The sequence below is a fragment of the Silene latifolia genome, chromosome 1 (genome assembly GCF_048544455.1).
Source record: "Silene latifolia isolate original U9 population chromosome 1, ASM4854445v1, whole genome shotgun sequence".
NCBI lineage: Eukaryota > Viridiplantae > Streptophyta > Magnoliopsida > Caryophyllales > Caryophyllaceae > Silene > Silene latifolia.
In genome coordinates this window covers 9,812,446-9,945,786 of record NC_133526.1, presented here as the reverse complement: position 1 = coordinate 9,945,786, position 133,341 = coordinate 9,812,446, and the positions used below count along the sequence as shown (strand labels likewise).

The 133,341-nt window shown below is 39.6% G+C and overlaps 9 protein-coding genes and 1 long non-coding RNA gene across 16 annotated transcripts; 5 read left to right on the top strand and 5 right to left on the bottom strand.

Moving 5' to 3' along the window:
* Positions 1 to 16,679: 16,679 nt before the first annotated feature.
* Positions 16,680 to 20,101, bottom strand: LOC141597531 (UPF0548 protein At2g17695). 4 transcript variants are annotated; one of them, XM_074418005.1, is made up of 6 exons: positions 19,854 to 20,101; positions 19,173 to 19,235; positions 18,870 to 19,046; positions 18,143 to 18,341; positions 16,941 to 17,143; positions 16,680 to 16,875 (listed from the first exon to the last, which is right to left on the bottom strand). In XM_074418005.1, exons 2-5 carry the CDS (start codon positions 19,229 to 19,231, stop codon positions 16,961 to 16,963), a joined length of 618 nt encoding a protein of 205 aa, XP_074274106.1. In that variant the 5' UTR covers positions 19,232 to 19,235; positions 19,854 to 20,101; the 3' UTR covers positions 16,680 to 16,875; positions 16,941 to 16,960. The 4 variants fall into 4 exon arrangements, with proteins under 4 accessions (XP_074274106.1, XP_074274115.1, XP_074274101.1 ...); XM_074418014.1 differs by having other exon boundaries at positions 19,173 to 19,272; positions 19,854 to 19,996; XM_074418000.1 differs by having other exon boundaries at positions 16,680 to 17,143.
* Positions 20,102 to 20,506: 405 nt separating this feature from the next.
* On the top strand, positions 20,507 to 23,826 carry LOC141597464 (putative pentatricopeptide repeat-containing protein At5g08310, mitochondrial). Its single transcript, XM_074417933.1, has 2 exons — positions 20,507 to 23,636; positions 23,719 to 23,826. Exon 1 carries the CDS (start codon positions 20,761 to 20,763, stop codon positions 23,278 to 23,280), a length of 2,520 nt encoding a protein of 839 aa, XP_074274034.1. The 5' UTR covers positions 20,507 to 20,760; the 3' UTR covers positions 23,281 to 23,636; positions 23,719 to 23,826.
* A 5,785-nt stretch (positions 23,827 to 29,611) lies between these two features.
* LOC141649773 (uncharacterized) lies at positions 29,612 to 32,465 on the top strand. 2 transcript variants are annotated; one of them, XR_012546062.1, is made up of 4 exons: positions 29,612 to 29,918; positions 30,650 to 30,701; positions 30,983 to 31,097; positions 31,966 to 32,465. It is a non-coding gene; the product is annotated as an uncharacterized LOC141649773 (long non-coding RNA). The 2 variants fall into 2 exon arrangements; XR_012546061.1 differs by lacking the exon at positions 29,612 to 29,918 and adding an exon at positions 30,058 to 30,148.
* An 18,186-nt stretch (positions 32,466 to 50,651) lies between these two features.
* LOC141597453 (E3 ubiquitin ligase BIG BROTHER-related) lies at positions 50,652 to 55,914 on the bottom strand. The gene is made up of 7 exons (XM_074417922.1): positions 55,537 to 55,914; positions 53,355 to 53,760; positions 53,208 to 53,248; positions 52,171 to 52,212; positions 51,971 to 52,092; positions 51,785 to 51,893; positions 50,652 to 50,856 (listed from the first exon to the last, which is right to left on the bottom strand). Exons 1-7 carry the CDS (start codon positions 55,777 to 55,779, stop codon positions 50,809 to 50,811), a joined length of 1,011 nt encoding a protein of 336 aa, XP_074274023.1. The 5' UTR covers positions 55,780 to 55,914; the 3' UTR covers positions 50,652 to 50,808.
* A 2,866-nt stretch (positions 55,915 to 58,780) lies between these two features.
* Positions 58,781 to 60,802, top strand: LOC141597429 (uncharacterized). 3 transcript variants are annotated; one of them, XM_074417911.1, is made up of 9 exons: positions 58,781 to 58,927; positions 59,081 to 59,212; positions 59,296 to 59,482; positions 59,575 to 59,611; positions 59,712 to 59,763; positions 59,854 to 59,895; positions 60,013 to 60,054; positions 60,138 to 60,161; positions 60,492 to 60,802. In XM_074417911.1, the coding sequence occupies exons 1-9, from the start codon at positions 58,859 to 58,861 to the stop codon at positions 60,504 to 60,506; spliced, it is 600 nt and encodes a 199-aa protein (XP_074274012.1). In that variant the 5' UTR covers positions 58,781 to 58,858; the 3' UTR covers positions 60,507 to 60,802. The 3 variants fall into 3 exon arrangements, with proteins under 3 accessions (XP_074274012.1, XP_074274006.1, XP_074273999.1); XM_074417905.1 differs by lacking the exon at positions 60,492 to 60,802 and having other exon boundaries at positions 59,860 to 59,895; positions 60,138 to 60,228; XM_074417898.1 differs by lacking the exon at positions 60,492 to 60,802 and having other exon boundaries at positions 60,138 to 60,228.
* A 17,606-nt stretch (positions 60,803 to 78,408) lies between these two features.
* Positions 78,409 to 88,899, top strand: LOC141597422 (threonine--tRNA ligase, mitochondrial 1-like). The gene is made up of 20 exons (XM_074417885.1): positions 78,409 to 78,730; positions 78,820 to 79,057; positions 79,140 to 79,199; positions 79,923 to 80,012; positions 80,767 to 80,841; positions 80,995 to 81,123; positions 81,201 to 81,290; positions 81,543 to 81,631; positions 81,727 to 81,823; positions 81,911 to 81,997; positions 82,663 to 82,747; positions 83,048 to 83,142; positions 83,587 to 83,619; positions 83,705 to 83,791; positions 83,995 to 84,087; positions 86,379 to 86,471; positions 86,663 to 86,884; positions 87,163 to 87,234; positions 87,863 to 87,934; positions 88,551 to 88,899. The coding sequence occupies exons 1-20, from the start codon at positions 78,582 to 78,584 to the stop codon at positions 88,644 to 88,646; spliced, it is 2,052 nt and encodes a 683-aa protein (XP_074273986.1). The 5' UTR covers positions 78,409 to 78,581; the 3' UTR covers positions 88,647 to 88,899.
* Positions 88,900 to 90,037: 1,138 nt separating this feature from the next.
* LOC141649723 (pathogenesis-related protein STH-2-like) lies at positions 90,038 to 90,814 on the bottom strand. The gene has a single exon (XM_074458420.1). It carries the CDS (start codon positions 90,734 to 90,736, stop codon positions 90,251 to 90,253), a length of 486 nt encoding a protein of 161 aa, XP_074314521.1. The 5' UTR covers positions 90,737 to 90,814; the 3' UTR covers positions 90,038 to 90,250.
* A 1,011-nt stretch (positions 90,815 to 91,825) lies between these two features.
* LOC141635539 (uncharacterized) lies at positions 91,826 to 92,323 on the bottom strand. The gene has a single exon (XM_074446716.1). The coding sequence runs from the start codon at positions 92,321 to 92,323 to the stop codon at positions 91,826 to 91,828; it is 498 nt and encodes a 165-aa protein (XP_074302817.1).
* Positions 92,324 to 101,409: 9,086 nt separating this feature from the next.
* On the top strand, positions 101,410 to 111,904 carry LOC141597413 (threonine--tRNA ligase, mitochondrial 1-like). The gene is made up of 20 exons (XM_074417874.1): positions 101,410 to 101,731; positions 101,821 to 102,058; positions 102,141 to 102,200; positions 102,925 to 103,014; positions 103,770 to 103,844; positions 103,998 to 104,126; positions 104,204 to 104,293; positions 104,546 to 104,634; positions 104,730 to 104,826; positions 104,914 to 105,000; positions 105,666 to 105,750; positions 106,051 to 106,145; positions 106,590 to 106,622; positions 106,708 to 106,794; positions 106,998 to 107,090; positions 109,384 to 109,476; positions 109,668 to 109,889; positions 110,168 to 110,239; positions 110,868 to 110,939; positions 111,556 to 111,904. The coding sequence occupies exons 1-20, from the start codon at positions 101,583 to 101,585 to the stop codon at positions 111,649 to 111,651; spliced, it is 2,052 nt and encodes a 683-aa protein (XP_074273975.1). The 5' UTR covers positions 101,410 to 101,582; the 3' UTR covers positions 111,652 to 111,904.
* Positions 111,905 to 113,044: 1,140 nt separating this feature from the next.
* LOC141649668 (pathogenesis-related protein STH-2-like) lies at positions 113,045 to 113,823 on the bottom strand. Its single transcript, XM_074458372.1, has one exon. The coding sequence runs from the start codon at positions 113,741 to 113,743 to the stop codon at positions 113,258 to 113,260; it is 486 nt and encodes a 161-aa protein (XP_074314473.1). The 5' UTR covers positions 113,744 to 113,823; the 3' UTR covers positions 113,045 to 113,257.
* Between the last annotated feature and the right edge of the window lie 19,518 nt (positions 113,824 to 133,341).

The window sequence follows — 133,341 nt, the reverse complement described above, 5'->3', positions numbered from 1 at the left end:
ACGAAATTACCGATGATGTCGCTTACACCTCCGGAATTTCGTAGTAAAGTCAAATGCAGAGGCTATTATAAAGCATGAAAAGGATAATAAAACAGTTAGGTTTCACCTCCTTAATCTTATGCATAATACCCTATTTGACTTATTTATGGTTTACAAATCTGCTAAAACCATGTGGGAATTACTAGAGAAAAAATATGGGTGATGATTTGGTAAAAAGAAGTATGTCGTTGGGAAATGGTGGGGTTCCGGATGGTAGATGACAAACCTATAATGGATCAAGTACATGTCTATGAGAATTTATGTCTTGGCGACGTAGTGAATGAAGGGATGAAGCTAGATGAGATTTTTCTAGCAAATGTGTTATTGGAAAAATTCCCCTTCCTGGTCCGACTATAGAAACCATCTTAAGCATAAGAAAAAAGACTTGTCTCTCCAAGAACTAGTAGGACACATGAGGACCGAAGAGGCAAATCGCCTTAAAGACAAACTGTTAGTCAATCATTAAATCTTCTAATGCTAATGTTGATGCTAATTTGGTTGAGTCCGGTGGTCCGTCCTATCCGAGAAGTTCAAGGGTAAGGGTAAGGCTAAATTTGGTCGGGGTAAGAACCAGGGTCGGGCCAAGAAGAATGGTCCAGGGAAGCACACCAAACCGGTTCCTAAGATTCAAAACTCGCTAAGGGTCCTTTTGTCTCGCTATGTTTGCGGAAAACACGGGCACAAAGCCTACCAATGCTCCGAAAAGAAAACCGATGAAGCCAATGTCAGAATCGATGACATCATTCTTCGCTGTGGTTGTGGAAGCTAATATGGTGGGTAATGTTCTTTGAATGGGTCTTGGACACGGCGCTTCCCGACACCTCTCGTGGCCGATAAGGGGTTATTTATCGAGTTCGAGGAAGTAGTCTGATGGGGTTGCGTTTTTATGGGTAACTCTTCATCCGCACCGATCAAAGGCAAAGGCAAGATCTTTCTCAAACTCACCTCGGGAAAAACACTTGCTCTAAATAATGTTTTGTATGTACCCTCGTTACGTCGAAACCTTGTGTCTGGTGCCTTATTAAACAAAGCTGGGTTGAAGCTTGTGTTTGAGGCTGACAAGGTGGTAATGTCGCGTAATGGGGAATTTGTGGGCAAGGGTTATCTGTCTGGGGGTCTTTTTGTGTTGAACTCTGATTCAGTTTTTAATAATATTGCATCTATCGCTTATATATTTGAGTCTATTGATGTTTGGCATGGTAGATTAGGTCATGTGAATGTTGACTATATTAAAAAACTTAGAACTATGAGTTTAATTCCAAGTTTGACGAGTCAAGAATTCTCTAAATGTGTTAGCTGTGTTGAAGCTAAATTCACAAAGAAACCTAGTAAACCTGTCACAACTAGGAATACGAGTCTTCTTGAGTTAATTCACTCCGACTGGTGACTTCAAAAATATTGCAAGCAGAGGTGGAAAGAATTATTATGTCACCTTTATAGACGACTGTTCAAGGTACACCGTGTCTATCTCGCTTAAGACTAAAGATGAAGCAGAACAATCGTTTATAAACTTTAAAAATGAAGTCGAAAATCAACTCGACAGGAAAATTAAAAGGGTAAGGTCTGATAGAGGTGGTGAGTATAAATCTACTTATCTAGCCGACTTTTGTGCCGCTAATGGTTTAATACATGAGACTAGTCCACCATACTTACCTCAGTCTAACGGTGTAGCTGAACGGAAAAATAGAACCTTAAAAGAGATGATGAATGCTATGCTTTTAAGTTCGGCCTATCCGACGACATGTGGGGGAAGCTATACTTTTCGCTTGTCACATTCTTAACCGTGTACCTCATAAGAAAATTGACAAGACACCCTATGAGATGTGGAAGGGCTATCCTCCTAACCTAAGTTACCTTAGAGTGTGGGGGTGTTTGGCTAAAGTGGGTTTACCGATTTTAGGAAACCTCTTTGTTGGACCAAAGACCTATGATTGTGTTTTTATAGGTTATGCTCAAAATAGTTCTGCTTATAGATTCATGTCTTTAAGTGATCGTTCTATATACGAAAGCAAGAGATCTTGTGTTTTTGAGCATGTTTTTCCATTACTGAGAAGAATGTTGATTCATCTCCTAGTTTGCCTGTTACATCTATTGATATCTCTTCACTTGCTAGTAGTAGCACTTCTACTAATCATGATGCTGAACCTAGAAGGAGTAAGAGACCTAGATGTCCAAAGAACTTTGGAGCTGATTTTGTTTCAACTTTCTTTGTGTCTCGAACATGGATACACTGTTTGTGCTAGTGATGAATTTGTTTGACCTTTTTAATAGAAGATGACCCAAAAACGTATAGTGAGGCAATGAAATCCATTGATGCTAATTTTTGGAAAGATGCTATTAAAAATGAACTTGACTCTATTATGTCAAATCAAACTTGGAAGTTGACTGACTTACCTAAAGGTAGTAAACCTGTTCCGGGTATGAATTCCGAAGTAGGTTTGTTTACCACGCTAGCTTTGTCGAATAATGCCTCTTCTAGCCTTGACTGCTCTCCTCGGCCTCTCCTGCAACAATGAGCAAACTGAGGGCTTGGCTTTGTGCCAAGCGTACTCACTCCGACGCTCAAGTCAGTGAACTTATTGTGATTAAGTAGTATGTTGCTTGATGACGTGTATTGTAGAGAGATGAGAGAGATAATACCAATTTAAGTGGTTCTTAGGTTAGATTCTGGATCCCCTTCTCAATGAGAGAGGTGGAGTATTTATAGACTTTCACCTTTTGTCACGTAGTGGCCAAGTGGCCAAGTGGCTAGCGGTGAAAAGGCGATCGACCTCGGCCGAGGGACCCCTGTCGGCCGAAGGGCCCATTGACTCCATGCCGAGGGGTCTTGGATATGAGTACGCGGATGTGTCTCCGGGTTTGGTTAGTTAGCGGCCGAGAGACGGGTGATGGCCGATAGGCGTCGTCACGGATATCTTTGTTTAAAGTCGTTATTTGGTTTGTGGATATCTTTGACCTCGCTCAATATGTTGACTTGGTCACGGGTGCGAGAATATGCCCCATCAATTTGCCCCAGCCGTAGTCTATGCCGTGGTATGGGCTCCGATGTATGTTGAGCGTATATTCTGCGCAAGTGAAAATTTTCTCGCCCTTCTTCTTCTTCTTCTTCTTACTTACGTATCAGACAGCCGTACCATATCCCCCTCCACATGGATGGGTATTGGACATCAAATGTGGAAGAGAAGATCTTTTGGCGGACCCAAGGTTGAGAGTGCCGGTGTGCTTTCGATTGCCCAGGCCGGTGCTACCTAGCTTGGTTAGTCATATTGCCGGCGGAGAACAGGATATTTTAGGATTTTCTTGAGGAAGATGAATAGGCAAAGGGATATGAAGGGCGTGTTGAAGACGCTTGGTTTCTTGTTGCATTGATTGACATTCAACCGTTGCGTCGATTGACATTCCGTGTACGCATGCTTGACATGTGTCTCTTCGTTGATTGGTCGACGCTTCATGGGTGCGCTTTGATTGGTCCTCCTTTGTGGGCCTTGGCCTATAAATACCAGAGATCTTTGAAGTGAAATTGGTTACTAATTTCATTTATTCCAAAAATTTTCCCTCTTTCTAGATCTAGAACTTCAAGTGTTTCTTTCTCTTCCAATCTTCAGAATTTTTACGTCGGCGTAGCACTTTTCTTCAAGGTAAACCAAAAAAACTTATCATCTTTTAATTTGTTTTAAGTAATTGTTGTGAACCATGTCTTCGCCGACGCGGCCGGTCCCGATTCGTGCACCGGGGGTTCCCGGCGCGTTTTGATGAGGAGGAGGCGGTAGCCGCCGTTCCGTTAAGGTCGGGGGGCCGTAGGTCTCCTTCTCCTGAAGTTGACCGCAAAGTCCTGGAGGAGTGGGAGGATGATGACGATGTTGATGATGATGAGGAAAGGAATCCTTCCGGTGGGGAGAGGTCAACAGTCCTGCATCATTATGATGCCTGTACTACCGGCGCCGATCGTGGTTTTATCGATAGGTTCATCCGCTGCTCTGGCTCTGAATTTTTCGAAGATCACTTCTTTTTTGGCCAGGGGTACAACATTGTTATCCCTGGAGAGGGTCAGGCCGTCTGTTGTCCTCCCCCGGGTCACATCGGCGTATATATGAGGCACTTGGAGTATGGTCTCCGGTTTCCTCTCAATATGTACGTCTCTACCATAATTCGGGCGATGAACGTTGCGGCGGCGCGACTTCACCCTTTGGCCGTTAGGACTATAGTCGGCTTCGTGTGGTCGTGTCGCCTTCAGGGGGTGATCCCAACGGTAAACTTATTCCGCCGAATTCATTTTCTTCGAATGAATGTTCAAGGTGGCCGGGGGTGGTATAGCGTCCCGGACCGAGCGGGCTATCTCACCGTGCCTAAGCTCACCTCTTGCAAGGGTGGAAGGAACGGTGGGTGTATGTCGAGGTCCCGGATGATTATCCGCCTCGGTCTTTTTTTCAAAGACCACGTTAACTTGCGGTGCGAGAGCAGGGGGGAGCGTGAGAAGATGATCCCCAAGGGCAAGAATAAGATGGACGCCGCAAAGGTCTGTCTCAACGAGGACGAGACGCGGGCATTGAAGCTTTTCGAGGTCGATGACGATGGGACGCCGAAAGTTTGGTTGCCCCCGACGCAAGTCATCCTGATGGACGAGCCGCTTTGCCACGTCGGCCTCATACCGGCCCTAGCACGGGGTGAGTGGGGTCGGTGTGAGGCCCATTTCTGTTTTAGCGTTCTTGTTTTTGTGCCTTGACTTGTTCCTTTGTCTAACTCTTACTTTGTTTCTTTTACAGAGAACTTTGGCTCCGTTCTGTCTGAGCAATTCCTCAAGAAGATGGGACTTGACAAAGATGGTAACGTGCAGGAGAGGAATCCGAAGGTCGATGTACATGACCGCCGTCCGTCGCCTACTGACCTCATGGATCAAAAGCTGAAGAGCTTGGACGAGGCGGAGGCTCGGGCCGAGGTAGCGCCGCCATTCGCGCCGGGTCCGAAAAGCCAAGTCTTCGGCGGCTACGGTGTCAACCTCGATTCCGCCTCCAACTCCGTGTCCGAGAAGAAGGTGGAAATCGTCGACATTGTCGACGGGGAGGATTCCGATTTGAGGGATCTCCACTTAGGCGTAAGAGGAAGAGGCCTACCCCTACCGCCGATGCTTCACGCCACATGCTCATGCTAACGATGGCGCCGAGGGAACGGGTCAATCGGCCAAGAAGAGCAAGCCCTCCGGTACAGATCTAACTTGCGGCTCAGATTTAGCCGGCTCATTAGATATACCTGATGACCGGCTCTCTGGTATGTCCGTGAACGTTGACGTGGACTCTTTGATTGAATTTTTTGTAGATCAACCGGCGCAGTCTGTCCCAACTACTGAGCGGCGAATTGTGCAGACGGCGGGAAAAAATGCCACCGCCGACTCTATTCTCGCGTCGATATCCAACGACCAGCTCATAGCGGAGGGTACAAGGCTGGGCAAGAGGATTGGGAAGTGGTCCGAATCGGCGGCTTTCGCATTAGGGAGCAAGAAGAGGCCTTGACCAAGACGGGACCGTTGATAGAACGGCTGAAGCTCGATGTTGTGGCCGCAAATGGGGTGGCCGGGAAGGCTAAGCTTGATCTCCTTGCACGACGAGCGCGTGTGGAGGAAGTTGAGAAGCTGCTTTGTCGGCCAAGAAGGCCAAGTTAGAGGTGCGACCTCGCCGCCGCCAAGTTGCGGGAGGAACGGGACAGATCTACAAGGGCGGCTACGACGTTGTTGTCGCCAAAGGAGGAGTCGAAAAGGGCGTACCGGCTCCAGTGAGTCACACAGGGGTACAGTGCTATCCTTGCCCAAAGGGAGAAGGATATTGAGATGCTTCAAAAGAAGATTATCCCCCGCATGTGTGCTCAATATAGGGACCTGACCGAAGAAACCTTGGGGAGGTGATCGGGGAGTCAGATCCAGGATGGCTCCTTTCCGTGGCCAAAATTTGACGGGCTGTTCGACGATAGGCTCGAGGCTAACGAGAAGGCTGCGGCGGTCAAGGCTGCCGAGGATGCGAGGGCCAAGAAGGAGGAAGAGGCGGCCGCGGAAAAGGCGGCCCTTTGCCGAGAAGACGAGGGCGGCGAGAGAAGAGTCCATTAAGGCCAAGGCCGCCGAGGATGCTAAGGCTGCCAAGAAGGCTGAGGAGGCTAAGGCTGCCAAGAAGGCTGAGGATGCTAAGGCCGCCAAGAAAGCTGAGGATGCTAAGGCCGCCAAGAAAGCCGAGGATGCTAAGGCGCCCAGATTGCATCTAAGTCGCCCACCAAGGATGATCTTCTGGCGATGGCGGCAAGGGCAAGCGCAAGAGGCATAGGGAGACGGGCGGTCGTCACCGAGGCTCACCGGCGTCTCGGATAGTTTCAGCTATTCGGGGGCCAACTATTAAGCCTTTTCTCCCTGCCATCCTTTTGGCGCTTCAAAGAATCAGTCCGTAACCTTTTGCTTTACTCTTCCTTGTATTTTGTAAAACCTTGGTAGGTAGAATCTTGGCTTATCCCAAAGGGGACGGCCGTCGTCTGTATTTCTCCTTCTTGTAACTTCGTTATCTTTTTCTTAATGAGAATTTGCTTGCTTCGCCTCTGGCTTGGCCGAGGCCTTTGATTTATTCCTTCACTTGTCTTCTTGCGTTAATTAATTGAGCGCTTTTCGTTTTTACCCTTGGCTTTAGCCGAGGCGATTTTAGCATGCGTATCTCTTTGTGTTTAACGTCTTTAAACTCGGTCTTAATTTGCCGAGGGCATTGCGTTAATTAATTGAGCGCTTTTCGTTTTTACCTTTGGCTTTAGCCGAGGCGATTTAGAATGCGTATCTCAAATTGTGTTTAACGTCTTTAAACTCGGTCTTAATTTGCCGAGGCGATTCGTTAATTAATTGAGCGCTTTTCGTTTTTACCTTTGGCTTTAGCCGAGGCGATTTAGAATGCGTATCTCAACCGTGTTTAACGTCTTTAAACTCGGTCTTAATTTGCCGAGGGCGATTCGTTAATTAATTGAGCGCTTTTCGTTTTACCTTTGGCTTTAGCCGAGGCGATTTAGAATGCGTATCTCAATTTGTGTTTAACGTCTTTAAACTCGGTCTTAATTTGCCGAGGCGATTCGTTAATTAATTGAGCGCTTTTCGTTTTTACCTTTGGCTTTAGCCGAGGCGATTTAGAATGCGTATCTCAACCGTTGTGTTCAACGTCTTTAAACTCGGTCTTAATTTGCCGAGGGTCTGTCGCGTTTCACTCGTCTCTTCCCGGCCGATTCACGGGCAACGGAGTTTACGTTTTGACCGCCGTTGAACATATGTTAGCATATCGGCTCGTCCCCCCGTCACTCCCGTTAAAGGCCGAGGTGATCGAGGTTTTGGCTCTGTCCTTTGTGTACATACGTTAGCATGCCTTCTTCTTGGGGTGACCGCCGTTGTGTTTTCCTCGACATGACTATGGAGGGGATTAACACTTTGATGGAAAATGGGGATGATTCCTATTTAGATACGAACATGCATTGGGGTGCCAACAATCGTTTTGGGCACCTCATTTTGCTATACAAAGTATTTTTCGAGATTGTCGGTGTTCAATGGCTCATCGAGGTACATCCCCCATGTCCAGTCGGTACCGGTATGTACCGGCCTCATTTCTTCAACTACCTTGTAGGGACCTTCCCGATTGGCCGTTAACTTGCCATGAATGTTTCCTTTATTGGTGGCGCCGACTTCCTTAGGACCGATCACCTACCGTTAGATCCCTTTTGTGGACCCTTCGGTTGTAGGCCCTTTTCATTCGGCTCTGATATATCGCTAAGTTGAGGCGTGCTGCATCTCGGCTTCCTTCGACCAGGTCTAGGGAGGTTCTTAGGCCTTCCTCGTTTTCATCCGGGTTAAAAGTGGCCGTTCTGAACGTTGGCACCGTTGCTTCAATCGGCAGGACGGCTTCGGAGCCGTAGACTAAGTGGAATGGACTGTACCCCGTTGCCTCTTTCTCCGTGGTTCGCAGGGACCACAGGACGCCGGGTAGTTCATCGGCCCATCGTCCCTTTAGGTCTTCAACTGTCTTCTTCAAACCGTTGAGGATTGTTTTATTGGCTGCCTCTGCCTGCCCGTTGCTCTGGGGGTGGCAGACGGAGGAGTATGCAAATTTGATGCCAAGTTCTTCCAACCAGCTCATTATTGTATCACTCCAAAACTCTCGGCCATGGTCGAACACCATGACTTGGGGTAACCCAAAACGAGTTATGACGTTTTCCCAGATCACCTTTCTTACGGCCGTCGCGGTCTTGGCAGTCTTTGCTACGGCCCTCAACCCATTTGGTGAAGTAATCGACGGCGACGATCGGAACTTTCTTCCTCCGGATGCCGTCGGAAATGGCCCTAGTAGATCCATTCCCCCTTTGTGCAAAAGGAAGAGGACTAAGCACCTAATTGCAGGTCTCGGGAAGGTGCATGTATCACCGGAGCATGCATCGGCGGTTGTTGCATTTTTTGTTTTGTTTCGGAATCTTCAAGCATGGTGGGCGAAGTAGCCGGCTCGGAGAGCTTTGTGGGCTAGTGTTCTTGCCCCCATGTGATGACCACAGATGCCTTCGTGTATTTTGTCACAAGATTAGCTCGCATCGGTGGACCGACACACTTCAGAGTGGCCTTGTCACGGACCTCTGTATAACTCTCCTTCAAACACCAAGTACCTTCTTTGCGATCCTCTTTATCTTTTGTGAGAGATTGCGGTCCTCCCGTAGCTCATGTGTCGTTTATACCTCTTTATCGGAGTCAACCATGTCGTCTCGGCTTCCACGTCGCACACCATGCCGATGGTTTCGTCAATGCTCTTAGCGTTCCTGATGTCCACTAGCACGGTTGGTGATATTCCCGATGGTTGAAGCGGCGATTTTGAGAGAGCGTCGGCCGGTTGTTCTCGGACACAGGGATGTGTCGCATTTTGAATGACTTCAATTTTGAGGTCTCGGCTTTTACCTTTTCCAGGTATCTTACCATCCCATCGTCCCGAGCTTCGTACTCTCCTTCGTATTGGTTAGTTACCAAGAGAGAGTACATTTTCAAAATGATGTGTTCGCTCCGGCGCTCTCGGCTAACTCAACTCCGGTTATCACCGCCTCATACTCGGATTCGTTGTTTGAGGTTGAGAAGGTAAACTTTAAAGCGTACTCGAACTCGTCCCCGTTTGGGCCGATGATAAGGATGCGGCTCCCGAGCCGTTCGTTGTGGAGGATCCATCGGTATATACCTCCCACATGCCGGGACATGACTCTTCCTGATACGTGCATTCGGCCAAGAAGTCGCGGCCGCCTGCCCTTTTATCGAAGGCCTTGGTTTGTATTGAATGCCGAAGCGGATAGCTCCACCGCCCATTTGATAAGTCTGCTGATTGTTCGAATTTTTCCAGTGTTTTCTCCAACGGCCTGGTCGGTTAAGACCGTCATGGGATGTGCGTCGAAGTAGGGTTTCAACTTCCTTGCGGCAACAACCACGGCAAAGGTGCTTTTTCAATCGGCGGGTAGTTTCTCTCGGCGGGCAATGCAGTGTATGGTGATAAAGTATATTGAGTCTTCTTTGCTTGTTTTCTTCTCGACGACGATTAAGATCGACCGTGGCGAGGTTCTTGCTAAATATAGATATAGCGTTTCCCCAGCGTCGTGCCGGGACGGGTCGGGAGAGTTTGCGAGATGGGCTTTCGGTTGTTTGAAAGCCGTGCTCTGTTCCTCCCCAGAAGTCTTTATTCCCTTTTAGCACTTTGAAGAATGGGGTGCTCTTGTCGGCTGACCGAGAGATAAAACGGGCAAGGGCCGCCATCCTCCCGGTCAAGATCATAACCTCTTTGCGATTCCTCGGCTCCGGCAGTCTAGAATTGCTTGGACTTTCTCTGGATTGGCATCAATTCCCTCGGCGCTAACAAGCACGCCGAGGAATTTGCCGGCCCGGACACCGAAGTTGCACTTTGTAGGGTTAAGCTTCATCTTGTATTTCCTTAGTGAACAAAATGTCTCGTGTAAATCGGCTAGGTGCTCGCCGTCGGACTTGCTCTTGACAATAGCATCGTCGACGTAAGCCTCAATGTTTCGCCCTTTTTGATTTTGGAACACTTTGTCCACCAGTCTTGTGTAAGTCGCGCGGCGTTTTTTCAAACCAAACGGCATCATCTTGTACATGTAGGTGCCGTGTATGGTGATGAATGCGCATTTAGGCATGTCTTCCTCGCCATGAATACCGATGGTATCCTGAAAAGGCGTCGAGCGTGCTCGGCATTGTGTAGCCTGCCGTTGCGTCTATTAAGCTATCTATCCGAGGCAAGGGGTAGCAATCTTTCGGGCATGCTTTATTAAGTTGCGTAAAATCAACACACATCCTCCACCCCCCCGATGACTTTTTAACCATTACAACATTAGCTAGCCATTCGGGGTATGTACAAGGGATGATAAAGCCTGCCTCTAACAACTTATCAACCTCGGCCTTGATGGCATCCTCCTTTTCGGCCGAGGAATTTCTCATCCTCGCTTCACGGGGGCGGCGCGGGGAGTACGTTCACCTTGTGAACGATGACCTCTCGGCTTACACTGGCATCTCGGCGGGTGAGTACGCAAAGACGTCTTTGTTCCTCCTCGGCAGGTCTCAGGAGATCGGCCCTGAATTTTGGCTCGTGCCGACACCGAGCGATTACGGTGCGGCTGGATCAATCTCTATCTGCTCGGTCTCGCCCCTTCGACCATGCCGCGTGGTTGGTGCTCATCGGTTCGTCCCTCCGTCGTAAGGATGGGTTCTTCCCTTTTTCCTCTTTCTTTGCTACTTTGAAGGATTGCATGTTGCACCCCTCCGGCCGATACTTGGACGCGTTGACCACCTCGTCTTTTTCGTTCTTTGAGACGAGTTTATGAACCTCCCCGCGGTCCGAGACATACATCGGTGTCGGGCCGGATGGACATTACAAAGATCGACCTCGCTCGGGGTGATACGACCGATGAGAACGTTATATGCGGATGAGCCGTCGATGACCACGAACTCGGACATCACATTCTTGGCCGCGTCAGACTGGCCGAACATCACCGGTAACTTGATAGACCCCAGGGGGACCAAGCCTGCCCCGGAGAAGCTGTACAATGGGTTGGTGCATGGGCTAAGGTCCGCAATTTTCAGGCCGAGCCCTAGAAAGCACTCCCTGAACATGATGTTCGTGTAAGCACCCGTGTCAATCAGGCATCTCATGACCAGGTGGTTGGCTATGTCTAAGTGGACTACGAGTGGGTCGCTATGCGGGGCGATGATTCCTTCGTAGTCCTCCTTCCCAATAGTTATGTTCGGGATGTTGGAAGCGCGGGCGCCTGTAGTGGGCACGAAGTTGATGGCCGATCGATCCGTTCGGAGTGCCGTTTGTGTCCGCGAGCGGATCCGCCGTTTCGTTTCCCCGATGACAACATGAATTGTTCCTATTCGTTCAAAGACGGATTTTTATCCGAGCCACCGGTGTTAGTCTTTTGGCCTCCGGCAACATACTTGCCGAGGCTCCCTTTTCGGATCAGCTCTTCAATGGCATTCTTCAAATGCGGCGATCGTTGGTTAAGTGGCGGTGTGGCGTGGTACTCTGAGACATGGGCTCGTGTCACCGTCCCCCTAGGTTTGGGGGCCTTTCCCACTTCGCCCCTCGTTTCGCTCGGGAGAAGACCTCGGCGGCCGATACGACCAGGGGGTGTGATCTTTGTACTTCTTATGGTAGTACGGGCCTCGAACTCCCCGGCGTCACCGGGTTCTCGCTTCCCGGCGGGCTGTCGGTCCGCGACCTATTATTGTCACGGCGCCCTTCATCCGGCTTGTCCTCCCTGTGGCTCTTTCTTTCGAGTGCCGGCCTCGCCGTGGCCTATCCATATTTTGTGATAGTCTTCGACCTTAATGGCCTGGTCGGCCAATTTCCTGGCGGACTCAAGGCTCGAGCCACCGCACTTGATGAGCTCGTTTTTCAAGTCCCCTCCGGGGAGGCCTTTCATCGGTGCGAAGGCCGCTAGTTCGCTGTTCGGCTCCTAATCTGGCTGAACCCGGCATCGAACCTCTTCACATAGCTTCGGAGTGACTCGCCTCCCTCCCCGCCGATGGTCGGGAGATCCGATGTCTCGACGGCTCTCCTTTATTGGTAGAAATCTTGGGCCAAAAACGCGTCTCTTAGGTCGGAATAGGAGTATACCGACCCATCGGGTAGCCCCTTGTACCGGCTTTGCGCCATTCCAACCAAGGTCGTTGGGAAAATTCGGCACTGGACCTCGTCGGGTTGCTCCCACACCGACATGTGAGACTCGAAAGCCTCGGCATGATCGGTTGGGTCGCCCTCTCCTTTGTATGATATAGATGGTAGCTTTAGCTTTGGCGGCACCTGGGTCTCTAGGACGTAGGCACTGAGGGGCTGTCTGACCACGTGTCTAATGACACGCGGCGATCGGCTCCTCGCATCCTTAGTCCGGCCCCTCTCCCCGTGGCGGGAAGGGCTTCTTCTCCGACTCTGGTGAGTCGGACTCCTTCTTCGACTACGGTGAGTCGGACTCCTTCTCCGACTCGGTGAGTCGGACTCCTTCTCCGACTCGGTGAGTCGGACTCCTTTCGCTCGTCGGGGCATGCCTCGTGGGCGTCGCGGCGACATCGTCCTTCCGCGAGTGCGGGAAGGGCTTAGTTCTACCACCGACACTGGGCTCCCCGGCGTCTTGGTAGGCTCGGCCTCTCTTAGTGCTTCGTTCGGGTTTCTCGGAGTCACCTTTTGGGCCCTAGCTTCCTGGATGGGTCCCGCCGCTCTTGTCGGTGTGAGTGTGTGAGCGCAAGACCGACAATCAGTCCAGAGTCGTCTTGCCTTTTTGCCGCATCAACCACACGCCCCATGACGGTGACTGGTCGGCGGCGCGGCGATCGGCATTATTGGCATCCCGAACTCCGGTTGAATTATCCATCTGGTGGAGGGCCGCACAACCCAGACTGTGGACGGTATCATCCGGGTGGAGGGGCTCTTGATTTACGAACACCTCTTGTTCTTTTGACATCTTCTTAGCTTTTTGGGTGGGTTTTTTTTTTTTTTTTTTGTTGTTTGGGAATGACTAGCTTCTAGTACGTGATCCCCTGGCTGCACGGCGCCAATTGTTCGGGTATGAATTCGAAGTAGGTTTGTTTACCACGCTAGCTTTGTCGAATAATGCCTCTTCTAGCCTTCGATTTGCTCTCCTCGGCCTCTCCCGCAACAATGAGCAACCGAGGGCTTGGCTTTGTGCCAAGCGTACTCACTCCGACGCTCAAGTCAGTGAACTTATTGTGATTAAGTAGTATGTTGCTTGATGACGTGTATTGTAGAGAGATGAGAGAGATAATACCAATTTAAGTGGTTCTTAGGTTAGATTCTGGATCCCCTTCTCAATGAGAGAGGTGGAGTATTTATAGACTTTCACCTTTTGTCACGTAGTGGCCAAGTGGCCAAGTGGCTAGCAGGTGAAAAGACTGATCTGACCTCGGCCGAGGGACCCCTGTCAGGCCGAAGGGCCCAGTTGACTTCATGCCGAGGGGTCTTGGATATGAGTACGCGGATGTGTCTCCCATTTTGGTTAGTTAGCGAGCCGAGAGACGGTGATCGGCCGATAGGCCGCACGGATATCTTTGTTTAAAGTCGTTGATAAAATTTTGTGGATATCTTTGACCTCGCTCAATATGTTGACTTGGTCAGCGGGTGCAGAATATGCCCCATCAAAACCCATTACAAGTAAATGGATCTTTAAAAAGAAAATGAGACCTGACGGTACAATAGAGAGGTTCAAAGCTAGACTTGTAGTTAGAGGCTTTACACAAAAGAAGGGTATTGATTATTTTGATACTTACTCTCCTGTGACCAAAATCTCGACTATTAGGACTCTTGTCGCCTTTTGCTATTCATAACCTTATTATACATCGATGGATGTTAAAAGCGCTTTTTGAATGGTGAACTAAGGGAAGAGATCTATATGTCTCAACCTGAAGGTTTTTTGATTGAGGGTCAAGAGAGTAAAGTGTGTAAACTGAACAAGTCTCTTTATGGATCGAAACAAGCACCTAAACAAAGTGGTATGAGAAATTTAACAACACTTTAATAAGTAATGGCTATGAGGTTAATCATTCTGATTCATGTGTTTATTCAAAGGTAATAGAATCTGATTGTGTGCTCATATGCCTTTATGTTGATGACATGTTAATACTTGGTAATAATTTAGAGGTAATAATTAGAACCAAAGATTTTTTGTCATCACAGTTTGAGATGAAGGACTTAGGAGAAGCTGATGTTATCCTAGGAGTTAAGGTCATCCGAAACTCCAATGGAATCTGTCTAAGTCAATCTCATTATGTTGAAAAAGTGTTGAGAAAGTTTAATTGCTTTGATGATGTGCCTGCTAGAACACCATATGATCCTAGTGTAGCATTGTGTAAAAACTTGGGCAAGAGTGTTTCCCAAGAAGAGTATGCTAAAATCCTAGGTAGTGTGATGTTTTTGATGAAGCGTACTCGACCGGATATTGCTTATGCGGTTAGTAGATCGAGTCGTTATACACATAACCCTAGCAATGAACACTTTGGAATGCTCTTCGTCGTTTACTAAAATACCGAAAGGAACAATTGACTTATGTTTGCATTATAGTAAAAATCCTCTTGTGTTAGAGGGATCTTGTGATGCTAATGGGTTGCGTGTAACGATGAGATCTGTTCTACTAGTGGTTATGTCTTTACCATGGGTGGAGGTGCTATATCGTGGAAGTCTTCTAAACAGACTTGCATTGCACGCTCTACCATGGAATCTGAGTTCATAGCTCTTGAGTTGGCGGGGCAAAAGGTGAATGGTTGAAAAACCTTTTAGCTGATATACCAGTGTGGGGCGGACGGCTAACACCGGTCTCCCTGCACTGTGACTCGCAGGCAGCAATTGGTGTTGCAAAGAACAGTGTCTACAACTCGAAAAAGAGACATATTCGAATAAGACACGCTGCAGTTAAACAACTCCAAAACAATGGAGTGATTGCTTTGGACTATGTGAAGTCCGAAACAATCTTCCGATCCCTTTACTAAAGGGTCGACTAGGAGACTAGTCGTTGATACGTCGAGGGAATGGGGCTTAAGTCCTTAGGTCAAGAGTGAGACTTGACTAAGTCTAAAGCTTCTATTCCTATGACATTGTATGATTCATAGCCTTAATGGTAATGCTTTTGAGACGCACTTGATGAATCATACACCAGGTTGGACTTAGATCCTTAATGACTCATGTGAGAAGTGCTATTGAGGAGCACTTGAGTCACCTACGTAGGTGTAACGATCATTAGACTATGAGAAGTCTTCTGAACACATCTATCGATCACCGAGGTAAACGCATAACTCTAAAAAAGAGCGCGTTGCACTTTCGCTGAACGACCTTAATCAAGGTATGATATGTGTTGTGGGGGTATCGACCGAAGCTCGCCTAGGAATTCAAATCGTAAGATATTCTCTCTTTTGTAAGTAAGTTGTTTCCTCATTTCACTAAAGTGTCAATTCAAATCGAAAGATATTGATACCTAAGTATCCAATCCTTCCTTTACCCAGGAATTCTTCTTCTTTCTCTCTGGCGCCCCTAGTGGGGGATTGTTGGAAATAGGGGCTACTATTTGCATAGTCTTTTTTCCATTTTGTCCCACATTGGTGAGGAATAGTGTTTGTGTTGTGTTTATATATGACCACACTCCTTACCATATCACTAGTGGGTCATGGGAGGCTTTTGTGGAAGCTTTGCGAGGTGCTTAATTCAGCTCGCACACGCGCGCGCGCGCGTGCCCGGGCCCGGATCCGGATTCGTGATTCGGGATTTGGGATTTGGGATTTGGCAATCGCCTGCGGCGGGCTTTGCCTATCTTTTTTGGGGCGTAACCTAGGACCGTTTGTTTTTGTTTTGACCGGAGTGTCCAAAGTCTTCGTTGGTGGAAGACGTCTCGATGGGATGCTATAGTCTTTGCGCTCCTTTAATCCCTACCACCGATCGCTGGTGGGATGCTAGTCTTTGCTCTAAATGCTCCTTTATTCCCTCCATTCGCCAGTGGAGCTTACCATCAAGTGCGTGAGCTCCCTTCCACTAATCTTTGTTGATCTATTTTGCTATAAATAGATCACTCTTGACATTCAACAACACAACAAACACTCTCCTTCTCTCTAATCTCTTCTTCTCTTATCTTCTCTCGCTACGAATTTCTCGGGTGAAGTAAAACTTTCGTTGTTCCAAGTCTCACGATTCCGAGTGGGCGAAACCGAGTTGGAGATCGTAGTGTTATCCTTGGGAACTACCGGCACTAGCCGATCGCCACCACGGTCGCACCGGAATATAGTTTTCAAGGCAGTGGCTTCCATACCACGTCACTACAAATCGGTTATCTCTAATCTTTCTCATTGTTACTGCAGTTTACGACTAACATGCATCAAATATTCACAACTAGCTAGCCCAATAACTTTTGTCATAGTTGTGACTTGTGACCGAAGTGGGAGTTCCGGAACTCAAAATCGTAGTATATGTGACTTGACGAGAATATTGAGTTGACTGATGAAACGGAAAAAAATGTTGAGGGACTTCTTTCATTTTTCCAGGCTAAAAGTTTTTTCCGCCACACAAGACGTATTTTCCAAAGTGGTGACTGGTGAGTATTAGAAACAATTAGATACGGAGAATCAAACAAGTTGGTCAATTTGGAAGAGTGCTTTGTTACACGATTCCGTGCTTACAAACATCCACATATTTCAGACTCGAGTACTCAACAATTACAAGAACTTTTCAGGAACTTTGCAAGGCTGACAACTACTTCGCAGCTTGTTGGTTTCCCTGGAAAGATTACTACAGCTTTATTTTCCAACTGCACATGATAGAATGAAAGAAAAAAAAAGTACTCCGTCTGCTGATGCGTGCTTTACTTGGGACAGCAGCGTTTAATTATAATATCAATCAGCTGTTACATGCTTCAATACTGCATTCGTAGACTCTTTGGCAAAATGCTTCTGCCTAAGCTGTACATATGGATAGCCCACAAAGGATAGGAAGTGTGCTGGTTTTGAAATTGAGAGTATTTCGTACCACACTTGATTATTCTCATCCAGCTCTACTGAAAAGCGTTCTTCTCCAGCCTAATTCACCAAATAAGCAACATTTCAGTAAAATCATAGTACCATCAGTCTCATGCTTCAATTATACAAAAAATCGTACTTCACCTTCAATCCTCAGTCCTCACCAGTCACCATAGAGAGATCTTCATTATTAAGACACAAGACCAGTGGCCAACCAAGAAAATATTGTGAAGTCTTAGTTAAGTGCAGTAAGAGAGGCCAAAATAAAGGTAACTATGGTGGTGAAGTCTTAGTTAAGCGCAGTGAGACACTGGCCAAAACGCCTCAAAACTCCTTAGGTACGCCTTGTGCATAAATAGTACTCCGTATTAGTTATTACCCCCTTTGGAATAATTATTCTCTTCTCTTCCTCCCCTACCTCCCACTATACTAATGGCCTTTATTACTCTAGCAACAATTAATCAATTACCCTATTCCTGGAAATGAAGCAAGCCTCGTACACGGATACAAAATTCGGGACCATACAATGTACTTCCAGGAAGAGAATATTAAGCATTTGTCTCCCAAAGTTGAGTTGTTTAGACTCTAGAGTTGGTATATCATTATTTAACATTTGGAAAAATCCTACAGCGTGAGCTTATAGATGGAGTTGTAGATTAAAGTATGGAAAAAAGAGACAAAAGAAAACAACAAAAATTGAGCACAAAATCTGGGCAGTGTGGTTTGGCTTATACTATTTGCCATGTGCAGAGTAAGTGCAGATTGACGAATGTTCTTCCCGTTATTGTTAGCCAAGATTGACTGAAAACATGACAATCGAGGGACAGAGCACATCTCATATTATCCATTCTTTACTGAGAGGCATGCTAGTTAGTGAGCAATAGCCACCCAAAGGTTGTTACAGACCATTATTTCAGCATGTCTTGCCAATGTTCCACACAATGCATGGGGACTTGAGGAACAGATGAAATGAATCGACAAAAACACATCCTACGAAATACCTCCTAATCAGAAAGTTCTAAATTTATTACTCAGCATAATTAAGAGAAGGATACTGACCAGCAGGTGACCTTGAAGAGTACCACTCCCAAAGCTGAAGGAGGATTTCACCTTAGCAGCACTCTTGTTCTCGTTGACATACACTACTTGAAGGGGCATCATCAACCATGGTAGGAACTCCTTGACACAAACACAAAACTTTGCCCCGCTTTTGATTGGAGTTGTGGGCTCAACAAATGTCCAATTCATTTGGAAATGCCTGCATATATCATAACATCAAGTCATAAGCAGGAATAGTAATCTGCAGCATGTGGTTTGGATCATTCTCAAACTTGAAATTGAAAAATAATACGGAGTAATAACTCCGCCATCCCAAATTTATAGTCCCCATTTGACTCTAGCGATCAACATACGGAGTATATTATAGCAATACAATCTAAAATTTGTCATTTTTTTTATTTTGCAAACAAAACTGTTTTCATATCACCATTATTAAGGAGTTGACCACAAATAATACTATACAACCAGTTGTATAATAAACATTGTACAACCATATACATTACAGCCTAGCTCAGATTCTTCTAAACAAAACTCGAAAACTTTAGTAAACAGCTCGAATTCTGCATCATATAACTGCATACAACAGGTTGTATAATCTACTCATTGGGAGTTGACGCTATTGTATATTGTACGAACATATCAGTTAAAATCGGACAAGTTTGACTACCAACCTCACGCAGGGACTGTATAGAATATAAATGGATGGATGGAAGGAAGTAATACCTACCCCCAATTCTGAAGAGCATTTTTGCCCTTTTCATATGTCCCCTTACCCGAACCAATGAGCACACGGGCATGATTAAGTAAGTACCCCTCGTCAGATAGCATTTGATCTTTCTGAAGGGAAGACACTGACCCAGCCGTAACTCCTTTGTATTTGCCATCATAATTAAACGAACCAGCTCTATAGAGTTCATGAAAGGCAAGACAATTTAGCTACAGAAGTATACGGAGAAGACTGCAGCAAGATAGCAGGCAAGGAGTCCATAAACACACGAGAAATGACATCGACATTGCATCATTCACTTACTTGTCGAGGCAAGCCTTTTGATTTTCAGGAGATGGACGTCCCCAGCTAAGGAAAAACATTTTCCTGTGAATTTTCGGATTAAGGAATGACAAATTGACAACTACAAATACAATTCCGTAAGAACATGTAAGTATAAAGTATGTTACCCCGACTCATCATATTCTCTCAGGGTGTGCTTGGATACCAAAAGTGGAGGGAAAGGGAGGGAAGGGGAGGGGAGGGGAAATGGGGGTGTGGGTGTTTTAACACAATTTCACTCCAAATCTTGAATATTGTGAAGAGATTTTGATTTGTTTGTCCAAATCCTTCCCCTCCATTTTCCTACACCCTTATTTGCCGATTTTAAATCCCCTACTCTCCCCCCTTTCTTTTCCCTCCAAATCCCTCAATCCAAACACACCTCAAGGTCACTCGAGACCGACCCGACTGAGAACAGGCGGCTCTTTGGTGAATCGACCATAATGTGGTGAGTTTACATTGAAATCAAACAGAAAAATGTTCATTTGGGCATTACGTCGAACATGTGGCGCGCATACTCGTAAACTCATCAGGATTGTTTACTCGTAAACTCAGAATTATCAAGTTGATGTTATGCGTGAATTACATTTACGAAGCCATTAAAAATGAAGCACATGCATTCAAATCCATATTCATAATGAAAGAGAGAAAAGGCGGGCGTACCTAATCTATGCCAGTCGCAGCTTAAGAAGAGATGAAATTAACTGAGCGACAGACAGTAAAGGGAAATAATACGCCCTTAATTATCAGAGATTAATGTCACTATTATTTGTCCGGTTATTCGGTTCAGAATTGGAATTTTGGTAGGCAATAGGCAAATACCCAAACGGGTCCAAAGCCAACCGTAAAATACAAGTTTTGACCTGTTCAGGTCGAAATGCAGACTTGCAAGTCGAATTAGACTGTCTTGCTTGTGACCTCTTATAGTCCCCCTCTCACTTACCCTCCCACGGTCTCACTTGCTCCTTGTGAGAGGTCACAAGCTTGTGACGGAATAGTACCGTCACAAATGAAAATTTGTGTTCGCGACAAACTTTAGACTCTCTCGTTCGATTTTTTCACTTACCTAGAGATGGAAGTGGGTCAAGCTGGTTGTGCCTCGTGCCAGCTCACTGTGTTAGAAGAAGAAAATGGAATGACCCAAGCACGAGAAGGTGGGCTTCGTGTTGTGCCATTGGAATAGAATTGGCAGCCCAGTCACAATCCATGGCCCACAACGTGTCATGTCGTGTCGTGCCGTGCCGTGCCTTTGTAATTCATCCACTTTAACCTCTTATTCTTTATATTTCGAACATGCTCGGGAGTGTCATAGGCTCGTAGCGTGTCGTGCCTAATGGCACGGCACGATTTTTTTCCCTCAAACTTCGGCTCAGGCACAGTCCATGGCTCACGAGTCACGACTACCGTGTCATGCTGCGTCGCGTGACCGTATCAATCCCACGTCATGCTAAATGGGTCATAGACTCAGAGAGGCACTTACATCTCTACACCCACCCGTTCACATTTCTTCCCTGTTATGCCCACAAAATAGAGTGCAGCCATCTTCATAGCTCATACACACAGCTCTTCAATGGCTTCCTTATTCACCAAATACAAACACTTTCGTCGACATTCAATCCTTTCCACCATTGCCAACACTTCTTCAATTCAATCATACCTCAACATTTCTAATACCCATTTTACCCTTTCAAAATGCCGAACATTCGGGTTAAAACCCACCCAAATCGACAACAAAATGGAGGTTGATTACTTGATTTCTATCTTCACTCAGAAACGTTTCGACCCGGGTAACTCGGTGGAGCTGACTCAACTCGGTTTCCAACTTACCCCTCGCATTGTTGAAGATGTACTTAAAGAATTAAGGAGTTGGAATGTCGCTTACAGGTTTTTTAATTGGGCAAAATCGCAAAATGGATACTTTCATAATTGTTATACTTATAATGCTATGGCTTCAATTCTATCAAGTGTTCGACAAAATGCCGCAATGAAAAGTTTAGTCTTTGATGTTATGAATTCTTCTTGTTATATGAGTCCTGGTGCATTAGGGTTTTTGATTAGATGTTTAGGTAATGTAGGGTTGGTACATGAGGCTAATGAGCTGTTTGATCGAGTTAGGGAGAAGGGTCTCTGTAATCCTAATAATTATAGCTACAATTGTCTGTTAGAGGCCATAGCTAAGTCGAGTTTGAGTGATTTAGCTGAGAAGAGGTTGGACGAAATGCGTAGTCTCCGGTGGGTGGTTGACAAGTATACATTGACTCCACTTCTCGCGGTTTATTGCAATGCTAGGGAGTTTGAGAAGGCTTTGATGGTTTTCAAGGAAATGCTTGAAAAGGGTTGGGTTGATGCTCATGTGTTGTCAATCTTAGCCCTTTCGTTTAGTAAGTGGGGTGAAGTCGATAAGGCTTGCGAGTTAATTGAGAGAATGGAAGAATGTAATTTACGTTTGAATGAGAAGACGTTTTACGTGCTGGTACATGGGTTTGTATCTAATAATAGGGTGGATAAGGCCCTTCAACTTTTTGATAAAATGCTTGGATTAGGGATTTCCCCTGATATCGCGGTCTATGATGTGTTAATTGGGGGGCTATGCAAAAAAGATCCTCAGGGAGCTTTGCGTTTGTACTCGCAGATGAAAAGCTCTGGAATATGTCCTGATGTTGGTATACTTAATAAGCTTATATCATGTGTCACGGAAGAAGATATAATGGTGCATTTGCTCGAGGGAAGTGGAGATGTTATTCATGGTGAGTCTCTTAGATCGCTTTATATTTCTGTTTTAAAAGGTCTTGTTAGCAATGATTTGGTTGATAGAGCTTTAGGACTAGTGAAAATGATGATGGAGGACACATCTCAACATGGTAGTAGGTTAGAGAAGTTTTTCAAGCTGAAAGGTATTTTCTGCCTGGATTCGTCTTCGTTTAGTATTATCATCAATGCTCTATGCGAAAAGCGTAGATTAGATGAAGCATTTCAACTCTTCAAAGATATGGATAGATTTGGCTGTCCAAGGGATACAACACTTTACAATAACTTGATCGATGCTTTATGCTATGCTGAGAGAATAACAGACAGTCTCGACCTATTAAATGAGATGAAGAAGTTGAATATACAGACAACCCAATTCACCTACAATTCGTTATATGGGTATTTTTGTAGGAAAGGGGATGTTAAGGGAGCTACAAGCATAATGAAAGAAATGTGTGTAAATCGTCATGAACCATGGATAAAAAATTCTACCACACTTGTTAAGCAGCTCTGCAAACAAGGGAGAGCAATGGAAGCTTCTAAATTTCTTGCTGAAATGGTTCAAGAGGGTCTTGTTCCCCATATAATCCTATACTCTGCTGCCATAGATGGGCTTTTTAAACTCCAAGAAGCCGATCAAGCTTTAGAGTTATTTCAAATCGTCTGTTCTCGTGGTTACAAGCCTGATGTAGTTGCATATAATATTTTAATCAATGGCCTATCAAAAGCTAACAAAGTTGCAGAAGCTGAGAACATGCTAAAAGAGATGCTGAATGGGGGACTATTGCCATCAACTGTGACTTATAACTCTCTTATCGATGGATGGTGCAAGAATGGTGACATTGATCAGGCTCTGGCTTGCTTATCAAAAATGGCTGGGGAAAACAGGGAACCTAATATCATTACCTATACTACTTTAGTTGATGGACTATGCAATGCTGGGCGACCAGGTGATGCACTTAAGCTTTGGAATGAAATGGCGGGAAATTCCTGTTCACCTAACAGGATAACTTTCATGGCTATAATCAGTGGTCTCTGCAAGAACAACATGCCAGAAATTGCGCTCTCTTATCTCCGTGAAATGAAGAAAAAGGAACTGAAAGCTGATAATTTTGTTTACATTGCTTTGATGGATTCATTTTTGTTGAATAAGAACCCTATCTTAGCTTTTGAAATGTTGAAAGAGATTGCTGAGATGAACATATTCCCAGCCTCTATAGATAAGCATCATACACTTGTGAAAGATGCAATAACCAAACTAGCTGATGATCCTCTTACTTCATGCAATGTTAATAAACTAATTGCTGAAGGACGCATCCCTATGTTTTTACTGTGTAAATAATGAAGCAAAGATCATGCCCATTGTTTAATTGTAAAGAGGATGCCTAGGATTACCCGGAAATAGCCTCTCTGTTGGAAACACATGGGTGTGCTGCATACATTCTACCTCCCCTTACCCTTCCATTTGCTGGCCCTTGAGATGTTGAGCTAATGTTGTTATGGTGCCTGGGCTTAAGCCATTGTTCATGACAAATCAAGTTCGAGACCTTTATTCTCAATTATGTCGTGAACATAGATACTAACGTTGTGCTTCATTGAACTGTGGGCTGCGCTGATTCATCTTGGCCTGAAGAGTCGTTCAAAGTAGAACATGGTTTGCTGTTCTGATATTATGATCTCTGACATCACCAAGAAAAGGTACATTTACTCCAAGAATGTGTTAATTCTTGCCAAACTTATTACCGTATATAACTTCCCTGTGTACTTGTCGTGATGCTAGTGCATGACTGATTACTGCCTTCTGGGCGCTTGGATACTATATGCAATTCTATCGAGGTCCAACTTGAGGTTGAGACTTGTGTTCGATATTTAAAAGTTTACAGCCATAGTACTTTGTTCTTGTACCAAGTATTCAAATTACAAGGACTTTTTTTCGGCATCAATTTCTTGTTTTCCAATGTTTAGAACGCACCGTCTTCTATTATAATTCAACTTTTATTTTTTAACTTAATGACTCTCTCTTTCTATGCTCCCAACGCCTGATAACAAAACCTTTGAATTTGACATCAAGCGTGCATCGTGGTGTGGCAGGGGAACACCAACACCTATCTGGGCAAAGCAAACTTTCTGAAAGATAGGGTTCTTATTCGACTTTTCCCTCAGACTTTTAATATGTTATTAATATTTTGTTACAAGACTTTTGTTATTATTGTTGTTTTGTCTTTAATATTTTGTCTTTAATATAGTATACACAAAGACCGTTCCAGCAATAAAATAAATCAAAAGTCAACTTCACCACAAACAATGCAAAAAAATTCTCCCATCTAAGTGTTTGCATAGACGTTACTCCTCGATCACTTACCACATACAACAAGTGTTTGAATAGAGGATTGGTTACCACTCGAACCCATGGGCCATGACCAAGATATTATTATATACCCCAAATTTACTTTAACAACTGATTGTATGATTTCAATAGTAACAAACATAGATGAAAACGGGAAAATTGAAGCAAGATGATGATTTTATGGAGCTAAGTATGAAAAGAGGAGGAAATTGAGCTGAGATGTACAATTCAGCAAATTTGGTGAGTTACAGGAGACTCTCAGCCGGTCATAAGACCTAAGAATGGATAAGCGCGGCCATCTATTTGGGAGAGCAAGAGGTGAAGAAATGAAGCAAAATGTTACAGAAGACCCAGTAGGTCATATAATACCGAATGGATAATCTGCCATTTGGGAACACGCATAAGAGCTTGGAAGTCAAAAGACGAATGAGGAAATCAACGTAGCCCCAAATGGTCAGGCACCAAACGTGGTACCGATTGACCGGCCGTGACCACCTGATGATATGAAAATTGTTTAAATCTTCCAGAAGACTCCCAGCCGGAGTGCATCTCTGTGTTTTGAAGCCCATTTGTAATTTCACCCTAACAGTAGTGCAACCTATAAATACCCCCTCCCTTAACCATTTGTACACCCAACCCTAGATCTGAAAACTTTCCTTAATTTATGCAATCTTTCCTTAATCAAAGCACTAATCTTTCCTTAATCAACATCAATTATTTAGTGAAATTAGTTAAGTAGTAGTTATATCAATTGTTTACATTTGGTTATCAAGTTGTATTTGGGAGATATTGAAGGATTTCCTTCACTAATTCAATCAAAGCAACCATCTTTATTCATTGTTGGTACATTTCTCTTCTTACTTACTTGTTTAATCAATTGTTTACATTTCAAGTTGTCTTTTATAGTTGTTTGAATTCATATCATGTCAGCTCTTTTGATTGTTTGTTTTTCTCTATTTGTTTGCTTGAACAAGTTGAATATGAGTGAGTAGAAATCCTTCTAGGGTTTAGGGAGAGTCTAAATGGGATTAATGGGCATGATAGCATGATTATTATTTGGGTTTTTGGTGAAATTGTTTATCTTTCTTATCATGTGCACAAGGTGTTTGATGAATTTTGTGAGTGAAAACTCATGCTTTTCTTCACTATTGCTTAATTCCCCCATTGAATGAAAGTTTGTGGGTGTCTTGTCGTATGCTTAAGAAAAGTGTGATGCTTAATGAAAATTAGGTGTCACCTTTAGGTAAATCGAGACATTGATTGTTCTACCTAGGATAAACTCTTGCCTTTGACCCCTCAAATGATCGTGTTTGCCCTTAGACCATTTAGATGAACCCGAAAGCCCTAGTCTCTTAATCAATCGTATACATTTCATCTCAACCGTTGCTTTAGTTAAATCTAGTAGTTTAAATCAACTCCCCTCATTTTTCGACTAGACTAGACTCACTTTTGAACTAAATAGAAACCCCTCCATCCTTGTGGTTCTACCTCGATTTGTACTACTAAATTGGGTTAAAAATATTGTTGGTGATAAGAGACTCGACCCTACCTACATCTTACTCATCAAGGACATTCAAACCTTGTCATCTATTGTCAAGCCTTGTTTTCTTCACATTTTATATTTAGTTGATTATTATAAAATCTAGGCAAGACTAGTATTAATTAGAGGTCAAATGGTGGTAAACACCATGAAGGGCATGTCGGTTTAGGAGCCTTTATAAGCCAAATTTTGTAATTCATTTTATCATCCATGAAATCGAAATTGAATTGAGAACTTTCTCTAAAACCGTTATAACATTTTGTGTTGCATTCAAACACGAGTGTCGAGACAAAAAGAGCATCGACGTGATCGATGCTTGACTTAGACTAAGGACGCGATCCGAAGTTTAAGAGAAACCTTGTCGCGTTACGAGATTTTCAATCATTATCAAGCTATAGGTCTTGTTTGGTAAATACCCCTAATTTCACAAAAAAAAAAAATATACAAAGAAACACTCAACTCGACCCATCTGATTCACAATGTCAACCCAAACCAACCAAATGACAACAATCAACCAAACCGCTTCCGCACCCGAACCCTTTACGTTGCAAGTGGTATCAGAGACTCGGCTCTCTATTTCCCTAAATCGTAACGATCCAGTAGAGGCAAACTCCGATCAAGAAGATTCATTCTTTAATTTCGAGTGGTTAATATTTCCCGACTTGGATAGTAAGAACGATCCATTTCTTGACATAAATATCCCACCTCGATTCGACCAAGAACAAGAGAATCCAGTAACTCCTCAATTCATCTCACAAGAAAACCCTAATTCACTTCAAACGCCAACACCAAAAACCGATTTCATCCTTGAGCCTGTAACCGCCATACTCCCGCCCTTCATATCACGGCGGAGCACCACCGGCAAGCGAGTTGCCCTAGACAAACCGACACCACTAGGAGCCTCACCGCCACGCTCAAACGACCGTGGAGGTTGGATTGATTCGGCCTCCGAATCAATAGGGTACTACGAATCATTGGGAGAGGAAGACACTAGCAGCGACGGAGGAGGTGACGGCGGCAGTCACGACACCGGCTTCGAAAATTCATAAGGGAGTAGTTCGGAGGAGGAAGGGGAGAGCAGCGGCGAAGGCGAAGGAAGCAGCAGCGAGGAAGGCGAGGGGTTTGGTGACGAAATAGAGGAAGTCGAAACTGAAGCAAAGGGGAAGGAGCGAATAGAATCCGAGTGTCAGTTTATCGATTTTGAGAGGATGGATCCCGCGCCCAAGCAATTGCCAATCGACATCCTAGGGGCCGCGGCAAACACCACCCCGGGCGCAAGGAAACCAACCAAAACCGACCCAAGCGACGACCCATGGCCTAAAAATTGGATCGGTTTGGTACCTTATTCGAAATGGAACCGTCAAGACACGGGAATGATCATTTGTTAATCCGTTGGTAGCAATGGACCAATCGAGTCCGACGAAGAAGCCAGCACCGCCACCTCTCGACCACCTAAGCGATTTAAAATGATGGCCAAACGCAAGAGGCGGAGGCACAAGAATCGGGACGATTTTTTTTAAAGAAGGAGAGTGATGATACGTAAAGAGGGGGTAGAAATTATAATAAAACATGCGAGAATTTCCAATAAAACATAGTTAAAATAATCCCGGATAATTATAGTAAGTAATAGTTAATGGGTTGACGATTTAAGGCAAGCACGCAAATCGAGAGAGCACGAAGCGACGCACGAATAAGCAACCGAGTCTTGGTCTGAAGGGCGTGAGTTCGAGGCTCCCATTGAAGGACATTCAAACCTTGTCATCTATTGTCAAGCCTTGCTTTCTTCACATTTTATCTTTAGTTGATTATTGTAAGATCTAGGCAAGACTATTATTAATTAGAGGTCAAATGGTGGTAAACACCCTGAAGGGCATGTCGGTTTAGGAGCCTTTATAAGCCAAATTTTGTAATTCATTTTATCATCCATGAAATCGAAATTGAATTGAGAACTTTCTCTAAAACCGTCATAAAACATTTTGTGTTGCATTCAAACACGAGTGTCAAGACAAAAAGAGCATCGACGTGATGGACTCTTGACTTAGACTAAGGACGCGATCCGAAGTTTAAGAGAAACTCTTGTCGCGTTACGCGATTTTCAATCATTATCAAGCTATAGGTCTAGTTTGGTAAATATCCTCTAATTTCACAAAAAAAAAATATACAAAGAAACACTCAACTCGACCCATCCGATTCATAATGTCAACCCAAACCAACCAAATGACAACAATCAACCAAACCGCTTCCGCACCTGAACCCTTTACGTTGCAGTACTCCTAACATGACTCAATCTGAAACTGAATCAAATTTCATAATAAGCCAATGATACCTAAACCTGGATATATCTGAACCGATAAGAACTGAACTGATTGATCTGAATGAGTGTTTATTTTCACATAAATACACTCAAATTTAGGCGTTTTTCTATTGACTCTTTATTATTAATAGTATTATGAATGATTACGTTCCAATTGAAAACAATAAGACCAATTTAAGCTATTTTGTTTACTCTCAACTCAAAAAATATATGACCCAAAATTCAACTGAACTGAATTAAACCCGACCTGGATCGTACCGGACTCGAAATAACACAAACTGATAAATGTTGTTAGCTGAAATGAACCCAATCGATATCGATCTGAAATCAAAATTAAGTTCAACCCAAATAAAATTGAACCGATTTAACCGATTCAAATCTGAACCGAATGACCTGTTTGGCAGGTCTATAATACTAATTACGTAGTAACATTATCGCTTAGGTTGCGGATTGAGCTTGAGCATCTTTCATATCTAAATACATTAATGAAAAAAAAAAAAAAAAAAAAAAAAGACCAAAGGTAAAGTTAAAAAAGATAAAGTTGGTATGAATGCGGTGATTTCCATCTCAATCTTATGTCGCTCGATTCCTGTTTATTGTCTTTTATGTTTTTCCAAATAATCTTCTTATATCGGAGTCTAAGTATTGCCTTATGGTTTGATGGTTTCTCCCTGGATTTTTGTCCTATGGTGATTTTGGCCAAGAGAATGGTCAAGAGGTGTTTATTGCTTCTGTTTGTTTCTCATTGCGCTCCTTTGAATTGTGACGGATAGTGTCTATCACAAGCAAGACCAACTGATCTTTATTTACATATTATTAAAAATTATAAAAATTTGATATTTCATAAAGTATTATTAAAAAAAGATCTCACGTGAATATATTTTATGTTAGAAATTATATTAGGGATCTTCACCACTCATGAATAATGTCAAAAAGTAGATGTAACGAAATGGGTGAGACGAAGGTACTAATTCAAAAAAGTAACAATAACACGGTAACACCTAGGGTTCCGAAATTAACAATACTAACATCCCCCTACTACTTCCCCCCTACTACTAAGAGAATAAAATTTCTCTTAGTTTTTCCTCCAAAAGCCATATAGCTAAGTAAGGTAATAAGTAAAATATTCTTTTATTATATTATTATTATGTTTTCAATAAATATATTCTTATAGCTAACCTCTAATATTTTAATTAAATTCATTACTATAATTTTTCATTAAAAATAAATAAATTTGGTATCTATAAAATACTATTAAAAGCCTAAACTAAAATGGCTCATAAAGTCCACGTCAACAAAGCCACATGTGATTGTAAAAAGCCACGTATGATTAACGGCTTAACGCTATGCCACATTTGCTTTACGAATGTCACATCTATAAATACTATAATAAAAAGACAAAACAACTTAGTCTACGTGGCATCATATATTGTAAAGCCTTATTTGAAAGGATTTTGTCCGTGAATCTTTGCTTCTTTGATAGAAAAACAAAGAAAATTAAAAAAAAAAGATTAATTATTGTTCACCGCATGCTATGTCGATCCTTCTTCTAAACGGTTAACTCAACATCACTTTTCTCCGTCTCTCAATTCCCCTCTTCATTTTCTTCGTAATAAATTAGGTAAACATCATGAAGAAGGGCATTAATTGAGTAATCAATCAATTGACTATATAATCTAAGACGTTATCGTGATACCACACCATCTCCCCTTCCATTGTCCTGTATTAATTGGTCCTGTCATCTGTGGATGCTCGGCCGCTACTACCATCATTCCTAAGGTTAGGTTTATTTTCTGTTTCTTGATATTTATTAATTAATTGCTTTGATTATGGATTGAAGGTACATTTACCATCTGGTATGAATATGGTCTTTTTACTTTAATTAGTGCGATATTTTACTGGTTTATACCTTTCAAAGCAAATTGACATGGAAATTACTTTAAAAAATCGATTCTTTTGATTGGTTCTTCCCCGAAACCTGAAGTAACACATCGTGAGTTTAGTTACAGGTGATTTTTTCTCTTCTTTTGTGTTTATTTTTCTCCCCTTTTCTGAAATAGGGTTTCATATAATTAGTATTTCCTCAAACACTCAACCTGTTATTCTGAGTACTACCATTACATTGGTTATAATAATGTCTCAATACAATTTTCCATTAAAATAACATGAACCTTTTGTTTTGATGTGAGATTTAAAGGAGAAGGGAGTGGTGAGAAGGGGTAGGATCTAATTTATTTTGTTTCGTTAGTAAAAGAATGGTGGAGGGATTTGGAGTGGTGGGATAATGAATCCTTCTATTTCCCTCTTACAGGCCAGAATTTGTCTCTTCTACAAAAGGAAAGATTTGGAGGGAAATCCCCTCCCTTTCACCTACCCCTCTTTCACTTTTTCTCCATTCTTTATATCCAAACAAGGGCTATGTGAATTGTCATATCCTCTAATGGTTTTATTATTGTGCAACTCGAAAACAAATTCGCAGATCATTTGATATCCGCACACATTCTTTGCAGCTAAAGAGGATGTCGGGCTAACAATGGGTGCAAAGGTTCAAATCAAAATGTGGTAACGATCAGAGCACATATCATAGCAGATTTATTCCTATAATTCTATCAAGTTCACAACAAAGGCATGATTAGATCATTAGTTGTGAAGTTGAGCAGTTAATGTAGATATTTTGATGAAGTTATTGTCCTTTTTTATTATATTATGGAGTATTCCCTTTTCTCAATCATTTGTTTGCTTTTTTGTTTTTGTTTGTGGGGTATTTGAAACAAAGGCAAACAAAAGATTGGGATGGTGAGAGTACTATTTATTTTGTGCTCGTAATAAAAAATTGTTTTCAGGTTCATTTCGTTGAGTTTGGGAATTTGGAGATATATGGTTGTATGCAAAAAAGGAGGGAATGCACTGTAATTTAATGGGAAGGTCATTCTCACCCTACTATCCTTCAATTAACAGGTGTGGCGATTTGTCTTTACTATTGCACAATTATTTTTGCCATTCGTAAGTTTGTTGATTAGCTATGTTAAATATTTGGCAAATTATACAAATCGATCAATACCCAGGCACATTTCCAACTTCAATGATCCATTATTTACAATTCTAATCTATCTATATATCGTATTGTTTAAAGTAATTTGTTTTGTAAAAAGTTATTGTAGTTTGATGTTCACAAAGCCCTCTCATTTTTGTGCAGGCATTATCATCTCACCTTATTTCATTTTTTAGTCCATGATTCGTAATTTTTTGGTGTACTTTTAGATGTGGGTTAATTAATTTTATCTACTGAAGGATGTAATTAACTCAGACTGAAAATCAGTTTTGTTTATAGTTGTTTGGTAGTTAGGTGTCCTGATCAGAATATGGCTGGAGTGAGTTCCCTTGATTTATAGCTGTATAGCGATAGTGTAATGCTAATTTTAGAGACTCGAAGTACACCGATTGCGTGACTTTGATGCTTCATTGGAGACGTAGGAAGAGGACATGAGTGTGGAGCCAAACTACTATTTTGTTCTGAAACTAAACCTTCTATGCATCTTTAGATGATCTTCTGATAGCCGAAAGCAGTCTACTGTAAATTAATTTAGTACTCCGTATGATACACCACTTTTCTTTTGGTTTGAATACTTGTCGGTTTTCACCTTTTATTATGGTGTGTATGCAAATTTAAATGGTGGTATGAATCTCTTATATGTGGTAGATAATATATTCTAACCTTGAAATATTAATTGGCAAATTTTGTAAATTGTACTACATTTTCTTTCACTCTTTCGCTCAATTAACTTTTCGTGTAACATTTATCTTCCATTTGTATTTTGTCAAACAGGTAATAAATCAAATGTCTTAGTGGAATTGTTGAAGTATGATGCAAGGATGTTAATTTGACCTTCTAATAGTGTCAATGTAGAGGAAATATTTTGCATGGTTATTGGTTGGAAACCAATGTTTATTGCCGAATTTGTGGTTCGAATTTTGGTTGGAAACCAATGTTTATTGCCGAATTTGTGGTTCGAATTTTGAATGTTTTTAAGCCTTTCGGGGGCTGCAGTGACCAAGTGATCATCGCCCCAGCTCGTAGTCGAACCCGGGACCTCTCAACTCCTGCATTTCTGCAAGTTTTAAAGTTTAACCCGGCTACCACTAGACTAACATCACTTGGTTATAGAGAAATGTTTTTTGTTGTATTGATTTGGGTATATTTTCTTTTTTTTATGAATTAAGAAAGCGCTAAGCGTTCTTAGGAGTTCAAATGGTTGTTTAAATCATATGTGTTTAAATCTCTATTTATAATTTAATTTGGAAAATAAACATATGATATTTTTACTTTTATTTGCTGTTTTTTATTCCCATAAAAAAAAGTTAAGACAAGAGTATATATAACATGTTGGTGACATGTATACACTAATACACATATATAGCAAATGACACAAATAATTAGAAAAACAAGCTTATAAAAAAGTAGGTACATAATAGACTATAGATATATTATTTGAACCACCAGTGAGTCAATAAGTTATATGAATACTTTCATCCAAGTAAAGGATATACAAAAGTCATTCTCTAATATTTTTGCCAATACGTTGGAAATCAATCGAATTCACAACGAAAATATTTCAAAGTTGATGAAATGCGAAAAATTATAAATGTATTTGTCAAAGAAGTTTAAAAAACTTTATTGCATTTAAAAAAATAAACCTGTAATTTTAGCCTAATTAGTAAGATAAAATAAGTTGTATTTTAACATAGCGCTTTCTACCTATTATTCATATCGTTTCTAATTAACTAAAGACAATATGTAAAATTCATAGATAAATTAATTATTATCCATTCATTTAGAAATTTTACATGTTTACATTAATTTATTACTCTTATCATTGGAATATGTTAAGTAATAAGGAATAGAATTCGATGTCCATCTTTTCGTTCTTTACCGTATAAAAATAGGGCCAAGGTTTTTAGAACACACCAAAATGACAATAAAAGTAATAAATCTTATTCTAAAAAATCAAAATTATCCATTGTCCCGTGCATTATTGCACGGGCACAAAAACTAGTTAAACTATTAAAATCTAATCTTTTAATTAAATTCATTATGGTTTTTTCATTAAAATAAAATAAAATTGATATTAAACTATAAACTATAAGTTACTACATTTTTTAGTAATGGAATAATTATTACCGTAGAGAATAACTTCACACATGCTTACTACTAACTTCGTGACAAAAAAAACATATTCATTAAAAAAAAAATCAAACTTAACTTTATTCTCTTTAAGTAGTTTTCCATTTCAATTTTTTTGTTTCATATCAAAATACAATGTAGTGAAATATCCTCATATCCTCCTATATCCTAAGAGAATAAATATATCCACAATTTTCCCTTAAAAATTCACCCATGTTTTAATAAGGAAACAATTGTATTTATGTGTGTTAACAAAACATTTCATTTTAATAAGGAAACATATGAGAATCTACATAGTATAAAAGTTGGGTTTTTCTTTATCTTCTGATTCGTTGATGGTTTTGTGAGAATTGTCTGCATATGGGACCCCCCATGATTTATACAACATTTATTTACTCTCTCTCCTCTCCTCTCATCTCATCTCAATTTCTATTCATTAATCTTATTCATATTCATATGTTAAAAAGTTTATGATAAAAAAAAATTAAATACATTCAATCTTACACTAAAGATAAAATAATGGAAAATTGTATAGAAAATTAATACAAACTGGATAGTTCATTTTCTTTAGAAGCTTTTACTTTCATTTTTTCTAAAACATATCTTCATTGAACATTATGCGTAGTAGAAAATAATCAAGTTACTTCAAAAAAAAAATCAATCAAGTTAATTTGCCTTTACTATATGATATTTATAATTGATCAGATTTTTGTCATTAATTGAATTATTAAAAAATTAATTAAAATATTTATTTTATTTTTCTAAATGATAAAATATTTAATAACCAGCAAAAAAATAAAGTTGTGCATATAAGCCATTCTTTATTTAAAATAAAAAATCCCAAAAACATTTTCAATGAAAAAAAAATCAAAATAATTTAACTATGGTTCAAGATACAAACACAATAATCATCAGAAAATAATTATGGAAAATAATTTAAAAAAGAAAGTATATTTAAATTTAAAAAAAAAACACTAAAGTACTTCATTAATATAGAAAAAAAACTAAATATAAAAAATGCTAAAAAGGAAAAAAGTCTTAAAAACAGATTTTAATTAAAAAAAGGAATATTTTCTTGGAACACAAATACATGGATGATTAATACTAACAAGAGCGTCAAATATACAATAAAGAGTATAACAAAAGTAGTGAAATATACTAAAAAAATCAAAAAAAAAAGATATATAATAATGATCAGAATGTGAAAATATAGTTAAAAATCAAAATTTTAACATAAAATAATACACCGCCTCTTTTGAAATTAGCTTTTCAAAAATAATTAAAGACAACATATAAATACAAAAATTAAAAATTAAAAAACATATCATAAAAACTGGAGATTACTGAGAAAATAATTTAAAACTGAAAAGTTCTTCTAAAAAAATATTGCATGCAATTCGAAAGAAAAGAACATGGAATGAATTTAAAAATCTATAGTCAAAAATACTAGAACAGTGAAATTTATGGAAGGGTGAGATTGAGGAGTGAACAGGTAAAGAGTTTAAAATAGTATGAAAACATTTACCAATTTATTTGAGATGACATCTATGTTAATGGTAAATCTTAATCAACATATTTTAGAAAAAATAGGCATAAATGAAATTTGTAAGGATCTTTATTAATTTTAAAAATTGGGATGAATTAAAATTGAGAAGAAATAATAGAGACTTTTAAATGCAAATAATAAATGAGGGAGAAAGAGAAGAAAAAGAAGTACACATAGACGGAAGAAAACAATTTTTTAGAGTTTGTTTTTGTTTGCACAATATATAGATGTACATTAGAGCAAGTTCAATGATTTGCCTTAGGGACTTGCTTGCAATTTCTTAAAATTACAAGCAAAGCAAGTGGCTAAACTATTGGACAAGTACATATAGGGTAGCTTAAAACAAACAATTAACTTCATTAAGCTAGTAGCTTAAATGACCCTACCACAAAAATACAACCAATTCGCACCCAAAAAAACAAAAATACAACCAATAGAAATTAATTTGATTAATTAAGTCAAGCTAGTTAAAATTTAGGCTAAATCATTGAATGAATTAGTAGCTCAAAAATAAACTAGCTTAAAATGTGAAGTGTTAGCCAACCGGCTAAAATCGTTCCTTGGTGACATTGTTTCGGAAAATCAGAGTGCTTTTACCCCGGGGCGAGCAATTTCGGATAATGTTATGACTGCGTTCGAAATTTTCAATTATATGAAGAATTCGAAGAACATGGACGGGACTATGGCAGTGAAGTTAGATATTGCCAAGGCATATGATCGTGTTGAATGGACGTTTCTGGAGAGGGTTCTTATCACTATGGGTTTTGATCAAGGTTGGATAAGCCGTGTTATGGCGTGTGTTACGACCGTCTCTTTTTCTGTGCTCATAAATGGGCAGCCCTCAGACGAATTTAGACCCTCACGAGGGTTGCGACAAGGTGATCCTCTTTCACCCTATTTATTTATACTCTGTGCCGAAGTTTTTTCTAGCTTGATGCGACGGGCGGTGGAAGCGAGTAGTTTACATGGAATCCGAATTGCTAGCCAGGCCCCTCCCATATCACACCTTCTCTTCGCGGATGACAGTATTTTCTTCATGAGAGCGACTATGGAGGAAGCTGAGGTAGTCACAGATATTCTTCGGAGGTACGAGACAGCTTTAGGGCAATTGGTGAGCCTGGATAAGACTACGGTATCTTTTAGCAAGGGTGTGCCGATTCAGAAGCGGAGTAACCTAGCTACGAGATTGGGTATAGTAGAGGTGGAAGAGCAGGAGAGGTACCTGGGTCTCCCTACGGTGATTGGCCGGTCAAAGAAATCGCTGACGGATATTTTGAGAGATAAGCTAAGCAAAATACTCAGTGGTTGGCACGGGAAAATTTTGTCTAGGCGGGTAGGGAGGTTCTTATAAAGGCAGTTGCCAATTCACTCTCTACCTATGTTATGAGTATTTTTAAAATTCCCTTAAGTTTTTGCGATGAGCTTAGATCGATGATATCGCGTTTTTGGAGGGGTCATGAGGAAGGGAAGAAGGGTATAACCTGGGTGTCCTGGAAGCGCTTGTGCAAGTCGAAGAGCTTTGGAGGTATGGGTTTCTGTGACTTTAATATGTTCAACATGGTATTATTGGGGAAACAAGTGTGGAGGCTGTTAACTGAGCCGGAGTGCCTCTGGGCTCGCGTTATGAGGGCAAAGTACTACCCAGCTCAGTATGTTATGACGGCTAAAATTGGGCATAATCCGAGCTATACTTGGAGGGGAATTGTGGAGGCTAGAGAAGCGTTGAGTTCGGGATGGCGGAAGCGGATTGGCAATGGACTGACCACGCGGGTTTGGGCGGACGCTTGGTTGCCAGAGACACAGACTGGGCGTCTTTGTAATACTACGTATTTTCTTTGGTGACTACTCGACCGAGTAGAGCCTACTCGGCCGAGTAGTGCTGTGGTCGTAGGTTGTTTTGGTTCTGCCGAGGAATACTCGGCCGAGTATAGTGAATACTCGACCGAGTAGAGGATACTCGGCCGAGTATACACTTTACTCGACCGAGTATCCGGTCTGGCGAAGCATATTTTGACGGTTTGATTGGGAAACGTTTAGGGTTATTTTTATATCCCGCGTCAGTTTCTAAAATCTTATTTCAAACTTCATCATTTCTACGTTTACCCTAATCACTCCCTAATCACTTCCTAATCATTCCATAGCATAGTTGTGTGTGTAATCTTCGTGGTTCTTGCGTATAATTCCTCATTCTACTGTTGGTAAGTCCTATCTTTATGTTATTTGTATTCTTTGGGGTAACTGTATACATGTATGGAATTGGGAATATGGGGAATTGTGCAATGTGTAATTGTGTTATGTGATTATTGTATAGGAGAAGACTTCGTAGAGGAGCCTTTCTGATTGTCCGTGTTTCATGCTACTGTTGATTGTTAAGGTAGGGTTTCCCCTACTCAGTTTACTGTTCATTGTTAAGACATGTTTGTTGTGTAACTATTGTTATCTGTTGACCATCGGAGTAAGCGTATCGTTGTGGTGATGTTGGTGTGGAGGTGTTGTGACGACTGTGGTGTCGTGTGTTTGTGATTGTGGTGGAGTCACTTGCGGGAGTGGCTTCACACCCTAGTTCGCCCTCCGTGGAACCCGCCACGGGAGGGGATGTGCACATTAAGGGACATGGATTGTTTGTCGCTCGTTGAGGAGCTGGACTAGGTGGGATTGGCTGCGGTCACCCACTGGCGGCGAGGATTATCTGTTGCGATGGGTAATCTGGCAGGGCTACATACTTTGGTGTGTAGTCGGTTACTGTGTGAGCACGTAAGATTGGGGTTGGAAGATGATTAGATGGTTACCCTATTGTTTGTCTTATTTTGATTGAGTAATACTGACCCCGTTGTTGTTTGTGGAATATGCGGTGATCCATTCGGGGATGGTGAGTAGGCTTGACAGGTATTGCTAGTGATGAGCTTGGGACAGTCATGGGAGTGTGTCATCACCAGTCATAGCATCACCGTCCGAGTCTTAGCTTTGATTTCATTGTTGTCAGACATTAGAGTTGTATTTGTTGAATCAGTTTTTGGATTTGGTTGATGTAAACTTTTATACTTTACAGTACCTTAATAAATGTGCTCAGTTCAGACGCTTTTGATATATACTAACCTCGGGCAACCGAGATGGTAACATACTTTCATAACAGGGTGGTCCTGGTAAGGAACCTTGGTATGAGGGGGTGTTACAGTCTTTTTTCACCCAAAATCACGGGGATGGAACACTTGGTCATGGCTGATCTTATGGATGTGGAGGGGTGTGGCTGGAAGGAAGACTTGCTTGCCTCGATTTTACTTCCTTTTGAGTGTGACCGAGTGAAAAATATAAGGCTAAGTAGGAATCGCCCGGAGGATGTTTGGTTTTGGGTGGCTGAGCGAGATGGGATTTATTCTGTCAGGTCGGCTTATCGACGCCTTGCGAGGGAAAGGACTGATTTGGAGATGGGAGGTGCTTCGGATTGGGAAAGGGAAAAGTGGTTATGGAATACACTACTACAGATACAACCTATAACAACGGTCAAAAACCGTTGTTATATAAAAAAGCGAACGTTGTTAAAGCGTCCGTTGTAAAAGGTTTTAACAACGGTTGGTTTTTTTAAGGAAACCGTTGTTAAAAATATTAACAACGGTTTTAAGTATAAAAACCCGTTGTGGAAAGTGTGACTCAATTTTGGGGGGAAAGTTATAACAACGGGTTATTTATAAATAACCGTTGTTGTTTGTTCTTAAAAAATAAAAAAAAAAAAAAATTAAATATTACTAGCTATAAATATTAAAGCATCCTTTACTAACATATTAAAGCATCCTTTACTAACATTCATTAATTGAAACAACATGGCAATGAACCCTAATTTTATCAACAACGAAGAATGGCTTACACAAACGATTGAAGATGATGGGAAGGTTCTCGCCGGGCTTCCCGCCGATCAACACCCATTAATCAAAGCATCCCTTGAACATCAACGGAATTATTGGATTAAGAGGCGTGAAGCAGTCCGGCTTGTCAACAAAGCCTCATCATCATCATCATCTTCATACCCTCGTCGTTACTGATACTCGCAACTTGGTCGCAAAAGCCAGAGATATGTTGAGTTGTACTCTTCCAACCTTATCTCCACATGCAAGTCGTGTCCTTGCATATATTCAATCTGTTATTGCAAAATATGAAGCCAATGACCCCGGAAGTTAGCGGTATACCAGAGTGGCGTAATTGGTGGCAGGTTGAGAAGCGCTTTTTACTCTTAACCGGGGTTGTTCCGGCTTATTATACATCTTTTGATTTCTGATAATTGCTGTAATGTATTTGGTTTAAAATTAAATGAAATGATCATTTTGAAAGTGTTGAGTTATGCTTGTTTGATTTGCTTCCATTTTTTCAACTCCATAGATCTATCAGTCATCATCAAGATCGATTATGGCACAACTTCCTAACATATATGGCACAACTTCCTAACATATATATTAATTAAAAAACAACTCAACCCACACATTAGTATAAATACATTGCATTATCTCAGCTAACATGCATTTCCATTATCTCAATATATTCTCCAAACCCTAATCGCTAAAACATGCTCGATCCGTCTATCAAGGACGCCAAAGAAGATGGAAATGAAATAATTAGAAACACATACATGGAAATGAAATAATTAGCAGATGCTGAACGGAACCTAATGGTCGATAAAAACACATACATTGAAATGAAATAATTAGAACAATAAAATAATGACGATGAAACAAACCCGATAATTACGTAACGTACGTAAAGAGACGATGAAATCAACAAGTGACGGCGAGAAGATAAAGCGACGATGAGAAAGAGAGAAAGAGACGATGAGAAAGTGTGTGTTTTGTGTTTGTGTTTAATTTCTTCTTTGGGTTTGTGTTTGTGTATTAAGGTTTGTGTTTTGTGGTGCAGCAGACTTGTGTTTGTGTGGTTTATAGTATGGAAGGTATTGACAACGGTTATTAAACAACAACCGTTGTGAAATATGTTTTAACAACGGTTGTAGAAAACACCCGTTGTTAAATAAGGTTTAACAACGGGTTTCAAAAATAACCGTTGTTATTACTTTTCACTAACTTTGCGCCAATTTTGCGCCAAATTATTAACAACGGTTCCGCATGTGTGACCCGTTGTTAAAACTAATAACAACGGTTTTTATAACCATACCCGTTGTAATTTATTTTAGTAAAATTCGCGCCATGCATTCTACAACGTTTATTGTGATTTTCGTGAATATTCGTTGTTAAAGGGGCGTTGTAGTTGCCTGGATTTGTAGTAGTGATAGGCTCTGGAAAGTCCTGGTTTGGCCCCGAGTGAACTCTTCTTCTGGCAGCTGTGTAACGAGGCTTTGGCAACACGAGCGAACATTGCTTCTCGAGTGCGAGGTGAGTCTACTTTTTGTTCACTTTGTAATTCCTATGACGAGACTAGTCACCATTTGTTTCGTGTTTGTCCTATAGCTCGACAGGTTTGGGAAGGTCTTGGGCTGGGGGAAGAGGAGAGGGAGACAAGGGGTGTGAGAGACTGGGTGGAAGCGAGATGGAGGGAGTTTGGGTGTCGGGAACAGTTGATTTTCATGGTGGGATGTTGGGCCTTGTGGGAACACCGTAACAAGGTTATCTTTGATAACCGAGAGGTGGACCCTTGGAGCGTGGTAAGGAGAGCTAGGGAGGTGCTTGATGAGATCGAAGGGGTGGTATGGTGCATGGGCGACGAGGTGGAGAGAATATTGGGGATGGAACCGAGAGAGTGAGGAAGGGCTAGTATGCTCCGCAAGCGGGGTACGTGAAAATCAACACGGATGCTGGAGTTCAAGAGGGAGAGGGGATAAGTGTGGGGGTTGTGTGTCGAGACGAGAATGGGTCGATTCTATGGGGTTTGTCGTTGGTGCAGAATCAGAGGTGGGAACCCCAGATGGCTGAGGCAGCAGCGGTGTTGGAAGGCGTAGCTGAGGCGGCAAGACGAGGGCACACAAGGCTGATGGTGGAAAGTGACTGTATGCCGGTGATTGAAGCTTTGAAGAGAAAGGATTCGGGACGCAGCATGCTATCGTTAATTTTTGATGACATTCACTCTTTATGTTCTGCTTTTATTTCTGTTTCTTGGTCGTATACTAACCGTACGAACAATCGTGTGGCACATTGCCTAGCTCATTTATTTCCTAGAGTAGTTGGTAGATTTTTGTGGTCGGATGTTCTACCACCGGCTGCGAACAGTGTTGTTAGTTATGATTCGTTATTAATGCAGTAAAGCCCTTGGGCATTTACCCTCAAAAAAAAATGTGAAGTGGTAATGGTAAGCTAGTTGAAACTAGCTTAGTATTGGACTTGTTCTTAGTAATTCATAAATGGGCTTTGTTTTTGTTTGTAATGGTTGTATTTCATCATTTACGTCATTTACTATTCAATTAGTCTTGACCATTTTATACAAAGGTATAATAAAGAAGGTTGGAAACATTTGTTAGTGAATAAAAATAGTTATTAAAACGAAAAGATTTGTTGGTGAATAAAAATAGTTACTAAAACATTGCGTTCTAATAAACTTATGTAGAACCGTTTATTTCAGTGTACACATCATATATACAGCTTATAGTGGATTTAGGGGGCTAGGAGAAACGCTCGCTCCAACTGGATATTAAAATTTTTGATTTCTTAGTTAAATTATTCGAAATTTTCCAAGGTTTACTTCCCGCTCGGATTTTTCGCCCCCCCCCCCCCCCCTCCCCCGAAGAATCATAACTCTGCCACTGATTATACATCACTCTTTTAGAAAATATACATATTTTTATATTTTGTTATCTCACTACCCTGTTTTACTCAATACTTTACGTTTACTTTTACATGTATATTTTCTTTTAACTGAATAAAGAAATATATTATATGGAGTAACAAGAATGTAACAATTAAACTAAATGTATACATTTAAAATACAACTTTAAACATTTTTCTTAAATAAATATTGTGTAATCTTAAGATTTTTCACAAGTTTTTTATTAGTTAAGATTCAAGACAATAACAGGATTATATTGTATTTGACTTATTTAGTACGTCCACGATTATTATAAAGTTTATAATTTTCTCAATATAATGTTGTGCTACTGACGTGTCATTCGGGTTACGAGTTAAACTTGGATCCTCAGTTTAAGTGTTAATTTGGGTATACTCATTAATTTAAATTATAACTATGTGATTTTATTTCTAATATGTACGCATTTAGTCAAATTCTTGAATATTATATCCCGTGCAATTTTTGTCCGGGTTTAAAACTAGTTGTAGTTATATCATGTGATAAATTTAAAGAGGTAACAATATAGTGGTCATCGAACATTTTAACTTTTCTTTTAATTTGGCACTTGACACCCTATATATATATATCAAGATATGTATGAATATTAAAAATAAGTTTTGCCGATAAAAAAAAATCTCCTTTCCACTAAAAGAATAAAAACTCTCTAAATTATTTCCCGCCTAAGTGAGATGCTCTATGATTGGTCTTCACTCCTTATATTATACCATATTAATTCTGTATATCATAAATAGGAGATACTACTACAAATTTTAATATATACTAATGAGATATTTTGATTTTGATTTTATTATACATGTGATATTGTATTAATAATGATATGTTGATATGAGACAAAATATTCTACGCAATTTTTATAATTCTATTTTCTGCCTTGTGATGATACAGAAGTACTACACTACTACAAGTTGATTATCTTCTTTTGCAAATTCTCTAATTTTATTATATAATTAAGTCATTATTTGAGACTAAAAGCTTTTTTTTTTTTACAAGACATTTTTTGCTCAAGGCCCAATGCAATCGTGAATCTACGTTTATAAAACACCATCAACGTTTACTTGCCATAATATATCGCCAAACATATGTTATGTTTATGACCACAATTTACTAAATTTTATCAAAAATTATTAATATTTTGCTACGAATATTGTTACGTTTATTAGTCTTTTAGCACGATTATTGTTATTATTGTTGTTTTGTCTTCAATATTTTGTCTTTATTTATTACTAGTGTGTAACCCGTGCATAAATGCATGGGTATAATATGAGTCTGTGCATGACAAAAAATTTATATATGTATACATAATTTGTAGAAGTATTTAGACGTTTAAATAAATAAATAAATAAATAATTAGATGTGTAATCAATATAAATAACATTTCGAAAATTACGTATTATTAAAATAGATTATAGTTTATCCTCACAACAAATACGTATTATTTTAATATGAATGCAAATGCATATTATTATAAATTAAATGAGCTATTTGAAATTGGCTCCAAATAATACATGCTTACAATTACGTATTATTATAAATTAGTTAATTAAATGAGCTATTTAATCATTATTTTGTCGTATTTTACGCAAATGAATTTTGTGAATAAGAGATGTGAATTTTGTATTAATTAATGTCTTGATGTTGACAAATAGGTGGATCGCAAAATTGACGAATTAATGTTGCAATTAATTATAGAACCGATTTTCGTGTTTTAGGTTAATTGCAAATTAACGTTTTTGGAAAGTATTATGAAGCCTGCTGAAGTTGCTGAAGTTGAAGATGCAAATGCCTTGAAATGGATCGAGTTTTGCAAGTACTGTGAGAAATTTCGTCAAGTTAATGACTTTGAACGGACCCCAAAAAAAATACATGTAAGCATGTATTATTTGGAGCCAATTTCAAATGTCATTGCTGACATACGTTCATCGACAAAAAAGAGAAAGGCAAGTGGTTGGAGATCTACTGAAGGCTAGAAGCCAACTTGGTCTGATATTCGGCCCGCCGGCGATGAGGCTCTTTCCCTCATCAAGAAAGAGCCTTGTTCTTTATGGCTCTTCAGCAGTATCAAGAAACCGAAACACCACCTTGCCATTAATTATTTATATTTTTTTTTTTTTTGCATTTTTTCAACCATTAATATTGATGGAAAAAGCAAACCTTGTTTCCTTTTGACCGCAAAGAATTAATGGCAAGGTGGTGTTTCGGTTTCTTGATACTGCTAAAGAGCCATATATTGTTTCATTCGTTACCATTTCTATTTTACTTCAATCTTATATATATCTATCTATATTAATAAAGGAAGCTTTTTTCGAGCGATTATAGAGTCTCCAACTTTTACGAACTACCTAAAAGATTATTTAAATTTTAATTAAGATAGATATATAATGTAAAACATCATCCTCTCATACATGTTATTGTACGTTCCATATAAAATTGGTTATAAATATGTATTTGAGTTTTTCATAAACTAAAATTCTACTTATTCACAATAGCTACATAAAGTATTTTTGTAGGACAAAATGTCTTATTTGAATACATATATAAATGCTTCTCATAAATACAACTTATTATTGTAAATTTTTCTTTCCCTCGCTTTTCTAATATTTTTTCTTTTGCAAGAAACTTTTCTAATATTATTTGCAGTAGAATTGCTAATTGCTAATTGTTTATTATTTTTTGTTTTTATCTTTGTTGATTGTTGTGACGTGATTTTTCTGATTGATTTGTTTTTTCCCCCATAGATCATTCAAGCTATGAGTCTCATGACTAAGGTTGTACAATAGTCTGGCGCAATCAAAGTTAAAACCTTTATAGTGTATTGCTACCAATACACGATACACATTGTAAGTCTGACTATTTTATCATATTTTATCATTTGTAAATTGTAGTTGCATTACTTATATGAGTATTAGGTTAGTATAACTATTTTTGGTCAAATTTGTAGTAGTGTTGTTAATTTATTTTACAATGAGGGCTTAGAACTATCTTATCTCACAGTAACACAATTCTTCACAAATCTCATAAGGCAAATTTATAGAGATGTATTACTATATAAAAACTTTTTATCCAACGAATCCTCATATTTATGCATGAAGTTTTAAAATTACGTACTGCTATAGTCCCTCTATTTTAAATTCTTATCAAGGCAGTGAACTAATTAAATAATTTAAGATAATAGGAGAATATTAAAATTTTACCTCATAATTTCTCAGTTTTGGTAGAGATCTTATACTAAAATTTCTAATAGGAGGAGGTTAAAGGAACTAAATGCATGTATAGCATCAATTAAGCATATTAGCAGAAGAGAGTTTAGGTAGTCATGGTGAAGCTGAAATACACATTTTCTGACGCGAGACTTATTGGAACTGCATCATTCATCATAAATAAGGTGCTCCCTCCCTGCATATATAGTTGTATTCCTGTAATTACATGAATCAGGTCGAACACCATAGACAATTTTGATTTATTTATAGAATTTGTCAGTTTAGAGTCTCTATAGCAGACTTAGTTGATTTATCTAAAAAACCATCAGAACATCATCTATGGAAAGCGATCAGTCATTTTATGTATTTTACGGCCTCATGCTATAACTCTGCAGGTTTTAAACTAAGCATAGCGTAAACTTTTAACGAGGGCGAACGAGTAGTAGAGTAAGGTAAACTTGAAAAAAGTGAGAAAATTTTATCGAAAAGATTTTTGAATTTTGTATTCTCCAGTGGGGATAATTAGAAAGATAAAAAAAGAAGGAAAAGATGTTTTGGCTTTGGAGGGTTAATTGAAGAACAATTGAGCACAATAGGCAAAGTCTTTGTATATACACAAAAACTCTACGATGATGCAGTTTAATCTAGCATACAATTTGATACACAAAGTACTATATATTAATGTAGTCCAAAATAATACACATTACATATAAAGTCATCTTTTTAGTTTATTATCCAAAAATTATCTTTTTAATTAGTTTATTATCTAAAAATTATGCTTATCAATAGGGCCGTGTTTGGATCCGTTTTACAATCGTACTGGTATAAAATCATCTTACAAAAAACTTACCCATTTATGTCTTGGGTTAATTAGTTAGAGTCGTTTTTTTGGTGTATTTTGGTTGGTTGTACCGTCCTCATTCTAATTTTTTATTTTCTTCCATTTATTTTTTAGAGGTATCTAATCCCGCCACGGCTCAATTACGATTTACTTAAAACAAAAAAAAGTGATTTATTACCTACTCTATTCCTTAAGAGAGTTAAAATATTATTGTTGTGGTAAAGTATTGGCAGTTCATTAATTAGTGGTAAACTGGTAATATATATTGGATGTTTTTTTTTACTAAATCAATTAATATTTATTTATATCTATCAATCTATATGGAGGCTCACGGTTATTCTTTCCCGAGGAAGTCTTATATAGAAATTGTGTAAAACGGATTTATTAAATCAAATATTATTATAATCCATTTAAATGAAAATATAGTTATCAATATATCTTTTTTAAAAATTCAAAATTTATAGTCACTTATACAGCTATTTGTATACTCCTACACTCATACTCGCTAATACTCAATTTAATTTTAGGTTTCACATTATAACTGCAACTTTGAGCGTGAATAAAAACATGACGCATATCAAACGTATTTTATTTTCTTAGACAAGAGGAAATGGGAAGAACGTAGATACGTGGAGGGAGTATACAACAAATAAGCTTAGAAAAAAAGTATGTGACTAATTCCACTACAACACAGAAAGTACAATAATTATTTTCATTTTCAAAGTTTTTTTCCGTATAAAACTGCTTTCTCCCATAATTGTGACATAATGAAATGTTATTTTAGTAAATATCGACAATTTCAAACTACCATAGAAAACCTCACATGAGGGATTACTATTATATATCTTAAATTTGTGAAAACATTTTTTAGTTGCATTACAAATAGGCCCGTGCATCGCACGGGTATTAAATCTAGTATATATATAAAACTGGGTTGAAACGCTGTGGATGCGCCACGTGTCAACCCAGCATTAAATACAAGTATTAATTACAGCTGAACATTAAATATAAACATAATAAATGCTATATAAATCTCAGCAAAATATATTATAATTTAATAAATTTTATTATAAAATTAAATTAAATAATTATGGTGATTTGATACTAAATTTATTAAAAAATTATTTTGATATAAATTTTAAAACGTGAATAATTACGTTCATTGCGAAAAATGCTTCAAATTGAGTATAATTTTCATTATATTTTTTTTGGTGCGCATTTTCTTTATATTTATTGAAATATTTTTATTTGTAGAGAGATGATTAAAGTGAGTGTCTCATAATGTTTTATGTTTACGTAAAAAGACATTTTGAGAAAGTTATAAAACTTAAACCATTAAATCCTAAGAAAAATATATTTAGAAGAGTCATTGTATTTGAGTGGGGATCCTCTGTCCCATTTGGTGTCCCAATGTGTGTGTCACTCCAATCACCTTCTAACACATCAACAAATTAATATAATTATTGCAATATTTTAATTTGCAACAAGTGATGTGTCAAAAGGTGAGTGGAGTGGCACACACAATGGGACACAAAAGTGGGACAGAGGATTCTTACTGATTGTATTTCTTAAAAACATAACTTAAAAAAACTACTAAAAGATACTCCCTCCTATTCTCTATCTTCTTCCACAATTGTTTTTAGGTAGAATTTAGTGGGGTATGATATGTGGATGTAAATGAAAGTAAGAGAGAGAATATAGGGTCACAAAAGATAGACAAATAAGAAAAGTGGAAGATCTTAGTGAATTTGCGAAAGTGTGGATTCGACACGTGGCATATAGAAAAATTTATTTTTAAAAAAAATACATCATAAATATCAAAAGTATGTTCATACAAGTATACGATGTATGTCCAGATGCACCAAATTTTTCATAGGTAGTAAAATGACTAAGGGAGGAGTATGATATTGATAAGATGTGGATTATAATTCCAATAACTTTAGACGTCGAATTTAGTCAATTAGCCAGTTCTATGAGATAGTAAATGGAGCATTATAGATTCAAATGGGCAATTTAGAACGAATGTGCTACATGTTCAAATATTCAATAAATGCCTCAACTTCCAACGAAATTTTTCGTTAACCTCCTTCCTACATATGTAGCCATACACAAGTATAAATATTTAGAGGGGTGCTATAGACCTTCTCCCTCCAACCTTTTCTTCTACCTTCTTCCTTTCCCTCTCACAATTGATTAAATTTAGTATATATCGTGTGGGGTCGAAAAGCAGGTAGATGAAGCAAAAGAAACGATATTTTAATCGGTTGTGAGAGGAGAAGGTAGAAGAGAAGTTAGAAAAGAGAAGGTAGATATAAATTCTCAAATATTTATAACAAGTAGTTTTTTCATCTTAGTGTTAGAGTTCTTCTATCTTTTTCCTCCTCTCATATTTTAAAAAATATTTGCCTAGATGTTAAGCTTTTAAAGTACATAATTATCAGTACCTTATCTTTCTCGATTTTATTTAGCTGCTTCGGAATTGCATCGCTACAAGGATTTAAAATAATGTGGAATTGAATGGAAACTTTTATCAGTATAATTTTTGTGCACCTAAAATGTTATCTACAAAAAGTGTGTAATAGAAACTTTGCTAAGGTACCAACCTCATACTAAAATTATTTCTTTAATTGTTTGTATTAAACTTATTTAATCATAACGGTTAAATGGCCAGTGATAATGAAGGAAACGGGCTCGGATTTGTACAAGTGTTAATCAACATCAAAGTATATTCTTAATGCAATGAGTTTAATGTAGTTAGCCTGCCATTTTTATTATAGTTTAAGAGAAATGTATTTGATTGCCATGTTCCCATGTATTTCGTATTATGCCTCTGATGATTATCATATTTCATATATAATCTGCAATTAAAGTACTTTGTGATAAGAGAATTTTTATTCCTTGCTTTGCAAGCTAAGTTGATAAAAGAAAATCTGACCATTCAATACTGCCCAAGATAACTAATTAATAATATTTTCATCAAATTGTCATAACTCTCTTTAATTTGAAGGGTAGCATAAGTTGTTCATAGTTTGTGTTTCTTTAAATCTTCCCAATATACTAAAGAGGACGATAATAGTAAAAAAAGAAATGAGAGAATAAAATGGAATATATAGAGGGATATGAGTATTTACAAATTTAGGGTACTTTAAGTTTCAATTTTGCTATGTAAGTATGTACTTTTTCCAGTTTTAAAACTATATCCCTCTTTCTCAACCAATTATTTATCTTTTTATAAAGATATTATGAACAAGCAAACAATTCACTGTGTATATATACAAAAAAATCACTAAGTTGCTAAAGAACCATAGGCTAATTCACCAACATATACAATATTTAGGAATGATTTCATATACTACCTCTACTTTACATTTAGCATTACAATAACTAAATATAAAGCTGGATATGTTCATTGTTCATTGTAGGCTTAATTTGTCATGTCACATATCCAATCTGATCATTAGTATTTAGTAAAACATAAGCATAAATTATAAACTTAACTAAAAATACAAAACAATACATAGAACACATTGACCATAGAGTACTAATTATAAGTTGAGAATTAATGTCAATGTTAGTTGTATAATCTTGAGGATGTTTTAATTAAAAGATATATTAATTGAATAAGTACATATATACATACACAATATGTTTTTTCAAGAAATACATCATTACTTTCAATAGTTAAGATTGTGAAACATTTATATCTTACAATCATTTGAATAAGTGCATTTGAATAATCAAAACAAAAGTAATGATTATTAAGTAATATAGTATTATAAACGACATGAAAAAGTAGAAAACACGTTACATTTTTCTTTAATATCTTTAATTAAATATGTATAAGTCAAATATAAAATATTGATTATAACTAACCAAATACTCCGTATTACTTTTAGTTAAATATTTTATATGTTATCTTTTAAATACTTTGAAGTTAAACATCAAAAAATAATATTTGAGAAAGTTCAACCTTTTATATTTACAGGTAATAAAATCTTAAACATCATTATATATAATTGTTTAAAAAAACAAAAGGTGCAAATTTCTCATAGATATGTTTGACACATATCACATGCAAGACACAGTCAAAACATTTGAATAAGTTGAGTTTGAACTCTATATGTTTAATAGATAAATGTCACATGTTATACATAAAAAATTAAAAATTACATAAAATTATGTTCACATCATTTTGAATAAATATTAATTGTTTTGAGACATAAAGTATTGTGAAATGATATAATTTGAGAACTTATTGTTGATTGTTGTATTATTCGAATAAATTTTATTTTGATTAATATGATATTTCACCAGTCACAAATTTATTTATAAAATGTTGATCTTGCAGAATTAATTATCACTTATTAGTTTTAATTAAAACTCTTATGTATTTTATTTTAAAACCTTGAAGTTAAACCTAAAAATATTAAATTTGGGAAAAAAAATTATAAGAGAAAATATTGAAGGTCATATATGAATTATATAATTTTTCTTCAATTATAATCATAAAATATTAAAACAGGCCGCGCGAAGCGCGGGATACTACCTAGTTTTATATAAAGCTTATTTTAGAAACAAGAGGTTGCTCCAACTCCTTATATTACGCTTGGTACGCCAATTGATACTGGTACTCTTGATCTACTAACCAAGTAGAATATCGGGTGGAGATGAACATAGAACTCTTGAATATCGGTTTCAACTTTCAACACTCGCTTATAATAGAATTCTTTGGGAATTGCAGAGCCCGGATATGGGGTTAGAACTTAGAACTAAAATGTTAACTATAATTTTGAAGGAGCGAATCTATCAGTCGCCTCATTTCACTCTTTTTACAGAGTATACTTTTAGTCAAAACTTGATTCCTAAGCTCAAGGCATAATTGGTTTCGAGTAGTTCATTGTTAGCTAAATGTTCAAGACAGCTAAAGGAGATAATGTGAGAAGACAGATTTAGCTTCACCGGAAAAAATGAAGGAAAACGCATTGCTATAATCAGAGGAGTCGTGTCCAGGAGTCAACAGAACAACCTGAAGAATAAAATCATGACACTCACAACATGTGACCATTTGTGTGCAATTACAATGAAAAGAAACATCAAGACATCTGCTAGCTGTTCCCCGATGTTGAAACCTCTGCGTTGCAAACCGGACATGCCTGTACCACAAAATATAACAGACGCGTTAGTTAGATATGACACTGAAACTAATGAAAGGACCACCAACTACTCATTTTCTTATCAAGCTAAGGATATTGTACCAAAAACATCTTACCAAATAAAGACACATTTCAACAAATGTTACCTAGCCCTAACTTGTAAAATCACGACGGACTTGGTAATTTGGTATACCCCTATAAGGCTACAAGTATCAAAAATGCCCTTGTGGTATACCCTGTAAAGATTACACCCCAAAATAATGGACAAATATTTTGGGTTTCAGAGCAAGGAGCAATGGATATCAAAGAGGCATAAATTTGTATTAGTATTTTACACTAATAATTTGTGCCAACTCAGATAATCGAATTACAAGTGTAAGATATGCAGGAGGATAACAAGTTTAATTTGTGGGTTGGGGTGGGGGTGGGTTCATTTTAACCTTCACGCAAGTATAAGTATCTAACCATGCGTAAGAATGTGCTCTAGCAACTATTCGACCCCAAATTAATCAAAAATTAGCATAGAGACGGTCTACTTTGCTCCGAGACTTCATTCTAAGTACTAAGAGCAGAATTACTAGACCAGTCATAAGCAACTTGTATACCTTCTACCTCAGAACACGTTAAGAGAGAGCTGTCACATGAAGCGTTTCTCAAGGCTAACAGAATTCCAAACTTTAACTTATAAAGCAGCAGCTGTAACAACAATAATCTAGGATACCCTTTGAATGAGAGCTTACAAGAGATTGATTAGGGTGACATAGCGTTGGGAAAGATTGTCATGTAAAAAAAAATGAACGGAAAGTGTTTTATAAACTGAGAAAATAGAGCAACACGATAGCTCTCAAGAACAAATAAATTAAAGTACCAAGAATAAACACTAGTAACCTTCTTGCTCAAAACAAAATAGGTTCAGAGCGATTCTTACCTTGTTTATATTCAACCAATTGGTAATGCAATCTGAATGGTATGCATGCTTGCATGGAAGAGTCGTCAAGGTATCATCATCTTCATAATCTAAACGACAGATTACACACCTGGAAGAGAAGCAAAAGGATGATATTAGCATAAGACAAGACACCATGGAAAGTAAACTACTAATGTGGCCACTCACGAATCAGTTTCTGCTTCTTCAGATTTTTGGGATTTATAATTTGTGGAGGGCAAAGATGCAATTGTGTCTGCAGACAACCCTCTGCTCTCGGTACCAACAACTTCACCCAAAGCTATCAGTTCCTGTAGATAATTAATTGAGGTGTATTAGGTAATAAACAACTTCCACCAACATAATGCAACTGTAGTGAATAAATTTACCTCGTACGAAAGTTCATCCGGATCAACTTCCTCCCATGTATCCTATAATGACAGAAAGTAAAACATGCACAATCTTCAGAAGTCAGAAAAGGAAGAATGCGTAACATTATGTCCAGCAGTGTCCATTTAGCAACATAAAATCATGACGCTAAGTCTAAGACATGCTCCACGGTTTAATTTACAAATTAGTTCACCACACCACATTAACAAGTAGCTATAGTGCTGGACTATATTCAACCAACACACTAAAGCACAAATTTTCTATGATTCTAAACAAGCATATATTTAAACCTTCATCCATTATGTTACCCAAAGGTCATTACTTAATCAAAGATCAACAGTAAAAGACAATGACATGCTCATCAGCTTTGCACGTACGGAGCAATTCACTCGATACAGACAGCAAAGTAACTCTGCCGTATCAATTAGCAAAACAAATCACAGATCAAACATCAAAAGAAAAATAACATAAATCAGCACTCTAGAAACAGCAAGACTGGGCATTTAGACCTCAAAGTTCAAAATGTTCATTGTCAAAACCATTTTTTTGGGCGTCATTTTTGAATAAAGAAAATAAGGAACGAAACCCGGGGAAGACACTGCTATAGGGTAGTACAAGTAGCATTTAACTGCGAGAAACGAAACTAAGAGTGGTAGATATTCAAAGCTCTGCCCAAGATAAACTAAGATTAGAATACAATTCTGTTGCTACTGAATACTGACAAAACCATGGTAAGCTGCTGTTTCAGGCAAGTTAATTAGCTCAAAGCTTCAGTCTGAAGATGATGGGGCAAAATTTACACCAAGTTCTGGAGTTTGTGTTTCTTCGTTACCCTCAAAAAAATTTGGCAAGTGAACACATGAGAGTAATAAACTTGGATTTGGCTGATTTTAAGGCGATACTAAGCCAAATACGGACACCATGTGCACAGATAAAACAGGAACAGAAATGCAAGGGGGAGAGAGTGAGGACAACCCGGTTGGGATAAGAGGGGGGGGGGGGGAAAAGAGAAAAGGTAATGGCACTGCAACATTACCTGAGAGTTACTACCATGATCCTCCATATCCACTACTTCTCCTGCAGCCATGAAGTAAATATAGTAAAGCCTCTAATAACGTTAACTATACTCTAGCAAGATGATAAATACTATCAAACACATGTTCAAAGTTCGAACCAAACTTACGTTCAGTTATGCCAGCCATAGCCATCAATCTAACAGCCATTTCCCTCTCTTCAGCATCTTGCAACGCCCTGGCATAAGCCTCGTCATCAGGGAATGCAGATGGATCGAGATCAACCCTATTTGAATCGTCATCCCCAGAATCAGTATGAGCATGAATATCAAATGCATCCTCATCTTCATCCTCATCCTCATCCCCATCCCCATCCTCATCCTCATCCTCATAATTTTCAACATTGTCTTCATCCTCCTCTTCGTCATCTTCATCACCCTCATCGTCAACGTCATCATATTCGTGATCATGTGAATCACCGAAACCATCGTCCTCACCATCATGGACATATAATCCAGTATCCCATCTACCATACCCAATGGCACCACCCATGCTCAGCATCATATAAGCCCTTTCCTACTTGCCAAATAACAACCAACGAAAAAGAAAATCAATGTGGAGTGCAAACATACATAAGTTCCTTCAGGGAAACATATATACATAACACAAAGTTCCAAATCCGTTTTTTAAGCTATTATATATTTAGAGCCATTTGATTCACCCAAATCGAAATATGTCTCTTCATATGTTGTTTGTAGATATGATTACCCGCTATAACTTGAGAGCACAATTATCCATCTCTCGTTTTGTATGTGGGTTTCGCAGTTAGGGTGTCTTTTTAATATCCGCATCATTTTTAGAGTGTGTTTTTGTATATGGGTGTGACCCTCATGGTGTCTTTTGTAGATGGGTATCACCTCTATGATATCTTTTTGTACATGGACGTCATCCCTTTACGTCCCTTAATTAATGTTATATAACTTAGCAAAAGAAAATTATAAGCTAGAAGAAGAATGACCACAACAACATCAAAACGCATAAATAACATTTGATGATAAATAAAGGTATAAGCTAACCCAAGTGATTGTTTGTTTCATTACATGAGTTCCAATGCCCTGGAGGTGGAAGTCATATCTCCCACGATTTTACATTTTATGTGAATTTCCAAAAGTTGTTTGATTGCATATAGCAACTTCCTTCGTTTAAGAGCAACTAATATTCATGGGAAGTTTCAATCCTGGTTATTTGTGTTAAACAAGCAGTGCCCACTTTTGTAAATCCCAGGAAGTAAAATTCCTAAGGGTGTGTTTGGATAGCAAAAGTGGAGGGAAAGGGAGGGAAGGGAGAAGGAGGGAAGAGAAAGGGATGGAAGGGAAGGGGAGGGAAAATGGAGGAGGTCATTTTCCCTCCAAATCTTGCCTTTGTTGGAGAGGAAATAATTTGGCTTGGAGGGGAGAAGTGGAGGGATTCATTTTCCCTCATCTCAAAATCCCTCCACCTTCATTTTGCTAACCAAATAAAGGATTTATCATCCCTTCCTTTCCCTCCCCTCTCTTTCCCTCCAAATCCTCCTATCCAAACAGACCCTAAGTTTTTTGTGGGCAACTAAACAACCACTAAGAGACGATAGTAAGAACAGTACAAGACAAGAAGATCGAAAGATTATGAGAACATAGCAGACTTTAGACAAATAATATCAAGATCATAGTTTTGTAGAGAAAGCAGTAATAAATACACTGAATTCAAACAACGTAGGAACATTGCAGTCCTCAAAAAATGGCCATATGTGTTAGAGTAACACAAGCCAACTACTGGAATTGGAAACCCAAACACCAACACAGAAAGATCACTTGATAAAAACGGATTTTCTGTAGTCGAAGTTCTTCTAGTCCATAATTATAGTACAATAAAGTATACTAAATTATCGTAACCTAGAAGCTCTATGGTACCCAAAGTTCAGACTTCTACAAAACTCAAGCATGTAATTTTATCTACAACTTTGCGGTCGTAGCCTATTGAACTGAACACCATCAATCAAGCAGAGTAACACTTGAAAGCTCTAATTAAAACCAGATTAGCAAACATAATTCAAAATTCAAATACAGCAGAAGTAAAAATGCAATTAATCAAACATCTATAATCAGAATCAAGTAAGTAGCCTCAAATTGAGCAGCTAAAAACCTGTAAGAATGCAATTGACTAACTAATCATAGAAAATTTACTCTTTCCAGTCTCATTCATTTGTTTATCTTCAATTAAAATTCCCTCGCAGCCAATTAAAAAGGTAAACAAATGAGTGAGGCGGAGTTGAGTACTCGTAATTAATACTCGGTAGTAGAAGTAAAAGTAAACCTGTTCTTGCAAGGTGCGAGCAAGAGCAAGGTCAGCATCTTCTTGACTGAGGTTCGTAAACGGAGTTCTAGACGACGACTGTGTCCGTACAACTTCAGATCCAGTATCAACCGAATCGCCGCCGTTGGAAGTGGCCGTAACCTCGCCGCTAGAGTTAGGGTTCCGATCATCGGCGACGGTGGTTGTGGTGGAGGTCGCCTTAGGTGCGCCACCATCGCCGCCGATCTTTGAATTCTCGTCCATCCTAAGAAAACTTGACTTATTTTATTTCAAAAATGAAAAGAGAGAATATGAGAGATTGGAAATACGGCGGAGAATCAAGCTCTGAAATGGTAAAAAATAAAATATGGTCAGGATTTTTTATTCGGTGCTGACTCCACTTTCTTTAATATTAATCTTAAACCCGTGCAATTATTTCGAACATTATCAGTATTTAGTGCGCATAGGGTAAGAAATAAAAAAGAAAAGAAATCATACTCGGATGGTATGAGTTTGGAACTTGATTCCTCATACCATGTGTTTGTTTCAATTTTGGGTGGAATGAGATCGAACTTCATCAAAGTTAAAAAAAATCTAAAATACAATATTAAAAATAATTATTTTTTATACTAAAAAATCATGAAAATGAAGAGTTGATCAAATAAATGTAAAAAATTCATTTAAAATGTTCCATTTAAGTTTTTTTCATGTTTTTTGGTTTTATTACTTGATACCCATTGGTATCAATCTCATACCCACCTCCCCCCTTGGGTATGAGAAACCCATAGTATGGGTATAAAACCTCTATTTTTGCCAAACAAACACTTGGTATGGGTTTGGCTCATTCCAAACCCATACCTCATACCTTTATGAGTTGAACCAAACACCCCCTAAAAAGTGATAGAATATTACAATTTTTCATAAAAATAACATTTAATTCTTTCCTTTTTGGATTTATTATTATCCTATGCCACTACGCATAGGTTAATGGGCATGTGTTTCAAAATTAATAAGTTTTGTTGTGTATTAAGTTATATTTAAAATTTCAGAAATACCAATTCGTAATCAATTCATACTACTTCCATTTTTTTTGTTTACTTTTTTTTGCAAATTCTTTGTGAAAATATTTTATTAAGAAAGCTGATAATAAATGCACGGCGCAATTGATAAGCATTTATCCAAACCTTGTAATATGAAAAATAAGCACTCCTTATTATCTGACAAATTAACAAGTTACACATCTTCATCTTTGACTCGATATTCTGTCTTTGCTTGGATTGTTTTTCTTACTACTTTCCTTATTTTTTGGAAGACTAAGAAACAACATATTGTTTCTCGCCCTTCTGCTGAAGCGGAATACAGGGCTATAGCGGTTGTTCTTTATGAGTTGAAATGGCATATGGGCTTGCTTTCCGGTCTGGGTGTTTCAATTCGTCGTCTTATGCGTCGTTATTGTCACTTCATTCGCGATGCCATAACTGATGGTTTGATTCAGCCTTCTCATGTCACTACGCATTCTCAGCTTACCGATATTTTCACTAAAGCTTTGGCCTCGCCACAATTTGATTTTGTTCTCCGCAAACAGGACATTCTTGATCTCCATGCTCCAGTTGAAGGAGGATATTAGGAACGGATTAAGGCAATGGGCGTGCTTTTTCACATACGGAATTTACTTTTTTTACATACACCTTTTACAATTTTACCCTTATTATTTTATCCATTCCCTCACTCAATTGATTCTTTCTCCATTTCCTCATCTCCTTTCACCATCAAACCACCTCCGTTCAGTCTGGTCGTCGACCAACGTTGTTCCGGCAGACCGCACTAAACAACGAAAAAAAGAAAAAAGAAAAAGGAAACAAAGAATTGGCATAATGAAGCTTGGCTACTAGGTTGCACCAAAACGGACACGGACACAGACACTGACACGACACGGACACGTGACACGACATCCCATGAAATTTAGGACACTGGACACGTCATTAAATTTAATAAAATATATATATTATAGTTATATGTGTGTGATTTTATTTTTGAAAAAGTATTGAATATTAAATTTAAATAAGTGAAAGTAAAACTTACGTTAATTATAACTCATTCTCATTTCCAAAACCAAAAACCAACTTATAATCAATCTATTTCGACATCTCATTACTAGACTAAAGAACATCATTTGTCTCCAATTCAACTTATTTCCCTATCAAATTCAACCATATAACAATTCTCGCCATTTACCTTAAATTCAACCTGATTCCGCTTGGATGTGTGTCCAAATACCATGGACACGGCTCAAAATACCATGGACACGTGCCTAAATAAAAGATGAAAGTTAGACACGGCTTTACAAGTGTCCCGACACGTTTTGACGTGTGTCCGACGAGTGTCGTGTCCGACATGGATGTCTGAGACGGGAACGCCGACTAGGAGGAGTGTCCGTGCAACCTAGCTTGGCAGTAGATTCCCTAGTCCAATAGTGCGAATGATGGAATGAAACATGAATGCTTGGGAGCGAAACATTTGTGCAAAAAACGATAAGAAATTACAACTAAATGGTCAGGTGTTGCTAGTGGCCAAGTCACCCTAACATCTGTCTCAATACCAATTACGGAGTACCATTCAATCGTATCAAACGCAACGCACCATCTCCGAACCACCGCACAACCACCGTCCATCACCCAGAACCACCATGCATTTCATCACCATGAACCACCACGCCTTCCTTGATAGTTGATGATCAAGTAAACAATTAATTTCACTAATTAACAAAATCTAATAATTTCCACTAAACATATTAATAAGTTAAAACAATAAAATTATTCCGCTAATTGGAAAATTATAATCGATTATTCAAATTTTTAGAACAATTGGATTCAAATTTAGGGAAAAATATATAAAAAAACTTAATTTGTCTAGGTTTACGGAAAGGGTATGAGAGGTAAAATTAATGAAAAAAATGTATGTGAAAGAGTAAAGTCCGTATCTGAAAAAAGTAATTTCGAAGGCAATACCGATATTTGTATTTACTTGGGCTTTGACCCATTCTAAAGAGAATCCAAAACACATTCTCTAGCATATTGGCATGGACAAACGTTGGCCGGCCTATCCCGGTCTGAGTAGCATTTTATTCATGGGCCTAAACGGGTTGAGATTCCTAATGGGGACTCAAGCCCACCCAATTACTGGGATGGTCTGTACCGGTCTTCTAAGCGGACTGAATGGGCTCGGAAATCTGGCTATAAAAGAGGGCAGAATATAAACATTTCAACCTCAACCGCCAAATTTTTAATAGAAAGTTTAGTCAGAAGGCAAGGAAGAACCCTAAGAGGTGATCAATAGCCAGTAAATGAGGCGAAGAACCATACACGGCTATGGCGATTTCAGTGATTACTGGGAAATGTGCGAGGAGAGCGATGTATGATTCTTCCTTTGCTTAATCTTCATTATAATTATAATTATAATTATAATGAATTAATTAATTATGATGATGTTTGATTAATTTGGTTAATTGAAGGGATTTGATGTGAATCTAATTATGATGATGTTTGATTAATTTGGTTAATTGAAGGGATTTGATGTGAATCCTATGGGTAAATTACTGTGTGGAGGGATTGTAGAGGGCAATAAATTAGATAAACAAGAGAGAGCAAAAGTAATGAAGTTGGCTAAGCATGCTGTTCATGATTATAATAAGAAGGAGGTAAGCTTTCTTTGCTATTTCTTCTCCATATTGTTTAATTACTCCATTACGGAATACTTCATGATATATTTGATTCTCCGCAGAAGAAAGAATTACGGTTTGTGAGTCTGATCAAATATAATGGCCAAATTGCGGGTGGCATGATGTACTACATCACTTTTACGGCTCGTTCTCTCACCCGTAATAAAACCGGCATCTACCAAGCCAAAGTTTACTCTCACAGGGATCGCCGTCCCGCTGTCAAAATCTTTCAAGAAAAACCTAAACCTGGTCAGTCTCGCTCGCTCCCTCGCTTGCTATATTTTGTGAATTGTGAATGTATATATTTGCCTTACGGACATTTCCATTTTCTTGTTGTGAAGCTATACCTCTCCCCAAGGGTGCTTTCCTTCGCTTCTTGTACGTTTTCTCCTTCCATCAATTTGTTTTTGTTTTACAGGTTAATTCAACGCTCAACTATATTTTTGTGCACATGTTTAAATCGTTTTCACTGTTACAGGGGGCTCGTTTGCAAGATACCTGAATTCTCGGAATGGTCATACGAGAAGAAGGTTAGTAGCTTTCTTATATTTGCTTGAATTAATTTACGCTTATTCAATTCCTGTTCATGTGACCACTGAATTCATCTTTATGTGTATTAGAAACAGCTTGCGTTAAGAGCATGGAAAAACACAAGTCATAAAGTATGCTTTTATTAACCTGTACAAATCGTTCTTTATGCAATAGACGACCGTAATTCTATGGCGTCTGATAAACCGTCATTTACATTTTACTATTGCTAATCAAGACTTCTCTCACAGGCCAAACTGAAATATTTTACTCAAAAGAACTTGAAGGATGAGGTTCGTAGATCTCATCGCTCTCTCGATTCTTTATCAAGTTTTTTTAAGCATTTTCAGTGACTAAACATGCAATTTTCTTACAGGATGTTCAACAATTTCAAGAATGGGTGTGTGCTCTATTTTATCCCTTTATATTCACGTATCAACATTTGTGAATTGTGTTGTAGCACTGCGAACCATATATTTGTTTCTTCTGAAAAAATATGGCCGGGGTGGAGTAGGTGGAGGTGTATCCCCTGTACCCCTAAATAAAATACTCGTCGAAATTTGTTCTCTTTGTTTATCTGAATTTTATTGTCCCTTCATAAATTTCGTATATTTGTCCACTATAAATTAATCCCTCAATCCTATTCTATCACTTTTCTTAAACCCAACTAATGAAATTGAGAATATAAATGGTAGTTTTGATTCTAAGTAATTGCGCTCTTCTCTTGCAGCCTGAACGGCCCTGAAGTACATGAAAATAGCAAAGGAGCGAAGATATGAGATGCTTGTACTTGTGGCAGCCACCTTTATGTACTCATAGCATCTCTTCGGAACTTTTTATTTCTCTTTTAAGTAAAACTCTCGGTGGTGGACCTGTTGGTGGTTGTGGTGAAACCATGAAAGGTGTGCAACCTGGGAGCGGTTGATAGGGTGGGCATTCCCTAGCCCTATAGGGATTAGTTGCGGTTGTTTAAGATTTGTGGTGTGCTAACAACCATGATTTAGTATCGGACACTTTGAGGCAATAAAATGAGTCAATTTCATAGGTCTGATGCGCATGATATATCTAGGATTCCTACCTGCCTAACTGCCTTGTGAATTGTGATTAGACCTAAATAAAATGACCCGATCCATTTAGATCGACCAGTTGACCTATAATTGACCTTATTCTATATGATTTGAAGTGACCTAAAACAGTAAATTTTAAGTCATGTATAACACAAGCAAGTGGACAAAAGCCTATGGAAAATTTTTTATCGATGGGTTTTGCCTTCAAAGTCTAGCGCTAATTAAAAGTAATTTTGCAAATAACCCTTTGTCAAATTATTACTGCGTTTTAGCCACACACCAATGATACAGTTCTAAGATATGAGATGCTTGTGATGAAGTTTGATTAATTTAGGTAATTGAAGGGATTTGATGTGAATCCTTTGGGTTGATATATCATCTGTGTGGAGGGATTGCAGAGTGCGATCAATCAGCTGAGGAAGACATTGAAGATGCAATTCAGTGTGCTAAGTATGCTGTTGATGATTATAACTAGTTTTGTGACCCGTGAAATTCACGGGATCTTTTGTTTTTTACTATGATATTTTTAGTGAATCAAATCATAACATTCTACACTATGATTTCATGTTTTAAGACTTCTATAAAATCAAGACAAATTAGTTTTTTTGTACAATAGTTTTATGTAAAATCAAAAACTAAAGTGTTATATAGTAAATACTTTTATCAAAACCATGTCATTATTTGACGTTCTTTTATGAGGGTTTTAAATGGAAAGTGGTGTTACTCAAATCCTTTTACGTGCTTTGTGATATGTCAAATATGCGCAAATGGAAGCTGATTAAAATCAATTAATAATACAGGTATTCGCATAATCGAAAAAATCAAGTAACTCAATGGAAGCCGATTAAAATCAATTAATAATACGGTATTCGCATAATCACATTACATGAAACCATAATATTATCAAACAAAGATCGCCAAACATGCAACACCCTCACTAATTAGATATTAAAATTTTATCAACAAATCCGAAATTAATATAAAACACACGATTAGAATTGTTGTGACAAAAACTAACATTTCACAGCACCCATAATATTTGTAGCTAGTACTATAATAAATTGCGGAACTAAGAATTTGAAAGGAGCAACTCGTAATAATTGGATCATTAAGTCCCTATACTTCATCCATTAAACAATATTAAGCAAAAATGTGCTTTGACATTTCTCCAAATTTTCCACCTTGGGGATTGAACCGTATACTTCAAAATAGATAAACTAAGCATTCCACTCAATCATGTTTTCTATCAAAAGCCATTTTGAATAGGCATGTGTCTCATGTGTATAATTAAAGAAAATGAAAATTAAATTTAAGGTGTACAAAAGAATAATGTAGATGTAAATAAACTTTTTAGATTTCTCTCATCTTTATAGTTATTAATAATTGATAATTAATTCACCTCACTAATTTAACATCTAACTCCTTTCTTAAATGATAATTTTTGGGCTTTTCACTCCATTATTTATGCTACCTATTATCCATGTCAATAAGATTGAGATCCTCGCAAATTCAATTTCATTCTATGAGTGTTATTTTTCTAAGGAAAAATGATGATTAAAAAACAACACATATCAAAATAAAGCATACATTTGAAAGTTTTTGAAATACTAATTTTTTTTATGAACCTAAAAACAATTAGTCATTTACATTCATGTTGTCAATCTTATAGTTAGTTTATAATATAGTATTGAGTCGAATGAATAGAGTATTTGTTTAAGTAATTCTAATATTTCTCTTCTTAGTCTTCTTTCTTCAATAAACCATCCCTACATAAAAAAAAATCACTTACTCCAGTGGACAGCTACAACGCATTGTAGTTTGGTTTTGCAACTCGGTTTTTTAAGCTATTTTGCTCTTCAACTACATACCGCTCCAATGGTTTGCTACAACATTTTCTAACTTTATGGGTCCTACAATAAAATTTCTACCAATGAAAAATTTTACTTTTTATTTTTTAAAACCAAGCTACATGCTTGGTAGAGCTACAATGCTCACAAGCTACATCAATTATTTCATACTCCAATGGTAAGCTACTTGCTTGCAATTTTATAAATATTGCAAGCAAGTCCCTAAAGAAAACCATTGGAGATGCTCAGTCATTAATTTTTGTTATTAATTTAAGTTTCTCTTAAATAATGGAAGAAAGATGACATTGAGTCTAAAGATGTAAGTATATTTACTTTTGAATAGCACAACACCACAAATCTCAATATCCCTAAATAAGAAATAAACAACAAATATGCGAGGTTAAAAATGTGATGTACTTCATAACCAATGGAAAATAAAATAAATAAATGAATTTTTAATTTAAAACCTTAATACATTTACCTTGATGCTGATACAATGATAAAAAAAAAAGTTAGTGACATATACAATTTTTTTCGCGATAGCGGTACAAAAATATATATTTACTTAAATGTTGTCTCACAAATGTTGTCTTCCGTCAAAAACTTATAGTCAATCTTGTAGTTAGTTTATAATATAGTATTGAGTGGAATGAAGGGAGTAGTTGTTTAAGCAATTCTAATATTTTCTTTCTCCATATAGTATTTTTTCTCCAATGAACCATCTATAGGGAAAAAAAGGACAAAATCCATCGAATAATTAATAAGAAATAAAATGGTGAAATTTGATTTACGTGATATTAATCTTATCGTTATTAACTTAAGTTTTTATTTAAATAATAATAGAAAAAGGGCATTAAGCCATAAAGATGTAAGTATATTTATTTACCTTCGAATATCACAACACCACAAATCTTGATAGTTCCTACATAAGAAAGTTTTAAAAAGTGATGAGCAACCAATTGAACTTAAAAACAAATAAATGAATTATTATTTTAAAACCTTAATACATTTACCAAACCTTAATACATTTACCTACCACAAATCTTGATAGTTCCTACTGTTCCGGGTATAATTCCAGAGCAAGTATCGTTACCACCCGTGGCTTGTAGAATAATGTCTTGGATTAGACCCTTCGTGCTTCTATCGTCTCCCTCGGCCTCCCCTGCAACAATGAACGAACTGAGGGCTTGGCTTTGTGCCAAGCGTACCCACTCCGACGCCCAAGTCAGTGAACTTAGAGGTATAAGTTGTATGCTAAATGGCTAGGAATGTATTGTAGAGAGATAAGAGAGATGTTACCAGATGAATAGTGTATTTAGGTTTAGTTGTGAGATCCTTTCCTCAAAGAAGGTTGAGGAGTATTTATAGGCTTTCACCTTTTGTCACGTAGTGGCCAAGTGGCCAAGTGGCTTATCAGGTGGAAAGACCGTTCTACCCTCGGCCGATGAACCTATGGCGGCCGCAGAGGGTCTTGGATATGAGTACGCGGGTATGTGTCCCGGTGGCGGGTTGTCGGGCCGAGACGCTAGCTAGGCGGCCGATGGGATGCATCGGCTAGACGATCTAAGTCGTTGACTTCTTGTGGATATCTTTGACCTTGCTCGGTGTGTTGACTTTGGTCGGCGGTGCGAGAATATGCCCCATCAATTTGCCCCAGCGTAGTCTATGCCGTGGTATGGGCTCCGATGTATCTTTGCATATATTTCGCACAAACTTCCGCAAATTTCTGTATCGGTGTCTTCTTGTGTACCGGCGTGGCTCTTGTTAGGCCGCACCATATACCATATCCCCCCTCCACATGGATGCGTAAAGGGTATCCGATGTGGAAAAAGGAAATGACGTGGCCGAGACCGGGCCGAGAGAGTCTTAGGTTGACTTTGATTGGCCCGCCGGTGCTCCATTACTTGGTTGATCGGTAGCCGGCGGAGAGTAGATACCCAGGAATTTGCTTGAAATGAACAGATCGCGAGAGATGTGAATAGGCTTGTTGAAGACGCTTGGTCATCGCATTGCATTGATTGACATTCAATTGTTGCGACGATTGACATTCCGCGGTTGCATGCTTGACACGTGTGTGTTCGTTGCCGATTGGTTGACACTTCATGGGCTGTGCCCTGATTGGTCCCTCTTCATGGGCTTTTCTCTATAAATAGGGAAGTTATTCCGTGATTTTGGCCTCCATTTTATTTTCGAAAATTTTTCTCTAAAATCTTCATCTCTCCAAACTTTCAAGGGTTTTCTTCTTCTTAATCTTTGAGTATCCGATCCGGCGAGTGTTTTTCTTTAAGGTAAACAAGCAAACTTTTATTTTTTTTTTCTTGCTGGTAATTTGTTGTGAATCATGTCTTCGACGCCGGGATTGGTATACTGCGCCGGGGTTCCCCGTCGCGTCTTGATGAGGAGGAGGTCTTGGAGGCCATCCCGCTAAGGTTTGGGGGCCCTAAGTCTCCTTCCCCGTAGCCGATCCGCCTCCCGGAGGAGTTGGAAGATGAGGATGATGATGAGGGGCTCCGGTGATGGCGGGAGGATTATCACTCCGGATCGTGGTGAGGGGCTTCCGTTGGTGGTGGGAGGAGGGCTATTCGGACCATGGTGAGGCCGCACGACCGGCCTCGACCGTTCTGGACAAATAAATTCGCAAGCGACTCGGGGAAACTCTTTTCGGAGATCACTTCTTCCTTGGTGAGGGGTATAAAATTGTTTTCCCTCGGGAGGAGGGTCGGTCTCTTTGTCCTCCCCGGGTCATATCGGCGTGTACATCGGGCAATTGGAGTACGGGCTCCGGTTTCCTTTGAACGAACACCTCGTGCCCATCATCAGAGCTATGAATCTTGCCGTGGCCCAACCGCATCCGTTGGTCGTGAGGACGATAATCGGCTTTGTGTGGCTCGCCTCTTTAAAGGGGAGATCCTACGGTCGACTTATTCCGCCGACTTCATAGTCTTGGCCGTCATTTGCCAAAAGGGTGGGGTGGTACAGCGTGCGAGATGGAGCCGGGATATGTCTCCGTAAACAAGCTTACTTCCCGCAAAGACCGGCAAGAGCGATGGGTGTATGTCAAAGTCTTGGGAGGACTATCCGTTGCCTCGGTCTTTTCAGGGCCCCTGTTCACTTACGGTGTGAGACCCGGGCGAGTATGAGAAATACGTCTCCGGGGTAGCAAGGTTAAGATGGACGCTTCTTTTGTCCCTCTTTCGGAGGATGAGAAACGGGCAATGCGGCTATTTTTGACGCCGAGGAGGGATGGCTGCCCCGACTCAGATTATTCTTCAGGACGAGCTGTTATGCCGCGTCGGCCTCATACCGGCCCTCAACTGGGGTGAGTGGGGTCGGTGTGAGGCCCACCCCTGCTCGTTATGTTCCTTTTTCTGAGCTTTGTTTTTACTTCTTTTATGTAACTCTTGTTCGGTTTCTTGCAGATCGATTTGGCCGGGATCTGTCTGAGAGGGACCTGAAGAGGCTGGGGCTTGATAAGGACGGGAAGGTTCTCACCCGTCATCCTACGGCTGAAACGAAAGATCGCCGGCTATCCCCTAACGAGCTCATGGAAAAGCAGTCGAGGGCGTTGGATCGGGAGACGGCTCAGGCACGGGTTCTTGACGGCGTGCCGAAGAGACCGAAGAAGGCGACGTCCAAGTCGGCGGCTGTATCAATTGCGACTCCCTCTTCGACCCCCGCGGCCGAAAAGGCTCATGTGGAGGTGATCAACATTTCGAGGAGGAGGCAATCGCTCGCTAAGGTCCCTTCTCCGAGGAAGAGGAAAGACCCACCGCCCGCTTCCACCGTTGCCGGGGAGGAGCTGCTCCCACCACCCTCCAAATAAGAGGGTTGACGGGTACGGACTTAACATGTGGTTCGGATTTGGCTCGTTGGACATTCCTGGTGACAAAGCTTTCGACGTGCCAACACAAGGTGACATGGATGCTCTGTGTCATTTTTTTGTAGATCAACGTCGGCGTGCCGTTCTCACTGAACGGCGAGCGGCGGGGAAGCAGACTGAGAAGGCGGTGAGAAGAAGGCGGCCGAGAAGGCTGGTGGCCAAAACGTCGTCGTGGACTCCTTTCCCAGAGAAGGTTACCCCGCCCGAGCTCGTGGCGGAGGGCGAGAAGATATATAAGAGGTCGGGGAGATGGAGTCGCCTGGCCGTGTCTCTTATCCGGGGAGCAAGAAAGGGCCACGGCCCGTCCGGACCGGTGATTGCACAGCTCAAGCTTGATCTCTCATTGAGGAGGAAGCGGGAAGGCTCGGTTGGATCTTCGTGTTGTGGGGCGCGCGGAGGAGGCCGAGAGGTCGCCGAGGGCCGAGAGGGCCAAAGTTGAGAATGCTTTGATGGCGCCACGGCCAAGATGATGGAGGAGCGGGATAGGTACAAAGGTGCCTATGACGCTGTGGTTGCCAAGAGGGACGAGTGGGAGGAGCGATTCCACAAGCAGGCGGAGGTGCTTAGTGACGTGCGAGTGCTATCCTTGCTCAAAAAGAGAAGGATATTGAAATGCTCCAATGTGATCTCCTCCCTAAAATGTGCGCCCAATTCCGGGACCAGGCCGAGGAGGCGGCCGGGGGAGCGATCGATCGAAGGTCTGTCCCCGACGGCTCCTTCCCGTGGGAGAAATATGATCGGTTCTGGATGAGATAGGCGAGGTCTGCGGAGACGGCTGCGAGAAGGCGGAGGCGGCGAAGGCGCTCAGGCAGTGAGGCCAAGGAGTTGCCGGGGATGGTCAACCTTCCTCCAAGCCGCCACCGAGGATGATCTTTGTTGCTGCGATGGAGGCAACAAGCAGGCATAGGGAGACGGGCGGTCGTCACCGAGACTCACCCGGCGTCTCGGATAGCCGGTGTTCGGGGGCCAATTATTGAGCCTTCTCTCCCTGCCATTCTTTTGGCGCTTCAAATCCTAAGTCTGTAATCTTTTGCTTTCCTTTCGTTTCTTTGCTTTTGTAATGCTTTGGTAGGTAGAGTTTAGGCTACCCCTACGGGGACGGCCGTCGTTTGTACTCTCCTTGTGATCCTTCTTAATAAAGTTATTTTGCGGCCTTTGGCTTGGCGGGGCTTTGATTACGGTTCTCTCGTTCGTTCTTCCACTTTACTAGTTGAGTGCGTTTGTTTTCACACATGACATGGCCGAGGCAGTTTGAATGCACGTCTCAACTGTGTCCAACGTCTTTAGCGTCCGTAACCGTGTAGGCATATTGACCGCTAGATTGGCGTCTCAATTGCGCTGAGTATACGTTTTTCTTTTAGCGTATCGGCCGTCGTGTTCCCCGTCGCTCTCGGCTTTGACCGAGGTAATCGGGGTTGCGGCTTCGATAGTGTTTAGAATCGTAGGCATATTGACCGCTAGATTGGCGTCTCAATTGCGGCGAGTATACGTTTTTCTTTTAGCGTATCGGCCGTCGTGTTCCCGTCGCTCTCGGCTTTGACCGAGGTAATCGGGGTTGCGGCCGATAAGCGTCCGTAGCTAATCGTGTAGGCATATTGACCGCTAGATTGGCGTCTCAAGTGCGGCGAGTATACGTTTTTCTTTTAGCGTATCGGCCGTCGTGTTCCCGTCGCTCTCGGCTTTGACCGAGGTAATCGGGGTTGCGGCTTCGATAGTGTTAAATAGCGTGTAGGCATATTGACCGCTAGATTGGCGTCTCAATTGCGCTGAGTATACGTTTTTCTTTTGGCGTATCGGCCGTCGTGTTCCCCGTCGCTCTCGGCTTTGACCGAGGTAATCGGGGTTGCGGCTTCGATAGCGTCGAATGTGAAGGCATATTGACCGCTAGATTGGCGTCTCAATTGCGCTGAGTATACGTTTTTCTTTTAGCGTATCGGCCGTCGTGTTCCCCGTCGCTCTCGGCTTTGACCGAGGTAATCGGGGTTGCGGCTTCGATAGCGTCCGTAACCTGGCTCCTTCCTCCGTGACGGGAGGGGCTCCTTCTTCGACTCGGGCTTCTTCTCCAACTCTGCCGAGTCGGACTCCTCAGCTTCTTCGGGGTGAGCCTCGTTCGTGTGGCGGGACGCCTGTCCTCCCGAGTGCGGGAAGGACTTAGGTCTACCACGCCCACTTTGGGCTCCCCCGGCGTCTTGATTGGGCCGGCTTCTCCTAGTGCTCCGTTCAAATTTCTCGGAGTCATATTTTGGGCCCTGGTCTCCCGGACAGTTTCCGCCGCTCTTGTCGACGTGACAGTGTGAGCGGGCGTATTACTAATTAGGTCTAGGAGCATCTTGACCTTGCCACGTCAACCACATGTCCCATGATGGTGACCTGGTTGGTCGGGCGGACGGCGTGTCGGGTATTGATGGCATCCCGAACTCCGGTTGGATTACACCGCCGGTGGAGGGCATGTACGACTCGAGAATTGTGGAAAGTATCATCTTGGTAAAATGCGGTTTCGTCGATTCTGTTCGCATCTTGTTGTTTCGACATTTTCTTAGCTTTTTGGGTGGGTTTTTGTTTTGTGTTTTTTGTTTGGGAATGAATGTGACTAGCTTCTAGTGTCTTTTCCCACAGACGGCGCCAATTGTTCGGGTATAATTCCGAGCAAGTATCGTTACCACCCGTGGCTTGTAGAATAATGTCTTGGATTAGACCCTTCGTGCTTCTATCGTCTCCCTCGGCCTCCCCCCGCAACAATGAACGAAGGCGAGGGCTTGGCTTTGTGCCAAGCGTACCCACTCCGACGCCAAGTCGGTGAACTTAGAGGTATAAGTTGTATGCTAAATGGCTAGGAATGTATTGTAGAGAGATAAGAGAGATGTTACAGGATGAATAGTGTATTTAGGTTTAGTTGTGAGATCCTTTCCTCAAAGAAGGTTGAGGAGTATTTATAGGCTTTCACCTTTTGTCACGTAGTGGCCAAGTGGCCAAGTGGCTTATCAGGTGGAAAGACCGTTCTACCCTCGGCCGATGAACCTATGGCAGGCCGGCAGAGGGTCTTGGATATGAGTACGCGGGTATGTCCCCCGGTGGCGGGTTGTCGCCGAGACGCTGGCTAGCCGGCCGATGGGATGCATCGGCTAGACAGTCTAAGTCGTTGACTTGCTGTGGATATCTTTGACCTTGCTCAGTGTGTTGACTTTGGTCAGCGGTGCAGAATATGCCCCATCACCTACATAAGAAAGTTTTAAAACGTGATGAGCATTTCATAACCAATGGAACTTAAAAATAAATTATTAAATTATTAATTTAAAACCTTAATACATTTACCTTACCTTAATACACTTACCTTGATGTTGATATACTGATAAGATTTAAAAAAGACTATTTACATATACAACTACGATTTTATTGGCGATGAGGGCAAAAAAAATATTGGCGTGAAATTTGGCTCACAAATTTTGTCTTACATCGAACATTTATATCCAATTGAGGATGCATGTTATGACTTTTGGGTGTCTTTTTATTATTATCATCAAATTTAATATATATAATAATTATGTAGTAAGGTTTTAGGACTTTTGAGCATTCTTTTTCATTATTAGCAAATTTAATATAAACATAAATATGGAGCAAGGAGAAATGAAATGTTAAAGGTTTGCTTTAATTTTTATTTTATTTTTTATTTTTTTGTTGACAAAAGTCACCTTGTTTAATGTTAAATATGTTATTATTTACTCTTAATATCAACAAAATATTTATTTTTTTAATAAACGGAGTAAATTAGAATTATGTGATATGTATTTGTTGCTTAAAATATTCTAACAATAAACGTCGAAATTTAAAATTTAATATGAATTTTGATTTTAATTGTTGTTTAAATTATCTACAAGCTTAAAAGTCCAAAGTATAATATTTGTAATGCTATTTGCATTTAATATTTCTTTCTTTTTTTCTTTTTTACTTTTAAAATTAGAAATAATGATGTAAACTTTGGTGTAAATTTTAATTATAAATTATGAAATTTTGATGTAAATTTGAAAGGGATATATAAATTTTGGAAAAAAAATATATTTAAATTAATGTCATATAATAATAAGTTGATGATTTATACCACATTAACTCGCCATGTCATATTAAAATTTGACATGTCATGTGTAGTAAGTGATGTGGCTTTTTGGTAGTGTAAGGTGGCATTTATGACGTGGCATTTTAAGTTCCCCTTTTAATAGTATTATATAGATAAGGAGTATTTGTTATCCTCGTGTTTAATTATTACGAATACTTTGTGATATATTTGATTGATCTCCACAGAACTCAGATTTAAGGTTTATGAGTCTGATCAAATATAACATCTAATGAATAGCGGAGTTGTGGCGAATGACAAGGTATTTTTATAGCAGCGTTGGTTCAATGAGCTTGAGGTGGTCTTTCATTGCAATTGGATTTATAGACTCTAGTGGATAGAAGGAATGCAGGAATTCAGGAATGGTATTCAAATCGAACGAGTTCCATGGATTTTATTCTTGCTATTATTGTCTTAACTGGGTTGTACTCGCAAATACAAATTCTTAAGGACGGTCTTTGATTAATGTTACTGAGAGACCGTCCAAGGTGCAATTCTCTAATCCTTTTGCGACTTTATTTTCTTGTTGGTGTGTCTGCCTTGTGTCCCTTGTATCTAAATAAAATACTGATTGAAAATTGTTTACTCATATTCGAAAATGACTAATAAAAGTGTTTTTGCTCGAAAATTAAGTGACTCATTCGAAAATGAGTATCTAAAGTGACTTGACCCATATTGACTCAAGGCCAAAATGCTCCTTCAAAAGTCTTTCGCAATTGCCTAATCCGCTCCGTAATTGTTAAGGAAGTAAATAATAAAGATATTATTCCGTCTTCATAGTATATTATGTATCTCCGTAAATATAGTTAGTGTATATTGTATTTTCCATATTCTTGTTAATAGTTTCCTTAGGCTCCAAGGAGTAGGGTTTCCGTCTCTTGTATAAATAGCATCGTATTGTAATTCATATAATTCATTCAATACAATTATACATATTTCTTACATGGTATCAGAGCTTAACATCCTAGGCCGTTACCCTTCACCTTTTTCTTCCGCGTCCTTTCATGGCTACCTCCGGCACCTCTCTTCCCAATCCCGATGATCCTTCATCCCCCTTCATCCTCATTAACTTCACCTCTTGCACTCAACTCACCACCAAAAATTATCAAACATGGAAAACACAAGTTACTGATCTTCTCTTCGGCTTTGACTTGCTTAAATTTGTCGATGGCTCCTTCCCTACACCCGAACCTACTCTCACCACCACTGACTTCAAAACCTCACCCAACCCCAAGCACGCCTCTTGGAAGCGTCAAGATAGCCTCCTCAAGGGTGCTTTGCTTGGTACTTTACACCCCTCCATCTCTCCCCTTGTCCTCAAAGCTACTACCTCTCGTGAGGTTTGGAATCTCCTTGCGAAAACCTATGCCAATCCCTCACGGGGTCACCTCCTCCAACTGAAAAATCGGTTTGACAGTCTCTCCAAAGGAGATCGTTCCATTGCCGAATATATGCAAGACATTACGACTTGTGTCACGGACCTTGCTCTCCTCGGCAAAACGTTGGACAATGAAGATATTGTTGTGGGTCCTCAAAGGCCTTGACTACAAAACCTACCAACCTGTTATTGATTGAGTCCGAGCTCGCGATGACCCGATTACCCTAGAAGCCCTCCATGAAAAACTCTTGAACCATGAACTCAACCTTCCTCACCTGCCCACTCCCACCCTCCCCGCCTCTCGTTCACGCCACCTCATACCGCCCCAACTATCACCGTAACTCACCTCCTCCATCTCGAGCACCTGGCCTCCTACCCACACCCACTACACCCACCACACCCACCACTACTAACCCCTTCAAAGGCACCTGTCAATGGTGTCGACACCCTGGGCACTACTTATCTAATTGTGCCGACTTCAAAAAGCTCTTCCCCAACACTCAGTTCCCTCAACCCCCACCCCGTCCTCGCCAACCTCGTCCACAAGCACACACTGCCACTGCTTCTTCCTCTCAGTCCCCGGCTACTTACCTCCTTGACAGTGGCGCAACTCATCACATCACTGATGACCTTTCCCTCCTATCGCTTCATCGTCCTTATGACGGCACTGATGAATTAATCATTGGTGATGGTTCTTCCCTACCCATCTCTCATATAGGTTCCTTTTCTATTCCAATTTCCTCTTCTTTCTCTCTGTTTTTTAATAATGTATTATATGTTCCGTCTATTTCTCGCAAAATTATCTCTATTTCCCAACTTTGCAAAGACAACGATATCTTATTTGAATTCTCTGCTAACTCTTTTTCTCTAAAGGTACCCAACCAGACTCCACCACTCCTCCACGGACCACTTAGCTCTGGCATCTACGAATGGACGCCGCTCACTCCACAAGCTCATCTCGGTCTTGCCTCTTCCGCAATGTCGTGGCATCATCGTCTTGGGCATCCTTCAACTACTATCTTTAATACAATTTGTCATCAAAATTCATTAGCTTGTTCTTCCTTTTCCCGTCCTTGCAATTCGTGTGAAATTAATAAAAGTCATAAATTACCGTTTTCGATTAATACTCTTACTTCCTCTGCTCCTCTTGATCTAATTTACTCGGATGTATGGACATCCCCTTTGCACTCCATCGATGGCTTCAAATATTATGTTGTTTTTATTGATCACTACACTCGCTATATCCGGCTCTACCCCTTAAACGAAAATCGACACCGCTCCTACGTTTCATCGCTTTCGTGCTCTCGTTGAAAAATTCTTCAATCGGTCCATCTTAAGATTATATTCCGACAATGGTGGGGAATACTTAAAACTCACCCGGACATCTTAAACAATGGTATCTCACACTTAACTTCTCCTCCTCATACCCCGAACACAACGGTTTATTTGAGCGACGACACCGTCACATCGTCGAAACCGGTCTTTCCTTACTTCACCACGCCAAACTTCCTACTCTCTTCTGGTCCTTTGCTTTCACCACGGCAGCCTACCTCATAAATAGACTTCCCACTCCTACCCTAAAAAATGACTCTCCCTACCTGCGTCTTTTCCAACAAATGCCCAACTACACCAAACTCCGTTCCTTCGGTTGTTTATGCTATCCTTGGCTCCGTCCTTACACTACGCATAAACTTGATCCTCGCTCTACTCCGTGTATTTTCATTGGCTACTCCGCTACCCAGTGCCTACCCACGCCTCGACCCCATCTCCCTCAAAATATACACCTCCCGCCATGTTAGATTTTTTGAAACAACCTTTCCCTCCTATAACGCACCCGACACGACCTCGACATCTCTCAATGGTGCACCCCGTCCCCGCCCGTACCCCCTCCTCTCTCCGCCCGATCCCCCTGTCACCACCGAACCCCCACTCACTCCTCCCACCTCTCCACGTTCCCCTGCCACTCCAAACTCCCCTGTTACTTCTCCTCCCACGACCCCTGCCACTCCCCTGCCTTCACCCCACACTGCCTCCCCTGCCCCGCCACCACCTCCCCCTCCTCCTCCACGCCATAACCATGGCACCCGACTGTCCAACAACATTGTAAAACCCAACCCCAGATATGCCCTATCCCTTACCCTAACCGACATGTCTATCCCAACTACCACCAAACAAGCCCTCCTTGACACACGATGGCGCGCTGCTATGACCGCTGAATTTGATGCGCTCACCAATAATAAAACATGGACTCTTGTGCCTCGTTCCCCTACCCAAAATGTCATTGGATGCAAATGGGTATACCGTATTAAGTATAACCCCGACAATACCATCGACAAATTTAAAGCAAGGCTCGTTGCCAAGGGATTTCATCAACGTCCAGGTATTGATTTTTCCGACACTTTCGATCCGTTGTTAAACCCACCACCATTCGTCTCTTACTGTCTCTTGCCGTCACTAGTGGTTGGCATCTTCGTCAATTAGATGTCAACAATGCCTTCTTGCAAGGTCATTTAAATGAGTCCGTCTTTATGGAGCAACCTCATGGTTTCGTTGATACCGCTCACCCCTCTTATGTCTGTCAACTGTCTAAGGCTCTCTATGGTTTAAAACAGGCCCCTCGGGCCTGGTTCACCGAGCTCAAAACGTACCTGTTGTCCTACGGCTTTACTGGGTCCTTAGCTGACCCATCCCTTTTCATTATGCACTCCCCCTCCCCTCTTTATTTATTGGTTTACGTCGACGATATCATCGTCACTGGTCCGTGTCTCACCACTGTCACTCAATTTATCTCAAATATGTCCTCACGGTTCTCCATTAAGGACCTTGGTCCCTTGTCTTACTTCCTTGGTGTTGAAGTCCGTCCCACGTCATCTGGTCTCTTTCTTTCTCAACAAAAGTACATTCATGATTTACTTGAGCGTCATCATATGCTCGATGCTAAGCCTGCTCCTACGCCTCTTCCGACTGATTTATTACTTCTCAAAGACAATGGTTCGCCTGTCCCTAATGCTACTACTTATCGTGCTATCATTGGTGGACTGCAATACCTATCTCTCACTCGCCCGGACATCTCCTTCTCTGTCAATAAGTTGGCTCAATTTATGCAATCCCCTCGTCATCCTCACTGGACTGCTCTAAAAAGGCTTCTTCGCTATCTTAAAGGTTCCATATCTAATGGTGTTATGCTCTATCGTTCTAGTTAAATCGAATTGCATGCCTCTTTGTGATGATGATTGGGCTGGTGATAGAGGTGATTACGTCTCTACCACCGGTTATGTTGTTTATCTTGGTCGAAATGCCGTGTCCTGGTCCTCTAAGAAACAAAGACGGTCTCTCCCTCTCTTCTACGGAATCGAGTTTCGTGCCATTGCGGCAACTACTACCGAGCTTGCTTGGCTACAATCCCTCTTGCGGGAACTTCGTGTCCCTTCGTCTCCTCTCCCGTCATTTTCCGACAATCTTAGTGCGACTAAACTACTCGCTAATCCCGTCTTCCATTCGCGTATGAAGCACCTTGCTCTTTCGTTTCACTTTGTTCGAGAGCGGGTTCAAAATGGTTCTCTGCGTGTTCAACACATTTTGGGCGATGATCGTTTAGTGATGCTCTAACCAAGTCTTTACCTCGTACTCGTTTTCATCTGTTGCTTTCCAAGATTGGCCTTGTCCCTGGACCGTCCATCTTGCGGGGGCGTGTTAAGGAAGTAAATAATAAAGATATTATTCCGTCTTCATAGTATATTATGTATCTCCGTAAATATAGTTAGTGTATATTGTATTTTCCATATTCTTGTTAATAGTTTCCTTAGGCTCCAAGGAGTAGGGTTTCCGTCTCTTGTATAAATAGCATCGTATTGTAATTCATATAATTCATTCAATACAATTATACATATTTCTTACAGTAATGAGATTGTGTTGCAGACATGTGACCCGCCCTGATTGATCTCTATACCAGGTCTATTTGTAGTCAATCGAACTTCAAATTTCGACCAATATAGATAAGAGTGTCTTATTAATAGGCCCAACACAAATAGCCATTCATTCATTATTTGTGAGTTGTGACTAGTGACTAGTGAAACAAAGCATACGTGCGGAACTATTAGTACCAACTCGATCCAACATTCTTGCTTAATCTATACCGGCTTGTGCTATTACTCTATCTAGCGGGTTATTCTATCCTTATTCTTCTAAACTCTTGGGTTAAAAACAGGGCTCTGAATTTCAGAATATTTATCTTTGAAGTCAAAAAGTAGGGTTAAATGACTAAAATAGCATGACTCAATAACTGTTTAGCCAATGACAGATTATCCTTTCAAACGCGAGTGCTGTGCCCAGACGCGGATTAAGCATGTCGAACAGAAAGGAAGTGCTGCATCCCTCTACATTATGCATGTAGATGATGTAGCACAGTTGGTAGAAGGTCTCAATTAGATGTCAAAAGATCCTGCTGCGCCGTAGACAACAGGCCCATATAGTTTTTACCTCTGTTGTGTATAATTTGTTTCTAACAAGATTTGAACTTCCAACCTTTAAGATATTATGTTAATATCCTAATCGTTGAGCAACTAGCAACCAATGTTTAATAGAGGATTATAATGTCCTATATATCTTAAAAAAGACATTTTTCAATGTTGTAATTTACGTTCTGTAAAATTTGATGTATAGTTTAACATGTGCAAATTACCCCATAACTTATGAGGGTGATTTGATATATTTCCCGCTTAACATTTAGCTTATTACTTTTTTTTCAACTTTTTAAACCTGTATACAAAATGAATTAAAAGATGCATAAAGTGCCTTATAAAATGGAAGATGGTTTATTTTTAGAAAAAAATTTGTTCCCCACTTATGCCAAAATCCTAGGTCCGCTCCTGGTTAAAAATATACTAGTACAGATCCCGCGCAAATGCGCGGTTTTTTAGATGATAATAATATTAGAGAATTTAATAATTATACTGTTGGTATTTAACTCCATTTGAAATTTAATTATAAAATTTACATATAGTAATTTTGTATTAAGAGCTAGAAAAGAGATTGTTCAACACTTTTACTCCGTATAAGATTGTCGATTTTACTAAAATTATTTTATTAACCCCGTTTTAAGAAAACATTGTTTATAATTATATCACTATATCTACTGAAGGCGTTATATAAACAATTAAAAAAAAGTAACCATAATCTAAGTTTTCATATAATATGGAGCAAAGATAGGATATTAAGTTAAAGTGTAAAAAAAATATATCATAAGTTTTTCTTTTATAGAAGTAATAACAATTTATTAATACTCTCGACCCGTAGTACGTTTGTATCAAAAGATAGAATAATAGAATTAATTAGAAAATGTTTCCTAAAAAAATGTTCTTGGTCATAATGTTTAGTTTTAAAAATAATAATAATAATAATAAAATATTTACATCACAGTGTACACATATTTAGTGAAATTTCATGTATGTGACATGATAAGAATATCCTGTTAATATGTCTATGCAAGTTAGAATATTATCCCCTTTTTAAAATGGTATAGAATTATTTTTTGTATGAAATTAATCAGTATGGTCCAGTTGTAAATATGTTTTTATGAAGCCCATTTATAACTTAAGTCAAAGTTAATCAGGATGGCCCAGTTGTAGATATGATGTTAAGAAGCCCATTTATAGCCTAATTCATTTTGGCGGGAAAACTTGCCTAATTCATTTAGGCGGGAAAACTTTAGAAATCTCTTATTTTTTTAGTTTAAGCGGGAGTTTGCTCCCGGTATTTCCGAGACACCTGCATCGATAAAGGTACTTTTTTTTATTATTTTATTTTAGACATCTTAGATAGAACTTAAAATTTCACTCAAAATTGTTTACTCCGTAGTTAAATAAACATCAGCTCCTAGGATACTGGACACCCATTAGAAAAACCGTTTCTAATTTTTTACAATGTGTAATTTTTGCACAAATTCTCAATTGTGACAGGCGATATCCGTCACAAGATTGTGACATGCCAAATAAAACCACTCGGGTTGATAAAGACAAGCTATATGTAATTCCCTAGACATTCTTACCTTTGTCTTATTTACCCCTACTTATATATAAGTAGGGTTTGTCTAATGTGTGCCTCTAAATGACACATGTTAATAACCCATATATAGTAAAAAATAATATATTCACATTAAATATAGTAAAAAAAGTAATTGAGTATCTCATGTGAATTTGTTGTTAATACCATAAATGAGTTATTAATATATATCTTTGGGACACACGTTAGAAAAACTCCCGTAATACTTAATCCGTCGCAAGGTTCTCACGGATATACATTGTAATTTTTGTAAGGTGACAAAAATGGATAAATAAAATACTCCGTAAAATAATATTGCGTGGAGAGTAAGCTCCAAGCACCTAAATCGTAACATAAACAACCCAACCCTAAGTCAACAACACAAAGAAGAGTGAACATTATTATCATCAAGGGTTTTCATTTGCTAACATAAACCCTCTCCCTTTAACATTATCCCCAATACCTATCATATTATTCCCCACCTTGCTTGATTGATTGACTATGGCGGCCGCTAATGGCGACAACCCTGCACCCCTCCGTAAAGACGACGCCTACCTCAACGCCGTTATTCCTAAGCGTATCGAACGTTTCGAAACAATTAAAGCCGAACAAGCTGTCCAACGCCTCTCCCTTTCCGCCGACACCATTAGGTATTTCTTTCTTTATCGTCTTTATCGTCTTTATCGTTAATTTGTTAGGATTATTACATCGTGTTTCGTTAATTATTGTGATTTTGAAGGATTACATTGCCGGACGGGAATGTAAAGGAAGGTGAGAAGTGGAGAACAACTCCGTTCGAGATTGCGGCGAAGATTTCCAAGGGTTTAGCTTCCAATGCGTTGATTTCTAGGGTTAATGGAGATCTATGGGATATGAGTAGGCCGCTTGAAGGCGATTGCGAGTTAAAGTTGTATACTTTTGATTCTGATGAAGGAAGGGATACTTTTTGGCACTCTAGCGCTCATATTCTCGGCCAGGTTTATGGCTTTTTTGTATTGTTATATTGCTGTGATTTTTAATCGTTGAAGTTCCGTTTTGTGATTATTTGATTATTTGTAGGCTTTGGAGACTGAGTATGGATGTAAACTATGTATTGGACCTTGTACTACACGAGGAGAGGTATATGTCTTCTTTTGATGATCTCGTGAATGCAATCGTGCTTTCATTATATTTCTGAATTCGGATCATAGAAACCCGATTACACAATATTGTATTCTTTTTTTAGGTGTAGCCTATTTTGTAAAGCATCATCAATCATCAATGATATCTGCACTCTAGATTTCAAAGTTATGACTGGCATATTGCGAATTAAATTGGGTCTACAGTTCACCCTTATTATTACATAGGACATGTTAAAGTAGAATGATTAAGCTTGGTTAGAAATTGCTCAACCCTGACAATGTTTACATATTTTTCGTTTAACTGTTTAAAATATAGAATAATTGTATGGGTATGCTTAAGAATTAAGATTGTTTTGAGGTCCGTAATTGAACGATCATGATTTTTAATCATGTGCTATTATAAGGGGCTAATTACACAAGTTTATACTAGTGTAGTTTATTGTTGGAGGATATCTTGTATATGTCATGGCATATCTTTATACAACGTTAGTAACGATTCGACGTAGTGAATGTTTTTTCTAGTCAAGTTAACCATCTCACTGTTCCACTGCTTTGTGCTTGTTGCAATTATCGCCTGTTGGTAGTTTTTTCTTTTGAAAGCAGAAAAAAGAAAAAAATCAAGTTTTCGACCGTTATCTTGTCTCTTACATGTTATAGCAGACTTTCAGGTAATTATTGGTTTTGGTTGTCCTTATACAAACGCTTGAAAAAATCTGGACAGGGTTTCTATTATGATGCATTTTATGGAGAATTGAGCTTGAACGAGGATCACTTTAAACAAATTGAGGCAGGGGCAGCAAAAGCTGTTGCGGTATGGTTTTCCTTTCAGCTTTACTCTTTGATTTATTCTTGTTATTTATATGTGTGGCCTTAGTTTAAAAAAGCGCCCCTTGGATGAGGCAATAGTCAAAACGCCTCGCTCCATTTTAGGTGCACTTTTTAGTCAGTGCTCACCTAACAAGGCTACTAGTATGCACTTTCCATATCTTTTAGACAAGGCTCACTGTTTCTTTTCCCCATTATTCCTAACTTTACCTTCTTGACATGTTAGCCAACTTGAAAACTCCTAAAAAGGCTATTGTTGCCAAAAATTTATTTTGAAATTACAAATTTATTATCAAAAATAGGGCGCCTCACTTCATAAAGGCGCGCGCCTCGATGCGCCTTGCACATTTCTAAATTAAGTGCGTGGCTCATTATGTGCTTGAAGCCTTATAAACGGTATCAGTGTATCACTTCTGGATGTAACTGACTCACATTTTACTATTTTAGTAATGGCGAATTAGCTGCATACATGTTGTTAGTAATTGAAATTGTACTATTCTTCTTTGATGATGGGTTGTGTTTGCTTGTTTACCATACGTGCGTTCTAATTTGGCACTAAGAAGAAAGAAAATGAATGATATTTGTGGAAGTAGTTATTTTAAGTAACATTCTTTCTTTCTTGGTTATTTGGTTTGACCTCACATATACAGACAAAAGAGTGGGGTGATGTTAGTAGTTTTGTGTCAAGTAACACCGTATTCTATTTCATGGGTGTTTATCTGGAGTTGCTTGTTGTGTAGGAGAAACAACCATTTGAGCGCATTGAAGTTACAAGACAACAGGCGCTTGATATATTCTCTGATAACAGATTTAAGGTAAGTTCTTTGGTGTTCATTTTTTGGGGTATGCTCAGATGTTCTGAGTTAGATGTCCTGAGGCTGTTGAAATGTCTCAGACATGATCTACTTAGATATACTTTTCTTTAAATGCTGTGGTTGAATATTGTGTTAATTTATATGCATGGCCAGGTCGAAATAATCAATGATCTCCCTGAAGATAAAACTATAACCGTATACAGATGTGGCCCCCTAGTGGATCTTTGTCGGGGTCCTCATATACCCAATACATCCTTCGTTAAAGCATTTTGTTGCTTGAAGGTGAGTATAACTAGCTGCAGTTGTGATTTTCTATCTAAATTTACAAATTCTAATGACTTCTCTATTGAACTTACTAGGCTTCATCTGCCTACTGGAGAGGGGATAGAAATCGTGAAAGCTTGCAGAGGGTGTATGGTATCTCCTACCCTGATTCAAAACGTTTAAAGGTATAATATGTTAACTCATATGCGCAGATTTATAGTTTGTCAATTTATGCAACCTTTTCATTTTAATATCGATGCTGTTCTCTTAAATATGTGGTCAATACAGCGTCTTTTTTTATGGAATGTATGATGTAGTCATTCATTTTTGGTTCATGCTATTTTATTGATACATCATTGGTCAGGTTGCTCACTGTAGGTTGACATACATTGGCTTTTTGTGGTACATTCATTAATATTTTCAGAATCTTCTTATAGGAATATCTTAAGCAGCTGGAGGAAGCAAAAAAGTACGATCACAGGCTATTGGGCGTGAAACAGGAGCTTTTCTTTTGTCACCCCCTCAGGTATGCATTAATGAATTATGTGTGGCAATCAGATGAGCTTTGTACTTTATTATATTACGTGTCTCCTAAACTCTTTATCTCTCTTTCAATTCTAGTCCAGGAAGCTGGTTTTTTCTTCCACAAGGTGCTCGTATTTACAATAAGTTGATGGAATTCATTCGTAGTCAATACAGGAATAGAGGCTATGAGGAGGTTAGTCGTTGTATGACTTATTAGTATTGTAATCTCCGGTCAAGCTGTACTTCTGGTGTGAAGCTAAAAGTTTCATGCTTTTGTTAGGTTATCACTCCAAACATTTTCAATATGGAACTCTGGGAGACTTCTGGACATGCTGCAAATTACAAGGAGAATATGTTTGTATTGGATGTAAGTTCTCTTTCTAATCCATGGTTGCTTCTGAAGTTCATTTCTGGAGGTTTTTGCTGTTATCTATAGTCACGTGACAGGTGGTAACACCATCTAAGATATTAGGCAAAACCTTCTTCGTATCTCTTGTACTTTATTGTAAAACTTTGAAGAGAAAACATTCTGCAGTAGTAGTTACAATTGGAGAATTATAAGACCGTTAAAAATGAGCGGGGTGTAGTAAAGATTTGGGAGTAACAGTGACATGATAAACCTTGCTTCAAACCACGTGTGATTCTACGTGTGATGGATCACACTAGGTGAATTCTGGCTGTTTTTGAGTGTATCACAAGCCTCACTTCATTTGACAACAGAATCTGCTTTCGAAATACATTGCTTTTATTAGACAGGACATTGCTTTCGAAATAAATTTTGGCTGGGCCCATCCCCCGTGCTTATGTTTCCCCCAAGTACTGGATGTCTTAGGCTGTGAATAGATTGGCCTTTGTTGCTCGTTTATATCAAAACTGTTCATGGGATATAGGGTTCTATACGCGATGGTGAAAAACTTGTTTTTGTTGTTTGCAAATTGTGAATGCCTTCTTGTTTTGTTATATGTTTTTTTTTTTTTTTTTGCATTTTTTAAATATTTGACTCTTAAATTTCTTATCCGATGTGGTGTACAGATTGAAAAACAGGAGTTTGGGCTCAAACCAATGAATTGCCCCGGGCATTGTTTGATGTTTGAGCATAGAGTGCGTTCTTACAGAGGTATATACCAGATATATTTGGATTGCTCTGTCATAGTATTGTCAGAATGTTTGATGCTAGGAATTTCAGATGGATTGGCGTCTCATTACCTTCTGGAAGCCATCATTTAGTTTTGATTTATATTTATATGTGATATATAAGAAAAATTTCATTTGATAAGTGGTAGCACTAATTGTTTGCTTAGTTTCTTCTGACCGTACGGAATATTTGGTAGGTTACTGATTGCCACCTTTTTCTAACAAAGACCTTGTAGCCTATGGTTTATTGTCCGACTTCCTGACACACTGAATGATATTTCAGAACTTCCTATCCGATTTGCTGATTTTGGAGTCTTGCACAGAAATGAGGCTAGCGGTGCTCTTACTGGGTTGACACGAGTCAGGAGATTCCAGCAGGTAAAGTGAGCTATTCTGTCACTTAACATGAAATGCCAGTACCAGCCTCGGAGTTCTGGGTTGGTGGAAATGCCTATGTGAAAGTGGACCCCTGGACAAAAAGTAATTCCATTATTTGCTGCAAAAGCATTGGAACGATTTAGAAAGGAATTTCATTTACGAGGGAAATATTAAACTTGCGATAATAGCTTGCTAGGTTCTTTATTCACTTTTTATGTTCCTACATTATGGGCATTCCTTGTGGGATTGGTTTACCCCTTAAGGCCTTATGGGGGGCATAAGTGGTTTTCCATGGGGATTGTGTTTGCTAAATCATTTACCGTATTTGTATGGACACCTTGCGTCTGTACCGAAGACGTGCTGTGTGTGTCTAGCCTTACTGTCATTTCAATCTTTTGTCAGGAAGGTGTATTGTTTCTAATTAGTATTTAACAATTTTCACAGGATGATGCACATATCTTCTGCATGGAAAGCCAAGTGAGTTAGATTCGATTGGTGACTAAAGTTAATTTTTTTTTGTTTCTGCCTTTTATTGAAATGCTGATTTCCATTTTTAATGCAGGTAAAAGATGAAGTCAGGGGTGCATTAGACTTTATCAATTATGTGTATGAAGTATTCGGGTTTACATATGAGCTTAAGCTGTCAACAGTATGTTTCTGCTTCGTGTATTAGTGCCATGTTATGTAGAAATTCCGTTGAAGTTTGCGCTAGTTTAAACAGTTGGCCAAACTATTATTGACGCAATATTTACCTTGCCTCCTCATACTATGATTGGCCTTTCCCAGTCTTATTTTATTGGATTGTGTTGAAAATGTACTGGTTAACCCCGTATTGCGCATTTATTTTGTTAGAGACCAGAGAAATTCCTTGGAGAGATACAGACATGGGATAAGGCCGAGGCTGCACTTACAGAAGCTCTTAATGAATTTGGTAAACCATGGCAGGTACTTTATTTGTTTCTTTGCTTCCCTTCTACTACTGTTTTTGGTTGTTCTTTTGCTTCCCCCCTTCGCATTCTCTGGAAAGAATGACAGAACTAGAGAAGAATGGTTTTATTTCTGTTTCCTACTATGGAACTTCTGCGTACGTTTTACCCACGTAACTAAGAATGTTCAGTTTTCATTCTTTTATTACTTTATTTATAATTTTAGCTTTATTAGTGGTTCATGTTAGTTGCATCTTAACTCATAGAGTCTGTATCCTGGTGTTAGTGCTCTTTATTTGTAATCAGTCAAATCTGGCATTGTTTTGGGCTTTTGGCTGGTTACCTTTGTTTCAAACTTATGACTTAATTTATTGAACAAATTAGACTGAAGTATGGATTTTGGCTTTGAATGAACGCCTTAATTTTCCCATCATTGATATCTGTCGCCTTATTTATTGATCATGAAAAATAATCCTTTTTTTAAAGTCTCCTGCTTGGGCAGGATTAGGAGTCAGGATCTGACTTATGCAACCTTACTCTCAAGGAGGATGTATCTGTTAAAATGCCTGCTGCATTTCTTCGAGGGAATCTCCTTGTTTAAGATGCATCAAAAGAGATCTCTTGACCAGAATGAAATTCAGTAAAACTACTGCCATACATTGAATCATTGAAAATCCCAGAGGGTGTTTATCTCTCAATTAATTGTTTCTGAGTACTGAAGAATTGAAGGGTTCATTATGCTTCATAAGTCAAAAGGATCTGTTGGTTTCATATCTGGGTCAAATGCTTGCTTAAGTTCGTTCTTATGTGCTCTATATGCTGTCTAATCTAAGGGCCTCCTGACATATGATGAATTGTATACACAATTGTTACCATTCAGCACATAATAGTCATTGCTCCCACCTTCTAGTAAATAGCAGAACTTCTAAGAGGCACTATGATTGATATTGTTTTATATTAAGAAGGGCTATAGAGAAGAAGCCAAGTGCTGAAGCTATCTTAAATTTTAAAGTTGGCTTGGTAGGCAACAGTTCATTCGATCATGTGTTCTAGATAGTGGAACTTGCACTCTAAAAACTATTTATTTCTTCTTTTTGCAATGTGAGCTTACAGCCAATAGAATAATCTGTCATTTTTGCTCGTTTGTTATCTGAAGTTTCATCTTGTTCTGCAAGTTAAATGTGCATTTGTAAAATGGGGTAAAAAGAAAAAGGTTTGCAGAAAGCCAAACGCGAAGCTTCCCTACCATCGAGAGTGGAACCTGTGTGAGGTAGAAAATTAGACCAGATATATGTGATGCAGTAAACCTTTGCCCTGTCATTTGCAACTGTCCACTGTTCTCTCATAATCTTTCTCAGGCATCTATCTATCATGGCAGAATAAATGATTTATTTTCTTTAAGCCACATTATGACAAGCTTCTCTTGTTCCTCGTCTTGTTCCATACAGCAGTTTCTCTCAACTTTTCATTCCGAATTAGTAAGAAATTTTTATTACTTTGACTTGCCGTATACCTGGTGTGTAAGGTAAGACACCTGAATGCTTCATTTTAGGGCAAAAAACACATATTTTTCACAGCATAACCGTGTTTGACACATTAAATACCCACTGGAACCTGGAAGTTACATCCAAGTCATATAGACAGAAATGGGTGGTTCAAGTCCAAATTTATTTGACTTAAGTCGGTCTATTATTATGTGATTTACAATTTGTCAGATATCTTGTGCAAATGCTTTTTCAAAGAGGTTGGGCATGCTAGATATATATTCTTGTCTTGCATTTCTCTGTGAAAAGAGCTCCTATTTTATGATATTGCGCACATGTGACTGTCCCCGTTGTTAAATTGAGAGGGTTTACTACTTTATGAATAAAAAATTACTCCTTTGAGCACCAATTGGTTTTGAGATTACAACTCTTTATGGGTGTGACCAGACTGATCTGTGGAATGTTTGCACTGCCCAATAGCCCATGGCTTAGACGTACGTTTGATGACTTGACGTCTATGTGCTGTTGGTGGATGGTCTCTGTTGGGAGTTTATATCACCATTCCAGTTTGCTTTCTATTGGCCCTCACATGTGAGGAGGGGTTGTGGGGAGAGATCCTATGATAGAATATTGCCCACATTTGATAACAACGATAGAGTGAGGCAAGAGATTAGTATTTTATAAATAGGGTTACTCCTACCATCGTCAAAACCTCTTTTGGGCCTATTAAGTGAACTCTCTTTCCTTTGTGGGTGTGGCTTAGGCCTATTTTATATAGTACATCATTCTTCATTAACGTTTCTTCTTGTTGGGTCTTTTGGTACAGTTAAACGAAGGAGATGGTGCATTTTATGGGCCTAAGATAGATATCAGTGTTTCTGATGCATTGAAACGGAAATTCCAGTGTGCAACTTTGCAGGTCAGCTGTGCTCTGTTATAGCCTTCTAGGGTCTTTTAGAGTATTATTTTTCTATTTTCGTTTTGACAAGTAATAGAATATATATATATATCAGTAAAACGAGAACTAAGTGGAACGAGAACTAAGTGGGTGGCATTCATAGATTGGTTTTCTTATGTGACACTATCTGACTTGTGAAGTTAATTTTGCAGCTGGATTTTCAACTCCCATTGCGATTCAAATTGTCTTACTCAGCCGAAGATGAAGCTAAAAGGGAGAGGCCTGTTATGCTGCACAGGGCCATCCTTGGCTCAGTAGAGCGAATGTTTGCCATTTTGTTGGAACATTATAAGGGGAAATGGCCATTCTGGCTTAGTCCTCGTCAAGCTGTAGTATGCACAGTCTCAGAAAGATCCGCAGCCTATGCTCTGGAGGTAAATCCTTGTCTTGTTGTATTCAGGATGATAAATTCTTGAAGGGATACCTCAAGTTTTAGTTACGTAGCAACATTTATCAGCTATTTTTCTAGCACTGTGCACTATTCGGGTTTTGTTTAGACTGTTTTGAATGTTAGAGATATGGCTGCATAGGTAAGGATCTTCTGAGATTTTGTCCATGGCAGGATCTACCCTGGGCGGGGGATTGTTTTCGCGAATCACTGAATTTTACACGTTTGCTAATAAATTTGAAGTAAATTTGATTTGTTTTGTAGGTGCGTGATCAGATCCACAAGGCTGGCTTTTTTGTTGATTTAGATATAAGCGATAAAACAATCAACAAAAAGGTACGTTAAGTTTTCAGTGTGATAATAGTTTATTTACTTATGTTTAGTTATTCTGTATCCAGCTCTCTTTTACTCTGTAATTATTCTTTTATATGGAGGAGCATATAGTGAGTTGTGAGTATAATGTGTACACATATTTACTATAGCAGCATGGTTACTGGTTAGTGCATTTACATCTGAATGTGTTCTGGAATAATGCTTGGATTTTTTTAATATAAAAGTCTACTGTGGTTCGGAAAGCTCAACCTTGACAAATATTGAAGACTTTTCTGTTTGTCATGTACTCGTGTTAGGCTGTTAATAACCGCTGCTTAGTCATATCACGGTTACATCTGCATTGTGGTATCTAATTTTGGTGTTTGCTGATGAAAAGTGACCCCAAATGCTGAATAATTGCACCTTGTTTTATTTCATCTGGTTTTGTCTCTCGTGTTTCTACTGCCTGCGCTTGAATCAACAGTCTCATCTAAATAATAACTCATCTGCATTTTGTACCACTTGTCTTTTACGTTTGAATCAATTTTTCTTGCTTCTTTTTTTAGGCTTTCCTAATGGCCGAGATCTGATCTTGTCATTTTGTACATATGAAATGGGGATTAATTGCATTGTTTTTTTTATGTCCTTTTAGGTGAGAGAAGCTCAGCTGTCACAATATAACTATATACTGGTAGTTGGGGAAAAAGATGCTGAGAACAGGGTGGTATGTTCTTTCCTCACTTTCCTTGGTACTTTAATTAGCGTAATTGCCACAAGTCATGTTGTATTAAGAGCAAGTCTACATCTTTTAATTGGTGCAGCCACAAGTCATGTTGTATTAACAGCAAGTCTTTTAAATGGCTGAACGACTAGTTTTTTAATCACAAAATTACCTCATACGTTGATACGCGAGACAAAATGGTTAACCATGTTATTAAATAAAGAGTGCTCAAGTATATGGGTTGTGTTGCTCTCATATGTGAAAATGTCTCATGCACGACTCGCTGGTTCTTCCGTATATTTACTGTTGCCTCGTTTTGGTCATGATCTTAAAACCCTATTTCTGATTTGGGTTAGAAATAAAGTCGAGTATTCGAAATTGGGATCACATGTCAAAATGCTGTACTGGTCAGTCACTCGGTCAAGTCGCATCTTAATGCTAATCTGTTGGTGCTGCCAAATTTTTTATGTCCTTTTGTTGCAGTGACAAAAAGGACGCGAAAAAAATTGGCAAGTAATAGGCTGACCAGTAAAGCATTTTGACATAAGGTTTTGAGCGACAATTGAGAGTATTAGTTTATGTGTCCGAGTAAAATGGGTTGCTGTCATACTGTATGCAGGTAACAGTGAGGATTAGGGATAAAAATGAGCATTCACCGATGACAGTGGAAGATCTATTGAAGCATTTTACTGAAGAAGCAGAAGCTTTTCATTAGATTATTCAAAATCTAAATATTTGAAGAATCTGACAAGTGATAGCAATTACAGCAGAAGCCACTTTTGTTTAGTCTGAACCATACGAAAATCATCCAATACCGATTTGTTGGTGTTGATTGTCTGTTACTATCTTCTTGCAAATTATTACCTTGTGTATCGCAAGTGTTGCAAATTATTACCTTTTGACATAACAGTAACGATGTTTTATATTTTTTCCCCACTCTTGCTTGTTATGGCTACAAGGAGTTCAAAGAGATTCCGCTGTAATCTGGTACCCATTTTCTTTCCCCATACGGCCTAGAGTGGTCACGCGCAGGGTTTTGTTTGGTCTGGTAGATTTGGGCCAGACAGGCCTCTTTAACCCTGAACCAGTCCGTTGTCGGCCAAGATCATTAACATCATAATCTAAAAACTGAGGGATCGACCCTGAACTGGCTCAGTGTAGTACTCATTATTAATTGTACACTTAGTTTAATTACTAAACTAATTTCTCTATACATCATTAACATCACAATCTAAAAACTGAGGGATCCACACTAGTAGAGTAACTAAAAGTACTAACAACTTGACTGAAGAAAGTTTTAGATGTAGTGGATTAAAATATCTCCCAAAATTTAGTTGATGATTATGTGGATCTCAATTTAAAGAATGTCTCTTCAACTAAAATAAAATTTAAATGATGGAGGGATTTTCTCAATGGTTACCCTTTATACATTGTCTCTTTGAGAACTTTGATTTGATTTTTTTTCAGTTCACTTTTAAGGTGTTAGGACCTTAAATTTCTTACATTTTCAAATCTTTATTCTCGACTTAAATTTTAAGTTTTTATAAAAGTTTAAAGTTTTTATAAAAGAAATTGGACGATTTTAAAACTATAAGTTTACCTTGACTTTTGTATTATGTTTCTTTCTCCCTTTTGTTTTTCATTTTTCCTTTTCTATTTTGTTCTTATTTTGATGTGTATGTTCACCATGCACGCGATTCTAAGGACGATTTATGTTAGTCGACATAAATTAGTTTGGAATTAAAAGGCTCACGATGTTTTTGTTGTTGTTGTGAGTTTTTTGAGCTCTTATTAGCCATGACTCAATCTGTCACGGCATCATTTTTTTTAAAAGAAGGGTACCTTAGAAAAAATGAAAAGGTGAGGGGTGTTATTATTGAGAAAAGTATAGGTATTTCGGGCGGAAAAGGACTCGAAAACAAGTACTCTCGAAAAACCTAAGTCCATAGATAGGCCGATCAAGATGGTATTATTTGTCCCTAAATGGTGTAATAAATTGACCAAAAATGTCACCGCTTTCAAGTTATTTGAGCCGTCTTTAACTATAGACGGATATATCGGTCTATAGCAAGACTAGCTGTATTTTCACATACATAATCGGTAAAAGTAAAGCGAAACTCACAAATAGTGTCATTTATTATAATGAAACATTTTATTCTCAAGTGAACAAAAATTGAAAATGAAACAAAACACCATATAAAGAGAACCCAATATTTTGGGTTACAAAAGCAACAAAACACACGCATAAAAATCAATTCAAATCTTATTCTCTATAGCAACCATATCATATCCTTGATTAATCACACACAAATTCAAAATTCAAGCATATAGATGAGGATTGGCAGCGAGGTATTCGGAAGCAGTGTCGAACATCTTCTTGATATTCTGTTTTCCAGCTGCGACGTGTTCATCAGTAACCACAAAATCTCCCTTTGTGTGGTAGTTTGTCACCATCGTGTAATGAGTCCCGTTCCCTGATGGCTCGAAGGTTGTCTCGTGAACTACATATTCTATGTTTTCACGAAGGACATCGCCTTCAATGGTGGTGTACTTGCAGTAGAACTTTCCTGCATCAATTTCATCCACTCTGTTTTTTGCGTACTTGAAGGGCTTCCCTTCAGGAAAGTTGAGTTGTCTGACAGACCCAACCGTGCCAGGTTCACCATGAACAACGTCTACACTTTTCACAAAATTGGGTAATGCTTTTGGCATGAAATTATGGTTATCAATGCAGAAAGCATTAAACAACCTAGCCGCGGCCACAGGGCTGGTGCAGTCGACCATTGTGTGTGTTGAAACTCCCATTATCGATTTTTGTTAAGAGGCTAAATGAAGAAATAATATAAGATGTTTGAATTGAGGATTGCTAGTGAAATGAAGGAGGTTGATACAAATGTTTGCATTTTGGTCTCATATTTATAGTACAATTCCACAAGTAGTAAGTAAATTACCATGCATCATTATCATCAGGTCAAATATAGTGGACTTCTTAATATTGAATTAATTTGAAACACGTATATGAAGAGGTTATCTTATGGAATCACAAATTTTTGGTTAAGACGAATATTTCCATCTTAAAATTAAAACGTTTTAAATAGATTATGTGAGACAAAAAATTGTCTGGAGAATAACAAAAGCTCGTCTCTATTTATCTAAGTGCATTTCATATATTTTACATCAAATTATTGTTTGGCCGGTTTTAATTTTAAGACGAATATTACTTTCTTAAGTAAGACACACTTTATCTTAATATCACAAATTATCATCTTACTTATAAATATATCTTAACCAAACGGGTTTGATGTGGTGGTTGTTCATCTCATCCTTTTCTTCGTTAATCGTTTACCTACGGAATATTGTTTAAATTGTATTAAAACGATTGAATTGTAGGGAATGTGTGATCGTCGACATGAAACTCAATACAAAATTAGTTTTTTTAAAATAGAAATGCTGACAAAAAATTAATTGCTTTTATTTGATGATTAATCAGTCCATGACGGTGTGTACTAAGAATGAAGGAATGGCCTTTGGTTTCGAAATTTTAGATTATTAATTTGAAGACTTTTCTTGCCATCAGCTATTCAGCATGAGCAACCCTTGCTGGCTTTGCTGAATAAGAACTAATGAAGGCATCGATCTCTAGAAGGTCAAAGTCTCTATATATCATTTTCAATATCTTTGCTAAATTAAGCGGTTTATAGTCAATATGGATGACATGAATGGACTGACAATCTGACAATATTAAAACGGAATTGCTAAATTATGCCTTTATTTTACTTAGGCCTCGTTTATTTTATTTTCTTGGTGAAAGGTACAAATTTCATTAAGCACAAACAGCTATTACAAGCTACAATTTATATACAAACAGTTTAAATATCCCATCGGATATAACCATTACATTTGAAGACTATTAAACCATACTCTATCTCTACTATCCATAGCCACTTCTGTTTTAGCCTTCAACCATACATTCATCTCCCTGATTAGCTGCTTGAACACTAGTTCAGGTCGAAGAATGCATCCCTCAACTCTAGCTTTGTTCCTCTGCATCCAGATTTGATAAAAGGTAGATTGCAGAAAAGCTAACAACACTCCTTTTTTAGTCTTTGAAGCTGAGCATTGCCCAATCCACATGATAATATTGGTATTAGGCAGCACCAATCCACACTTCTGGGCACACAAATCCAGAAGCCTTCTGCTATACTCACATTCCTGAAATAAGTGATCCACAGTTTCAGAAGCATTAGAGCACAACACACAAAGATCATCACTCACATTGCCCAGATGAAAGAGTTTTCCCTTCAGTTGCAAGGCATTCATTTGAATCAACCATCCAACAAATTGATGCTTGGGAATGCACCAATTATTCCATATATGGCTAGCCCACACCATACTCACGGAATTTGTTTCTCAAAGAACTCATACCCTTGATCGATGAGTAACCCTTGGTACCAAGTATCCACTTTGCCCATGTAACACCACCATACTCCAAGTGCCTTACCAGGACCACTCGGGTATAAGGATGCTACCATCTCGGTTACCGAGGCATGATAATCATAAGACAATGAAGAAACATACTTTATTAAACAAGTTAAGTGATTACATAACAAAACCAATCGTAAGCAAAATACAATCGCTCTCAAACTATAAACCAACCGAAAGGAACTATCCTAACAAACACAACGGAAAACTAAAGACTACGATACGTGATGACTCCATCCCCGACTAGATCCCGCGTATCCAAGATATACCGCTAAGCACTTCGCTCACCACCCCGAATGGATCACCACAGTTTTTAAAACATTTAAACGGGGTCAATACTAATCACACAATTCACTATATATATATATACAATAAGATAAAGCAGGGCTTAACAGTCACACATACACAACCAACCAACTCAATCATCTCAATCATCGATCGCCCTTTGGACCCATTTTGCCAGTGGGGGACCGCACCGTACCCACCAAATCTCCGCTCATCATACCGAGCGATAACCTGTCCCATTAATGTGCACATCCCCTTCCGTGGCGGGTTCCACGGAGGGCGAAACTAGGGCGTGAAGCCACTCCCGCAAGTGACTCCACTCACCCGAGAACGCATCTCGAGAACCATAGGCAACCAATCACAATCACAATATCAACAACCGTCGAATCTATCAACGTGTACAATCACAATCACTAGTCACAATAAAATTACTATATCAAACAATCAATCTCAACACATCAACAATCATCCCATTATGGGACTAATCGAGTAGAAATCCTACTTGGAAAGCAACACAATCATCGACGATCTAGCAAATTTGTCTCAAAACCTCTCCTTTACAAATCCTTCTCCTATCACATAATCACATAATCACAATCTAACCGTAACAAATCATAAAAACCCCCAATCCCAAAATTAGGGTTTAACGAAACTTGACGAAATACTATAAAATTGGTATGCAGATCTTACCCTCGACGCAAGGATCACAAAGGTATAAAGAACGATCGAATCCGACCTCTCAAGCTCCGGGATTTGTCAACAATGCGATTAGGATTAAGAACATACTTGCCTTCTCTCTTAAACAGTAAATTAAGTTTTGCAAAAGTGATTTAGAAACAATGACGGAAGGTTATATATCTTAATCGCATAATTAACAAAACCCGAGAAAAACTCCCCGTAAACCGGCTACTCGATCGAGTACCCAAGGCTACTCGATCGAGTACCCCCTTACTCGATCGAGTACCCTAGTTACTCGATCGAGTACCCAACAGGTCAGAAACTATTTTATTTCGCAAAACTCCCTTACTCGACAGAGTAAGGCCTACTCGATAGAGTACTCCAAGAATTATAAATACGGAGTATTACAGTCTTCCCTCCTTAAAAAGAACTTCGTCCCCGAAGTTCAACCCATACATAAAAACAACCGTACTAACTCGACCAAGACACAACAACTTAGCTAAGAACTCAAGAACTCGACCGAACATAGAACATGAACTCTTAACACCCACTCCACCAACTATGTTTACTTCCACAACATGACTCACGATATCGTATCTACCACATATATATCCCTCACGACACCAACTCCATACATAACCAACTACCATCCTCTAACGCTGCTAGCTCCATAATATCATCCACTATCAAATCCAATACCAAGACACTCATAGACATCAAACGGAATGTTACATTCTACCTCCCTTAAAAGGAACTTCGTCCTCGAAGTTTACTCACACTCATAACCTCATCATCCAATCACACTACTAGTTACAAGCACGACCATGACCTTTAATGAAACAGTCCTTTATGCTACACCAACACTCCACTTCCAAACATACTACCATATGTACTACCATCAAAATCTCTTTTATCGCATCCTACTCCTCTTAAGATAAATGTTACGTCCTCGTAACCTACTAATACTATATCCTTAGTTATATCTTCTCATTATTCTCATCATCATCACATGTCATAGATAACCACCTATACTCTAAACACTCGCCATGCATGTATCCAAGGCTCTCTTACTTAAACAATTCTCATACTTCAATTCACTCGTCACACCACCTAACCTATACCTCAAAATCTTTAGCTTAACCCAAAACTTCAACTTTTCCACATTACCGCAACATGACATACCTCTCTATATAAACTATATAAAACTCCCATCATCAAAAGCATAACTCACGATCCACACTTGTTACGTACACTCACACTAGATCCTCAAGTTCTTTCCTTCATTACCGCAAAACTCATACATAACTTAATATGACACTAATTCCCCCAACACCCCCTACCCTCACTTGTCTCAACCAAGGATTATAAACCACTGTATCTTTCAGGTCATTGCCACACATGCTTTACGAATCACTTGCCATTACCATGTCCACTAAAGCCTTATCTAGAACAAGATCAAAAGTACTGTAACAACCTCTCACAACCGTGTTCCATTAACATAAGATCAAAAGTACTGTAACAACCTCTTGGAAGCGTCAAGATAGCCTCCTCAAGGGTGCTTTGCTTGGTACTTTACACCCCTCCATCTCTCCCCTTGTCCTCAAAGCTACTACCTCTCGTGAGGTTTGGAATCTCCTTGCGAAAACCTATGCCAATCCCTCACGGGGTCACCTCCTCCAACTGAAAAATCGGTTTGACAGTCTCTCCAAAGGAGATCGTTCCATTGCCGAATATATGCAAGACATTACGACTTGTGTCACGGACCTTGCTCTCCTCGGCAAAACGTTGGACAATGAAGATATTGTTGACAGGGTCCTCAAAGGCCTTGACTACAAAACCTACCAACCTGTTATTGACGGAGTCCGAGCTCGCGATGACCCGATTACCCTAGAAGCCCTCCATGAAAAACTCTTGAACCATGAACTCAACCTTCCTCACCTGCCCACTCCCACCCTCCCTGCCTCTGTTCACGCCACCTCATACCGCCCCAACTATCACCGTAACTCACCTCCTCCATCTCGAGCACCTGGCCTCCTACCCACACCCACTACACCCACCACACCCACCACTACTAACCCCTTCAAAGGCACCTGTCAATGGTGTCGACACCCTGGGCACTACTTATCTAATTGTGCCGACTTCAAAAAGCTCTTCCCCAACACTCAGTTCCCTCAACCCCCACCCCGTCCTCGCCAACCTCGTCCACAAGCACACACCGCCCGCTGCTTCTTCCTCTCGGTCCCGGCTGCTACTTACCTCCTTGACGGTGGCGCAACTCATCACATCACCGATGACCTTTCCCTCCTATCGCTTCATCGTCCTTATGACGGCAGATCGATGAATTAATCATTGGTGATGGTTCTTCCTACCCATCTCTCATATAGGTTCCTTTTCTATTCCAATTTCCTCTTCTTTCTCTCTGTTTTTTAATAATGTATTATATGTTCCGTCTATTTCTCGCAAAATTATCTCTATTTCCCAACTTTGCAAAGACAACGATATCTTATTTGAATTCTCTGCTAACTCTTTTTCTCTAAAGGTACCCAACCAGACTCCACCACTCCTCCACGGACCACTTAGCTCTGGCATCTACGAATGGACGCCGCTCACTCCACAAGCTCATCTCGGTCTTGCCTCTTCCGCAATGTCGTGGCATCATCGTCTTGGGCATCCTTCAACTACTATCTTTAATACAATTTGTCATCAAAATTCATTAGCTTGTTCTTCCTTTTCCCGTCCTTGCAATTCGTGTGAAATTAATAAAAGTCATAAATTACCGTTTTCGATTAATACTCTTACTTCCTCTGCTCCTCTTGATCTAATTTACTCGGATGTATGGACATCCCCTTTGCACTCCATCGATGGCTTCAAATATTATGTTGTTTTTATTGATCACTACACTCGCTATATCTGGCTCTACCCCCTTAAACGAAAATCTGACACCGCTCCTACGTTTCATCGCTTTCGTGCTCTCGTTGAAAAATTCTTCAATCGGTCCATCTTAAGATTATATTCCGACAATGGTGGGGAATACTTAAAACTCACCCCAGACATCTTAAACAATGGTATCTCACACTTAACTTCTCCTCCTCATACCCCGAACACAACGGTTTACGACATTGACGACGACACCGTCACATCGTCAAACCCGGTCTTTCCTTACTTCACCACGCCAAACTTCCTACTCTCTTCGGTCCTTTGCTTTCACCACGGCAGACCTACCTCATAAATAGACTTCCCACTCCTACCCTAAAAAAATGACTCTCCCTACTGCGTCTTTTCCAACAAATGCCCAACTACACCAAACTCCGTTCCTTCGGTTGTTTATGCTATCCTTGGCTCCGTCCTTACACTACGCATAAACTTGATCCTCGCTCTACTCCGTGTATTTTCATTGGCTACTCCGCTACCCCAGTGCCTACCACCGCCTCGACCCCATCTCCCTCAAAATATACACCTCCCGCCATGTTAGATTTTTTGAAACAACCTTTCCCTCCTATAACGCACCGACACGACCTCGACATCTCTCAATGGTGCACCCGCCCCCGCCCGTACCCCCTCCTCTCTCGCCCGATCCCCTGTCACCACCGAACCCCCACTCACTCCTCCCACCTCTCCACGTTCCCCTGCCACTCCAAACTCCCCTGTTACTTCTCCTCCCACGACCCCGCCACTCCCGCCTTCACCCCCACGCCTCCCCGCCCGCCACCACCTCCCCCTCCTCCTCCTCCACGCCATAACCATGGCACCCGACTGTCCAACAACATTGTAAAACCCAACCCCAGATATGCCCTATCCCTTACCCTAACCGACATGTCTATCCCAACTACCACCAAACAAGCCCTCCTTGACACACGATGGCGCGCTACTATGACCGCATTGAATTTGATGCGCTCACCAATAATAAAACATGGACTCTTGTGCCTCGTTCCCCTACCCAAAATGTCATTGGATGCAAATGGGTATACCGTATTAAGTATAACCCCGACAATACCATCGACAAATTTAAAGCAAGGCTCGTTGCCAAGGGATTTCATCAACGTCCGGTATTGATTTTTCGACACTTTCGGTCCGTTGTTAAACCCACCACCATTCGTCTCTTTTGTCTCTTCGTCACTAGTGGTTGGCATCTTCGTCAATTAGATGTCAACAATGCCTTCTTGCAAGGTCATTTAAATGAGTCCGTCTTTATGGAGCAACCTCATGGTTTCGTTGATACCGCTCACCCCTCTTATGTCTATCAACTGTCTAAGGCTCTCTATGGTTTAAAACAGGCCCCTCGGGCCAGTTCACCGAGCTCAAAAACGTACTGTTGTCCTACGGCTTTATTGGGTCCTTAGCCGACCCATCCCTTTTCATTATGCACTCCCCCTCCCTCTTTATTTATTGGTTTTTACGTCGACGATATCATCGTCACTGGTCCGTGTCTCTACCACTTTGTCACTCAATTTATCTCAAATATGTCCTCACGGTTCTCCATTAAGGACCTTGGTCCCTTGTCTTACTTCCTTGGTGTTGAAGTCCGTCCCACGTCATCTGGTCTCTTTCTTTCTCAACAAAAGTACATTCATGATTTACTTGAGCGTCATCATATGCTCGATGCTAAGCCTGCTCCTACGCCTCTCTTCCGATTTATTACTTCTCAAAGACAATGGTTCTTTGTCCCTAATGCTACTACTTATCGTGCTATCATTGGTGGTGCAATACCTATCTCTCACTCGCCTTAGGACATCTCCTTCTCTCGTCAATAAGTTGGCTCAATTTATGCAATCCCCTCGTCATCCTCAATTTGCTCTAAAAAGGCTTCTTCGCTATCTTAAAGGTTCCATATCTAATGGTGTTATGCTCTATCGTTCTAGTTCGTCCGAATTGCATGCCTCTTTGTGATGCCGATTGGGCTGGTGATAGAGGTGATTACGTCTCTACCACCGGTTATGTTGTTTATCTTGGTCGAAATGCCGTGTCCTGGTCCTCTAAGAAACAAAGACACGGTCTCTCCCTCTCTTCTACGGAATCGAGTTTCGTGCCATTGCAAAGCAACTACTACCGAGCTTGCTTGGCTACAATCCCTCTTGCGGGGAACTTCGTGTCCCTTTCGTCTCCTCTCCGTCATTTTCTCGACAATCTTAGTGCGACTAACTACTCGCTAATCCCGTCTTCCATTCGCGTATGAAGCACCTTGCTCTTTCGTTTCACTTTGTTCGAGAGCGGGTTCAAAATGGTTCTCTGCGTGTTCAACACATTTCGGGCGATGATCAGTTAGCTGATGCTCTAACCAAGTCTTTACCTCGTACTCGTTTTCATCTGTTGCTTTCCAAGATTGGCCTTGTCCCTGGACCGTCCATCTTGCGGGGGCGTGTTAAGGAAGTAAATAATAAAGATATTATTCCGTCTTCATAGTATATTATGTATCTCCGTAAATATAGTTAGTGTATATTGTATTTTCCATATTCTTGTTAATAGTTTCCTTAGGCTCCAAGGAGTAGGGTTTCCGTCTCTTGTATAAATAGCATCGTATTGTAATTCATATAATTCATTCAATACAATTATACATATTTCTTACAGTAATGAGATTGTGTTGCAGACATGTGACCCGCCCTGATTGATCTCTATACCAGGTCTATTTGTAGTCAATCGAACTTCAAATTTCGACCAATATAGATAAGAGTGTCTTATTAATAGGCCCAACACAAATAGCCATTCATTCATTATTTGTGAGTTGTGACTAGTGACTAGTGAAACAAAGCATACGTGCGGAACTATTAGTACCAACTCGATCCAACATTCTTGCTTAATCTATCTTAGGCTTGTGCTATTACTCTATCTAGCGGGTTATTCTATCCTTATTCTTCTAAACTCTTGGGTTAAAAACAGGGCTCTGAATTTCAGAATATTTATCTTTGAAGTCAAAAAGTAGGGTTAAATGACTAAAATAGCATGACTCAATAACTGTTTAGCCAATGACAGATTATCCTTTCAAACGCGAGTGCTGTGCCCAGACGCGGATTAAGCATGTCGAACAGAAAGGAAGTGCTGCATCCCTCTACATTATGCATGTAGATGATGTAGCACAGTTGGTAGAAGGTCTCAATTAGATGTCAAAAGATCCTGCTGCGCCGTAGACAACAGGCCCATATAGTTTTTACCTCTGTTGTGTATAATTTGTTTCTAACAAGATTTGAACTTCCAACCTTTAAGATATTATGTTAATATCCTAATCGTTGAGCAACTAGCAACCAATGTTTAATAGAGGATTATAATGTCCTATATATCTTAAAAAAGACATTTTTCAATGTTGTAATTTACGTTCTGTAAAATTTGATGTATAGTTTAACATGTGCAAATTACCCCATAACTTATGAGGGTGATTTGATATATTTCCCGCTTAACATTTAGCTTATTACTTTTTTTTCAACTTTTTAAACCTGTATACAAAATGAATTAAAAGATGCATAAAGTGCCTTATAAAATGGAAGATGGTTTATTTTTAGAAAAAAATTTGTTCCCCACTTATGCCAAAATCCTAGGTCCGCTCCTGGTTAAAAATATACTAGTACAGATCCCGCGCAAATGCGCGGTTTTTTAGATGATAATAATATTAGAGAATTTAATAATTATACTGTTGGTATTTAACTCCATTTGAAATTTAATTATAAAATTTACATATAGTAATTTTGTATTAAGAGCTAGAAAAGAGATTGTTCAACACTTTTACTCCGTATAAGATTGTCGATTTTACTAAAATTATTTTATTAACCCCGTTTTAAGAAAACATTGTTTATAATTATATCACTATATCTACTGAAGGCGTTATATAAACAATTAAAAAAAAGTAACCATAATCTAAGTTTTCATATAATATGGAGCAAAGATAGGATATTAAGTTAAAGTGTAAAAAAAATATATCATAAGTTTTTCTTTTATAGAAGTAATAACAATTTATTAATACTCTCGACCCGTAGTACGTTTGTATCAAAAGATAGAATAATAGAATTAATTAGAAAATGTTTCCTAAAAAATGTTCTTAGTCATAATGTTTAGTTTTAAAAATAATAATAATAATAATAAAATATTTACATCACAGTGTACACATATTTAGTGAAATTTCATGTATGTGACATGATAAGAATATCCTGTTAATATGTCTATGCAAGTTAGAATATTATCCCCTTTTTAAAATGGTATAGAATTATTTTTTGTATGAAATTAATCAGTATGGTCCAGTTGTAAATATGTTTTTATGAAGCCCATTTATAACTTAAGTCAAAGTTAATCAGGATGGCCCAGTTGTAGATATGATGTTAAGAAGCCCATTTATAGCCTAATTCATTTTGGCGGGAAAACTTGCCTAATTCATTTAGGCGGGAAAACTTTAGAAATCTCTTATTTTTTTAGTTTAAGCGGGAGTTTGCTCCCGGTATTTCCGAGACACCTGCATCGATAAAGGTACTTTTTTTTATTATTTTATTTTAGACATCTTAGATAGAACTTAAAATTTCACTCAAAATTGTTTACTCCGTAGTTAAATAAACATCAGCTCCTAGGATACTGGACACCCATTAGAAAAACCGTTTCTAATTTTTTACAATGTGTAATTTTTGCACAAATTCTCAATTGTGACAGGCGATATCCGTCACAAGATTGTGACATGCCAAATAAAACCACTCGGGTTGATAAAGACAAGCTATATGTAATTCCCTAGACATTCTTACCTTTGTCTTATTTACCCCTACTTATATATAAGTAGGGTTTGTCTAATGTGTGCCTCTAAATGACACATGTTAATAACCCATATATAGTAAAAAATAATATATTCACATTAAATATAGTAAAAAAAGTAATTGAGTATCTCATGTGAATTTGTTGTTAATACCATAAATGAGTTATTAATATATATCTTTGGGACACACGTTAGAAAAACTCCCGTAATACTTAATCCGTCGCAAGGTTCTCACGGATATACATTGTAATTTTTGTAAGGTGACAAAAATGGATAAATAAAATACTCCGTAAAATAATATTGCGTGGAGAGTAAGCTCCAAGCACCTAAATCGTAACATAAACAACCCAACCCTAAGTCAACAACACAAAGAAGAGTGAACATTATTATCATCAAGGGTTTTCATTTGCTAACATAAACCCTCTCCCTTTAACATTATCCCCAATACCTATCATATTATTCCCCACCTTGCTTGATTGATTGACTATGGCGGCCGCTAATGGCGACAACCCTGCACCCCTCCGTAAAGACGACGCCTACCTCAACGCCGTTATTCCTAAGCGTATCGAACGTTTCGAAACAATTAAAGCCGAACAAGCTGTCCAACGCCTCTCCCTTTCCGCCGACACCATTAGGTATTTCTTTCTTTATCGTCTTTATCGTCTTTATCGTTAATTTGTTAGGATTATTACATCGTGTTTCGTTAATTATTGTGATTTTGAAGGATTACATTGCCGGACGGGAATGTAAAGGAAGGTGAGAAGTGGAGAACAACTCCGTTCGAGATTGCGGCGAAGATTTCCAAGGGTTTAGCTTCCAATGCGTTGATTTCTAGGGTTAATGGAGATCTATGGGATATGAGTAGGCCGCTTGAAGGCGATTGCGAGTTAAAGTTGTATACTTTTGATTCTGATGAAGGAAGGGATACTTTTTGGCACTCTAGCGCTCATATTCTCGGCCAGGTTTATGGCTTTTTTGTATTGTTATATTGCTGTGATTTTTAATCGTTGAAGTTCCGTTTTGTGATTATTTGATTATTTGTAGGCTTTGGAGACTGAGTATGGATGTAAACTATGTATTGGACCTTGTACTACACGAGGAGAGGTATATGTCTTCTTTTGATGATCTCGTGAATGCAATCGTGCTTTCATTATATTTCTGAATTCGGATCATAGAAACCCGATTACACAATATTGTATTCTTTTTTTAGGTGTAGCCTATTTTGTAAAGCATCATCAATCATCAATGATATCTGCACTCTAGATTTCAAAGTTATGACTGGCATATTGCGAATTAAATTGGGTCTACAGTTCACCCTTATTATTACATAGGACATGTTAAAGTAGAATGATTAAGCTTGGTTAGAAATTGCTCAACCCACGACAATGTTTACATATTTTTCGTTTAACTGTTTAAAATATAGAATAATTGTATGGGTATGCTTAAGAATTAAGATTGTTTTGAGGTCCGTAATTGAACGATCATGATTTTTAATCATGTGCTATTATAAGGGGCTAATTACACAAGTTTATACTAGTGTAGTTTATTGTTGGAGGATATCTTGTATATGTCATGGCATATCTTTATACAACGTTAGTAACGATTCGACGTAGTGAATGTTTTTTCTAGTCAAGTTAACCATCTCACTGTTCCACTGCTTTGTGCTTGTTGCAATTATCGCCTGTTGGTAGTTTTTTCTTTTGAAAGCAGAAAAAAGAAAAAAATCAAGTTTTCGACCGTTATCTTGTCTCTTACATGTTATAGCAGACTTTCAGGTAATTATTGGTTTTGGTTGTCCTTATACAAACGCTTGAAAAAATCTGGACAGGGTTTCTATTATGATGCATTTTATGGAGAATTGAGCTTGAACGAGGATCACTTTAAACAAATTGAGGCAGGGGCAGCAAAAGCTGTTGCGGTATGGTTTTCCTTTCAGCTTTACTCTTTGATTTATTCTTGTTATTTATATGTGTGGCCTTAGTTTAAAAAAGCGCCCCTTGGATGAGGCAATAGTCAAAACGCCTCGCTCCATTTTAGGTGCACTTTTTAGTCAGTGCTCACCTAACAAGGCTACTAGTATGCACTTTCCATATCTTTTAGACAAGGCTCACTGTTTCTTTTCCCCATTATTCCTAACTTTACCTTCTTGACATGTTAGCCAACTTGAAAACTCCTAAAAAGGCTATTGTTGCCAAAAATTTATTTTGAAATTACAAATTTATTATCAAAAATAGGGCGCCTCACTTCATAAAGGCGCGCGCCTCGATGCGCCTTGCACATTTCTAAATTAAGTGCGTGGCTCATTATGTGCTTGAAGCCTTATAAACGGTATCGAGTGTATCACTTACGGATGTAACTGACTCACATTTTACTATTTTAGTAATGGCGAATTAGCTGCATACATGTTGTTAGTAATTGAAATTGTACTATTCTTCTTTGATGATGGGTTGTGTTTGCTTGTTTACCATACGTGCGTTCTAATTTGGCACTAAGAAGAAAGAAAATGAATGATATTTGTGGAAGTAGTTATTTTAAGTAACATTCTTTCTTTCTTGGTTATTTGGTTTGACCTCACATATACAGACAAAAGAGTGGGGTGATGTTAGTAGTTTTGTGTCAAGTAACACCGTATTCTATTTCATGGGTGTTTATCTGGAGTTGCTTGTTGTGTAGGAGAAACAACCATTTGAGCGCATTGAAGTTACAAGACAACAGGCGCTTGATATATTCTCTGATAACAGATTTAAGGTAAGTTCTTTGGTGTTCATTTTTTGGGGTATGCTCAGATGTTCTGAGTTAGATGTCCTGAGGCTGTTGAAATGTCTCAGACATGATCTACTTAGATATACTTTTCTTTAAATGCTGTGGTTGAATATTGTGTTAATTTATATGCATGGCCAGGTCGAAATAATCAATGATCTCCCTGAAGATAAAACTATAACCGTATACAGATGTGGCCCCCTAGTGGATCTTTGTCGGGGTCCTCATATACCCAATACATCCTTCGTTAAAGCATTTTGTTGCTTGAAGGTGAGTATAACTAGCTGCAGTTGTGATTTTCTATCTAAATTTACAAATTCTAATGACTTCTCTATTGAACTTACTAGGCTTCATCTGCCTACTGGAGAGGGGATAGAAATCGTGAAAGCTTGCAGAGGGTGTATGGTATCTCCTACCCTGATTCAAAACGTTTAAAGGTATAATATGTTAACTCATATGCGCAGATTTATAGTTTGTCAATTTATGCAACCTTTTCATTTTAATATCGATGCTGTTCTCTTAAATATGTGGTCAATACAGCGTCTTTTTTTATGGAATGTATGATGTAGTCATTCATTTTTGGTTCATGCTATTTTATTGATACATCATTGGTCAGGTTGCTCACTGTAGGTTGACATACATTGGCTTTTTGTGGTACATTCATTAATATTTTCAGAATCTTCTTATAGGAATATCTTAAGCAGCTGGAGGAAGCAAAAAAGTACGATCACAGGCTATTGGGCGTGAAACAGGAGCTTTTCTTTTGTCACCCCCTCAGGTATGCATTAATGAATTATGTGTGGCAATCAGATGAGCTTTGTACTTTATTATATTACGTGTCTCCTAAACTCTTTATCTCTCTTTCAATTCTAGTCCAGGAAGCTGGTTTTTTCTTCCACAAGGTGCTCGTATTTACAATAAGTTGATGGAATTCATTCGTAGTCAATACAGGAATAGAGGCTATGAGGAGGTTAGTCGTTGTATGACTTATTAGTATTGTAATCTCCGGTCAAGCTGTACTTCTGGTGTGAAGCTAAAAGTTTCATGCTTTTGTTAGGTTATCACTCCAAACATTTTCAATATGGAACTCTGGGAGACTTCTGGACATGCTGCAAATTACAAGGAGAATATGTTTGTATTGGATGTAAGTTCTCTTTCTAATCCATGGTTGCTTCTGAAGTTCATTTCTGGAGGTTTTTGCTGTTATCTATAGTCACGTGACAGGTGGTAACACCATCTAAGATATTAGGCAAAACCTTCTTCGTATCTCTTGTACTTTATTGTAAAACTTTGAAGAGAAAACATTCTGCAGTAGTAGTTACAATTGGAGAATTATAAGACCGTTAAAAATGAGCGGGGTGTAGTAAAGATTTGGGAGTAACAGTGACATGATAAACCTTGCTTCAAACCACGTGTGATTCTACGTGTGATGGATCACACTAGGTGAATTCTGGCTGTTTTTGAGTGTATCACAAGCCTCACTTCATTTGACAACAGAATCTGCTTTCGAAATACATTGCTTTTATTAGACAGGACATTGCTTTCGAAATAAATTTTGGCTGGGCCCATCCCCCGTGCTTATGTTTCCCCCAAGTACTGGATGTCTTAGGCTGTGAATAGATTGGCCTTTGTTGCTCGTTTATATCAAAACTGTTCATGGGATATAGGGTTCTATACGCGATGGTGAAAAACTTGTTTTTGTTGTTTGCAAATTGTGAATGCCTTCTTGTTTTGTTATATGTTTTTTTTTTTTTTTTTGCATTTTTTAAATATTTGACTCTTAAATTTCTTATCCGATGTGGTGTACAGATTGAAAAACAGGAGTTTGGGCTCAAACCAATGAATTGCCCCGGGCATTGTTTGATGTTTGAGCATAGAGTGCGTTCTTACAGAGGTATATACCAGATATATTTGGATTGCTCTGTCATAGTATTGTCAGAATGTTTGATGCTAGGAATTTCAGATGGATTGGCGTCTCATTACCTTCTGGAAGCCATCATTTAGTTTTGATTTATATTTATATGTGATATATAAGAAAAATTTCATTTGATAAGTGGTAGCACTAATTGTTTGCTTAGTTTCTTCTGACCGTACGGAATATTTGGTAGGTTACTGATTGCCACCTTTTTCTAACAAAGACCTTGTAGCCTATGGTTTATTGTCCGACTTCCTGACACACTGAATGATATTTCAGAACTTCCTATCCGATTTGCTGATTTTGGAGTCTTGCACAGAAATGAGGCTAGCGGTGCTCTTACTGGGTTGACACGAGTCAGGAGATTCCAGCAGGTAAAGTGAGCTATTCTGTCACTTAACATGAAATGCCAGTACCAGCCTCGGAGTTCTGGGTTGGTGGAAATGCCTATGTGAAAGTGGACCCCTGGACAAAAAGTAATTCCATTATTTGCTGCAAAAGCATTGGAACGATTTAGAAAGGAATTTCATTTACGAGGGAAATATTAAACTTGCGATAATAGCTTGCTAGGTTCTTTATTCACTTTTTATGTTCCTACATTATGGGCATTCCTTGTGGGATTGGTTTACCCCTTAAGGCCTTATGGGGGGCATAAGTGGTTTTCCATGGGGATTGTGTTTGCTAAATCATTTACCGTATTTGTATGGACACCTTGCGTCTGTACCGAAGACGTGCTGTGTGTGTCTAGCCTTACTGTCATTTCAATCTTTTGTCAGGAAGGTGTATTGTTTCTAATTAGTATTTAACAATTTTCACAGGATGATGCACATATCTTCTGCATGGAAAGCCAAGTGAGTTAGATTCGATTGGTGACTAAAGTTAATTTTTTTTTGTTTCTGCCTTTTATTGAAATGCTGATTTCCATTTTTAATGCAGGTAAAAGATGAAGTCAGGGGTGCATTAGACTTTATCAATTATGTGTATGAAGTATTCGGGTTTACATATGAGCTTAAGCTGTCAACAGTATGTTTCTGCTTCGTGTATTAGTGCCATGTTATGTAGAAATTCCGTTGAAGTTTGCGCTAGTTTAAACAGTTGGCCAAACTATTATTGACGCAATATTTACCTTGCCTCCTCATACTATGATTGGCCTTTCCCAGTCTTATTTTATTGGATTGTGTTGAAAATGTACTGGTTAACCCCGTATTGCGCATTTATTTTGTTAGAGACCAGAGAAATTCCTTGGAGAGATACAGACATGGGATAAGGCCGAGGCTGCACTTACAGAAGCTCTTAATGAATTTGGTAAACCATGGCAGGTACTTTATTTGTTTCTTTGCTTCCCTTCTACTACTGTTTTTGGTTGTTCTTTTGCTTCCCCCCTTCGCATTCTCTGGAAAGAATGACAGAACTAGAGAAGAATGGTTTTATTTCTGTTTCCTACTATGGAACTTCTGCGTACGTTTTACCCACGTAACTAAGAATGTTCAGTTTTCATTCTTTTATTACTTTATTTATAATTTTAGCTTTATTAGTGGTTCATGTTAGTTGCATCTTAACTCATAGAGTCTGTATCCTGGTGTTAGTGCTCTTTATTTGTAATCAGTCAAATCTGGCATTGTTTTGGGCTTTTGGCTGGTTACCTTTGTTTCAAACTTATGACTTAATTTATTGAACAAATTAGACTGAAGTATGGATTTTGGCTTTGAATGAACGCCTTAATTTTCCCATCATTGATATCTGTCGCCTTATTTATTGATCATGAAAAATAATCCTTTTTTTAAAGTCTCCTGCTTGGGCAGGATTAGGAGTCAGGATCTGACTTATGCAACCTTACTCTCAAGGAGGATGTATCTGTTAAAATGCCTGCTGCATTTCTTCGAGGGAATCTCCTTGTTTAAGATGCATCAAAAGAGATCTCTTGACCAGAATGAAATTCAGTAAAACTACTGCCATACATTGAATCATTGAAAATCCCAGAGGGTGTTTATCTCTCAATTAATTGTTTCTGAGTACTGAAGAATTGAAGGGTTCATTATGCTTCATAAGTCAAAAGGATCTGTTGGTTTCATATCTGGGTCAAATGCTTGCTTAAGTTCGTTCTTATGTGCTCTATATGCTGTCTAATCTAAGGGCCTCCTGACATATGATGAATTGTATACACAATTGTTACCATTCAGCACATAATAGTCATTGCTCCCACCTTCTAGTAAATAGCAGAACTTCTAAGAGGCACTATGATTGATATTGTTTTATATTAAGAAGGGCTATAGAGAAGAAGCCAAGTGCTGAAGCTATCTTAAATTTTAAAGTTGGCTTGGTAGGCAACAGTTCATTCGATCATGTGTTCTAGATAGTGGAACTTGCACTCTAAAAACTATTTATTTCTTCTTTTTGCAATGTGAGCTTACAGCCAATAGAATAATCTGTCATTTTTGCTCGTTTGTTATCTGAAGTTTCATCTTGTTCTGCAAGTTAAATGTGCATTTGTAAAATGGGGTAAAAAGAAAAAGGTTTGCAGAAAGCCAAACGCGAAGCTTCCCTACCATCGAGAGTGGAACCTGTGTGAGGTAGAAAATTAGACCAGATATATGTGATGCAGTAAACCTTTGCCCTGTCATTTGCAACTGTCCACTGTTCTCTCATAATCTTTCTCAGGCATCTATCTATCATGGCAGAATAAATGATTTATTTTCTTTAAGCCACATTATGACAAGCTTCTCTTGTTCCTCGTCTTGTTCCATACAGCAGTTTCTCTCAACTTTTCATTCCGAATTAGTAAGAAATTTTTATTACTTTGACTTGCCGTATACCTGGTGTGTAAGGTAAGACACCTGAATGCTTCATTTTAGGGCAAAAAACACATATTTTTCACAGCATAACCGTGTTTGACACATTAAATACCCACTGGAACCTGGAAGTTACATCCAAGTCATATAGACAGAAATGGGTGGTTCAAGTCCAAATTTATTTGACTTAAGTCGGTCTATTATTATGTGATTTACAATTTGTCAGATATCTTGTGCAAATGCTTTTTCAAAGAGGTTGGGCATGCTAGATATATATTCTTGTCTTGCATTTCTCTGTGAAAAGAGCTCCTATTTTATGATATTGCGCACATGTGACTGTCCCCGTTGTTAAATTGAGAGGGTTTACTACTTTATGAACGCAAAAAATTACTCCTTTGAGCACCAATTGGTTTTGAGATTACAACTCTTTATGGGTGTGACCAGACTGATCTGTGGAATGTTTGCACTGCCCAATAGCCCATGGCTTAGACGTACGTTTGATGACTTGACGTCTATGTGCTGTTGGTGGATGGTCTCTGTTGGGAGTTTATATCACCATTCCAGTTTGCTTTCTATTGGCCCTCACATGTGAGGAGGGGTTGTGGGGAGAGATCCTATGATAGAATATTGCCCACATTTGATAACAACGATAGAGTGAGGCAAGAGATTAGTATTTTATAAATAGGGTTACTCCTACCATCGTCAAAACCTCTTTTGGGCCTATTAAGTGAACTCTCTTTCCTTTGTGGGTGTGGCTTAGGCCTATTTTATATAGTACATCATTCTTCATTAACGTTTCTTCTTGTTGGGTCTTTTGGTACAGTTAAACGAAGGAGATGGTGCATTTTATGGGCCTAAGATAGATATCAGTGTTTCTGATGCATTGAAACGGAAATTCCAGTGTGCAACTTTGCAGGTCAGCTGTGCTCTGTTATAGCCTTCTAGGGTCTTTTAGAGTATTATTTTTCTATTTTCGTTTTGACAAGTAATAGAATATATATATATATCAGTAAAACGAGAACTAAGTGGAACGAGAACTAAGTGGGTGGCATTCATAGATTGGTTTTCTTATGTGACACTATCTGACTTGTGAAGTTAATTTTGCAGCTGGATTTTCAACTCCCATTGCGATTCAAATTGTCTTACTCAGCCGAAGATGAAGCTAAAAGGGAGAGGCCTGTTATGCTGCACAGGGCCATCCTTGGCTCAGTAGAGCGAATGTTTGCCATTTTGTTGGAACATTATAAGGGGAAATGGCCATTCTGGCTTAGTCCTCGTCAAGCTGTAGTATGCACAGTCTCAGAAAGATCCGCAGCCTATGCTCTGGAGGTAAATCCTTGTCTTGTTGTATTCAGGATGATAAATTCTTGAAGGGATACCTCAAGTTTTAGTTACGTAGCAACATTTATCAGCTATTTTTCTAGCACTGTGCACTATTCGGGTTTTGTTTAGACTGTTTTGAATGTTAGAGATATGGCTGCATAGGTAAGGATCTTCTGAGATTTTGTCCATGGCAGGATCTACCCTGGGCGGGGGATTGTTTTCGCGAATCACTGAATTTTACACGTTTGCTAATAAATTTGAAGTAAATTTGATTTGTTTTGTAGGTGCGTGATCAGATCCACAAGGCTGGCTTTTTTGTTGATTTAGATATAAGCGATAAAACAATCAACAAAAAGGTACGTTAAGTTTTCAGTGTGATAATAGTTTATTTACTTATGTTTAGTTATTCTGTATCCAGCTCTCTTTTACTCTGTAATTATTCTTTTATATGGAGGAGCATATAGTGAGTTGTGAGTATAATGTGTACACATATTTACTATAGCAGCATGGTTACTGGTTAGTGCATTTACATCTGAATGTGTTCTGGAATAATGCTTGGATTTTTTTAATATAAAAGTCTACTGTGGTTCGGAAAGCTCAACCTTGACAAATATTGAAGACTTTTCTGTTTGTCATGTACTCGTGTTAGGCTGTTAATAACCGCTGCTTAGTCATATCACGGTTACATCTGCATTGTGGTATCTAATTTTGGTGTTTGCTGATGAAAAGTGACCCCAAATGCTGAATAATTGCACCTTGTTTTATTTCATCTGGTTTTGTCTCTCGTGTTTCTACTGCCTGCGCTTGAATCAACAGTCTCATCTAAATAATAACTCATCTGCATTTTGTACCACTTGTCTTTTACGTTTGAATCAATTTTTCTTGCTTCTTTTTTTAGGCTTTCCTAATGGCCGAGATCTGATCTTGTCATTTTGTACATATGAAATGGGGATTAATTGCATTGTTTTTTTTATGTCCTTTTAGGTGAGAGAAGCTCAGCTGTCACAATATAACTATATACTGGTAGTTGGGGAAAAAGATGCTGAGAACAGGGTGGTATGTTCTTTCCTCACTTTCCTTGGTACTTTAATTAGCGTAATTGCCACAAGTCATGTTGTATTAAGAGCAAGTCTACATCTTTTAATTGGTGCAGCCACAAGTCATGTTGTATTAACAGCAAGTCTTTTAAATGGCTGAACGACTAGTTTTTTAATCACAAAATTACCTCATACGTTGATACGCGAGACAAAATGGTTAACCATGTTATTAAATAAAGAGTGCTCAAGTATATGGGTTGTGTTGCTCTCATATGTGAAAATGTCTCATGCACGACTCGCTGGTTCTTCCGTATATTTACTGTTGCCTCGTTTTGGTCATGATCTTAAAACCCTATTTCTGATTTGGGTTAGAAATAAAGTCGAGTATTCGAAATTGGGATCACATGTCAAAATGCTGTACTGGTCAGTCACTCGGTCAAGTCGCATCTTAATGCTAATCTGTTGGTGCTGCCAAATTTTTTATGTCCTTTTGTTGCAGTGACAAAAAGGACGCGAAAAAAATTGGCAAGTAATAGGCTGACCAGTAAAGCATTTTGACATAAGGTTTTGAGCGACAATTGAGAGTATTAGTTTATGTGTCCGAGTAAAATGGGTTGCTGTCATACTGTATGCAGGTAACAGTGAGGATTAGGGATAAAAATGAGCATTCACCGATGACAGTGGAAGATCTATTGAAGCATTTTACTGAAGAAGCAGAAGCTTTTCATTAGATTATTCAAAATCTAAATATTTGAAGAATCTGACAAGTGATAGCAATTACAGCAGAAGCCACTTTTGTTTAGTCTGAACCATACGAAAATCATCCAATACCGATTTGTTGGTGTTGATTGTCTGTTACTATCTTCTTGCAAATTATTACCTTGTGTATCGCAAGTGTTGCAAATTATTACCTTTTGACATAACAGTAACGATGTTTTATATTTTTTCCCCACTCTTGCTTGTTATGGCTACAAGGAGTTCAAAGAGATTCCGCTGTAATCTGGTACCCATTTTCTTTCCCCATACGGCCTAGAGTGGTCACGCGCAGGGTTTTGTTTGGTCTGGTAGATTTGGGCCAGACAGGCCTCTTTAACCCTGAACCAGTCCGTTGTCGGCCAAGATCATTAACATCATAATCTAAAAACTGAGGGATCGACCCTGAACTGGCTCAGTGTAGTACTCATTATTAATTGTACACTTAGTTTAATTACTAAACTAATTTCTCTATACATCATTAACATCACAATCTAAAAACTGAGGGATCCACACTAGTAGAGTAACTAAAAGTACTAACAACTTGACTGAAGAAAGTTTTAGATGTAGTGGATTAAAATATCTCCCAAAATTTAGTTGATGATTATGTGGATCTCAATTTAAAGAATGTCTCTTCAACTAAAATAAAATTTAAATGATGGAGGGATTTTCTCAATGGTTACCCTTTATACATTGTCTCTTTGAGAACTTTGATTTGATTTTTTTCAGTTCACTTTTTAAGGTGTTAGGACCTTAAATTTTTACATTTTCAAATCTTTATTCCTCGACTTAAATTTTAAGTTTTTATAAAAGTTTAAAGTTTTTATAAAAGAAATTCGGACTTCGATTTTAAAACTATAAGTTTACCTTGACTTTTGTATTATGTTTCTTTCTCCCTTTTGTTTTTCATTTTTCCTTTTCTATTTTGTTCTTATTTTGATGTGTATGTTCACCCATGCACAGTTCTAAAGGACGATTTATGTTAGTCGACATAAATTAGTTTGGAATTAAGGCTCTGATGTTTTTGTTGTTGTTGACAGTTTTTCTGAGCTCTTATTAGCCATGACTCAACTGTCACGGCATCATTTTTTTTAAAAGAAGGGTACCTTAGAAAAAATGAAAAGGTGAGGGGTGTTATTATTGAGAAAAGTATAGGTATTTCGGGCGGAAAAGGACTCGAAAACAAGTACTCTCGAAAAACCTAAGTCCATAGATAGGCCGATCAAGATGGTATTATTTGTCCCTAAATGGTGTAATAAATTGACCAAAAATGTCACCGCTTTCAAGTTATTCGACCGTCTTTAACTATGACGGATATATCGATTCTCATAAAAAAGACTATTTGTATTTTCACATACATAATCGGTAAAAGTAAAGCGAAACTCACAAATAGTGTCATTTATTATAATGAAACATTTTATTCTCAAGTGAACAAAAATTGAAAATGAAACAAAACACCATATAAAGAGAACCCAATATTTTGGGTTACAAAAGCAACAAAACACACGCATAAAAATCAATTCAAATCTTATTCTCTATAGCAACCATATCATATCCTTGATTAATCACACACAAATTCAAAATTCAAGCATATAGATGAGGATTGGCAGCGAGGTATTCGGAAGCAGTGTCGAACATCTTCTTGATATTCTGTTTTCCAGCTGCGACGTGTTCATCAGTAACCACAAAATCTCCCTTTGTGTGGTAGTTTGTCACCATCGTGTAATGAGTCCCGTTCCCTGATGGCTCGAAGGTTGTCTCGTGAACTACATATTCTATGTTTTCACGAAGGACATCGCCTTCAATGGTGGTGTACTTGCAGTAGAACTTTCCTGCATCAATTTCATCCACTCTGTTTTTTGCGTACTTGAAGGGCTTCCCTTCAGGAAAGTTGAGTTGTCTGACAGACCCAACCGTGCCAGGTTCACCATGAACAACGTCTACACTTTTCACAAAATTGGGTAATGCTTTTGGCATGAAATTATGGTTATCAATGCAGAAAGCATTAAACAACCTAGCCGCGGCCACAGGGCTGGTGCAGTCGACCATTGTGTGTGTTGAAACTCCCATTATCGATTTTTGTTAAGAGGCTAAATGAAGAAATAATATAAGATGTTTGAATTGAGGATTGCTAGTGAAATGAAGGAGGTTGATACAAATGTTTGCATTTTGGTCTCATATTTATAGTACAATTCCACAAGTAGTAAGTAAATTACCATGCATCATTATCATCAGGTCAAATATAGTGGACTTCTTAATATTGAATTAATTTGAAACACGTATATGAAGAGGTTATCTTATGGAATCACAAATTTTTGGTTAAGGCATTTAATATTTCCATCTTAAAATTAAAACGTTTTAAATAGATTATGTGAGACAAAAAATTGTCTGGAGAATAACAAAAGCTCGTCTCTATTTATCTAAGTGCATTTCATATATTTTACATCAAATTATTGTTTGGCCGGTTTTAATTTTAAGACGAATATTACTTTCTTAAGTAAGACACACTTTATCTTAATATCACAAATTATCATCTTACTTATAAATATATCTTAACCAAACGGGTTTGATGTGGTGGTTGTTCATCTCATCCTTTTCTTCGTTAATCGTTTACCTACGGAATATTGTTTAAATTGTATTAAAACGATTGAATTGTAGGGAATGTGTGATCGTCGACATGAAACTCAATACAAAATTAGTTTTTTTAAAATAGAAATGCTGACAAAAAATTAATTGCTTTTATTTGATGATTAATCAGTCCATGACGGTGTGTACTAAGAATGAAGGAATGGCCTTTGGTTTCGAAATTTTAGATTATTAATTTGAAGACTTTTCTTGCCATCAGCTATTCAGCATGAGCAACCCTTGCTGGCTTTGCTGAATAAGAACTAATGAAGGCATCGATCTCTAGAAGGTCAAAGTCTCTATATATCATTTTCAATATCTTTGCTAAATTAAGCGGTTTATAGTCAATATGGATGACATGAATGGACTGACAATCTGACAATATTAAAACGGAATTGCTAAATTATGCCTTTATTTTACTTAGGCCTCGTTTATTTTATTTTCTTGGTGAAAGGTACAAATTTCATTAAGCACAAACAGCTATTACAAGCTACAATTTATATACAAACAGTTTAAATATCCCATCGGATATAACCATTACATTTGAAGACTATTAAACCATACTCTATCTCTACTATCCATAGCCACATTTTAGCCTTCAACCATACATTCATCTCCCCGATTATTTGCTTGAACACTAGTTCAGTCGAAGAATGCATCCCTCAACTCTAGCTTTGTTCTCTCGCATCAGATTTGATAAAAGGTAGATTGCGAGAAAAGCTAACAACACTCCTTTTTAGTCTTTGAAGCCGAGCATTGCCCAATCCACATGATAATATTGGTATTAGGCAAAGACCAATCCACACTTCTGGGCACACAAATCCAGAAGCCTTCTCGCTATACTCACATTCCTGAAATAAGTGATCCACAGTTTCAGAAGCATTAGAGCACAACACACAAAGATCATCACTCACATTGCCCAGATGAAAGAGTTTTCCCTTCAGTTGCAAGGCATTCATTTGAATCAACCATCCAACAAATTGATGCTTGGGAATGCACCAATTATTCCATATATGGCTAGCCCACACCATACTCTGGAATTTGTTTCTCAGCAACTCATACCCTTGACTGACAGAGTAACCCTTGGTACCAAGTATCCACTGCCCATGTAACACCACCATACTCCAAGTGCCTTACCAGGACCACTCAGGTATAAGGATGCTACCATCTCGGTTACCCGAGGCATGATAATCATAAGACAATGAAGAAACATACTTTATTAAACAAGTTAAGTGATTACATAACAAAACCAACTGTAAGCAAAATACAACTGCTCTCAAACTATAAACCAACTGAAAGGAACTATCCTAACAAACACAACGGAAAACTAAAGACTCTGATACGTGATGACTCCATCCCCAGCTAGATCCCGCGCGTATCCAAGATATACCTGCCAAGCACTGCTCACCACCCCCGAATGGATCACCACGTTTTTAAAACATTTAAACGGGTCGAGTACTAATCACACAATTCACCATATATATATATATACAATAAGATAAACAGACGATGCCTTAACCGTCACACATACACAACCAACCAACTCCAATCATCTCAATCATCGATCGTCCTTCGGACCACGCCAGATGGGGGACCGCAGCCGCACCCACCAAATCTCCGCTCATCATACCGAGCGATAACCCTGTCCCATTAATGTGCACATCCCCTTCCGTGGCGGGTTCCACGAAGGGCGAAACTAGGGCGTGAAGCCACTCCCGCAAGTGACTCCACTCAGCCGAGAACGCATCTCGAGAACCATAGGCAACCAATCACAATCACAATATCAACAACCGTCCGAATCTATCAACGATTGTACAATCACAATCACTACGTCACAATAAAATTACTATATCAAACAATCAATCTCAACACATCAACAATCATCCCATTATGGGACTAATACTGAGTAGGAAATCCTACTTGGAAAGCAACACAATCATCAGACGATCTAGCAGCTGTCTCAAAACCTCTCCTTTACAAATCCTTCTCCTATCACATAATCACATAATCACAATCTAACCGTAACAAATCATAAAAACCCCCAATCCCAAAATTAGGGTTTAACGAAACTTGACGAAATACTATAAAATTGGTATGCAGATCTTACCCTCGACGCAAGGATCACAAAGGTATAAAGAACGATCGAATCCGACCTCTCAAGCTCCGGGATTTGTCAACAATGCGATTAGGATTAAGAACATACTTGCCTTCTCTCTTAAACAGTAAATTAAGTTTTGCAAAAGTGATTTAGAAACAATGACGGAAGGTTATATATCTTAATCGCATAATTAACAAAACCCGAGAAAAACTCCCCGTAAACCGGCTACTCGATCGAGTACCCAAGGCTACTCGATCGAGTACCCCCTTACTCGATCGAGTACCCTAGTTACTCGATCGAGTACCCAACAGGTCAGAAACTATTTTATTTCGCAAAACTCCCTTACTCGACAGAGTAAGGCCTACTCGATAGAGTACTCCAAGAATTATAAATACGGAGTATTACAGTCTTCCCTCCTTAAAAAGAACTTCGTCCCCGAAGTTCAACCCATACATAAAAACAACCGTACTAACTCGACCAAGACACAACAACTTAGCTAAGAACTCAAGAACTCGACCGAACATAGAACATGAACTCTTAACACCCACTCCACCAACTATGTTTACTTCCACAACATGACTCACGATATCGTATCTACCACATATATATCCCTCACGACACCAACTCCATACATAACCAACTACCATCCTCTAACGCTGCTAGCTCCATAATATCATCCACTATCAAATCCAATACCAAGACACTCATAGACATCAAACGGAATGTTACATTCTACCTCCCTTAAAAGGAACTTCGTCCTCGAAGTTTACTCACACTCATAACCTCATCATCCAACTGTCAACACTAGCTGTTACAAGCACGACCATGACCTTTAATGAAACAGTCCTTTATGCTACACCAACACTCCACTTCCAAACATACTACCATATGTACTACCATCAAAATCTCTTTTATCGCATCCTACTCCTCTTAAGATAAATGTTACGTCCTCGTAACCTACTAATACTATATCCTTAGTTATATCTTCTCATTATTCTCATCATCATCACATGTCATAGATAACCACCTATACTCTAAACACTCGCCATGCATGTATCCAAGGCTCTCTTACTTAAACAATTCTCATACTTCAATTCACTCGTCACACCACCTAACCTATACCTCAAAATCTTTAGCTTAACCCAAAACTTCAACTTTTCCACATTACCGCAACATGACATACCTCTCTATATAAACTATATAAAACTCCCATCATCAAAAGCATAACTCACGATCCACACTTGTTACGTACACTCACACTAGATCCTCAAGTTCTTTCCTTCATTACCGCAAAACTCATACATAACTTAATATGACACTAATTCCCCCAACACCCTACCCTCACTGTCTCAACCAAGGATTATAAACCACCTGTATCTTTCAGGTCATTGCCACACATGCTTTACGAATCACTTGCCATTACCATGTCCACTAAAGCCTTATCTAGAACAAGATCAAAAGTACTGTAACAACCTCTCACAACCGTGTTCCATTAACATAATATCACTATACCATGACAACAACGAAGACATATACAACTCTATTCCATATCATACTCTACCCTCATTCTCAAACTTAACCTGATAAAGAAAACACCAATGATCAAGACGATCGTCTATCTCGTCCAAACCGAAACTCACAGAAACAACAACAAACGAAACAACACAATCTATGTATAATTGGTATGTACTTTGAAACTCGAATCATAATCATCCCGCCTACTCCATCACAACCGGTGACGGCATCACAACACCGCCACCAACAGCCACACCGCAGTGCGAAAATACCCGCATCACAACACTAAATATCGTGCCCGGATCACCACCCGAGGCACCACAACCGCATCGATAGACATCACAACATACACAATCCCATAAATACTGACTCAACATAACTTCTTGAACAAGAAAAACTTACTCAAATCCACTTTGCTAAATCACAAAGCAACATATTATATGAATTAAACAGATAATAACCTCATGAATATCATCCCCTTACCGCATCACGGAATCAACATATATCATGAATACATACAAGTATAACCAGTCATGCGAGATCAATCAAATTATTACCTTTTTGAATATCATTCAATTAAATTACCGTGTTCAACATATATTGCGAGAACATTGGATAACAACATTATAACTATCACACCATACCACTTCTTGTGAGGTCGAACCTCACACAAACATTTATATATAACATAGACCCATAATCACATCCAACCAATCAATCCCGATCACGTAAGTTACCACTCAACAAAGGTTACTGTCACCCGAGCTTAACTCGCATGCCCCTCATCACATTCTTCCATTCGCATACCCAACACCTTCTGCCATACATAACCATACAGCTAACACTCATTATGAGAAACAGCCTCCCAAGACTATGTCTTATACTTCCTCACAACCATACTTATCAATGCAGTCTCTACCAAAATCAGCCTCTTTAGAATTACCATCTCTCTAACATACCGTCACCCTTAACCACTAGTCATAAACCATAACACTACCACTGTCCGGACATCAAACCTCTTCACTCATCTCTAAACATCACGATTTCTTTCCTATCTTTGGTTAACATCCCAAACAACGAACATCAAACCCATCAACAAAATTACCTCAACATTATTCCCAATACTATCTTATTTGTATGGTCATCCAACTCTCCACCAAATATCTCGTATCGTTCCAATACTCCACCAACTTCTTACTCCCTTAGTTCCTCGAAACTCATTATCAATCATGTCGTCCTGAAACTCCTATATAACCATTAGCTAACATCCTCGTGATACTATCACCCATTTCGATGATTCCTTACTTTTATATCACATAACTCCGGTGAACATTTTCCTCAGCTTACTTTTATCCTTCCTTTCTCTTTACACTCAATAATACCAATTAATAGTTCAACTCCTTATTCCTTCTACCTAACTCTTTAGTAAACCAGTTACCTTTTTTTTTTTTTTTTTTTTTTTTTTTTTTTTTTTTTTGCTCCAAAACTCAATTTCCCTCATTTCATATTAGTACCATCTCACTCTTTCTTACCATCAATCTTTTCTTATCCTGCTCTTACTCACACTTAACATAAATCAGTCCAGACCACCTCATGCTATTACTCACCCTGATCTCTCATGACTTACTTGCTCAAGGAAGTCACACATTAGTTCGTTTCTTAATGAACCAAATCTCCCAAACTCACTCACTATCTCGCAAATCTACGTCGCGACATGCCTCCATTAAGTTCGCTATATACCACTCTTCTCAATTCCTCTAAAACGACCTTTCATTACATATATTCTTACTCAACTCTATTTCTAACCATCTCCCTCCATAATTCGTTATACATCTCCGGTTGCTACTATCCACATCCTTTCTTTCAATCTTTTCATTCTCACGTTCCTTAAACTTGCATCACTCTTTGCCCTCATTCACTTATTCTTACATTACTCAACACACAATCATATCACTCATCCCGTCTCACAAAACATGCTCTATGCCTCAATTAAGCCATACCAATCTCCCTTTTCTTTTTCCACTATCTATCACAACACATAGAACTCATGTCCTTCCACCGAACTCCTACTCACCACAGGTGCCACTCACTACACCATAAGATTGGGTAACTTACGCATCAGTATCAATATACATATAAAACGGTGCATAAAGAAGCAAAATATTACCTTTGAATTAAACATAATATGCAACAAATGTCAAAAGATAAGCATATGACCCAAAACAGGGTCACTAGATCGAGTATAGAGCCACTCGATCGAGTAAGGGACTTACTCGATCGAGTAGGTGAAGATCGAAGCTCGTAAAACAAATTACCAGGGACACTCGATCGAGTAATCGACGTACTCGATCGAGTACCCCTACTCGATCGAGTACCAAGGCTACTCGATCGAGTACCTACGCATTTCTCAGCACTGTCCAGTTTTCGTAAAACAGTCATAACTCACTCATTACTTGGTCGTTTTGGGCGTGTGACCTATCGTTAGAATCGTAAAAGGACAAGCGATCACCTCCAATTGGAATCGCATCAAAATCATTTATGCATCTCAAGTTATAACAGTTTAAAGACAACTTTGCTGTAATCAGACGACATAACTATTTGATTTTTACTTCCAAATAGCTTAAACAACAACCAAGCAAACAAAACCAGTCCAAAACTCATAAAACCAGTATTCATAATCATATGTTACTATTTTCAAAAGCCAAGCAACAACATTCATCATGCACATAATTTACCTAACTTGCCAATTATGACTTACCCACATGTTTTTATTCTATCACTTTTCCGTAAACAAAATCACAAATACATGACATCAAGTCCCCTATTCACATGTTACTAGCATAACAACATTATAAAATAACTTCCATTATATAACATGCTTAATCAGGAACCATGTTATCATACCACGATGATTCATCTTTTTCCACTAATTCATCCATCATACCACACATTTATCCACCATATTCGTTCAACATATTCACCCAGCACATGTTCAATTCACACTCCCAACCTTCTGTACTTTTACTCAACACGACAACAACAACATGTATACTTACACATCGCTTTATATATACAGACAAAACACTTTTCCTTACATAATTATAACATGCCAAATTACATGTATCAATCATTATACTTTCATGCTTTACAATCAACCAACATACAATTCACGTCATCATCATCTTTCAATTCAGATCCCCCATCCTCCACATGGATGCATCCATCAATTCATACAACATACTACTACATAGATATACACAGCACACAATAATCACATAACGATCCCGACACATATCCCATGGTGACCGGTTCAAAATTGTAGGGCGAGTTCGCGACTTTAGGACGTCTCCCAAGTCTTTGCATTAGCTCCTACAACCTTTACCTCGGGTTCATTTTAATTGACTCCCTAGATTCATTAGATTCATTGGTTACAGGTTTCAGGATCGTCGCTCTGATACCATTTGTAACACCCCCATACTCCAAGTGCCTTACCAGGACCACTCAGGTATAAGGATGCTACCATCTCGGTTACCCGAGGCATGATAATCATAAGACAATGAAGAAACATACTTTATTAAACAAGTTAAGTGATTACATAACAAAACCAATGTAAGCAAAATACAATCGCTCTCAAACTATAAACCAACCGAAAGGAACTATCCTAACAAACACAATGGAAAACTAAAGACTCGATACGTGATGACTCCATCCCCGCTAGATCCCCGCGTATCCAAGATATACCCGCCAAGCATCGCTCACCACTCCCGAATGGATCACCACGTTTTTAAAACATTTAAACGGGTCGATACTAATCACACAATTCACCATATATATATATACAATAAGATAAAGAGACAACTTAACCGTCACACATACACAACCAACCAACTCCAATCATCTCAATCATCGATCGTCCACTTTGGACCATTACGCCAGTGGGGGACCGCAGCCGTACCCACCAAATCCCCGCTCATCATACCGAGCGATAACCCTGTCCCATTAATGTGCACATCCCCTTCCGTGACGGGTTCCACGAAGGGCGAAACTAGGGCGTGAAGCCACTCCCGCAAGTGACTCCACTCAGCCGAGAACGCATCTCGAGAACCATAGGCAACCAATCACAATCACAATATCAACAACCGTCTGAATCTATCAACGGTGTACAATCACAATCACGGTAGTCACAATAAAATTACTATATCAAACAATCAATCTCAACACATCAACAATCATCCCATTATGGGACTAATGCGAGTAGAAATCCTACCCGGAAAGCAACACAATCATCGACGATCTAGCAAATTGTCTCAAAACCTCTCCTTTACAAATCCTTCTCCTATCACATAATCACATAATCACAATCTAACCTTAACAAATCATAAAAACCCCCAATCCCAAAATTAGGGTTTAACGAAACTTGACGAAATACTATAAAATTGGTATGCAGATCTTACCCTCGACGCAAGGATCACAAAGGTATAAAGAACGATGGAATCCGACCTCTCAAGCTCCGGGATTTGTCAACAATGCGATTAGGATTAAGAACATACTTGCCTTCTCTCTTAAACAGTAAATTAGGTTTTGCAAAAGTGATTTAGAAATAATGACGGAAGGTTATATATCTTAATCGCATAATTAACAAAACCCGAGAAAAACTCCCCGTAAACCGGCTACTCGATCGAGTACCCAAGGCTACTCGATCGAGTACCCCCTTACTCGATCGAGTACCCTAGTTACTCGATCGAGTACCCAACAGGTCAGAAACTATTTTATTTCGCAAAACTCCCTAACTCGACAGAGTAAGGCCTACTCGATAGAGTACCCCAAGACTTATAAATACGGAGTATTACAGCCCATTAGAGTAACCAAATGCCAACATATCCCTTACTCTACAGACATTCTTCCACCCCCAACTAATGTCACTACTGGGAGTATAATCAGTCCAGTTACTACCCTTTAAATAGATTTGATTGACCCATCTCACCCACAACCTGTTAGGGTAACAGTAGATCCACCAAACCAACTTTCCAACCGTAGCATAATTACAGGCTAGGCTATCTCTGATACCTAGACCCCCTTCATGCTTAGGAGAACAAACCTTTTCCCAACTGACTAAAGGAACTCTGATATAATCAGCACTACCATCCCACAAGTAGTTTCTGCAGATAGCATTAACTTTGTTCAGAACTCCTTTTGGGATCACAAAGATATTAACCCAATAGCTATATAAAGCTGTCAGCACAGAGTTAACCTGGAGCAATCGTCCAGCATATGAAAGTTTTCTTGAACCAAAGCTCCTAATTCTTGCTATCAATTTCTCCACTAGAATATTACAATCACATTTCTTCATCCTCCCACAAGTAATAGGAACTCCCAAATATCTGAAAGGGAGCTGGCCTTCAGTAAACCCATCTACCTGGAGGATATCAAGTTTTACCCATTCCTGAACCCCATTAAAGTATGCAATGGTCTTAGTTGGATTCATCATCAGCCCAGATGCACAAGAAAAAGTAGCAAAAGATCTAAGAAGAACCATAATAGAATCAATGTCCCCCTTACTGAACAGAAGAAGGTCATCAGCAAACATTAGATGGGACAACTTCATCTTGCTGCAAAGGGGATGATGCTTAAAAGGCATACTAGTGGTTGTATACTGCAAAATTCTACTCAGGTATTCCATAGCTATAGTAAAAAGGAGAGGGGATAAGGGATCCCCCTGCCTTAACCCTTTACCACCACCCTTGAAGTGCCCAAAGACTTCACCATTCAATACCAGAGAATAGGAAGTTGTCTCCATACATTCCATAATCATATTAATAAATTGTAGAGGCAAGTTCAGAGCAATCATCATCTGCTTTAGGAACTGCCAACTGACAGAATCATAAGCTTTTTTTAGGTCCACCTTAAGCATAAATTTTGGGGAGGCAGTTTTCCTGTTGTAACATCTTACAATGTCCTGACAAACTAAAATATTCTCAACTATACTCCTTCCTTGAATAAATCCCCCCTGATTATCACTAATGATAGAAGGTAAAACTTTGGCAAGTCTATTACACAGCAGCTTAGAAATACACTTGTAGATCACATTGCAGCATGAGATAGGTCTAAACTGGGTAACATTCTGGGGGAGGTCAATTTTAGGGATCAAAGTGATGAGGGTGTGATTAATTTGTTTAAGCAACTTGCCATTAAGAAAGAAATCATGAACAGACTTACAGACAAGATCACCCACCACTTTCCAAGCATCCTTAAAAAACGCACTTGAGTACCCATCAGGACCTGCAGCTTTATGAGAAGGGATTGAGAACATGGCATGCTTGATTTCAGCATTAGTAACAGGTTGCAGTAGAAGGCCATGATGTTCCGAAGAGCAAACCCTTCCCATTTGGACAGTAGCCAGTGAGACATCACTGGTACTAACAGCTGTTCCCAACAGATCCCTATAGAAATCCAAGAAGGCATTCTGAATCTGGGTAGTATCTTCACACAGATGTCCTTTGACATCTTCAATTCTGAGTACTTTATTTTGAGCATTTCTACTTTTAATCAGGCTATGAAAGTACTTAGTATTATGATCACCTTGCTCTAACCACACAGCTTTAGATTTTTGTGTCATGAACTCATAAGCAGCCTGGTCAAGGAACCTGAGAGCACTAGCAGCATCCATTTATTGTTGGATAAGATCAGCATTGAGTGGATCACCCCTCAACTTGCCCTGAATATATTCCAGAGTCATTCTAGCCCTGGTAGCATTGTTCACCACATCATCAAAATCCAACTTATTCAAATTCTTCAAAGGCATCTTAAGATCTTTTAGCTTTTTAGTGAGCTTGAACATGCATGTTGGTCCCATACCTATCATTGTCCCAAACAATCTTCACACAAGGCAGGAACTCCACAGATTTACTCCACATATTATAATACTTAAAATGCCTTCTCTTCTTAGGATCCACATTCATATTCTGAACCACACATGGGCAGTGATCAAAATTTCCTTCACAATAGAAATGAGCATACACATTAGGCTTCTAGATCATCCACCCCTGATTGACCAACACTCTATCCAGACGACTATACACCCTAGTAGCCATATCCTGTTTATTATTCCAAGTGTACAGGAACCCACTTGCTGGACAATCAGATACTTTACATTCATCAATATAATTCTTAAAATCATCCATTTCTTCAGTAGTACAATTTCCACCTAATCTTTCAGCAGGTACTAAGACAGTATTAAAGTCCCCACAAATCACCCAAGACCCATGGATATTCCTTTTGAATCCACATAATTTATCCCATAGTAACTTCCTCTCTTTCACATCATTAAAAGCATACACCATAGTTAGATGAAACTGATCTCCAGTACCCAAATCAATAACCTCCATATGAATGAATTGTGCATTGTACTCCAGAAAAAGAACTTGAAACATAGAGGGATTCCACAAAATCCAGATTCTACCTCCTCTATGAAACTGTGTATTAGTTGACACACACCAAGTATTACACAGATTATTTCTTACAGCATTTAGAGACAAAGGTTTGACCTTTATCTCAAGGAGACCAAACAGACCAATCTTGTGATGATGAAGAAACCATTTGATAGTATTTTGCTTAGATCGATTGTTTAGCCCCTAATGTTCCGAAACCCCGAGTTATGCATTACTTCCAAGGAAGGAAGTAATACACTACCACTTATCTCAATGCCTTCTTTTGGGGTCACATTATTAATAGAATCCATAAATGTATGAGAGCCAAACTTCATAGAACTTAGTCCAGCCTCTACCACTTCTTGCCTACTGAGCCTAATTATGTTCCTAGCAGGGGTAGATACCATGTGGTACTTCCCATTTTTCTCCCAGGTAACAACAAATTGGTTAGGTCTTTCAATAGGGGTGGCAACAATCTCAGGGTCAGGAGTATTAGGACTAGCAGTGGGTTCTACTATAACAGGATTAGTCACAGTAACCTGAAGAGTCACTACAAGAATAACACGGCATAGTGACGGAACAATAGGGACGGATGAAAATCCCGTCACAAAATACGGGTTTGCAACGGACTTGTGACGGATTTGTGACGGACTAGTATTTGTGACGGACTAGCCGTCACATAACGTCACAAGAATTTGGCGGGTTGACAAAAACAAGGGCGCCAAAGTCTGTGACGGATGATCCGTCACAAAAAAAGGAACTTGTGACGGATATTCCGTCACAAAAAATCAAAAAAAGCGGGTTTGCAACGGAATTTGTGACGGCTAGTCCGTCACAAATCTTGTGACGGATATTCCGTCACAAAAATTCAAAAAAAGCGGGTTTGCAACGGATATTTGTGACGGCTAGTCCGTCACAAATTTTCTTTAACTGACACACGTCACTTCTTGCAGAGGGAATCTAAAAAGTACGCACGTGACGGAATAATTAAAACTTGTGACGGATATTCCGTCACAAAAATTCAAAAAATGCGGGTTTGCAACGGAATTTGTGACGGCTAGTCCGTCACAAGTTTTTTTTTTCTGATAAAACAAAGTCGCGTCCTCCTTTACCTTTCTTATTTCCCCCAAATCAATTTCCCTAATTATTTACCCCAAAACATCGACCACCACCATTGTTCACCACATCAACCACCGTCACTTGTCAAGACCAATCGCCGCCGCCACCCTCTTGCCGGCGCCGCCACCTATTCCCGCTGCCACCGCAATCAACCACCACCATTTTCAGTTTTAGTTAATTAGGTAATCTTTTCTTACTAATTATCTTTTTAAATTACTAATTATTATTTAAATAATTAACCACATGACTCTAGGATAGTAGCCATTGTTGTTGTTGATGTAGTTATTGTTTATGTTGTTATAGTTGATGTTGTGTGTATTATTGTTGTTGATATTGTTAAAGTTAATATTTTAGTAGAATATTAGAAATTGGTTAAAAATGTAAGTTAGAAATTGTTATGTTTGTTAAAAATGTAAGTTAGAAATTAGAGCAAAATTAGAGAGAAATGACAAAAAGAAATAAAATGAAGGTGATGGGGCATATTCTGCACCGCTGACCAAGTCAACACATTGAGCAAGGTCAAGGGTATTCACAAAGAAAGTCAACGACTTAGACAGTCTAGCCGGTGAAGCCCATCGGCTGTCACACTGGGTCTCGGCCGGACAACTAGCCAGCCGGGACACATATCTGCGACTCATATCCAAGACCCTCGGCGAGCCCGCCACAGTCCATCGGCCGAGGGTATAACGATCTTTTCACTGATAGCCACTTGGCCACTACGTGACAAAGGGTGAAAGCCTATAAATACTCCTCAATCTTCATTGAGGAGGAGATCCACAAATTGACCTAATAACCACTATTCATCTGGTAATATCTTCCTTATCTCTCTACAATACACTCTTAGCCAGGTTACAACAACTTCTCTCTAAGTTTACTGACTTGAGCGTCGGAGTGAGTACGCTCGGCCAAAGCCGAGCCCTCAGTTTGTTCATCGTTTCAGGAGACCGCAAGGAGGATTCAAGCAAGGACATCATTCTACTAGCTACGAGTGGTAACAAACACCTGCTCTGGAATTAAACCCGGAACAATTGGCGCCGTCTGTGGGGAAGAGACACTAGAAGCTAGTCACATTCATTCCCAAACAACAAAAACAAAAACACAAAAAACCCACCCAAAAAGCTAAGATGTCGAAACAACAAGAGGTAGTCGCAACTGACGAAGCCACATTCTACCAAGATGATACATTTCATCATTCTGGAGTAGTACAACCCTCCACCGGCGGAGTAGTCCAACCGGAATTCGGAATGCCGATAATACCGGACACACCGCCGTCCGCCAACCAGGTCACCATCATGGGACAGGTGGTTGACGTAGCAAAACTGAAGACACTCCTGGACCTAATTGGGAGTACACCAGCTCACATAGGCACGCCGACACGAGCGGCGGAAGCCGTCCAGGAGGCCAGGGCCCAGAGCGTGACTCCAAGAAACTTGAACGGAGCACTGGGAGAAGCAGACCCTACCAAGACGCCGGAGGAGCCCCAAGTGGTCGTGGTAAACGTAAGTCCTTCTCGTACTCGGGAGAGGACATCGCCGCCGCAACACCGACGAGGCACACCCCGGGGGAACCAGCGAAGCCCGACCCAGGAGAGCCGGAGAAGAAGCCCGAGCCGGAGAAGAAGTCCTTCCCGCTACGAGGAGAGAAGCCGGACTAGGAACGCGAGGAGTCGGTCGCCGCGTGTCATCCGACACGTGGTAAAACACCCCCTCGGTGATTATGTCCTAGACACCATTTGTGCCAACCAAGCGAAGTTGCGGCGTTCACATATAAAGGAGACAACGACCCGACCGACCACGCCGAGGCTTTCGAGTCTTACATGTCGGTATGGGAGCAACTGATGAGGTGCAGTGCCGAGTCTTCCCAACGACTCTGCATGGGATGGCTCAAAACCGGTACAAGGGGCTTCCCGACGGTTCGAGATATCTTGTTTTGCCGACCTAAAGGACGCCTTCTTAGCCCAGTACTCTTGCAACAAGAGGACGGTCGTGGAAACGTCGGACCTCCTGACTATCAAGCAGGAGGAGGGCGAATCTCTACGAAGCTATATGAAGAGGTTCGACGGCAAGGTCCAGCAGATTCGAGAAATCAACCCCGAACTTGCGGCTTTTGACCGATGAAGGGCCTCCCGAAGGGAAACTTAAAAGACGAGCTCATCAAGCACGGGGTTTGGGCACGGACGCCGCCGGGAAGATGACCGATCGGGCCATCAAAGTAGAAGATTACCACAAGACTCGGGTAGGCCCCGGCGACGCCGAGCCCTCGAGAGGAAAAGCCGCCGGGATGATAGCCGGATGAGAGACGCCGCGGCGACAATAGGTCACGGTCCGATAAGTCCGCCGAGGAAATGAACTCGGCGGGCGCGGGGAGTTCGGCACCTCACTACCGAAAGCGAAGACGATGATTACACCCCCCCTGGTTGTATCCGCGCGAAGTCTTCGCTCGAGCAAAAGCGAAGGCCGAGGAAGTGGGAAAGGCCCCTAAGCCAAGGGGCGACGGTGACACAAGCCAATATTGCGAGTACCACGGCTACACCGGCCACTTAACAAACGATTGCCGACATCTGAAAAATGCCATTGAGGAACTGATCCGGAAGGGAAGCCTAGGCAAATATATTGCGGAGGCCAAGAGCAGATGCCGGATCAAACAAAAAACCCGTCTTAGAACAGAAAGGAGTAATTAATGTCGTCATCGGGGGCAACGAGGGCGGCGAGTCCACTCGTGGGTACAAACGGCACCTGAATGAGCTATATCAAGCCATCAACTTTGTGCCCAACTTAGCAACCCCCGCTTCCAACGTCCCCGATATGACAATCGGGAAGAAGGACTACGAAGGAGTCGTCGCTCCTCTGACGATCCATCGACGGTCCACCTGGACATAGCCAACCACTTGGTGAAGAGGTGCCTAATTGACACGGGCGCTTACACAAATATTATGTACGGAGAATGCTTTCTTAGCCTCGGTCGAAGGTTGAGGACTTGACCCCCGCACCAGCCCGTTGTACGGTTTCTCGGGGCCGGCATGGTACCCCAGGGGTCAATCAGCCGCCGAATAACGTTCGGAGAGCGAGGTGCGGCCAAGAGCGTTATGTCGGAATTCGTGGTCATTGACGGATCATCCGCCTACAACGTCCTCATAGGCCGAGACACCCTGAGTGAGGTAGACGCGGTGATGTCCATCCGGCTCGACATTGATGTATGTCTCGGACCGGGGAAGCGCATAAGCTCGTCTCGAAGAACGAGACCGATGAGGTGGTCAATATCCAAGTATCCGCAGAGGGTGCAACCCGCAATCCTTCAAAGCGGCGAAGAAATCGAGAAAGGGGAAGAGCCCATCCTTACGACGGGATGGCAAACACACGGATACCACCGTCGGCATGGTAGAGGAGCGGAGACCGAGGAGGTAGAGATTGACCCGGCCGCACCGTGACTATCGGTGTCGACTTGGAGCCAAAGTTCGAGCCGCTCTCCTAGATCTGCTGAAGGAAAACAAAGACGTCTTCGCCTACTCGGCGGCCGAGATGCCGGGCGTGAGCGGGAGGTAATCATTCACAAGCTAAACGTACTCCCCACCGCTCGCCCTGTCAAGCAAAGGATGAGAAACTCCTCAGCCGAGAAAGATGACGCCATCAAGGCCGAGGTAGATAAGTTACTAGCAGCAGGCTTTATTATGCCTTGTACTTATCCCGAGTGGTTAGCCAACGTCGTAATGGTGAAGAAATCATCGGGGGCATGGAGAATGTGCGTAGATTTTACCAACCTTAATAAAGCATGCCCCAAGGATTGTTACCCTTTGCCTCGGATAGATAGCCTAATCGACGCCACGGCAGGCTACACCATGCTGAGCCTGCTAGACGCCTTCTCAGGATATCACCAGGTATTCATGGATGAGGAGGACATGCCTAAATGCGCATTCATCACCGCGAACGGCACATACATGTACAAAATGATGCCGTTTGGTTTGAAAAACGCCGGTGCAACGTACACCAGACTGGTGGACAAAGTATTCCAAAGTCAAAAAGGGCGAAACATTGAGGCTTACGTCGACGACGCTATCGTGAAAAGCAAGTCCGACAGCGAGCACCTGGCCGATTTACGGGAAACGTTTTGTTCGCTAAGGAAATACAAGATGAAGCTCAACCCAATGAAGTGCAACTTCGGTGTCCGGGCAGGTAAATTCCTCGGTGTACTCGTCAGTGCCAGAGGCATTGATGCTAATCCAGTTAAAGTCCAAGCAATCCTAAATCTGCCGGAACCAAGGAATCGAAAAGAGGTTATGATGCTGACCGGGAGAATGGCGGCTCTCGCCCGTTTCATCTCTCGGTCAGCCGACAAAAGTACTCCATTCTTCAAAGTGTTGAAAGGGAATAAAGACTTCAGCTGGGGGGAGGAACAAAGCACAGCTTTCAAGCAGCTAAAAGCTCATCTTCAGACTCTCCCAACTCTGTCCAGGCCGATGCTGGGGGAGACGCTATACCTTTACATAGCAGTTACCTCGGCCACGGTCAGTGCCGTGATCATCAGGGAAGAAGACAAACAGCAACACCCAATCTACTTTGTCAGCCATACACTGCTGCCCGCCGAGAGAAATTACCCGCTAATTGAAAAAGCAGCTTTCGCCGTCGTCATTGCCGCAAGGAAGTTAAAACCCTACTTCGACGCTCATCCCGTGACGGTCCTAACCGACCAGCCTTTGGAAAAAGCTTTGGAGAAATTCGAACAATCCGGTAGGCTTATCAAATGGGCGGTAGAACTCTCGGCTTCGGCATTCAAGACAAACCAAGGCCTTCGATAAAGGGGCAAGCACTTGCAGATTTCTGGCCGAATGCACATATCAAGAAGAGCCAAACCAGGTGTATGGGAGGTTTACACCGACGGCTCCTCCACGACGAACAGCTCGGGAGCCGGCATCCTTATCATCAGCCCAAACGGAGACGAGTTTGAGTACGCTTTGAAATTTACCTTCTCGGCGTCGAACAACGAGTCCGAATACGAAGCGGTGATAACCGGAGTCGAGATGGCCGAGCCACGGAGCAAGAACACATTGTGTTGAAGACAGACTCACTTTTGGTTACTAACCAAATCAGAGGAGAGTTTGAGGCTCGGGATGACGCGATGGTGAGATACTTGGAAAGGGTAAAAACCGACATAGCAAAATTGAAATCTTTCCAAATCCAATGTGTCCCTGTGTCCGAGAACAACCGAGCCGACGCTCTCTCAAAGCTTGCCACTCAACCGTCAAAAACGTCACCCGAACCGTGCTTGTAGACATCGGGAATGCGAAGAGCATCACCGAGACCATCGGCATGGTAGGGGACGTGGAAACCGAGACGACGTGGATGACTCCGATAATGAAATACAAACTCACAAGTGAGTTCTGGGATAACCGCAATCTCTCGGCTAAGCTCAAAAGGATCTCCGCGGTACTTGGTATTCGAAGGGGAAGCGTACGGAAGGTCCGTAATAAGACCACTCTTGAAATGTGTCGGCCCGACCGACGCAGAGCTAAGCTATCTGACGAGAGATTCACGAGGGCATATGCGGACACCACATGGGGGCAAGAACACTAGCCCACAAAGCTCTCCGAGCCGGCTACTTCTGGCCCACCATGCTTCAAGACTCCAGAACAAAGACCAAGAAGTGCACGAACCGCCGATGCATGCCCGGTGATACATGCTCCTTCCCGAGACCTACAACCGGTGCTTAGCCCTCTCCCTTTCGCACAGTGGGGGATGGATATGCTAGGGCCGTTTCCAACGGCCTCCGGAGGAAGGAAGTTCCTGATCGTCGCCGTTGATTACTTCACCAAATGGGTTGAAGCCGTAGCAGCGATCGGCAAAGACCCCACGGCCGTCGAAAGGTAACTGGGAAAATGTTATAACCCGTTTTGGATTGCCCCAAGTCATGGTATTTGACCACGGCCGAGAATTTTGGAGTGACCGATAATGAATCGGTTAGAAGAGCTTGGCATCAAGTATGCGTATTCCTCCGTCGCCACCCACAGAGCAACGGACAAAGCGGAGGCGACCAATAAGACAATCCTCACGGTTTGAAGAAGACGGTGGAAGACCTTAAAGGAAGATGGGCCGATGAGTTACCCGGCGTCTGTGGTCCCTACGGACCACCGAGAAAGAAGCAACGGGTACACTCCCTTCCATTTAGTCTACGGATCCGAAGCGATCCTACCAATTGAAAGCGGTGCCGACATTCGAACGGCTACCTTTAATCCAGTCGAAAATGAGGAAGGCCTTAAAGCCTCCCTAGATCTAGTCGAAGAAAGCCGAGATACGGCACGCCTCAACTTGGCAAGATACCAAAACCGGATGAGAAGAGCCTACAAACCGAAGAGTCCACAAGAGGGACTTAAAAGTAGGAGATCTAGTCTAAGAAAGTCGGCCGCCACCAACAAAGGAAATATTCATGGTAAACTAACGGCCAATCGGGAGGGTCCCTATCGGGTGATTGAAGAAATGAGACCGGGTACATACCGGCCGACGGACATGGAGGGTGTGCCTTTGATGAGCCATTGGAACACCGACAACTTAAGAAAGTACTTTGTATAGCGGCGGAGGTGTCCAAACCCAATGTGGACACCCCAACGCGTGATCTTAAATGAAGAAACAACCAAGTTTTCCATCCAAGTGCCTGTCCTCCATAATCGCCACCCAAAAAGAAGAATTGCTACCGAGCCATAACCCCGTTACCTTGGCAATTGGCCGAGAGCGACGGGGACACAATGACCGGTACGCTAGAAGAATTGCTACCGAGCCATAACCCCGTTACCTTGGCAATTGGCCGAGAGCGACGGGGACACAATGACCGTACGCTAGAAGAATTGCTACCGAGCCATAACCCCGTTACCTTGGCAATTGGCCGAGAGCGACGGG

Coding starts and splice junctions, on each gene's coding strand:
- LOC141597531 (XM_074418000.1), bottom strand. CDS start 19,231: ATGTTTTTCCTTAGCTGGGGACGTCCATCTCCTGAAAATCAAAAGGCT. Junction 19,047..19,172: donor CAAAAGGCTTGCCTCGACAA/GTAAGTGAATGA, acceptor TGAACTCTATAG/AGCTGGTTCGTTTAATTATG. Junction 17,144..18,142: donor CTCTTCAAGGTCACCTGCTG/GTCAGTATCCTT, acceptor TTGGTGAATTAG/GCTGGAGAAGAACGCTTTTC.
- LOC141597464 (XM_074417933.1), top strand. CDS start 20,761: ATGGCTTCCTTATTCACCAAATACAAACACTTTCGTCGACATTCAATC.
- LOC141597453 (XM_074417922.1), bottom strand. CDS start 55,779: ATGGACGAGAATTCAAAGATCGGCGGCGATGGTGGCGCACCTAAGGCG. Junction 53,249..53,354: donor TATGGCTGGCATAACTGAAC/GTAAGTTTGGTT, acceptor TCATGGCTGCAG/GAGAAGTAGTGGATATGGAG. Junction 51,894..51,970: donor GAAGAAGCAGAAACTGATTC/GTGAGTGGCCAC, acceptor CTTCTCTTCCAG/GTGTGTAATCTGTCGTTTAG.
- LOC141597429 (XM_074417898.1), top strand. CDS start 58,859: ATGAGGCGAAGAACCATACACGGCTATGGCGATTTCAGTGATTACTGG. Junction 58,928..59,080: donor AAATGTGCGAGGAGAGCGAT/GTATGATTCTTC, acceptor GGTTAATTGAAG/GGATTTGATGTGAATCCTAT. Junction 59,896..60,012: donor GGAAAAACACAAGTCATAAA/GTATGCTTTTAT, acceptor CTTCTCTCACAG/GCCAAACTGAAATATTTTAC.
- LOC141597422 (XM_074417885.1), top strand. CDS start 78,582: ATGGCGGCCGCTAATGGCGACAACCCTGCACCCCTCCGTAAAGACGAC. Junction 80,842..80,994: donor TCTCTGATAACAGATTTAAG/GTAAGTTCTTTG, acceptor ATGCATGGCCAG/GTCGAAATAATCAATGATCT. Junction 87,235..87,862: donor ATAAAACAATCAACAAAAAG/GTACGTTAAGTT, acceptor ATGTCCTTTTAG/GTGAGAGAAGCTCAGCTGTC.
- LOC141649723 (XM_074458420.1), bottom strand. CDS start 90,736: ATGGGAGTTTCAACACACACAATGGTCGACTGCACCAGCCCTGTGGCC.
- LOC141635539 (XM_074446716.1), bottom strand. CDS start 92,323: ATGGTGTGGGCTAGCCATATATGGAATAATTGGTGCATTCCCAAGCAT.
- LOC141597413 (XM_074417874.1), top strand. CDS start 101,583: ATGGCGGCCGCTAATGGCGACAACCCTGCACCCCTCCGTAAAGACGAC. Junction 103,015..103,769: donor GGGCAGCAAAAGCTGTTGCG/GTATGGTTTTCC, acceptor CTTGTTGTGTAG/GAGAAACAACCATTTGAGCG. Junction 103,845..103,997: donor TCTCTGATAACAGATTTAAG/GTAAGTTCTTTG, acceptor ATGCATGGCCAG/GTCGAAATAATCAATGATCT.
- LOC141649668 (XM_074458372.1), bottom strand. CDS start 113,743: ATGGGAGTTTCAACACACACAATGGTCGACTGCACCAGCCCTGTGGCC.